The sequence below is a fragment of the Melozone crissalis genome, unplaced genomic scaffold (assembly GCF_028551555.1).
Source record: "Melozone crissalis strain CALT ecotype California unplaced genomic scaffold, PUWL_Pcris_2 ptg000063l_1, whole genome shotgun sequence".
Classification (NCBI taxonomy): domain Eukaryota; kingdom Metazoa; phylum Chordata; class Aves; order Passeriformes; family Passerellidae; genus Melozone; species Melozone crissalis.
Genome location: NW_026535841.1, coordinates 13,774,628 through 13,896,523, shown reverse-complemented (window position 1 = coordinate 13,896,523; position 121,896 = coordinate 13,774,628). Strand labels below are relative to the sequence as shown.

The following is a 121,896-nucleotide window of genomic DNA, read 5'->3' as shown; positions in this document are numbered from 1 at the left end:
AAATAGTGCAGGAGACACTGAATGCCAGAGGGTTGGTACAGCTACTGCAACTGTATTTGATGATAAACAAAACATTTAGTGCTTCCATTTCCCTGTTTCAGTAAGCTCAGTTTTTTAATGACAGTATTTTTCCCTTTGTAAACTGGAGGGTTACAGACCTAGAAAAGGGGTCTCTCACTTTCAACATGACATTTAGTAAAAAAAGTTACAAAACCCATCAGCTTTTAATAAAGAAACACCCTGGAATTCCTCAGCCAATAAAGGACTTCAAGCAAGGAAGCAAAACGTCTTCAAATGTAATTCTGTTAATCCCCAGTGATGTCAGCAATCCCATGGAAATGACCTGGAACACCCCAGGAATGAGGAGGAGGGAATGCTCCCTGCACCCTCTGAGCCCCACAGGTCTCTCAGGCAGCAGCTTCCAACAGTGAGAAGGCTACAGCACAAAATGGAGCAGCAATTACCCCCAAAGGGACCATCAGCTATCTCAAGAAATGATTCTGAGTCAAATGGGTTCAGTGCATTATGGTTTGGCTTTATAAAAACACCTTAATGCACACTACACTGAGAACACTGCATGGTTCAGGGACGCGGGGTTACCGTTTAAAATCACTGTGCACTCCCTTACAGGGGACAAACACAGGGATCGAAAAGTGTTGCTAAAAATCCAGTTAAAAAAAAAAGCAAATATTTTATGAAAGAAGTACTCTATCTGCAACTATTGGTGCTCCCATTTGATGGGCTGCTGATGTAAATCTAACCAGAAAAGATGCACTCATATATATAAAAATCAAAACAGGCAGGTTTCTCCTTCCAGGCTGGAAAAAAACTCCAAAATATATGGCATATTTAACCAATAAAAGGAAGCTAAGCTTACCCAAGCCCTTCATAATGCACTTCATGAAATATTTTTTTCCTTTTAAAAGAACCACTGGTATTAAATAGAGCTTTTTCTTTACATACAGTATTGGTATATACAAAACAAATACAGAACAAAGACAGACACAAAAATAAAACCAAACCCAAAACAGTGACTTTAATAGTCTTGAAGCTCAGGAATATTTTGGTAGAGGTCCAAAGCCTCTGGGTTTGAGAAAGCTCCCCGCTGCTCCACTTCTTTCCCTGCAATTATTTGCTTCACAGCTACTTCCACTTTCTTCCCATTTACTGTATACTGAAAAACAAAACCAGCAAAGATAAAATTACTTTTTTTTTCATGCAGTGGTTTTATGAAAATATTCATGAAACCCCCCCACCAACTCCAGAACTCTATCAAAATGCAGCAGAATGCTTTCTCTTTTGTTACACTTGAAGCACTTTCTTCTGAAAAATCACTTGAAGAGTAGGTAGAATTCAAAGAGTTTGTGGCAGTTTATTACTCCTACTGGCAATTCTGTGAGAACACGATCAAGCTCCAATATAAAACAACAAAACCACGGTATAAACACTAAAAATATTTGGTTTTTGTGTTCTGACACATCCAGTGTTCAAACAGTTTTCAATTTTTTAAGGGTGGACTCAAAAAACAAAGCCCAACTGCACTGGAAGAAGAAAACCAGAAAATAAGGATTTTCTTATCTGAACTGGACAGTTTTTCTAAAAGGGTGAAGTGAAACTGAGCTTAAATGGTCCTCTACAGTTAAACATTTCAAAACAAACCACAGCAAATAAAATAAACTGGAACCAACAGAGGCTTCACCTCCACTTGTGAATCACACAAATTCTATTACATTGTGTGGCTCAAAGTAATAACCCTGCAGAAAAATCCCAAATTCTTCTCTTGGGATCAGAGCTGTGATTTCTGACCAGGAGGAAGATGTGCTCCAGGGTGAGCAGGAGCAGCCCAGGCCTGGCTTGGGGGATCTCTGCTTTCAGAGGCACCAAGGCTTGCTGAGCTCAGGATCTCTGCTTTCAGAGGCACCAAGGCTTGCTGAGCCCAGGATCTCTGCTTTCAGAGGCACCAAGGCTTGCTGAGCCCAGGATCTCTGCTTTCAGAAGCACCAAGGCTTGCTGAGTCCAGGATCTCTGCTTTCAGAGGCACCAAGGCTTGCTGAGCTCAGGATCTCTGGTTCTAGAGGCACCAAGGCTTGCTGAGCCCAGGATCTCTGGTTTCAGAGGCACCAAGGCTTGCTGAGCCCAGGATCTCTGGTTTCAGAGGCACCAAGGCTTGCTGAGCCCAGGATCTCTGCTTTCAGAAGCACCAAGGCTTGCTGAGTCCAGGATCTCTGGTTCTAGAGGCACCAAGGCTTGCTGAGCTCAGGATTTCTGGTTTGAAGGCACCAAGGCCTGCTGAGCCCAGGATCTCTGCTCTAGAGGCACCAAGGCTTGCTGAGCCCAGGATCTCTGGTTTCAGAGGCACCAAGGCTTGCTGAGCCCCTTCCTGGTCTCACTGGGATTTTGGGGTGGCAGCTTTGAAAAGCCTACACAGAAATCCCTCCCCAGTGTTCCTGCCTGTTCTTGGACAGGATCCCACCTGCTCAAGGAGGAACCCAGGCTGGTCCTGGCTCCAAAGCCACTGAACCTCCTGAGTGAGCTCCAGGCACCCCATTTATCCTGGAGATCATTGAGAACAGGTGGAATAATCCTCAGCACACCCTTACAGTATTGTATCCATACCAAAAATCCAACTTTTCCTTATTAGATCTGCTGAAGTCATGTGTAATCCTACCCTTCCTGAGCAACCTTCATCTCAACAATCCCCAACTCAATTTTCACACATGCCCAGACACAACAGCTCAGTGGCCTGCAAGGGAAATGCCCTCTTTAAAAAAAGATAAGGCTGTTCCAAGTAAATTAATTTGCTTTAATCAGTAAATCCTGTGGATGATGACCAGAACATTTATTTGGTCTGGACAGAACTAGACAGAGTCACACTATGTTTTAAACACTAAATATCCTACTAAAAGCATGTTTTGTGCTGCTAAATCACCTCAGCAGAGCTATACTGTTTCTACCAGAACACAGTGTCGGGATCAGATTGTGTTTGCAGATGAGGAGTCAAGCACATTTCCAAAAGTAGCAGAAAATAGGCAGTTTCCCTTCCTTCCAAGCAAAACTTTTAAAGAAAGATGAGAGACAGCTTTGATCACTTCACCACTGGCAGATTTACCTGAAAGGTAATTAAAATTCACTCAATTCAATCCATGTGTGAGCTAATTAATGATCTAGGCAGGCTCTCCTGAGGGGCAGCCCATCTCAAGCACCTCCCTGCTGAACACTCAGGTGATCCACGCAGCTCACAAGTTCCGCACTCCACACAGAAGCTGAGCTACAGCCCAGAAAATGGGAACTTCAGGGAATTTTACACTCATGCAGAGACATTCTGAGCCAAGGACTCAAAATTTGCCAACAGCATCCTGAAACAAAATTAACTCAAGAGATCAGGACCAGATCCCTCTGTGGACCACACAGTGCTGCTGAGCCCTACAGCACTTCCACATGGAGAGCCACCCTGCAGGAAAGGGAACCAGGTTCAAATGTTGCCTCTGAAGCCTCAACTCTTTGGTTTGGACACACTCAAGTCTATGTGCAAATGGAGTGGGGAAAACCACACTCTGCACCCCTATTCTGCTGCTCAGAGACACTGTAACATCAGAGAGGGCTGTAAAACAGATATTCCAACTGAGGAGTTCACACAAAGAGCTCCAGCAAAACAGCTTCAACAGACTGAGCATGAAGAGCCTTCAGCTGCACAAATTTCTCCTCCTGAACAAGCACAACAATTTCATTTTAATTACTGTTACAGTTAAGACAGTGATAGAGCTCCATTTAAGTGGCTAAACAGATGTAAAAGTGAAATGGTTTACAAGATGATCTTCTGAGTTTGCCAAGTGCTCTCAGCTCTCCTAAGAAAGTCACTCGTAACAAGAAAACAAAAACAAAATATGCTTATGGATAGCCAGAAAAGCTAAAGTTAAATGACCTTTTTAATATTTTCTCTCAAGAGGTTTAAGAACACACTATTGAGAAAAAAGCAACCCATTTAAAAAACAAAAACCACGCTTAGCTGAAGAGGAGATGAAAAGCTGTTGCTAGGCAACACAGACAAACTATTTATAAAGCCCAAATACACTTTTGAGATGCTAAAATTTCCACGAACGTGGGCTTGAAGAGCAGTGACAACTGCTCCTTAATTACTATTCAAGGTGACAAAGAAAACAGCAGGCAGCCTCTCCCCTGGCATACCGGGATGCCTTTGGTTTCCAGGATGAGGCTGGGGACGTGGCGGGCGGACAGCGCAGCGCGGATGGCGTCCTGGATGCGCCGCACCAGGCTGCGGCTGAAGGCGTGGCTGGAGGCCATCTTCAGGAACAGGATCACCCTCTCCTCGCCGTCCTTGTTGTACTGGGGCACACACAGGCTGTCAGACACCTCCTCGAAGGCTTCCACTGCAAGAGGGAGCTGTGTTAGGGATGGGTGATGTGTTTGTGGGGTGGTGTTGTATTTGTGGGGTGCCCCGGCGGAGGGAGGAACGATGAATCTGACTCCATGTTCTCAGAAGGCTGATTTATAATTTTATGATTCTCTATTAAACTAAAGAATACTTAACTAAAGAATATAGAAAAGATACTTACAGAAGGCTAAAAAGATAACAATGAAAACTCAGGACTCTTTCCAAAGCCTTAACACAGCCTGACCTTGACTGGCCAAAGAGTCAAAACAACTCACGTGAAACCAATGAAACGATCTCCAAACTCATTCCACACATGAGCACAACACAGGAAAACATTCTTATCTCATTTGCTTCTCTTTTTTCTCTGAGGCTTCTCAGCTTCCCAGGAGAAGATCCTGGGCCAAGGGATTTTTCCAGAAAATGTGACTGCCACAGCTGGGCTTTGAGGAGTGTTCTGGATGCTCAGACAAAACATCACCTCCCCTGCATGGGCATAGGGAAACTGGCACCCTCTGCCTGTCTAGTTTCAGCTCTTATGTGAAAATCCAGGTTTAAGGCCCATTGAGGTCCACAACAAAGGTTACTGTTACCTTCAGATAAGGTTTTACACAAAGCTGTTTGCTGTGGCTTTGCAGCACACACAGGAGACAAAGTCCTGGTGGCACAAGAACAACCAGGCAGCAGCTCCCTGAGTCTCAGATCAGCACCTCTGCAGGGACAGTTCCCCCCTGTCACAACACACTCCTTGAAATACAAAGCACAAGCTCAAGAACTACTTCTAATTACTGGGAAAGGTACAATAAAAACAGTGTCAAGAGCTTGCCTTGAGGGGAAGAAGAAAAGCCTGACAGGTTAGGGGAAAAAGAAAAAACCTGCTCCATAAAATATTGCTTTTGTATATCCCAGTGAGTCACCCCCCACCCTACAGATACTTAAGGAAAACAACCAGTTTCAAGTTGACAAAATCAAATTTTACTGATACTAACGCACTCTGTACTGTCTCATTTGAAAAACAGCAAGCTTTTTCCCAATTAATCCTTCTAAACAGCTTTGTAATGCTTGTATTTCACATTTGAGGCAACAATGTCATAGCTGGAAGAGATGGAAAGTTGATTTCATACCTATGTTGTAGATTTCAGAACTTCCAAATCTTACTCCATTTGGATTTAACGTACCATCACTGAAAAATCAGAAAGAAAACAAAGAAACATTAAAGTGTGATTACAGCTTGATCAAGAGGAAAAATTGATGCAATTAAGCAAATCTCTCTAGTGAAAGCAAAACCACATTAGAAACAAAATTTTAAGAGAATTTGAGTCAAAAAGGCATTTTACTCATTAGAATGAATCTGTACAGAGCACAGCAACATTAATTCACTCAACTTTGTTTCAAACATGAAACATTTTGTTGAAATGCAAACAGTAAATTCAGCCTCAGGTGTGATCCTGAATGTCTGTGATCACTGCCACAGGCACAACTTCATGCCTGACCTTCTGCAGGAAGTTTTGCTGTAAAACAAGGTGGTGGCAAAGCCAAGACCACAAAAGTTCCCCAATTCCCCACCCTGGATGTGCTGCACTCTCAGTCCAAACTCCTGGGACCATTATGTACCATGGAACACAAAACCAGTACAGTCTTGTGTTCATAAATACAAAAGTGAACCTCAAAATGAGCTCCCTTCCCTCAAATCCAGCTGCTCTGATTAAGGGTTGAAACTCACAATATGAGATTCACTAAAATTAATATAAAGATAACAAGGGTGGCAGAACCACGTGTATTTTACTCCTAGGTGAAGATGGCAAATTGTAACACTTATTTCCTCCCAGCACTCCCACCAGAACCCTGTACCTGCGGCCCAGCATGACAATTCCTCCAGTCTTGGGGTTAATTTTGCAGTAATCACCATGGGCCCAGACACCTGGGGGGGAATGGCAAAGGTTAAGCAGGATTTCCTCATCCAGTCACTCAGCTGGCATTAACTGAGTGAAACACACAGAAATGCAGTTGGCATTAACTGAGTGAAACACACAGAAATGCAGCTGATATTCTGAGGGAAACACACAGAAATGCAGCTGATATTCTGAGGGAAACACACAGAAATACACCAACAATCCACCCCACAGTTACTGTAAGAACCAGCACACCCAGGAGCAGCTCAGAAATCAGGATCAAGCCCCAGGTTATCATCTGATGGCTAGTTTGAATCACTACACAGCATTCCTTACAAAACCAGCTGCTCTGAACACCTCATTTTGAATTACTGGAAGCCTCTTCCACAGAAGTAACAACATTCCCACCTCCTTTCATTGTCTTTCTTGATCCATTTTTTTATTATGCACAATTCTGTACAAGAAGCTTTCTGGGCTTGTGTAATAGGTATCAACAATTCCCTAGGGAGCTTCTGTGCTTACTGTTCTTTATTTGTCTTAATGCAAAATCAGGTTTGACTTTTCAGTATTACTTAAGATTGATACTGCCACAGCAGCTTGCCAAAACCAGAAGTAAAACCCAATTCTATTCAAGTTTTTCTGAGGAAAAACACCAATCTCAGTTATTTGCACCTAAGACCATTTTCCAACTTAATTGTTACCATCTCAAGCCCCTTTACAAGGAAAGACAGAAAAGGGGTCCAGACAGAACCTCAGTGATTTCAGTCTTAAAACTGTCACACTGATTATTTTCTTTTCTGTTTACTGCTGTCAGGCTTACATGCACACTGCAACTTTCCCATTCCTCAGGTTTCCTGTGTGACTGTCTCCTGCTGCACATCCTGACTTTTCTTGTGAATCCATTCTGTACTGTTGCTTTTTATTAAAAAAAAAAAGTTCCCACATGCAAAAAACAGCAGCTGGAGATCCTGCTCTTAAAAAATCCCTGCCCCAGAGGCACCAGGGATTTTGGCATTGCTGTGCCACAGCAGGATGAGCAGAGTCCTCCACAATTACTAAGAAACACCTCTGGTCCACTTTATCCTGTAGAAGGCCAAGGCTGCATGTCTGAGGCAGCATATATTTAATATCTATTTAATCCTCATGCTAATAAGGAAGCAGGTCAGCACTTTTCTCTTGGGATTGACCCCTCCAGGCAGGCAGCAGCAGCCTGGCAGAGGGGCAGCAGCACTCACTGATGGCTCCCTGCCATGTTCATTCCTTCCACCTCACACCTGTGCCAAGCACTGCAGCCTGGGACAGGCACAGCTGCAGCCAAACTGCACTGGAGCTTTGCAGAGACCCTTGCAGCTTTTATTTGGATCTCTGGTCACAACAAAGCATGAGAAAACAGTGAGGTGTTATGAAATAGCTCATCCTGGAAATTGGGACTCAAAGCTGCACCTGTGGCTGTCACTGGGCAGCAGCAAATGAACCTGTGCCTTCCCTTACAGCCTCCAAAGGCCTTCAGGACATACCTGGGAATTTGGAAAAATAAGCTTTTCTGTATTTGCTGCCATTCTCATCGTTCCAGAAGTGTGTGGGCTGGCAGGGAATGGGCTTGGTGCAAACCAGCTCTCCACTTTCACCCCAAACTGGTTTTCCTGTTGACAAAAGAGAGATTTTCCACATTTCCTTTCTGTAAATAACAGAGTAATAAAGCAAAGAGCATCTACACTTACTGCTTGTTGTCAAAGTTAAGATCACCTTGCTACTGTATTTTCAGAGTGTGCACAGTATTCTGGATCATAGTTACCTTCATCATTCCATGCCTCCACTGCCATGCCAAGATTTCTGGCCTGAATTTCTCCTTTGTAAACAGGAACTGTAACATTGTGACCCATGAAACATGAAATTATATCTGTTCCACCTGCAATAAAAGAAATCCATTTAGAATATACAATATTTTTTGGGAAAAGCCAACCTGAAAACTACATGGGAACAGTGGAACAGCCAACTGCCAACCTTTGCCAAAGGCTTCTGATCCACACTAAGCAGCACAGAACAAACAGCATTATCTAGCATGTTGTGACTTTTATTAAAAGGTTTTCTTCCTTACTTTATATATCTTCTTCTATGTGTATGCCTTTCATGCAGAGCTATCCCTTAAGGCAAAACTTTTCTCCTTCCAACAGTGTCTTTAATCTCATTTAAGGAAATTTCCATTTATAGGAGAGAGAAAACAAACAGGGCCTGCTTTACAGACTTCAGATATTTACAGAATTACTTAGAAATGTTTTCTTGTTTGTTTTCATTAGTTTAAAGTAACCAGTCAAGCTACATTTACTTAGCTTTTATACCTTATCAGCATGGGAGGAGGGGAGCCAGGCCTTCAGGAGGAACAGTTATCTTAAGAAAAGAGATACTGTCAAAGTGCTTACTTAACTGGAATATTTATAGTCTTTCTAGGACTTTATGGAAGAGAATTAAGACACAAATCAATCATGTTATCTTTTCTCAAAAATAGGCTTCTGCATTGGAGTCTATTAATGTCTGTAGTAGCAAGTTCTAGATTCAGCACTACTCTTACTGAGCCCAGAGTCTGAGATAACTTCAGTAGCAGAATAGTCACATTTTAAAAATCAAACTGAGTTAAAAAGCTCTTTGAAAAAGTCAGTCCTTGTTACAAAGCAAAATGAGGAGTGCTGTGGTGGACCTTATGTGAGCAGAAGTTGCCTCAGCCAGCACTGCTCACAACAAACTGCACAGCATGGGGGCTTGATATTTCTCTAATTATATAATCCACAAAAAAATCCATCTGCAGTGCCAATTACTTGGCACAAAAGAACTGAAATGGGAACTCTCCAAGAGGTATTTTCTGCTAAAGTCAGCTATATGCAGAACAGTGTGTTCTGTAGGTTAATAGACTCTGTGCTTGATCTCACCCTGCCACCCCTAAGGACAGCCAGTCAAAATAAATGATCATACTTAAAATCCAAAACATCCACCAAAACCACTTTGGAGTGCCTGAGTTTCATTATGGCACAGTGAATTATGCAGAAAACCTCAGCACTAAAGAGACAGCTCATTCCACTTTAACTCTAACCAATCCCAAATGATCCAAAGCTTCCCAAGCAAGCAGGAGGGAGCTGCACAGGCAATCAGAGCATTCCTGAGATGCTGCAGCATAAAAAGCCTCACCTGAAATGGATCCCAGGAGGACACTGCTTTTTATGTGTTTGTAGACATACTCATAGCTTTGAGATTTGAGAGGTGATCCTGTAGACAGGATAGTGTGGAGTGTTTGCAGGTTGTGTGTTTCACCTTAAAGAGGAGAAAAGCAGCACAGGTTAAGGCAGAATTTCTCCAAGTGTTTGGAACTGTTTGTCACTACAACCCAGAATAATTACATAAAGGGCTGTGACAAGACAGGGAGCCAGAACCAGGAGAGGAAAGGTAGGAGGGAGGACAGAAGGGATTCACCAGCTTTTTGAGGCTTACATGGTTTTAAATTTTTCTCTTCTAGCACAGCCAGCCACTTTGCACCCGTTCCAAGGATGGTGATCCTAGAGGGAAGAGAAGTTTACATGTTTTGCATATTTAAATATGCTAAGATTCTAAAGACCTGCAATTCCCACTGCAGTGAGCAGAGGCTGTTACACACTCCGTGCGTGGATTAGACAAACAATGCAGCCTCTCAGAGCTTTCCAAGTGCAAGGCACATCCTTCTGAACTATCAGAATCAGTCAGATCAAATGTCATCTCTGCAGCTTTGAAACTTTTAACTCTATCTTTAAATATTAAGCAAAGCCTTCCCATCTCCCAGAGACATTCACTTACATTTACAGGAATTTGTAACTGCAGAACACTCCAAAGATCACAAAATGTTACCATGTTTACTTCATTAATGGGCCATAATTTTCCAAGAGTGCCTTGGTACAGGGAAACTTTGACAAAAAATTACTCTGGGACAGCAACCAGTGATTTTCTGGTGAAACCTGTTCAGTTCTCAGTGGTGAAAGCCTGAGCTGCCCATGCCTAAATGAACAGGAAATTTGGCCCAAGTGAACAATTCCCTCCTGCCCTTTAAAAGGGTATTTTGAGCTCCTCAATACAATAGAATTAAAACCTGGTTTCTGCTGATTCCTTTTACATTACAGCCATAAATTCACTCAAGAAAATGCAGAGCTAGGTGAGGATAAGGGACACAGCACAGAGCAGGGGCAGGACCAACACCAGCAGAGCTGGAGTAAGATCCTGCTGGGCTGGGTTTTCCTCCAAAGGCAGGGTGGCAGGCAGGACACTGTTCCAGGCAAGGAGAAGGGGATATTTCAACGCTGCCCAAAGGGGATCTCTCTCTGTGCCATGCTGGTGGAAGACTCCCCTCAGGTCGGAACAGGCTCCTTGCACAAACACATCAGGGCACAGAGCAATTCGCCAGGCACATGGGAAGGGCACACAGAATGGCTTGGACTGGAAGGAACCCTAGAGATCATCTAGTCCCAGCCCCTGCCATGGGCAGGGAGCCTTCCAGCATGAGAGCCCCAGCCCAGTGCTCCTCAGCTCCCCTCTGTGCCAATCCTGTGAACTATTTTTACTCTTGTGTAACATCTCACTTTCCTTCCATGCCTCAAACCAGTGCTTATTTTACATTAGAATACAAAATGCTTCTCTATTTTAAGCTCTTTGACACTTCCTCTACAGCACATGTAGAGCCAAATCTCCCTTTATTTCCTTCCAAATGCTACATAAGTGCCTTTAGTCACCATCCCCCAATTCCAGTCACTAATGGCTGTCCACTTGAGTCATTCCTGCCACGCAGGATGAGATATCCCCATGATCCCCTCAGAAAATGCTCTCTGAAGGAAACTGTGCTGCATCTTCAGAGGAGAAGGTAATCTTCACATGTTGGAGCCTTTTTTTTTTTTAACATATTTAACATATGAGTGAGCTGGGAACAGACTGCATGATGAAGTAGCACCCAGATGGCCACCGCTTTTAGCGCCAGATTACAAAAGTGAGACATGCAGACACATTTATCTTCACTTGCTCTTGGCATGTGGAGACAATGCTTAAAAATAAGCTGGGTTCTTTCTCAATTCTCATTTTTTTGCCTGTTGTTCCACCAGGGTTTCTTTGGGGGGTGAAGCATGGCTGAAGTTTGTGGGTTTCTTTTGTGCTTTTTACTGGAAGCATTTGGACTTGGCATTAAGCTTCAGTTATAATAGCCAGAGACAAAATGTCAGTCTTTAAATATTACATGTCACAAAAGACAGTGAAGTTTAAATTATTAATGATGCAGAGTCAGAAAGTGACTCTTTTGTCATCCACTTTCCACCACAAACAATTTTAATTATCAATTAAGAATGACACTCGTTTTACTGGTCATAAAATTCACATTTACTCCTTACACGCAGCTGGCAAAATAAGAAAGTAACAAAATAAATTTTAAAAAAATCCAAGTGTAACAAAGTGTACAAAGCTAAATGCAATCACAGGGTTTTAGAGGTGTTTATCTGCTACCTGCCATTTCTCTAAGCTTCAAGAAAGGGTGCTGTGAGCATTTTCAGGCACAAAAAATGGCATAAAACAATTACTGAACAGCTTATCAATATGAATTAGGCATTATAGGTTAAAAAGGAAAATATGAAAATATAAGCAGCCCTGCTGAGCCTTTCCAGTCCATTTATGTCTTTAAGTCAAAGTTGTATATTAAAATCTTAGGTTGAGCTGCTTGAAAAAAGAGTAAAAGAGTTCTTATTTACTAAGTTCTGAGTGTGCTGAGAAATTACTCTTCAGATTGCTCCCAATTACTGCCTTTTGAAAAGGCTGCTCTTGAAAACTATTGAACCAAAAGTCTTTGTTTGCCTGGAATTCTAATACCTGACTCCAATTTGAAACAATCAGCTCTTTGTCTCTCCCCCTCTCTCAGAAAATGTTTTAGTACAAATTTTCAAAAGCAGTTCCACCCAGGGCTGAGCCAAAAGGCAAACTGTGCCATGCTGTGCACGAGGGAGCAGCACCTTCAGGGAGGCTGCCCGGGGCAGGGTGACAGGGTGACAGTGCCACCAGCCTGTATTTAACCCTGCATACATACCCCAGTCTGTCAATCAGGTCCCAGAGCACGTTTGGGGAAGGAACTAGAGGAGATCCATCATACAGCACCACTGAAGCTCCTGTAGCAAGGGCAGACACCAGCCAGTTCCACATCATCCAGCCAGTCTGCAGGAGAGAAGGAACCTCCATGAGCTGGTGCCTGTCAGCTGGCACAGGAGCTGCACCAGCTCCACAAGGATGCACATCTTGGCAGAAGCTGCACCCAAGCTCAATCCTGCCCTCGTGCAGAAGGTGCCACTTTCCCCTCCACTCCCCTGCCTGGATTTCTCTGTTAAAGCCACAGCAGGGATTTTGTCAGATCACATCAGCACTAGGCTGAAGCTCTGCTCATCCTCTCACCTGCCCCAGCTGCATGTTCTGATGGATGCTGATCCAAGTGATCCCTACAAACACCTAATGAGCTGGGGATCCCATGGCTCCCTGCACACACAGCTTCACAGCAGGGGCAGGACAAGGCAGAGACAAGGCAATTACCATGATCCCTCCATGGAGACTCTGCCAGCTGCCTAGTCATGTTAGAGTTCACAGGGGAACTCATGAGGAAACACAGCAGCCTTCTCAGACTGCTACAGTCACACCAGGCTTAGCAACCCTTCTGCTTGATCACAGCATTAGAAAGAACCCCCCCCCACCACACAGGTGAGGTTTATCCCCTTTCCTTTATCAAGTTTGGAGCTGAGCAGCTTCTCTCCTCACAAACAAAACAGACAAATTCTCGTCTTGAGTATGAACTAGCCCTGCAGGAAGGTGGAATCTGATTTGCAGGTGATATTGATGAGGCAGCTTGATCAATAAACCTAAGAGACTAAAAATCAATCCATTTTCCTCAGCAGTTAGGTCAGAAACATTTAACATGGGTTTGGACCTTTCATCAGAAAGGTTCCTGCTGCATTTTATCATTTCACCCAATTTTCTTTTCTAAACTCAGATGGGACAATCCCTTGCAGCAAAACAATTTAACACACAAAGTGTACTTGTGGATTTGTATGACAAGTTGTCCCATCTTTACAGGAAAAAGATGTTACAGTGTTTCTAAAAAATGCCCTAAGCCCCACTTGCCGTGGTGTAGTACATAATCACGTCACTGCTGCTCATGTTGCCATGAAGAATGTGCTCCTTCAGGTGCTGGATGAGGGTACCCTGCAAAAGAAAGGAAAATACAAGATCACATCAATGAAAAAGCAAAACTCTGGCAGCACATTAAGACTTAAAAAACACTAACAGTCAATAGCTTGCAGGATGTACTCCAGGATTAAAGCAAGCATTCCCCTCAACTGCAACTGAAGTAAATCCCAGGCCCATCTAACAGCAGCAGCAATTGCATTCTCCATTTTCTCACATAACTCTTCAGCCTCTCTCATTAGACCTCAGCAGTGCCCACTGCACATCAGTTTTAATCCATGGAATAAACAACTCCCTTCCCTCCCAGCTGCACACAGCCATCAGTGCAGAGTGCTCCATGCAGACCCTCACTTGAACAGCAGGCTTGCAGCAGCCAGCCTTTGCAAGAGGAGCCCTTGGACAATTTCATTTTCAGTGAATTTGGGCAATGGGAGGAGTGGAGGACTGAGAGCTGCCATAAACTGCAGCAGCTGCTGAACATTAGCACCATGTGTCCAAATTATCTTATCTATTAACATCTAGGAGACAAAAGACCAGACAGCACAGATCTCTTGTAAACACTGGAGTGACTAGAAATGTGAAATGTCTCACTGCTCAGAGCATCAATATTAATAATCTCCTGAAATGTATTATTTCCTTTTGCTGGAAATGCAGCTAAACCACTTCCCTGATCATCATTAAAGCACAACTTGCTAGGATAAATAAATTTACAGACTACTTCATTAAGTCACTTCACTGCAGTGACAAATTAATGTAGCCAATGTTAAAATAAAAAATGGTTTTTGCATTTATGCAAGGAGTCACAGTGAAACTATTAAGAGCCTCATAAGCATGAAACAAGATTTACACCGAAAGAAAACAGATTACAGATAAACATTGAAAATGAAAAAGGAGAGTCATAAAACTGGCACATGCTTCGGGAGAAAAAGCAGAAAACATTAAATAAAAATAAAGGAGTAAATCTTATTTTCACTTCACTGCTCAAAGGAAGCAGGTCTGAATTCACCTACTGCTGTTGGAACAGCCTCAGCTGTCACAACGCTGCCATCTAGCTACAGCTGCCATCTCCTACAGCTGAAAACCACCCAAAATCGGGATTTGGAAACACTGTGTCGACCTGTATTGGTAAAGTTGCCAAAAGAATTGCAGGTGTTTACATAATTACTGCATTTATAAAGGAAAGCTCATTGTTCCTGCAGGAGATTCTGAAAGAGCCACACAAAACATCAAAATTAAAAGTTATATTCAATTCAGATAAATACTGATTTTCTTTTTCCTTCATTTAGTTTTTGCTACTTCGCAGCTTGGAACCAAAAGGGGATTTTTGAGAATGGTTTTAGGTATAGGCTATGAAGAATTTCCCTGCAAAACCTGGTACCTCTCAGGCTGGAGACAAAAGGACTTGGGAGAAGGCAGAGCTGCTCTAAACCCAGCCCAAAACGCTCTCTGAGTTAATTTATAGGATTCATTTATTTACAGGACTTTTACAACCCCAAGCATTTATCACTTCACAGCTGATAAAACTCCCGGGTGTGCTGCTGCTCCTGGGGCCAGGCCAGGCTGGGGAGGGGCTGAACATCTGGAGAGTGAGCCCAGCTGTGCAGAGCCCCAGCAGGGCAGGGCTGGGCACTGCCACACTCCTGGGCTGGGCTCTGGGCACCGAACAGCCCCTGAGGGCTCTGCCTGCAGCTGCACAGGGATCTGCAGCACTGCACAGCTTGAAACACAACCCTTGCAAGCCCTTGAGATGCACAGATGTGAACTGAAGAGGATTTTAGCTCTAAATTCTCTCCTTAGATAGCTGGGAGCAGGGAGTTACTGCAAAGGGGCCTGGTAGGAATGAAGCAAGAAGAACCACCAATGTTTTTAGGACTAAAGAATAACAATTACTAATGTTGTTCTGCAGCACACCCAACTGGCCAAAACCACACAGCTTTGCTTCCAGGATCAAAAAGAAAGCCTCCTTCTCTGAGCCACCATTTTTTAAATCATCTCCCATGCCCTGGCTTCATTTTCTTTATTTATGGATGTCATTTCACTGTGTAGCAAGAAAACAGCGCAGAAACTTACTGCAGAATTAGAGAAACTGGGTTGTGAATTTAAACTAAGCTGCCTGTTGGCATCTAAAATCAGTACAGTAACAAACCAGCATTGGAGCATACTATAAATAAGCAATAATTGAAATGTCTTCACCAAAATGTCATCTCTTCTTGCTGTTTACACTACCAGAAACACATTTGATTTAAACTAAAGCTGGAAAATAAAACAAAGACAGTAGGCTAATTCTGCTTTTTTTAAAAAACAAATCAATGCAAATCATCCTATTAATTCCAGTGGAAACAAGATTAAGCCTAGAACAAACAGACAAAGCCAATCAAGTGTTTAAAAGACATCTAAGAATTTATTTGCATGGACTTTGTGTAGGCCCTATTCAAACACTGAGGTCCCTAGTTCAACAATTCGCTTTTCAGCCAGAGGTGCTAGCACCAGAAAAAAAGAAAAAATCATTCTGCACCACAACTGCAGAGCTGCTCAGTGGAAACAGAATCATCACAAACAATAGATCTTACTCATCCATCCACCCAGCAAGGATGAGTAGTCTGGACCTAAACTCTAAGGTAGCTCTGCACATGATTCAGCTGGAGAGCAGAGTCATGATTCAGGGCAAGCTAACAGGTAACATGGGAAAAGAAAGAACTTTGCAAGAGAAAACTCCCATTTTCTGATCTACAGTTATTTTTCCTCTCTACTGTTTATCAGCCATCACTGAACAAAACACCTGTCCTGTTTTTGCTAATCCACCTCTGCAAGTATTTACCCAGTGTAAAGCCAGCACAGCTTCAAAACAGCTGTCAAGCTTCAAAACCCACCTCCTTTCTTCTTCCCAAACACTGGGTTTGTGTCCCAAAGGGCCCACTTGGTACTGCCTGCTATGATCTCCTGCTGATTGATAACACAGAGCAGAGTGGTTACAGCAGCAGGGGATTTGTCTGGGGGCAAATCCTCCAGTCCCTGCCATCAAAGGGAGGCAAGAACAGCCACACTGGGGGCACAGCATCAAAGGATCCTGTCCTCAGGCCACCCAGCCCTGCAGGAGGCTCCCCCTGACCTGCAGAGCAAACAGCACAAATGGGGGACTGGCTAAAAGCTGTGCAGTTCCACTTACACACACTGCTACAGATGCTCTGCACAACACACCCTGCCTGCCCTAAATGGGGAAAACCTGCCTTCTATCAAGGATTAGAGCAGAATTAAAGTTTCAATTAAAGTGATTGCTGCAATCACTTCCTCTATTTTTAGAGCTTTGGAACATGAACAGCAAGTGGAAAGCACCTGAGCAAGGGTCATTCTGGCACCAATATCAGATATTATCTTTATAATATCAGATTATTATACACAAGCCACTGCCTCAAGCAGTTTCAATGCAATGCAAAAACCACACTCAAGGAGATTGCAACTTTTTGGCTTACCCTCCCCTTAAAGTACTTATGAGGATGACATACTCTAAACTGATAAACATGAACCAGTGTTCAAGGTAAAAAATGATCCAGGTAATAAAAATTACAAGCTCCCTATGGGCCTCAAGCTAACCATGTCCAAAAATCAGTTGCAAACACCCAACTGAAGTTCTTTGACTTTTCTTCTTCACACATCAGTCAGGCCACTTCCACTGGTGCTTTTGTGAATGACACTTGCTCCCAGGACACACCTGGAATCTGACAGGTCTCCACACTGATCTCTAAACCAAGGTATTTACTGTCCTTACCAACCCACCTGGAATCTGACAGGTCTCCACACTGATTTCTAAACCAAGGTATTTACTGTCCTTACCAACCCACCTGGAATCTGACAGGTCTCCACACTGATCTCTAAACCAAGGTATTTACTGTCCTTACCAACCCACCTGGAATCTGACAGGTCTCCACACTGATCTCTAAACCAAGGTATTTACTGTCCTTACCAACCCACCTGGAATCTGACAGGTCTCCACACTGATCTCTAAACCAAGGTATTTACTGTCCTTACCAATCCACACTTGCTTTCAAATAGCCACTAACAAATAAAAAGCTTCACAGTCAAGTTACTGAAAAACCATCAGCAATCAATTCTTCCTTAAAGTATATCAGAGTGATGCTGTTAAAGGCAAAATGTAAGGCAAGCAGCAAAGCTCCAGGAGGAGGACATACCCCTGCTGAGTGAACCATGCACTTTGGTGCCCCTGTGGTGCCTGAGGAATACATGATAAAGAGAGGATGGCTGAAAGGCAGCTGCTCAAACTCCAGCTGGGGAGCCTGGTCTCCTTTCCCAGTGGCAAGGAAGTCTTCTAAAAAGACACTGCATAAGAAGGAGGGAAAAAAAAACCATTTCAAATCTTTCTGAAAGCATGACCCCAGCACATGTGTAAGATCACCTCTGTACCCAGCAGTGCTCCCATTACCTGTTTGGAATCTTAGAAATATCTATGGTTTCTCTTGAGGATACATATGGAATCACCACCACTTTCTTTAGGTCTGGAAGCCCTGGAAGAAAGAAGAAAATTATTTCTTACATTCAGTTACATAAGCAAAGGTCTGTTCTGCCTGATTGAATCATAGTGTAATGCACCAAGTAACAGAAATAATTCTGATGCACTGAGTACTGAAACCCCAGAGGACTGGATTGTTACCCAAGATGTAATTTCCTCAATGCTGCCAGCCTTTTATGTGTAAAGCTGCAAGCCTTAGTGCTGTAATACCTCCCCATTTATCTTCAGCAGCACTTTGCTTGAGCTTAAAAACACCATCATCAGCCCCTGCTCCCACTGCTGGCTAATTCCCGATGATCTATTAAAGTTAAGCAAGCACAAGAATGCCAAAATTACAGAAAAGACCATTCAGCTTTTACCCAAATCTGTTCTGAAAGCCTCAGTGGCCACTGTGACACTGCAAAGAAGGAAGGACAGCAACAAGCAGTGGCAGGGCAGGCTCTGAGTGCTCACAGAGCCACAGAGCAGGTGGGATGCAGTGAAATACCTTTTACCACCCTCAGCAGCTTTTCCAAGTGGTTGTGCTCTTTGCCATTGTATATGACAGCTTCAACAGAGAAGATGAGCTTGGGCTGAATTTGGGAAAATCTGTCCAGTACACCCTAGGGATAAAGAGAAAAATGGGTTAAAAAATGATATTAACTGCTACAGTAGGAAAAGTGTTAAAAAATGAAATTAACTGCTACAGTACAGAACTTCAGTGGGAGCTGAATGCAAATTTCAAAACAAGCAAGGAATAAGGACAGGAATTAACAGCAGAGTTGTAAAATGACTGCCTGCTTGTCCTTTACTCACACAAGATCTCTGAAGCACAACAGGTTTGTAACAATCCATTTCATGACCCCCAACCAGATCACAGTGATAAAACCCCCATGGATCACTTAGGGAAGGGCCAAGCTCACAAAGACCTAAACAGCTAAAAAATCACCTTGCAGGTCAGATGAGACTCATGTGAAGGGGAGAAGGAGCTGTGATGTGGGCAGAATTGGGCACCTGGTGCCCATGAAGGTGCAGGAGGAGCCCCAGGTGCCCCAGCTGCTCTGACAGGGGGACAGGGCTGGGGGACAAACACCATCCTGGGGGAGAGGGCCCCCACATGAACTGACAGCTTGGCTCTGCCACCATTAACAAAAGAAACCTCACCACTGGTTTTTTAGCAAAATAAATTGATGTTGAACACACACAGACTACCAACAAAAGGTACCACAGCTCCTTTAGTATCTCTGCAGTACAACACATTCAAATGCTAAATTTTCAGGTGTCTCCTCCAGCTTCCACAGTGTTCAGTAATTTACCACAGTTATCATCCCATTTGAGATTAAAACCCTTCTGGCATTTACTGTTTCCCTTGTACACTGCATGCAGCAGCCTACCAGAAATGGATCTTTTTGTATTCAACAGCAAGCAGCAAATCCTTTCAATAAAAGCTCTCAGCACACTGATGTTCAAACCTCTCTAGCTCCATTACTTGAAGCATTAAGAAGTACAAGATTACACAATACTGTAAAATTGTCGGCAAGTCTTCAAGAACAATCTCCTAAATCATGTTGCAGAAATCAGACTTGAGTCATCTGCTTATTCTTCCCAGCATTCTTTATTCTTCTGTTTTCTATTTTGCCCTCTACATTGCAGCCAAAATGAGAAACAAATTATTACCAAATCTGAAGATGAAAGCAAAAACATCACGATGAACTCATCTCTGTTCAACTCCTTTCCAAGCTGGGCTGCTCAGCATTGTAAAGAAATCTGCTGCAAATGGGCAGTTCTGTCCTGACAATCCCTCCATGCTACAGGAAAGCACAGGTAAGGGATATGGCTAAATATAAATGTATTACCTGAGAATGTCACTTAACAGCTTTCCCTCCTATCAAACATGTATTTCCTTGTTCACATTATAAAAATCTACAGTGACAATGCACTGACATTCAAATTTCTCAATTACTTTAAAACAAAAAATCACCATAATCTGTTCTGGTGACAGAAGAAGTTTTCAAAAAGTCCCTGGTGTGTTACCTAACAAACTCAGAAATGGAGATTTATAATTAATACATTACAGTTACTCTCTAAGGGAGTAGGAAATCAGATTTCCTGCTTGTTTGGTAAATTCTCTGCCTCCTCCTTTGCTCCATTCCCAGGAACAGACCAAGCAGCCACACTTGTGTGCATTTGTACACGTGTGCAGGGCACACACATCCCATTTCCATCATGCCTGGTGTTTAAAAATTCAGGCCAATGAGCACTAAGGGGACTCTAAAGAGAAGAATCAAATCTGAAGAGAAGTGTGAATCAGGAGAGAGATGGCTCCAGCTCTCAGGGTCCTAGCAAAGCTGCTAACACACCCAGTCAGATTCATTAGCACTGGCAGCACCAAACCCCACAGGGCAGCCTGCTCTGCCACAAAGGCAACACAAACAGATGGAACACGTAATTGCTACGCTGCAACTCCAACCCAACCAGATGGCTCAGCAAGGAATTCCTTCCACAAAAAGCTCAGGTGTAGCAGACATGGCTCATCCTATTCCAGTTCAGTCCAAAAAATTGTGCAGGGCCCCCAAATGGAGCCACACTGAGCTCACCAAAGGCTGAACTTACAAATCCAACCATTTCTCATGCCCAGGCCAGCACTTTGCCATTAATTGATGGGAATGGGTAACAGGGAGCAGAGAGATGAAGCAGCAGCTGCCAAGAGTGCTGAGGTGCGTGGGAGGCAGCTCAGTGGTGCTCTGACAGCAACTTCCTCAAGGCTGGAAGCCTTTGGAGGGATGGCATTCAGAGCCTGCAGTGTGTAGGCAGCTCTGAGGAGTGACATTTCTGAGCTGCACAAAAAACATACACACAATTGGACTTCAGATGTTGGAAGTGCTACACTATTCCCCCAAGCACAAAAATCTTTGTGTATATTAACAGGAATGATGCAACTTCACAAAAAGAGGAATAGCTTTTGCTCAGGGTGGAAGGCAATGTCTCTGAGGGCCTCTGCTGATCTCCTTCATGATTTTAGGATTTGAATTCATGCCAACACACGCTGCCAAAGGAAAATAAATGATATTGATGGCACTGCAGCTCCAAGGCCAAGTTCCATTAAAAAGCTATCACAAAAAAACTAAAAGCTGGGCACTGAAAACAACAGCACACCAACATGGCCAGAAAACACACCAGCCCTTTGTAGTGCAAGCAAAGTGAGCAATCTTCCCCCACATAAGAGATCGAATCACATTGCACAAAACACTCCATACCATCATTTTCAGAGCAAGCAGAAAATATTTGTAGAACAGATTGATCATTACATGCTGTAATGATTTTTTTAATCATTTTTTTTCCCAATGATATACCCCCAAGTGTAAGAACATGGAATGCTGCTGCCCTCTAGTGCTAATCCAGGAATGATTATTCCATACATTTCCCAGACACTGGGGTTAAACACTGAAATTGAGGTGCATTGTTCTTTGCACTGTGCAATTCAAAACCACTACATTTTTCAGACGTAAACTTTTAGATAGAAGAAAGGTTTAATACCCCCCTTAGAAGTTTAGATGCATTGTTGATGTGTGCAAAAAACTTTCCAAAAGAAGCAGAATACATTCCCAAAGTTTCTAGGGCACATCTGTTTGGCTGTCACAATTTCACACAGAGCATTTATTTCTACACTAAAAAGAGCTAATCAGGTTAGTGATACTAGTATGAAACTCCTCACTGTTGGCAAATAAAGCCTTGTGGAACAGAGCCACCAGGGTGGTGCTGAGCTCACCCTGACAGGAGGCAAAGGATGGGACTAGGTGGGCAAAGAACCTGGAGTGTGGAAATTGGAGTGAGGCTGCCTGGGGCAGGGTTTGGGAGGAAGAGCCAAGCTCAGATAACTCCGCTGCTCATTTGCACATTTAGTATGATAAAAGCTCACCAAGACCACGGAGTGAATGTGAAAATATCCCAACAGGGAGCAGCTAAAGCCACTCAAATCACCCAGATCAGCGGCGACAGCAGCAGGAAAAGCTCTGAGTGCTGGGCTGCGCCAGGAGGTGGCAGCAGGGCTGAAGGGACAGAAGCCATCTGCCACCTGAATTCATCATGCCCACGTTGGTGTGGGGCTCAGCAAGGGCTGCTCTGCACAGGCTCTGGGCTACTCACGTTAATGCCAAAGTCTGGGGAGGTGGAGCTCCAGATGGCACCGATGCTCGCAGCTGCCAGCATGGCCTCCACTGCGTGGATGCTGTTGGGCAAGTAACCTAGGGCAGAGGGGAATGGTTAGAGAGGAACAGCACTAAAAATATATATATAATATATACAGTGAACAGGCTTTAAAAATCAAAAATCTAGACTGAAGCACCTTTGAAGCTTTCCACACAATCAATGTCGTACCTCGAAGCCAAATCATTTACACAAAGAATTAGTAATAAATTCATTTATAGAACTACTTGTATCTGGGTTTTTATCTCAGTATTACTCCCAATTTACAAGTGTTCCTGCTTAATTACTAAGCCTTTCAGAATAAGAGGGCAGCACAGGGAAAAGAGTAACTGGGAGGGAAAATCAGTGCATTGATTAGGGTACACAGAGACTGAGAACACAGCAGCATGCAGGGCACAGAACAAGTCTGCAGGAACAGCCATCAAAGAAAGAACCAGTATCTGTAAGGAAAGATTATAAATAGCTCAAGAGCAGAGATTCAGCTTCACAAAGTTAAATGCTGGCTGGTAGACACTGCCAGAATCTTAGACACAAACAAGCAAAACCAGTGTCTCAGCTGATAAGGAGTAACAGAGTGGGACAAGCCCTGGAACATTCCCACACAAATGTGGCTCTTCAGGTTTCTCTCATTAGCTTGCAGCAAGATTTCAAGATTTAAATTCAATTTATCACGGCATACGGAATAAATTAATGTCAGGAAAGTCAGATTTTAGTTTCAGTGAGCTCAACTGAGCAACTCTCCAGAAGGGGCTGGTGCCTGAGTCTGACTGCACTGCTCAGAATCCAGCCCACAAATGGAAAAGTGCAACTGGAATCCACAAACTACACTGAGATGGGTCAAAGACCTGGAGTTTCAGATCACCTTTCTTAAGCAACCAAAAAGATACCAAAGTACTTGAAAAAAAGCACAGGATGGGCCTAATTGCAGTACTCTGACACGTAATTAGAATTCCACATTTGAAAGCTAAAGTTAAATGGCAATAAAAATGCTTTCCAACCTGCTCAACAGCAGGGGTGGGCACTGAGATCTCGGGCTGCAGGTGCACCACAAGGATCTACAGCCAGCAAACACTCAGCAGTGCAAACTTCTGAGAGGGATATTTATGGATGCACATTTCAGGACAGGAACTCAGATCTTAACAGCAATTTCTGCTATGTTTAATATTACAGTTAGGAGGTACCAAGATGGATTTTTGTGAGGTTTTTCTACATTGATTGAAAAAAAATCCATCCTTTTTCAACTTCGTAAAAAGTGAACTTTCAAGTCTTAAACTGAGATTCTTCCTCATTGAAAAATCAGTTTCTTGACCAGCAGTGCCACTGCAGTTACTGAGAGCTGCTGTGCTTTTGGGAGCAGTAACTTTTAAAACAGCATTATGACTTAAGCCAAACAATTCCTGGAAAACACACAACTGTGAATAAAAGCTTCATGCCATGCTAAGGTATAAATTGATCCCTAGAACTGCCTACAGCTTATAGTGGTTTGTTCAGTGAAGTTCTTCAGCACATAAATGCAGCAAAAGCTCATGCCCATAAAAGCATTATTTATTTTGCTATTTTTCCCTTGGGGTCAAGGTTTATACAAGGCACACTATCCCAAAATCTCAGTGATTTCTCTTGTAAGACAAATATTCCTCCCTAAATAATTTGAAATCTATGAACCAGAACAGACCAAAATGTCATTTTGTGTGACGAAAGCAGCTCTTCAACTGATGCCAAATATTTCCACTGAGCAGTTCTTGGATGGGATCATCAGGGGGCCAGAGGGCAAGGAAAACAGAGATCCCTGCCTGTGCTTTGGAGCAGTTGTTCCTTTGCCACAAGCTTCACTTCTGTTCTAAGCAATTCTCCTTCTCACCTCCACACAAAAAAGCCCTCAAGGCAAGATCACAGCTCTCTGCTGCTGATTATTGTGAGGCAGACAATGAAATCACTGCTCTCATCTGTCAGCTGGCTTGGAGGGTGGTTGAGTTTTGGAGGATGCCAGCCAGAAGTGCCCAAAGGTACAAACCACGCTCAGCAACTGACTCTGCATTTCTGTGCCCTCACCTGATCCCAGAGCCCTGCTGCTCTCTGGGCTCTCACAGATTTATCCCAACTCCACCTCAGATAGAAATATGGGTCTGTTCTGGCTGGAGACGCTCCAAACACAGCAGAGGAAGAACTCCTGCTCCTTTTCTCTCAGCAGCTAAATGACACAAACTACTTGTAAATGACACAAACTACTTCTCCTGCCAGTCTTTCAGATTAATACTGGATTCTCATTTAGAAGTAAAGTTAATTTTTTCTTCCTGCCACATCTGAGATTCTCCAGCTGCTCACAAGTACTCCATGCATGGAAATCTACCTGCATTTGTCTGTGCCCCTGGAGATACCACACACGCCTCAGGGTCTAAAAATGAATAAACAGGAACATTGCAGACAAAGAGGATGAAAAAAGCAACTTCTTCATCTGGATTAGCGTCAGAGCAGTGACCACTGTACAAAAAGCTCTGTATTACAGAGGAATAATGGTGCTGCTGGTTTAAATATTTATCATGTTTGCTCACATATTTAACTAGGGCCTCCATGTTCCTTGTTAGAATATTTTAGCTTAGGATCAAAACGAGGATTTGTCAGCATAGGAAAGGCTACAGAAAGTATTTCTCTATATCTGAATCTTTCCTTACCCCTTTCTTGAAGGTGGTAACAAAGGCAGAAACTACCTTCTGTTACCAGAAAGAAAAGGCTCTTCCTCCTTTGAGTAAACTGGAAAGCAACTGAATAAAGGGCTCAAAACTCAGGAGCTGGGAACTCACCAAGCAGGAATATCAGAGTATCACACACAAGCGTCCCAGCAGCACTCCTGACTTAGAAAAATGAATAGTCTCCATAAAAACAGGGAAATGAAAGCTTTACCTGACATAAAACCTGTGAAATCTCTCAGCAGGACAAGCAGCATTTTAAAAACACTGTCTGGATTTTTTTAAGAGGCACTTACAGCCTGATCTGCTCAGGACTAAGTGCCTCAGCATTTTCTGTCAGTTGCTATTTGCTTAATCTAGCACACACCAAGATTACTCTTACATGTGTTCCTCTACACTACAGCACCTTACCAAGAGAATGGGTAAAAACTGTAGTCCAAAAATTGGATATAATTATGCTGCAAACTATGGCAAAAGTCTGATTTCTCAGAGTGCTGAGAACACATTCTGTGCAAGCACCTAATGCCTTGATGAAGTTTAATAAAGGTTTCCTCTTGGAAAAACAGGCACCCAAACATTCAGTTTTGTGCATGGAGAAAAAAAAAAAACAAACCAAAAAACAATTGAACTGGGACCCTGCATCAAAGGTTTTGTCTGAGCCTTGAAAGAATACATCAGAAGAAGGAAAATAGAGAGCAACAACTAAAATATCTTCTCAATGTCCTCTATTACTGAACTGCACCAGCTCTCAAACGGAACAGAACTGAGACCAGACTCCTATTTTCCCTTTTCAGCATTTCCTGCTCCTGCAGGACCTTCAAGTGGCCACCCTGCCCAACATGACAGTGGCCTGAAACCATCAGCACCCTGTAATCTCCTTACAAAGCTTTAAAACCCACGTAAGCAGCAGGGCTAATGCAGTTGCTATAGATAAAATAGCAGCTTTAGACAATGTAACTCATTGATATTTGTTGAGGATGTTTTTGTGTGGGGAAGATCAGATTGTTTCCAACTGCTGACTTGTAACAGAGCAAAACTGGCTACAAGGATGGAGTGGAAGCAACCCAGAGAGGAGAAATATCCTCCCAGTTGTGTTTTGTTTTTTATTTTAGTCATTATCATTTGCCAGATGGCACTGGGAGACCAGGAGCACCTCACATGTGGATCTGGGAGCTTGCAGTAGGTATTCCATGCCTCTTCCAACTATTCAAGCATCACTGACAGCACTGCAAGACATCTTCAGAGGAAGAAATATGTTTCACAACACATCTGCTTCAATTATGTTCACTGTTAAGTGCTCTCAGTGAAGGAGAGGGAAGACTGGAATGAAATGAAGCTGAAAAAAAGTGCTGACACCAGAGCCTGTCCACCCACACTCACCCACCTCCAGCTCCAACGTGCTATTACTGTCATGATGCAAGCAGAAATTGCACTGAACAAACCAGGGGGGATGTTAAGTGTAATGAGAAGTTAAAGCAGCCTTGTCTTAGAGGCAGCAAAGCGAGGAGATGAAGCTCACAGGAAAACAACAGTAAGAGTCATGTGTAATTCACACAGCTCAGATTTGAAGAGAAAGTGTCAACAGAGGGTATCAGAACCTGACAGGCTGACTGCATGTTAGGCAGCTGTAATGAAGTTCATAGAGAAGCTCCTTTCCATTTAAAACCTGATTTTTCAGAAGCAGCAGAAGCATGCTCTGTGTTACTACAATGAAGCAGCAAGAATTGCCTTTCCCTCTGCCATCTGCTCTAAGTTTTGGGACAAATTACATCCCTGTGGATTCTGGCAAGTTCTGGAGAGCCTGATTTTGGATACAAGTGGGTGTAGGCCTCCAGCTTCCCCACCCAACACTTAATGTCTCTTGCCCAACTCAGTTTGGGAAGCTTCAGCCTCTGACTGAAATGTTACACTTGAGCTCTCTTCCAGTGACTGCCAATATCCTCTGGGACAGCAAAGAAATTGAGACCCCCATAGAAGTACCTAAAGTGACTTTATTAATACTTTTAAAAAGTATTAACTATGCTTTTTAATTTAAATGAGAGGTAAGCCAGCCACCAAAACAAAAAATCAAAAATCAGCCAGCCTGCAGTGCTAAACAAGACAGCCATTAACTAAAAGGAACTGTTAGTAAAATTATAATAGCATTATTAGTAGCACAGGCTACAGCAATATTTCAAGATCACATTTTCTCCAGCTGCTGAGTGCATTTTCCCTGCTGCTGAAGAAATGAACAGAGATGACAGCATTAAAGTTGAAAATTGAGATAAAATTCAAGCAACTCCATCTTCATTCAGACAAACCTCCTCAACTTCACTGTATGGTTCATACCTAATTAAGGATTTAGCTCTAATTCCATGTTAAAAACCAAGCCACCAGCTGTGATAATTTCATGTTTCCAGTTCCAGAGCATACTCAAACCATATGCAAGAAATGAGCTCTACTGAGGAGATTTACATTTCCAGGTCACAGCTGTGGGTTTAAAATTTAGTTTTCAAGACACATGTTCAAGTTTGCAGCATGCAGAAAACAAATCAGAGTTTCATCACTGTGGGTTTGCATCATGTAAGAATTTATGCACACTTCTTTAGGATAAGGGCCAAGTGTTGCTGAAAGAACATGGGATTGACAATGACACAAACACCACAACTGCCAGGTAGGAGCCAAGGAGCTTCAAGGATATTGCAGCTCTGACCTGCACTACACTGACCAGTTAAAGAGTATCAGAGCACACAAAACAGAGGTGAAGCAGCTCAGCTGGGAGATCAAACCCAGCAATTCAGAAATTAATGGAACTCCATTCCAAGCCTGGACTGCACATTGGACAAGCTGATCACAGGACAAAAACCTCTTTATACAGAAAACCACACATGACAGCCTCATGACAGGAAACACTGCAGCAGAAGATGTGGAGAGCTGCTGAAAGCATCTCGGGGTTTAACATCTCTGCACTGGTGACTTGAGGAGCTCCTGCCCAGCAGCTGCTCACTGTCCCCGCTCTGGGGGCAGGACAGGCTCTCCAGGCCTGCAGCTCCCAGAGCACTGGGGCACCTGGGGCCGCAGGGCCAGGAACTGCCAGAGGCACCACGACAAACAGCCCTGGACCAGCATTTCCCTGACTGCCCCACATCAATCTGCCAGACCCTGTGACTCAGGGCTCAGCCACAGGCACAACTTCCATCTCCTCTGCTTCCACAGAGTGTTTCTGGAGCAGACCTTGGTGAATGAAGCATTTTCCTTCCCCCTTCAGTGCTAGAGAACCCACAGGCTAATCCAGGTTCCTTCCCTCTAGAAATGCATTTCTTACAAATGTAAATACAGCAGCACAAGAGCCTTTTCTTTACAATGTTTATTGAAATTTTCTGTGAAACACTGTTTCACAGGCATGTTTCTGTAACTGACTACTCACTTGCACATTTCAAAAAGAATTCCACCTCCTGTCCCTTAAAAAATTACTCACCCACAACTCTGTCTCCTACTTTTACTCCCATCTTCCTCATAGCTGCAGCATACAAAGCTACAGCCTGTCTCAGTTCTTCAAAAGTAACTTTGAGGATTTCTTCTTTGCCTTCCCCTGAGGAAAGAAAAGTAAAGCAATCACTCAGAAATCAAGCATTGCAATGTGAGTCTAACACAAACAACCAATCCTAGGAGAAAGCAATTCTAAGAGAACAGCTTCCACTAATATTTATATTTTTGCTTATGAAGTTGCTCTTATGCTGCACCAAAAACTCTTCTTTTTAATGGGAATCAAGCGTTAATCAGTGGTGTTTGTTCAGTAGGTGTGAGGGCATTTTTTAAAGATAAACACTTCTGCAGAAACACAAACTATTCATGGAGAAAGGCGTGCTCTCAAGGAGGATTCATGATAAATAGATTGCACTCACCAAGGCTAATTTTCAACATAAGAACCTCATTTTCCCTTTTTGCTCAGTTTTCTCATCAGGTCTAGGAAGTAGCACAAGCTCAAGTTGAGGTTTTATTACAGCAAGTCAGTGACTAGAAAATCATGCACATCCAGGCCTGACTTTTGCTGTGCTTTTGGAACATCTGCCTCTGCCAATGTAGCACAAAGCAAACAAACTAAACTGAACTCAACTCTCCTCTGAAACGATCTGCAGGGTGTTTTCCCCATTGTACTGAATGTCAGGTGTTACATAAGCCTTTAATAAATCACTCGTGAAACAAAACAAACCAACCTAAACGTTATGAAAGCAAAAATCTGTCACCTTGAAGTCCCTTCCTGCACCTCCTCAGTGGGACTGCTGTCCTATTTCCACCACCCAGCCCCTGCCATGAAGAACACACACACCCCAAGGATGGCACAGGAGAGGTGAGCTGCACACCCTGCTCCTTTCAGAACAGCTGCCCTCACTCATTGCCTTAAGCAGGGAATGGCATTTTTCACTCTTTTGCCCCCTCAGACCTTCACAGCAGTAAATCTGGACTTGCACAGAGCCAGGGAGCAGCTCATGATGCAGAACAGCCCAAGTCCCTGCTCCATGTGGTTCATACACCGAGCAGGGACTGCCAGCAGAGCCTGGGCTCCCACAGAGATACAGGAAATGAGACACTGATCCTGCTCCATGATTAGAGCCCCAGGAGAAAGGAATCACAAAAAAGACTCACCATGGGAGCCAGGGACAAGTGAAACTGTTTAGGAAAGTTATATTTACACTCCTATGCCCTGTGCCATCCCCAGAGCTCCCACAGAGCCATCCCCAGCAAACACAAACCTGAGCCAGGCCCCCCAGCCACCACTCTGACCTAGCAGCAGGGAGTTACCAAGAAATACTCTGACTTAAGAGGCCTTAAGAAGATTAAACACAGCAGAAGGTCACAAAAGAGATGCAGGTGGAATTCTGCTCACCAGAAGAGCCCACTGCTCATTCCACATTCATACAATGATCAACTAGGAAATAGTTCTGCTCCTTTTGCTGTCACCACCTGTGATTATGTGACAAAGCAGTTTCTGATACACCTCATGACTTCCTAACAAAAAGACCTCCAGGACAATAACCACATGTCAAACCAAGCAATTATGACAAATGTGAAATAATACTTCAAATACTGAGTGATGTTAAACACAGCATGACCTCCACTACCTTAATGCAGCTGAGCACATTCTAATAAAACTTGATTTAGCTTGGACAGGATTTCCCAGATCTAGATTCCCACAGCATGTTTTGCTGGCTTTTTCTGCAGAGCTGTATCACAGACTGTGCAGTGTCACTGACTTTATCACCCTTTTTTCTCTCCCCATCCAAACCAGTTTATTTCCACGTTTCATCAGAGCTGTTTCATCAGGCCTAGCCCTGTGAGCAGCAGAGAAACACAAGGCACTGATGTTCCTTACTTGCAGCATACAGTGCAATCTTGTCATTGTCCTTGTGCTTCAGCAGATTCTCTGCATAGTTCAGGCGGCTGCCCTTGAACCACTCGGGGATCTCTGCGATGCTTTTGGATGTATCCACCACCTGAAAGAGACACACCATCATTGCTGGCAGCTCAAACAAAACTGCATTTTCACAGCACTGTACACAAGTCAGCTCAGCAGCTCCCAGCTCTCTGCAGACCCTGTTAGGCAAGAATCACTTCTCCCAGCTCACAGATGGCAAACAGACACTGATCCTGTAATTAGAGGCCTGGAAAGTTTAATTATTTGTCAACTGTCACATGCAAACTCGTCAATACAACAAAACCAGGGAAAGTTCCCTGCTGACAGTCCTACCTTTGGACCAGCCTTTAACACACAAGTAAAACAAACCACTGTGACTACACCCAGAGCAGGAGCTGCACATAGAGCTCAGGGACACTGGGGGTTTGCCCCTGGGAACCCCAACTGAGCTACAGCACATCTGAACTCTGTGCCAGGCCATCCTGCCCCCTTGTTTGGGGACTGTGAGCACCCATCCTGCCCCACCGACAGCAGGAGCACACACAATGGGAATTCAAAATAATTAATTGTACAGTCAAATGTAACTGAAGAGGTCCAGCTTTTTATTCAAGGTCTCAATTTTTGAGAATTAACAGGATCCAACAACATAATAAACCTGTATTAACTCCCCACTTAGGACTAAGACATGCAAGGAACTGAAAAATGCAATGAAAAATAATAAAATATATAGTCAGCTGAAATAACTTCCCCCATCCTGAACTAATTAAGCCTCAAAGTATTAAACCCTTTCAGAAATCACAGGTAAAGCTAACTTTAATAACACTGACCCCTCAGCATTAGCCCAAGGTCTAAATTCTTCCCAAAATGTCCCTCTACTTCTGATTCAGCTGCTCAGCAGCACATTTCTTTGGAAATCTTTAAATAGAAACTTTATTTTACAGCTGTGTTTTTGAAAGCTTCAGTTTGTACCCTCAGGTTCTCTCTCATGGATTGCACATACATTACAGGAACAGCATTCCTCCAGCCCAAGTGAAAGGCTCTTCTGAAAGCCAAGCAAGCCCCAAAATACATCCCACTCCAGAAAACCCAAAGGCTTTTGCTTTGAGAGCAGTGTATGTATTACTGGAGGCAATCTTAAAATTAACTTTTAAGTTAAAACTCATGTTGAAGTGCACTACCGCATTATTTTATTTCAAATGTATTTTCTAAAAAAGGGAGCTCAGATTTCTCTGCTCCTAACAATTGGCAAGAACTGAGTTATAACATCTACATCAACTCAGGCTGCACAAATGATTTTTATACTAACACACATTGCTGCAGCAATTAGAAGCTGCTCTTAAAACTGACTCATTTCTGACTTCCTCAGCTTGAAGAAAAGTGAGCAGAACGTTTTCAACATTTTCCAGGACAAGATCCAAAATAACTGTGTTTTTCTGAAGTGGAAGCAATCCTTCACAGAGTTTCTAGGAGCTGCACTAGCACAGGGAGCTGGAATCACACCCAGTATCAGCACAGGTAACACCAGTGACTCCCAGTTCAGCTCAGTCTTTGGGGCTCTGTGAGATGAACAACCTGATCCCTCCCTGAGAGCCCCTGCACAGCACCAACAGGAGTCAGGGGCTGCTCATTCAGACACAGCCCTCACTCACAAGCAGCTGCCTGGAGTGACATTGCAGTGCCAGCACAGCTCTGCACACACAATTCCTCTGCTCATGTCACAGGGGACACAGGTGTCACTCAGAACCTTTACCAGGATTACATTAAATCCTGGCTGCTTTTACTCTGTGTACACAAGGTTTTATTGTTTTTCTTAGAATGACCTGTGGAAGTAGAGGCTGTTCCACTGCTTGGGAACAAAAAAGTCAACTCTGTTTCATTAAAAATTTTAGTCACCTCAAAACAATGTTTACTTCCAGCACACAGCCAGGATCAAGCTGTAAGACTCCAAATCAAACTTTTCATCCTTCTAGGTACCAGAGACCAGCTCAGCTACTCTGACAGTTCCCAGAGTTTGAGTTAGCATCTACAGAAAATGTAAAGTTTAAGTGTCAGTAGGGCTCAGACCACACACCCCAAAGCAGTGTGCAGCTCTTACACTCTTGCTGCATTCTCTCTTCTGAAGGGTGGCCCACAGTAAATGAGACACCTGAGCACACAGCCCCATGGCAGGAAGAACCACTTGATCTACCCTATCAGTACAGAAATCAGTAAAAGAGCAAAAGTCAAAAGAAACTTGCCAGTCCCCTCTGCAGGACTGCCAGTGCTGAGGGCTCTGGAACAGAGGGACTCCAGGCATTAAGACAAGTCCAGTCCTCCCTACTAAATCCCAGGAAGGTTCCACTGCATCAGGCTGTTCTAGTAATCACCCCAACATCTCCCTCAGATGGAGAAGCACAGGGGAATGTTGATATCCTACACCAGGGCAATGCAAAGGCCCCACTGGCAAGATCTGCAGAGTCCCCTTTGTTCCACAGGAACTCTGTGGCACTGCCTGGTGTCCCACTCGTGCCTGTGTCCAACCACCACCATTTCCCCAGAGATATTTCAAGCCTGCACCTGACTGCAGAGCCTCCACCACCAGTTCTACAAAGCCAGAGTGTAACACTTGTGCTTATCAGGTAAGCTGACTCAGGGAAGGCAAACACGGACTTGACAGAATGCCAGCATGTACAAAACCAGGATGACGTTCCCTAAGGCAGAAGGCAGAGCATTGGCAGACTCCCCACAAGCAGCCAGGAATGACAAGGTGTGCAAGAGCACAAGGACACAGCAGAACTGTTCAGGACAACAAAACTCGAGGGTTTCACTGCCCCAAAGTGTGCCAGCAACAGAACAGCACCATCCAGCACACCAGGAAAGCCAGGACTAGGCCAATTCCTTGTATCACTTCCCAGAGTTCTAAGAAGAGGTCAAAAGGCTGATTGTAACATCAGTTTATTTCCCCTTTGTGCTGCACTTGCTGTGAGATAAGCACTGAACTTACCTCATCGTAGAGGCGAGAGCAGATGATGTTACTGAACTTCCAGAATTCTGCCCAGAAGTCTGAGTAGGACTCCACTGACCACTGGTATAATTCATCATAGTTGGCTGGAAGCAACAGATATGTGTCAGCATTATGAGAGAATCACAGGGATCCACACAAAGTACAGTTAGGGAAACCCCAGATAAAGAAAATTTGTGGCTAAAACAATTAGGAAGATAAATGTGACCCCAGAGAGGATTACACTGCTCAAAGCAAGTGACTACAGAACCAACAGGGTCTGCCTGGACACCTGAACAGATGGCAGCACTTCAGCTGAGTGCCACGAGCCATTTGGCACCACAGAGCCAGTGACCTTTCCTAATAACTCCCTGCAATACCTGCACACTGCCCTCCCATCAGCGCAACTGCAGATTAAACAAGTCCTGCCTGTTGACACTTCCTATCTATCAACAGGACACTTTCACACAGCAGGAGATAAACGAGGCTTCCTGACAAGGGACATTTGCTGTAAGGTCCCAGTCGGGGCCAAAGGGCTCTGATAGCTCAGGGACACAGAGATTAGAGGCACTCTTTATCCAACTGTGGCATCAACATCACTGCCACAGGAAGCACGGCTGATTTTCAGCGAGTATGAGGTCTGACAGACTGCAGCTCTCCTTTTCATGCTGAAACAGCATGGATGAAGTCAAACAAGAGGTTTATTAACTAAACACTAACACCATGGCCTGGCATTAAAAACATGCAAATAAGCAGCTGAAGTCTTACCTGATTGTGAGACACCTGAAGTAAGCTGAAGCATGCATAGCAAACCCCACAATTCAAACTGAACGCTGAAAATCAGTGTAAAGCAGTTCTAGTACAAATAACTGAAGCCAATTCTCACTGCAAGCTTGGAAGTGACATTTCCCCATCATGTCCACAATATCTGAAGCTGTGCCAGCAACCAATTAAATCTTTCTGCCATCAGTGACAGTAAGTTCCCTGCTCTGCCAACTGTTCCCTATCTGATGCTTTCAGCTAAACCACTCAAAGGCATTTCACCAATTATCTCTGGTTTTTCAGCCTGTTAACCAGCCAATTGCTGCAAAAGTCATCTTGGCAATCCCTTTTCTAGAAGGAGGACATCTTCCAGCTTTTTAAAAGAAAAATATTCAAAAATCATCTCTGCACTGTTACTCACACTTAGCCACTGCTTAACTGCTTCCCTACACAGTCTGTCCTTCCCACATCTTATTCCCACATCAATCCTTTCCATCACAGTGAGATTATCCTCATGGCATTATTGATAGACAAGGCAAAGGCTCTTCTATGTGATGCAGATTTTATCCACACATTGCCCAAATCCCAGCCTCTACACACCCTTTTCCCACCCCAAAGTTACTCATCACTATCCCCTACTCCACACCTCAGCTGCACAGAGATTAGACCTGACACAAGAAGAATTCAAGTTTCCATCTCCTCCTTCAAAACCCAATTGTCCCACCTGGTCCAAATCATTTGATACATGCAAGAAGCTGCAGGTCACTACTGATTTGGTTTCTTACAGCACGAACAGTTTGTTCTGGTTTATCTATGCAGTTTGTTCCAAATAAGCTTCAGCATGCAAGTCCTTCAGGGCACAGGCCTGTTACTCAGCAATCAAACTGATTTTTGTGACTGCATTTTGTGCCTGCATTTCCAGGGCCCAGCAGAGGCATTGTCGAGGGTCTATAGTGCCCTCAGCTCTCCTCAGAGTCCACTTCTTAATGCTGGAGAGCATCCATTCTTTGTTGTGAATAGCACTCATGCCAACAAGCACCAGTGCAAGCCTAATGGAAGCTGACAAAGGTTTCTAAATATACACAGGAATCCACCTTCCAATGGAGAAAGCCACTTCCAAGTGGGATGACAAGAGTTCCAGCCATAAACACAGGCAGCTCATCTGAAACTACATTTACTCTTGATTGCCTGTGCACTACTTACATCATTCCACTCAGAGCTGCCTAAAACCCTGAATTAACTGGCTTCCCATCCAGCAGGAGGGTTAGGACACTACACACCTGGATTCCAATGGGAAAGCACCACAACCAAAATAATGACCTGGCTCACCCACACAGTACTGAAGGTAAGGAAGTGTTTCCCAGACATGACCTGCCAGAAGCATTATTGACACTGCTCCCACTCCAGAACGAGACTGCTCACACCACTGACACTATAACAGACTGACAAGCTTCCAAACCACCTGCCAAAACTACTCCTTTCACCCCACATCAGACAAATGACTACAGGAAAGCGACACAAGAAACTGATATAGGCCCCAAATACCTAGAGAGAATGATATAAAACTGACTAGTTGGAAATGAAGGGTTTGTTATCCACATGTACTGAAAATGACCCAGCCCATGATGCACCTGAGCCCCCAGAGCCAGCACCACTGACTCCTGAGAGCCCAGGGACATGGAAACCTACAGCCAGCAGTTATGGAAAAAACAACCCTGAGTTGGAAACACCTCTGGACATCAAACCCCTGCCCAAAGCAGGTCTCATTTCAGCACAACAGGTTGTTTCCAAGTCAAAGAACCACACAGGTATATCTGAACAAGCACAAAGCAGGGATGGCAGTTCAAGAGCCGTGGAAGATGCATAGCAACTTCCACCTCTGAACAAGCTTGTGTATCACCATTCACCTCCCTACTCACCATTCACCTCCCAGCATTCCTGACTATTTTAAGACACATACTCCTCATACTGAAATGACCGTAACTGCACTCTCACACGCCTCTGCTGCTGAAGGATCACGCTAAGGCTCACACTCACCTCAGCCATGGCGGCAGTGATCCCGCCTTCCCTTTAAAGCACAAAGTGACTCCGGTGCCGCTGCCGGCCCCAGCGCTGCCCGCACCCCGGGCGGCTCCGCAGGCAGCGCTGCCCGGGCCGCCGTCCAGCCGCACAGCGGGCACAGATAAGGCTGTTTGCCTTTCCCGTCCGCACATACCTGCGCTCCAGCGGATGCTGCCCCGGAGGCCTCTGCCTGAGGCTCAAGCGGAGCATCCCTCCCGCAGCTCCGTGCCCACCCGCCCGGGGGTGCCCACGGGGACAGAGAGCGGAGCGGCACACGGATGGGCCTCACGGTGAGGCCACCGCGGAGCGGCAGCGCCTGCCGGCCCCCACAGCCCGAGCACGGCCCCGGGAAGCGCCCGCCCGCCCCCGCCCAGCGCTCACCCAGGCGGAGCCCACAGCTGCTAGCCACGGCGGCGCGGAACCGGTCCATGTGGGTGTTGCGCTTCGTGTCGGGCTCCCACATCACCTGCGACTCCATGATCTCGGGCTCCCGGGACATGGCGGCGGCAGTGGAGCGAGGCGAGCACCGTCCGTCCCGCAGGCACTGTCACAGCCCGAACCGCACTGCTCCCACCGCGCCCCGGCGCTGACTGCGGCCCCTCCTCCGGGCGCACCCTTTAAAGGCGCCGCCGATCGCATCACTCCGTAACCTTCCGCCGCGGAGAAAAGTGCGGGGCCGTGCGCCCCGCCCCGCCCGCCGAGGGGCGGTGGGGACAGCGGGGACAGGGGGACGGACAGCGGGACAGCGGGATGGGCGGGCAGGGGCGGCGGGGACGGCCCGGGCAGCGCGGGGGCACCGGGAGGCGCGGGCGATGCGGGATGAATGGGGAGCGGCCGCCCGGACAGCCGAGAGCCGCCGCGCCGTCCCTGTCACCTCTAAAGGTCACCAGACGGCCCGGGAGGAACCATCGCTCCGCGCTCCTCGCCGCATCGCCGCAAAAACTCCGCCGCTCTAAATGTTTATGTTTTTCCCAAGGAGGCCTGAAGAAGTACCAACAAGTGCCTTTGAGCCAAAATTGAGGCAAGAAACGCGTTTCTCCGTGGCCTCGCCATCCCGGCTGCGCTTGTGTAACGCTCCCAGCTTACACAGCTTGTGCCTTGGATTAAAACTTAATATTGCTGCTCTGCTTTCTAAATGTGCACTTTGCTAGTGACCATCGAGATTTTGCAGCAACCGATTTCAGCGGGGAATTGGTGGTAATAAAGCACTTAATGTGCAATTCACTGCTAGTCCTTGATCTTTAAGGGTCTTTTAGAGTCTGAAGGACTCCACGATTCACGGTGTACCCATGCCGCTTATGTAACTTATTTTCAAGGTCATGGTTTGCTTCTAATTCATGGAAACCTCAAAAACAGGAATTTGATGGGAAATTATGCGGGCATACAGTATATGAAAGCAAAATACATGTACTACATTGTATACTTGCTCTACATGTCATTTACATTTTGGTGCTACCAGAATACAACTCCTTTATTAAATCTGAAGGCCGTGGAAATTTGATTTAAACAATCCACAATTTTTATTTGCTTCGAGACAGACCTTAAATCTGTTGTATTTTTAAATAACTCTCCCCAGAGGGACTGGGGGAGGCAGAATGGGAACACGTTATCTGCCCGACGTGTCTCCCTCGCCTTGGCAGCGCCCGGAGGTCAGTGGAAGTGTGAAATCCATGGCCGGACACCTGCCAAGCACAGAGATAAGGGAGAAGGCAGGGCGGGAGCTGCAGTGTCCAGGTCCCAGAGGGTTCAATGGCGTGGGGATCCACAGCCCATGGTGGGGAAACTGCCTGGAGAATCCATCTTCCTGCTATCTGAGGAAGGGATAACTTATATTGTTTGCCTGCATGTCATGTAGCAGCGGATGCACCCACACAGGTTAATGCTCTGTTAATGTCATAAACACTTCACAACCCAAAAGGGGCAGTGGGGTTTTGCCTCAGACCCCCGGGCAGCCCCTCTGCACCTTTCACCGCAGTGAATGTTATAACAATGAACAAACAGCCTGCCCGGCTCTGGGGTGAGCTCAGGGCCAGGGGTGGGACAGGTGGAGAGTGACACCTCAGCAAACACCTGCTGGATGCCCTCTATGGCTGCAGCGCTCCTTGTCGGGACTGGAAACAGAGCTGTAATTTGTGATTTTTACTGAGGGGGTCCCACCTCAGGAATGTGGGGCTGCCTACTAACCCCAGTGCTCTGGTGAGGCCACACACGAGTCCTGTGCCCAGGACTGGGCCCAGGCTGGGCCTCTCTGGTCAGGAGGACATTAAAAGTGTGTCCAGGGAAGGGAATGGAGCTGGGGAGGGCCTGGAGCCCCAGGAGAGACTGAGGGAGCTGTGAGGGTGCTCAGCTTGGAGAAAAGGAGCCTCAGGGGGGCCCTTGTGGCTCTACACAGCTCCTGACAGGAGAGGACAGCCAGGGGGGGTCAGGCTCTGCTCCCAGGGAACAAGTGATAGCACAGAGCCTTAAGCTGCACCAGGAGAGAGGTTTAGCTATGATTTTTTTTTTCCCCACAGACAGTACTTAAATACTGGACTGTACTTCCCAGGGAGGTGATGGAATCACGGTGCTTAAGGACACGTCTGACACGGCACTGAGGGCTCTGGTGTGGATGACAAGGCGGTGTTTGGGTGGCAGACGGGCCCCGATGCTCACAGCAGCGCTCCCCACCCAGCCATGCCGTGACTGCGCGCCCCGCCCGCCGCCGCCGCCGCCGCCGCCGCGCCCCTCAGGGCCGGGCGGGCCCGCGCTGCGGACGGATCCCGCGCGGCGCACCGCGGCCCGCACACCGCCGCTCCTGATTGGCTGCGGCGCGCCTGGCCCCACATCAGCCCAGAGCGCGCTCTCCTCGCGGCTGGCCCGACGGGGGAAGAGCCGACTCCAGCCGGGACCAATCAGCGCAGAGGTTTCTCAAGCTACTCTCCCCGCCGACCAATGAGCGGCCGGATCGGGGGGAGGTGTGCCCAATCAGAGGAGCGCTCTCGTGCACTCGGCGGGAGGGGCGGGGGTCCCTCGGGTCCCCTCAGCGCCGGGGCGGTGCCGAAATTTCCCGTTTTAGCATTAAAAAATCGATTCGACTGGCAAAGCCGCCTGAGGCCATCGATTCCAGCCTGTGACTCAACACCCCCCTGGCAACCCGACCACGGCAGTGAGCGCCTCATGCAACCTTTTCTGAAACGCCTCCAGGGCCGGTCATTCACCCACCTTCCTTCCCGAGCAGCCGCTCAAATGTCTAAAATATCCTTTTTGCTAAATATTTCCTCCTAAAAGCAGAGGCAAAACTGCCGCTTTCTCCCACCCAAAGCAACCTGAACTCCTAAAAAGAAAATGAGCAGCTAAATCACCTGAGAAGGGACCCAAAAATCCTCTCACTGAGCTGAAAAAGGTGTAATTCATAAAGGACTGACCCGGTTATAGCTCAGGGAGGAAGGCGAACGATGGATTTGCTGATAGAACTGGGTTTTTGGGAAAGCCTGCTAGCACTTTCTCCCTTATTAGCAGCGGTTTTACTCTTGTAAAGGAGTTTTACTCCTTATTTAAGAGGGGGTTATGCATCCATGTTCCCTGCCTCCGTTCCAGTTTTCCCTTATCCAAACCAGTTTTTCCCTCTTTCAAAAGTGACTGTGGAAAAGTCGGAAGTAAAAGAAGGAAAATTAAACAAAACTTTAATGAGAAAATAGGTATTAACAGGACTGCAGTACTATTGCAATTAAGTTTGGAGACTACATTAGGAGGAGGAAAATAGCCTGAATGTGATGGACTGGAATTGCCCATTCCCAAATCTTTTTAAGCCTTGCCTTATGCCTGCTAATAGTAATAATAGGGTAGAAATGAAATCATGTTTTCTGCCTCAGATTAGATTAGGGGCCATTCTAAAAAATCATGCTGCTGATGGTATTACCCCACTGAGGGCTCTGAGGTAACCTGGAGTCACCTGCAAGACTAAATTGATGAAATGCCAGAATCTATGAGATAAAAGTTTTGTAATAATACCTCAGGGCAATCTCTGCAATATGCCAAGGCCTGACCATGATCCCTTGAACCAACAGCTGGATTAAGACATCTAAAGATTTTGGAAATTTAAATAAAAATCCTATATTCAGAGCATCAGCCAGCTGGTTAATGAATCTGGGTAAGAATAAGAAATTCCTGGCTCATTTGATATCTGCAGCCTCTATATTGTGTCAGGAGTACAAGTAACCAGAATCAAAATCAAAGGTGTTTGGAGAAAAGGAAAAAGAAATAAAAGGAAAAGGAAATGGAAAAAAGGAAAAGAAGAAAAGAAATGTTGACACATTGCAAGAAAACCCTCATGGGGAGGACATTAGGGAAAAAAGGCCTAAATGACAAATGGCCATAAAGAGATCAGCTATGACAGCTTGAGGCTGTGAGATGAAGCAAAGACAGAAATATGAGGGTCAGGGAGGTTAGGAACTGTAACACCAGCTGGCTTTCTTTATGGCCATGCCACATTTTTGAGCATAATGATGTTTTAAAAGAGAACACATTGCAATCTGCTAAAAACTCAGACCCCTAGAAGCCCCCATTTTTTTTTAAACACTGTTCAAATTGTTGTTAAATTCCTATCTCTGAGTAAAATAACTTACAGAGTTTTTGGTGCAGATGAGGAAATAGAGAAGCACACCCATGCCTCCTCTGTACAGTGAGACCCTCACCAAAGGACCTTTCCAGAAATCTCCCAGCTCTCCTTGCTGAGAAGCCTTCATGCCATGATGCAATGTATTCTTTGGGCAGACACTGTTTCATTTATTTAAACGAGGAGGGTGAAATACCCCATAATTTCATAAGAACTGGGCATTTGGAGAGATAAACTCACCTGGAATGGGCTCGTTGAGGCAGGCCAGGGTATCAATGAAATACCAGGAATTTTCCCAAATTGTCCTGACCTCGTGCAGAGGACAGCCACTACCACAGGCCTCTGGAACTCCGTGGAGAACAGATGGGAAGACACAACAAAAGGGATTTTGAGGGGATTCCTCCACAGAAATTCACACAGAGAAATAGGAATGTTCCCAAATTTGCACAAACAAGACCCAATGAATCATAAACAACACAAGGGAAGGCCATGGCAACTGGAAACAAAGCAAAGAAATATACCAGGCACAGAAAGCAACACTAATTATCATCAAGGTTATTTTGTATGATGTAACTTGCAAGAAATGCCCCAGAAGCTGACATTTAGTGTGTGCTCAGAGGATAAGCACAATGTGGAAGTGACAGAAACCTCCTAAGAACCTCCAAAATATTATCAGTTACCAACCTGTTCTGGGAGAGCACGAGGCTTCAGACTGTACACAGGTATCAACAGATCAGCAAATCTTAAATGAAAGCAAAATTTATAAATGTACAAAGCATCTATATCCTGCTGAAATCGAATCCTAAGTACCTTCCTGGATGGGGGCCCAAGCCTTCCAGGGCCAAATAGAAAACAATGCTGAAATGTCCAGGCTGTTTTGCTAAATGTGAAAATAAGTGCTTTGGCCAGAATAAAACCGGGAAAAAGGCCATGGCAGAGATGTCTATATTCTAAATGTCTACTCAGCTAGCAGTCCTAGGCTGAGCCACACGGTTTAAACTCCAAGAACATGGAGTATAAAATCAGGTCCCACAGTCTCTCCTCATAAGAGATGCTCCAAACCCCAAATCATCTTTGTGGCCTCTGCTGGGCCCTGTCCAGCAGCTCCTTATCTCTCCTGCACCCAGCAGCCCCAAGCTGGGCACGGTGCCCTGTGCAGGCTGCCCTGGAACAGAGGCCAGGCAGAGTCACAGAATAAAGCAGGGATTTATTAGAGGGCCTCCACGGATACACCTTGGGCAGCACAAGAGCCCCCATTTTGGGCTACACCCAAAAATGATCACAAAAAAGATGACTGGTCAGGGGATCTCTCACTTTTGTAAATTCTGCTCCATTCACGTATTGGAGTTAATTCTGCAATTATAGTTTTAGATTATTAAGTCCCATGCTGCTTTTTTTTCTCTTTTCATTCCACTGTTGTTTGTGCTCTTGGGCCTGAGATTTGGATCATTCATCCTTGGTCCCCAGATAGAGATGGAATTGCTTTATTTTACTAATACAAAGCTCAGACCTGCACCCTAAAGCAGCACAAAATTTGAAAAATATAAAAGCTAAACCTGTGGCACCAGGCACAGCGCTCCAGCTGTGTGTGTGTGGTGAGCAGTGGTGTCGGACCCTGTGAGAAATGCCAACCACTTGTTTTTAAAATTTTAAAAGTTTAATAGTAATAGAATGGTTATAAAAATAGTAGTACAATTAAACTAATAATAATTTGGACAATTTGGATTAAGACAATATGAGACAATAGAAATAAAGAGTTATGGACATCCGGGTACCTTTTTCTGGGCAGCATAAGCCCGAAAAAGGACCCACATTAACAGAGGATTAACCCTTGAAAACAATAACCTGTTGCATATTCATACATGATGCGTAATTTCCATTCAAACACGGGATTCTGTCTGGGCAGTGTCAGCTTCTTCCTCTGAATCCTGACAGCATCGTCCTGACCGAGTGAGGCAGGAAGAAGTTCATTTCTCCTAATAATGGAGCAATAAATTCTCTTTCTCTGAAAGATTTAGGTATCCTTTGACTGCTATCTCAGTGCGAGTCCTTCCTTTAGAAAAAAAGTATCCTACATAGCACAGTTTCTATTTTAACATTTTGTTATAACCTAAAACTATATTTAACACCGTACTTCAGAGAATTGATAGAACACAACTTTCTAACACAACACATATAATATTTATTTGAATATTTGCGGAAAGCCATTTATAAACCACGCGTTTTTCACAGCCCCTCTCTCGGGTCTCTCCCCTCAGGGCCGCTCCCCTGAGGGCCGCTCCCCGCTCTCTCCCCTCAGGGCCGCTCCCCTCAGGGCCGCTCTCGGGTCTCTCCCCTCAGGGCCGCTCTCCGCTCTCTCCCCTCAGGGCCGCTCGTCCCCGTGATTTCCTCCCGCCGCGGGAGCCCCGCCCGTGCGGCCGCAGTTGCGGCGCGGGGCCGGCGGGCGGCGCTGTGGCGGGCGCGGCGGGGCGGCCATGGCGGCGGCGCGGCGGGTGCAGCTCCGGGGCCCGGCGTTGCTGCTGCTGCTGCTGCTGCTCGGCGCGGCGGGGCCCGGCGTGCGGGCCGCACGGAGCCGCGGGGCCGACCGCCAGAACAGCCTGCGCCGCGCCGCCAGCGGCCTCTACCAGGGCGTCAGCGGCCTCTTCGGCGAGGACAACGTGCGGGCCCTGCAGAAGGTGAGGTGCCGCTCGCCGCCCCCCTCTCCCCTCCGGCTCCCTCGCCTCGCTGCTCCGGCGCTGAGCGGGCGGCTCTGAGGCCGCAGCCCCGCGTCCCCATCGCCCCGCTCGGTGCGGGACCGGCCGTGGCCTCGTCAGCGACCTCAGGAGCGCTGCTGTGGGGAGAAAAGCGGGAGGCCGGGCTTGCAGGAAAGCGGGGGGAAATAGCAGCTAAAGGCTTAAATAAAGGTGGTGTGAGGTGGGGAGGCGGCCGGGCCGCTGGGTGAGGAGCTGAAACCGCTCTGGGTGCAGGGCAGAGCATCCTGTGCTCGTGGGGCCAGCGGGACTGGCAGGGAAGCAGGCGTGCATTCATTCCTCTGTGCCTGCTGTCCTCAGGCTGAGATAAATTCTGTCGGATTGACCTCTGAGTACACCTGAGACATTTGCGTGTGGTGCTGGGGACAACTCTCAGTTGCTCGATGAAAGGAATTCTTTGGTTTGCTCTGCCAGTTGTTGGTAATAGTGTTATCTCTAATCTTCAAAACGATAGTAAAGCCAATAAAGTGCATTTTAAAATCCTGCCAAGATGTGCATTTACATGCCAAAATACCTACAATAACGATAATTGCAACGCATAAATTCATGATTCACAGAGTTAAAAAAAACAGATTTACAGTTTTTCCCATGAAGACGACAAAATAATCTGCCAATCTTGCTTAATGAATTATAATTCTACTCATGACAAATAAGTCTCGAAGTGTTACTTTAGCAATTGAGGATTTTTTTAATTTTCAATTTTATTTCTCAGTTTTTCTCAAGGTTGACAGAGAGGTTTGTGAATGGGGTGGATGTATTAATGGACACATTCTGGAGAATATGGACTGATTTGTTAGATGTTCTTGGAATTGATGGTAAGTGTGATGCTTGCTCACCCTTGAACTGTCTCAGCCTGTATCAGTGTTTACAAGCAAATGGGAAAACAGTTACATTTTATCATGCTGCTTGAACATCCATCAGTGGTGTGTCTCTCTGCTTCACATGGCTTTGATTTTCCTATTAGTATCTTCAAACAAGGAGACTGAACCCCACTATTCCATTTCTGTCTGTGTATCTACAGGATGTGTATAGAATGAATTACCAGGCACGGCTGGTTCCTTGCTGGATCCATCATTAAATGGATTCACACAGCCAGGAACAGTGCAGGGAAATCAATGAGGACTAGAGAAAGGAAAGGTGCAGTTGAGAGCCTTTAGAATGTCACTTTTACAAAGCAGGATCTGTAGCCTGAGTATGAGTTTTGACCTCAGGCTCTAGAGTGGTTTGTCTTTAAAGAGCCTTTACCACCTTTCCTGGAATGAATTCAGTTGAATCCTTGGAGCTGAGCCAGTGATTTGAAGAAGGTTCATCCAGAAATAGGTGAACCAGCTTTACCCTTTACTTTAGAAAGCAGTGCTGTGACCCCACTGCTGTGGGGGTTTGGCACCTTGGAGCTGTGCTCTGTTTTTGCCCCATTGCTGGGGGGGGTTTGACCCTTGGGATTTGTGCTCATGGTTTTGCCCCACTGCTGTGGGGTTTGACCCTTGGGATTTGTGCTCATGGTTTTGCCCCACTGCTGTGGGGTTTGACCCTTGGGATTTGTGCTCGTGTTTTTGCCCCATTGCTGTGGGGATAGAGCTGTGCCTGTTTTTGCCCCACTGCTGTGGGGATGTGACCCTTTGGATTAGTGCTCATGTTTTTGCCCCATTGCTGTGGGGGTTTGACCCTTTGGAACTGTGCCTGTGTTTTTGCCCCACTGCTGCGGAGGTGGAGCTGTGCTCGTGTTTTTACCCCACTACTGTGTGGGTTTGGCTCTATAGAGCTGTTGTTGTGGTTTTGCCCCACTGATGTAGGAATGAGACCCTTTGGAGCTGTGCCTGTGTTTTTGCCCCACTGTTGTGGGGTTTGACCTTGTGGATTTGTGCTCATGTTTTTGCCCCATTGCTATGGGGATGGAGCTGTGCCTGTTTTTGCCCCAGTGCTGTGGGGATGTGACCCTTTAGAGCTGTGCCTGTGTGTTTTTGCCCCGTGCACCTCCAGCCCGCCCTCATTAACATCCTGTTCATTTCCCTTTGTTTTCCAGCCTCCAACCTGACTCATTATTTCAGCCCGGCAGCCATTGCCAACAACCCGACGCGCGCCCTCCTGCTGATCGGTGCCATTTTGCTGGCCTACTGGTTTTTATCTCTGTTCCTCGGATTCTTCTTCTATCTGCTGCACATGCTGTTTGGCCGCTTCTTCTGGATCGCCAGGGTGGCGCTGTTCACCCTGTCCTGTGTGTACATCCTGCAGAAGTACGAGGGGGACCCCGAGCACGCCGTGCTGCCCCTCTGCTTCGTCGTGGCCGTCTACTTCATGACGGGTCCCGTTGGCTTTTACTGGAGGAGGAACAGCAACAGCAGCCTGGAGGAGAAGATGGACCACCTGGACAGCCAGATCAGGCTGCTGAACATCCGCCTCTCCAGGGTGATTGAGAACCTGGACAGGGGCACCGAGCAATGAGCCGGCCCCCGCTGACCACCCAACACCAGCTCTGGAAAAACCCTAAGCACTGTCTCATCCGAAGTTACAAAGCAACAAAACATCACATGGTAAAAAGTGTGCAAAGTTATAACTTTTCATCGTGTCTAAGACTCATTTATCTAGGTTAAACACTCAGCCGTTAGACTTCTAGGAGAAAGAAAAAAACATTTACAAAATTCAGCTGTATATTCAGAGTTTTATCCAGTACTAGAATTTTCTCAGTAGATAAACGCTTACTTTTACAAGCATTTAAAAACATCTTTTGTAAGGTTTTTATAAAAGCAAATTGAGTAGTCTTTCAGATATTGAAATTGAGTTAAACATATGCAAATTTGACACTTTAACAGTTAAAAAGAAAAAAAAAATCTCAAGCTACCAAGCACTTCCATTGAGAAGTAACTGCTGTGGGTCCATATTTTTTCTTCAGAGTTGTGAATGTTTTTGTGTTTTTGTTGGCTTATTTCATTGCCTTGAAGTTGCCTTTCATAGAGTATCAGATGAGGAATTTTCTGGTATCCAGGCCAAAAAATTCACACCATAGCTTTTAACAGGAGGTGGGGAATGAGGGAGAAGGAAGATCTGAAGTCCTTAAATGCCAGTCCAATGTGAGGAAGCACACGTGTGGCATTTTATCATTGCATTTCATCCCAAAAACTTTAATTTGTTAGTGTCTGGATGGAAATCTGCTTTAATAAATTGGCACAGAAGGAAGATGTAGCGTGACAAAGTGTAATTCATATTTGATCTGCACAGTGAAGCATTTTCCAAGCTTAAGTGCATAGAGTAAAACATGGTTTTTAATCTCAGGACCCACGTACCTTCTCAGAAAAGGCAGCAGTTAAAACACGTGCAAATGTATTGTTGCTTAAAGCTTTCTCAGGACCAATCAGCGGCAATAAATTATCTTCAGGAAGACCTGGATTTTTTTCTAAAATTCCAATAGTTTTATAGGAGCTTTTTGCTTGAAGTCTCTGTCCTCGTGAGGTTTTGGGAAAAGCGAGCCACCTTTAGGAGGAGGGTGTAGGAAACGGTTCTCTTTCAAAGCAGTGGAGCTTTGGAGCAATTTTTATTTTGCAGGATTTCTGTGTTTCTTACTTGGTAGGGCATCACTGGCTGTGCTGGTTTACTGAAACAAAGGGAAGCTCAGGGAAGGAAGCCTGGAATGTGGTTTCACCTGGAAACAGCAGCATGCAGGGACACAGATGTGAGGAGGGAGGGAAGCACCTGCCCCTGGTGATGAGCACAGTTCTGATAGCACCAGGGGTAGGATGGAGCACAGCTGGAGCATTCCGTATCCCATAGGGTCCAGACAAACAGCTGCATCAAAAAACGCAACAAAAATTGGTCTGGGATGGGGCCTGGCTGCAAAGCAAGGGAACCAGGAGGAGGAGGAGGAGGTGGAGGAGGTGGAGGAGGTTCCCGGGTGTGCCTGCCAGTGCCAGCCCAGTGGGACAGGCTGGGCACAGCTTGTCCTCCACTGGGCAAAGCTTCTGGGTGTGATGCTTAACTGAATGTAACTGTGGGGCGAGTTTATTTTTCTCTTTATGCTGAAGTTTTAATGTTCTTCTTGGAATGTGTGTGTTACTTGCCTGAACCTCTTTGGGTCTGTCTGTGTGTGGCATTTCCACGGGGGTTGTTTTTAAATCCATGTTAATGGCCTTTACTCCTGGTGATCACTTCTGTTCAACACGGTTGAAGTTCATATGCACTTGGCACGGTTGGAATGCATTTTTTGATTTTAATTTTTTATGTCACCTGTAAATCCCCCTGCACCCCAGTTGTTAACAAGTTTAGAGTTGTTCAACAACTGGTTATCACAACTTAAAATCATTCCCGTGATCAGATAGGGACTATGGCAGCAAATAGTCCATTAGGTCAAGCTGAAAATGTAAATGATGGTAAATTCCTTTTTTCAGCTCATTTTCCATAGTATTACAGAGTCTTCCCTGTAGACTCAGTTCTCCCTACTGTTGTGCACAGAGGACTGGGCTAAAATGCCAACCTGGAAATTAGGAATTGACTAGAAAAGCTTGTCAGGTCTTGATGTGTTTTGCCAAATGTGAGACCTGAGGACCAAAGTTTGCAAACCTTGCTCGTGTCAGTGGCTCCATTGCCTTCTTAGGACAATGTGCATGGGTCAGTTTGCATAGATTGTATTTTGTGTAATCCATATTTAACGTTAAAGTTAAAGTACTGAACATTTATATATTAAGAGGTGTCTATGATAAAGATTTCTTTGAAAGTATTATATAAAAGTTAATTTGGATTATGGTTTCTCCCTGTCTAATCATTTATCTTACTTTTGTAAAATCAGCCCTCCTATATTAATACTCTTTATTTCGATCACCCTGCTGCTTGAAAAATGGTATTTTTATATTTACTTGCATCCCATGTATAGCAAAATGTTATGTGAAAAGCAGTATATATAAAATTGGGTATTTTTAATCAGTATTTTTCCCAGCACTCAGTTTTCACGTTAGTCAAATTCAGAAGTAATGATTTTTTTAAAGCACAATCTAATCTTCAATATATATATATACATATATAAATATATACTTTAAAAATGCTCTGTATTTTTAAACATGCACTGTAGTGAAAGCGCTTTTGGGGACATGAATGTGGTATTATTGTATTTAATCTCTTTCAACTTTTGTAAATACCTTTTACAAGTATTTTCCATACTGGGCCATCTACTTTATCCATGGAGGATTTTGCTGTTTTTTAGAAACCCTTGCCAGTGGCTGCAATGCTTTTGTGTCCCACAGAGCATCTCAGAGACAGGCAGGGCTCTGTGTCACCTGTGGGCACACCCTGGCAGGTGACACCTGCAGGGTGGCACTGGGGCATCCCTCAGCAGTGACACCTGAAGGGGTGGCACAGGACAACGCTCAGCAGGTGACACCTGCCCAGGGCAGGGGTGGCATGGGACAGCCCTGGTGGCTTTGGCTTTCTGCTGTGACTTCACGGAGCTCTGCCACAGCCGTGCCCGTGGTGCCCTGCTGGGAGCTGCTGCTGGGGCACAGGTGACACAGGGACAGCCCCACCTGGCTGCTCCTGCAGGACAGGACCTGGACGTGCTCCTGGACCTTCCTGTGGCCGCTGGAGAACCCATCCCTGTGTGAGCAGTGGGCACAAGCACCCAGGATGGGCTCTGGCTGCTGGGATCAGGAGCTCCACGGGGTTCCGGGGCTTTCAGCTGCCTGCTCTGGGCCTCAGCTTTTGGAATCCTGCGGGGTTCTTCCCATTCCTGGAGCTTTTCATCTCCCTGCTCTGGGACCCAGCCTGTGCCATCCTGCAGTGCTTTTCCCATTCCTGAAGGTTTTCAGCTGCCTGCTTCAAGACCCAGCCTTTGCAATCCTGCAGGGTTCTTCCTGCTCTCGAGGCTTTTCACCTGCCTGCTCTGGTACTCAGCCTTGGCAATCCTGCAGTTCTCTTCCCGTTCCTGAGGGTTTCAGCTGCCTGCTCTGGGACCTAGCTTTTGGAATCCTGCAGGTTTCTTCCCATTCCTGAAGGTTTCACCTGCCTGCTCTGGGAGCCAGCTTTGCAATCCTGTAGTGCTTTTCCCATTCCTGAAGATTTTTACCTGCCTGCTTTAGGACCCAGCCTTTGCAATCCTGCAGTTTTCCCCCTCAGGCAGGGCGGCTCCTCTGGACACACACAGCTGTAGATACCGATGTGTCCTGTGGGATGTGACGCTTTCCCAGTGGTTTTTGGGTGTCAGAGTGCAGTGTACAAACCTGGTGTGGCTCAGTGCTGTGCTTCTGGCGCGTCCTTCACGTCGTGCTTTGCTTCTCGAGGCTCGTTGCATCGTCGCTGTGGATAGACCAGTATCAACCTTAGCTCTTCGGTGGTGTAGAAGTGTTTAAGTGTGGTTTGCCTCACATACTGATCCGTATTTGGCAGCTAATGGCGTTAAGTGACCATGAGTTCTCTTTGTCTGGGTTGGAAAATAAAAGGTTTTATTGTATCCGCATGTATTTTAAACTTTTTGGATAATTCCATCGACCTGTGATGACAGCACATGTAAAAACCGATCTTTTCCTTTTATTCAGAAGTTCTATTTGCTGTGGTAGCACTTGTTGTTGGCACTGATGGTAGTGATTTCATATCCTGTTTTGTACATCAGGTTTCATGATTACAGTGTTTCAGTTTGTACAATTGTTTATGTAAAAACGATTTGGTCTGAAGAGATGCCGTGTGTTCACTTCTGATCTAGACACATACGAGATCCTACTGGTAATACTGTTAGTAGTTACAACTGTACCAGACTTATTTTTTACAGAGCTTTACATGCCTTTATTTATTCCTTTATCGGACCATCCAAACCATGTACTCCGTAGTTCAGTATTTGTAGACCAGTTTCACAAATCAACTTAAGGTATTGTGGCAAAGCTTCGAATAAATGTTTACTGAGACTTTGCACTGAGCTGCGAGTGCCTGCCGAGGCTCTGAGGGGTGGGGTGGGATGGGACCCATGGGATGGGATGGGATCCGTGGGATGGGATGGAGTGGGAGGGAAGTGGTGGGGTGGGATCCATGGGATGGGATCCATGGGATGGGGTGGGGTGGGATGGAATGGAATGGAATGGAATGGAAGGGAAGGGGTAGGGTGGGATGGGGTGGGGCGGGATCGGGTGTCCTAGCATGGGTTGAGGGGTCCCGATCCCGCGGGGCCGCCCCGCGCATGATCCCGCCCGCTCCCGCCCCTTCTCCGCCCATTTCCCGCCTTTTCCCCGCCCATTCCCTGCCTTTTCCCCGCCTATTTCCCGCCCTATCTCGCTCTTTTCCCGCCTATTCCCGCCCCTTTCCCGCCTTTCTCGCGAGACCCCTGTGTTCCGGAAGTGGCGGCGCCGCGGGCCGCACGTGGGGCCGTGCCGTGCCGTGCCGTACCGGGCCGGGCCGTGCCGGGCCCGCTTGGGCCGTGTCCCCGCCATCGCCATGGGCCGAGCGCGCCGGCGGCACAACTGGAAGGCGCGGCAGCCGCAGGGCCCCGCGGCACCGCCCGCCACTGAACCGGAGCTGCCGCTGGAGCTGCCGCTGGAGCTGGGAGGTGCGGCCGGGCCGGGCCGGGCCGGGCCGGGCCGGGCCGGGCTGGGCTCGCTGGGGTCACACCCGCGCTGGAAGGGAGCGGAGCTGCTGCCCTGCTCTGCTGTGTTTTTATTATATTTTAGCTAGAAGCGTTGTTGTTGCTTTAACCCCCGGCAGGCGGTGGGTTCCCGTCCCTGCCTGTGCCTCTCACCCCACCCTGGGGTCGGTCCCAGGCTGGGCTCGCTGAGCTCAGAGCTCTTTTCCAGCCGAATCCATTCCCTGGTTCCGTGATCCCTGATCAGCTGTGTTACAGCAGCGCTGCCTCCAGGGAGCTCAGGATTTGTGCTTGGGTCCCTTCCCAATCACTCAGTGGCTCCATCATTTATTAAAACAGCTACTAAACATATCTCTTATGTTAAACATTCGCCTTCTTAAACTTCAAAAAAAACCGGCATTACTTCAAAAAATTACGTTAATTTTTCTATTATTCTATTTTTATTATTCTATTAATGCAGTTTTTTAGTATTAAAATCTGCTGGTGCCCGGGTGAAGCAGGACGCTGGGGAGTCACCCCAGGGCATTCTATGTCCTGACCCTGGGGGATTGAGTAAAAAGGCAAAAATTGCATAATATTGTTATATAAATCTTGGAGAATCGCCGTCAGGGCTATAGAAAGCTCAGGGTTATTGAATGCCCAGTTTCGAGGTCTTTTGCCCCTGCTGATGTTGCAGGATTTTCTCTTGGCTGGGCATGAGGGTTGTGTTTGTTAGAGGCAGCTAAATCTGGCCTGGTGCTTGATAAGCCTGCTAAGCAGAGTGCTGAAAATAATCCACCTGGCACGGGAGAATAATGCAACCTTTCCTTCAGATGGAGCAACGCTGAAGGGAATTGACCAAAGCAATGCCCTGGTCCTGCCAGCAAAAAAAGCCAAGAAGAAAAAAGCCCCGTGTGTTGTGCAGCAGCAGAAGAAACCCCTGAGCAAGAAACAGAAGAAAAACCTGCAGAAGGTTTTGGAGCAGAAGGAGAAGAAAAAGCAGGTATGTTGCTGTTTCTGGCAGCAGCAGCTTCTCAAATCTTGAATTCTTAAATCTTTAATTCTCTTCTCATAAAATGAGGGTTTGGTATTGGTGCGTGGCGAGGGTGGGTGATGATGAGGACGGTGAGGGGTGTGAGCTGTCAGGGGTGTCTGAGGTGTGAAATCCCAGGGGTGTGCAGGTGCCGGGGTGATGCCGCAGCAGCTGCAGCTCCCCCTTTGCTGGGCATTGGGGCAGAGATGCAGCACCCAGGGGCTGCTGAGGGCAGCTCCAGGGGAGGAAGGCACTCCTGCCCTCTCAGGAACTGCAGGAACACATCCTCTGTGAGCCCAGCTTCTGTTCTGCACAAGTGTTGTGGAATACATTAGTGGCAGGCAGTGATATTTTTTCATTTTTAAAGCACTCTGTGGAATGGGTTCTGTGAGCTCCCGCAAACCTCCCTGCACCCCAAGACCTGTCAGTGCTTCTGAAATGCCTGTTGTGTATTTTCAGCATGCAAACACATTTTTTCTATCTTTGTAAAACCTTTCCAGGCAGAATCCCTGCTCCTGTCAGTGCCTGCACAGTGGCTCTCAGAGAGCAGCTCTGGATTTGGAGCGGGCTCACCCTGTGGCTCTCACCTCTGCCATGCCATGTCCCAGGGCGGGGATTTGGGGCTCCCTTTGCTCCAGGCCTCATTCCAGTGCTTCAGATCCAATCTCTTTTCCTTGCTGCTGTTTCTGGGGTGCAGCTGAGCTGCTCACTGCTCTGATGTCAAGTCCCCATTTCTATTTTTGCTCTGGTACAGGGCTGAAATCAGGGAGGACTGACCCAGGAGCTTTTCCAGCAGGGTTTGCCAGAGCACAGAGCACACCTTGGAATGCTCAGATCTTGCCACGAAATCCTTTCCTGGTCAAAGCAAGCACTGATTTTGGTTGTTTTCCCCAAACAGAGAGCTGAGCTGCTGAGCAAGCTGAATGAGGTGCAGGCTTCTGAGGCAGAAATGAAACTCCTGTACACAACTTCCAAACTGGGGACTGGGGGACGCATGTTTCAGGCTAAAAGGTAAAGGGATTTTGGGGTGGAACCCCTGCAATTGATCATTTTGTTTGAACAGCACCATCCTGAGCTTTCCCTTTATTTTTTTTTTCTTCTTCTTGGTGCAAACAGGTTCTTCAGAATGGATGGAATTAAATAATTTGGTATTTTATATGATAATGGGATAATTATTTTCTTGGTCTTTCCTATGGGATGAGAAGGGTGACACAATCTGCAGGCTTTTAGCAATTATGCTAAACTGCAAAATTGGTGGATAAACATTTTACTTATTTTCTTGTGCTGAAAGACATCTGCTGATGTTGACCATAGCTGCTGGATTTATCAAGAGCTGCATTTGTAGATTAAACAACAAAGCAGTTCTATCCTTCAGAAGAAATGGATAAAAAACCCAGGATAGAAAATGTTTGGATACAAATCCATAAGTCAAAGCCAAGGCTTTACCTGGCGGAGTTGTGAAAACCTCCAGGAGTGGAGATCTGTTTTTTTGGGGAAGTCATGCCTGGTTTGAGGTGCCAGAACACAGCTCACAGATCTGGTTTTTGGGGAAGTCATGCCTGGTGTGAGGTGCCAGAGCACAGCTCACAGATCTGGTTTTTGGGGAAGTCATGCCTGGTGTGAGGTGCCAGAGCACAGCTCACAGATCTGGTTTTTGGGGAAGTCATGCCTGGTGTGAGGTGCCAGAGCACAGCTCACAGATCTGGTTTTTGGGGAAGTCATGCCTGGTGTGAGGTGCCAGAGCACAGCTCACAGATCTGGTTTTTGGGGAAGTCATGCCTGGTGTGAGGTGCCAGAGCACAGCTCACAGATCTGGTTTTTGGGGAAGTCATGCCTGGTGTGAGGTGCCAGAGCACAGCTCACAGATCTGGTTTTTGGGGAAGTCATGTCTGGTGTGAGGTGCCAGAGCACAGCTCACAGGTGGATGTTTTGTTTCCAGGGTGACTCAGGAGCCAAGGACTGATGTCCCTGAAAGGATCAGGAGCATCAGCGGTGCCAACAAGAGAAGGCACAGCTCAGAGTCAGAGCCAGAGCCTGAGGAAGAGCCCAGCAGCTCTGAGGAGGAGGAGGAAGAGCAGAAGGAGGACACTGAGAAGTCCTCAGGCAGGGCTGTGGGTGCTGCTGAGGAGGCAGAGGGAGGAGTGGGCAGGGCAGGGGCCGAGCAGCCTCCGGCTGGTGCCAGAGCCCCAGAGCCCCAGGCAGCCCCCAGCAGGGCTCCCTGCAAGCCTGCAGTGTTCATCCCTGTGCACAGGACTCCTGAGATCCAGGTGAGCCTCTGGGAACAGCACAGTTGGTCACAGGGGCTGGGGAGGACGGTGGGCTCCAGCAGCTGGGTGCACTCAGCTCTGCCCCAGCAGCAGGAAACTCAGCTTGTTTCAGGGTATTAGCATTTACCTTTAGTTTCACATACAGAATCTGTTAACAGTCCTTTATTGTCCTTTGCTAGAAAATCTTCTGAAGTCCCTTTCAGCTCTCTGCTGTTCTGTACCTTATGCAGGGTGGTTTTGTCCCATTTGTTGTGGGCAGGGCATTGTGCAGGAACAGGAAAAGCTCTGCTGAACCTCAGCAGATGAGGCAGTTGTGAAAAGAGTTCTCCCTTGAAGTGCTGTCTTAAGAAACTCAAGGGACTCTGAAATTTCACAAATTACAGCGCAGGGCTTGCCCTGTGCTTGCTGGGAAGCTGCTCTGATGTCTCTGGTTCTCAGCCATGTTTGTGTGGTTTGGACTGGTTCAGAGATTTCTGAGTCACGGGATTGCAGAATTCCTTTGTGGGTTTTATGGTCTGAGGAAGGGAACACGTTTCAATCCCGAGGAAAACAAAAAAGGAGTGAGAAACAATGCAAGTAAAATGTGTATTTTGCACTGTTTAGGAGGCAAGACTAAAGCTCCCCATCCTTGCTGAAGAGCAAGTGGTCATGGAAGCCATCAATGACAATCCCATTGTGATCATATGTGGAGAGACAGGGAGTGGCAAAACCACCCAGGTGCCTCAGTTCCTCTATGAGGCTGGGTATGCCAGGTAGGACTTGGATTTTATATGCAGGGACAGCATTTTGGGAAAAACTTGGCTGTAACTCACACATCTTCAGATCAGTACAGACACAACAGAAGGCAATCCCAAAGCTCCCTGACTGTGTTTTCATTCCAACTCTAGCTAAGACTGAGGCTGTGTGACTGATGCCATTAATCTAGAGCCATCAGTGAGAAATCCTGTTGCCATTTTTTGGGTCTGCTGCTCTGTTTAATGAAAACAATTCCTCCTTTTCCTCCCCTCACCCCTTTAGTTCTGGGGGCATCATCGGGATCACGGAGCCTCGGCGCGTGGCCGCCGTGTCCATGTCCCAGAGGGTGGCCAAGGAGATGAACCTGTCACACAGGTGAGCCTCAGGAGGCCTTGGGACCTCGCTGGGGGGTGGCACTGAGGTGCCCTGTGGGTGACAAGGACTCTGTGCTTGTTCCTGGTGTTTCCCCACAGGGTGGTTTCCTATCAGATCCGCTACGAGGGGAACGTCACGGATGAGACACAGATCAAGTTCATGACTGATGGTGTGCTGCTCAAGGAGATCCAGAAGGTAACTCGCTGTCCTCAGGGTTAAAAAAGGGAATTTTTTGTATAGCTGGGAAGAGAGGCCAATGTGGACTTGTTGCCAGTTTTTCAAATGAGAATCCCTCTCAGCACCAGGGATTTATTTTATCTCCGCCCTTGATATTCCTGCCCAAGCCCCTAAACATTAGGGGAAAATGAGAGCAAAAAGAGATTGGGAACCAGGCTGCCTTGTGTAGGGTGAGTGCATTAAACTGAGTGAGAATAGAGCTGGGGATGGGCTGAGTGCTTGTGGGGTGTCCTGACTCACATATCCTTGCTGGGCCCTCCTGTGCTGAAACCCATCTCTCCCCTCAGGACTTTCTGCTTTCCAAGTACAAAGTGATCATCATTGATGAGGCCCACGAGAGGAGCATGTACACAGACATCCTGATAGGCCTCCTGTCCCGCATCGTGCCCCTCCGGCGCAAGGTGATGCCATCCCTCAGGGCTCATTCTGGTTTTTTTTAATTCTGTTTTTTAATTCTGTTTTTCACATTCTATGCTGCTTTAGGGTGTGGGTCTGGGTTCACATCAGGGCATGGTGAGCTCTGTGCACAGAGCAGGGAGACAACACAATTCCTGCTCCAGCTGGGCACAAATGATCCAAATCTCAGCCCAGGAGCACAAACACCGTGGGCCGGAGAGAGAAAAACAAGCAGGGTGGGACTGCCCGGGCTAAAGCTTATGAATTAATTATTAATGAAATGTGAATAATTGGACAATTAACTCCAAGATGCAAATGGAGCAGAACTGATCACAGTGACAGACCCTGTGACCAGTGGAGCATTTTGGGACCATTTTGGTTCATCCTGGGTTCATTTTGGGACCATTTTTGTTCATCTTGAGTTCATTTTGGGACCATTTTGGTTCATCGTGGGTACAGCCCTGGCTGGGCTCTTGTGCTGCCCAAGGTACATCCATTCAGGCCTTCTAATAAATCCCTGCTTTATTCTTTAACTCCATCCAGTCTCTGCTCCAGGGCAGCCTGCACAGGGCATCAGGAGGGGCAGGGCTCCTGCTCTGGGCATGGATGTGCCAGGGAGGGGATGTTCCACATGAAGAGGCTCTGTGGTGTGCAATTCCAAGGAAATCTGACAGAAATCACACTCAGAGATGTGTTAACACATCTCTCTTTCTGTATGGTTGAAGAGGCACAGAGCCTGCACCAAGGGGGAAGTAGTACAGGTCAGTACCAAGAGGTGACTTTTCAGGCAGAATCCAGTTCATTTGAGACTTACAGTGCAGATAATTGAACTCCAGCAGCCTGGGGGAAAGCGGGGTGTTTATTGGTGCCCTGGGGAGGAGCTGTGGGGCACAGGGTGACAGATGTGTGTCCCTGCAGAAGGGGCTGCCCCTGAAGCTGATCATCATGTCTGCAACTCTGCGTGTGGAGGATTTCACTGCCAACACCAGGCTGTTCTCTGTGCAGCCTCCTGTCATCCAGGTACTGTCCCCTCCCTGGGAGCCCCTATAAAACCAGTGACAAAGCAAGGGCACTCCAGTCTTTCCAGTTGGTGCTGAAATCCCTCAGATAACCCATTTTAAAACAGTCATTTTGTTGAGGCTATTGTTTCTTTTGGGACTTGCTGTTTTTCTTTCCACCTTTATCAGAAAACCGCCCTGGCAGAATCTGATTATCTTGAGAAACTCTTCAAGTCATGGTTCAAGAGAACTAGAAAGCCTCTGTCTGAGTTGATGAGGTGAAAGGGGGGAAAGATTGGGTTTCTAGCCTGGTTTTATGGTGTAGCAAACAGCAGTGATTTCTGTGGGTTTGGTGTTTTGTAGGGTACCTAACCCTGGATGTGAACAGAAATACAGAGTGAGCTTTTCTGGCTCTAATGATTGTGTGGAGTTATGGCAGCACACAAACCCTTTATTTATTTATTTAAATACCTTAATTTGGTGTTTGCTCTGCAGGTAGATGCAAGGCAGTTCCCTGTGACTGTTCATTTCAACAAGAAAACCCCCCTGGATGATTACAGTGGGGAGTGCTTCAGGAAGGTGTGCAAAATCCATCGCATGCTGCCTGCAGGTAAGGGAGCTTCACTGCTGAGACCTCTCATTTCGCTCATACTGAACATGCCCAAAGTTTTGGGGTTTGTTGCTGATTTTTTTTCCCTTTTTTTCCTTTTTTTCTTTTTTTTTCCTTTTTTCCTTTTTTTCCTTTTTTTCCTTTTTTCTTCCTTTTTTCTTCCTTTTTTCTTCCTTTTTTCTTCCTTTTTTCTTCCTTTTTTCTTCCTTTTTTCTTCCTTTTTTCTTCCTTTTTTCTTCCTTTTTTCTTCCTTTTTTCTTCCTTTTTTCTTCCTTTTTTCTTCCTTTTTTCTTCCTTTTTTCTTCCTTTTTTCTTCCTTTTTTCTTCCTTTTTTCTTCCTTTTTTCTTCCTTTTTTCTTCCTTTTTTCTTCCTTTTTTCTTCCTTTTTTCTTCCTTTTTTCTTCCTTTTTTCTTCCTTTTTTCCTTTTCCTCTTGCAGGTGGGATTTTGGTGTTTTTAACAGGCCAGGCAGAAGTTCACTCTCTGTGTAGAAGATTAAGGAAAGCATTCCCATACCAAAAGAACAGCACTGCAGGTAATGCCGTAGAAACTTAAACTTCAAATTACCCTGCTTGAGAAGTGAGCTTGCTTTGCATCTAAAAATAAGAACTTTTGTTTTAAAACCACAAAATACAAGGTTTGGGGGAAGTTGTGGGTGATTGCCATGACTGATGTTAAGCTTTGTGCTGGTTTGAGTTTGGGAAAAAATCCTTTGCAGTTTCTCTCTGCCTTCAGTTTGCTTTTTGCACACTGTGCCTCCCAGAAGGGTGGGAGTGGGACCAGACCCCCTCCACCTTTCCCAGGAGGAAAGCATGCCCAGCTCACAGTGTTCCACTGCTGTTTTAGGAGGAGAGGATGACAGGGAAGACTCAGTGGAAGAAATGAGGAAATTCAAGAGCTCGAGGAAGCGCAGGAGAGTCCAGGTAATGTGTGAGGGGCAGAGTTCCCCCAAGAGGCAGCAGGAGCCTCCCTGCGGCAGCTCTGCTCTGTGGCTGTGCCTCCCTCAGCTCCTCCAGCTCTGCCTGGTGTCCCCTCAGTGCTGCTCCCACTGCTGCTGAAACTCTGCATGTCATGGGCAGGAGATTGATTTAGGTTTAGAGTTCTCACCACTCAAACTCGAATGGAAGGAGTTCCAGACTTGCTGGCTGCTCCTCATCTTAGCATTTGTTACCCAAACTTTGGACTGGATCTGACAGAGAGATTAAATTCTCGGACTAACCCATCTTGACAGAAACTGTTGAACATTTGTTTGACATAACTGGATTAGGAGGCCAGTTCTCTTCTTTCTAAGAGCGTTACAATAAATGACAATACATAGAGGTGGAATGGGATTTGGCATTGTATGCTTTTGCAGTGCCTCCAAATTAAAAAATGTCCAATTTGGAAATACTTTATTTTGCACCTAAGAAATGTGAGTCCTTGTCTCAGCTTTGCTTCCACAGCAATGCAAAGTGCTGCTTGTGTCCCCCTGTTAATGTGCTGTTCTCATCTTCCCTCCCTCTCTCAGACACTCCCCAAAATTGATCTGAACAATTACTCTGTGGTGCCACCAGATGAAGGAGATGAGGACAGAGACTTTGACAGTGATGATGATGCTGCAGGCTCCGATCTTGACCTGGACTTAGGAGATGGAGACTCAGGAGAAGGTTTGGCACGTGGGAAAGAGGGAATCCCTGTCCCCTGTCACCTCTGAGATGAGTGACTTGGGTTGTGGCACCAGAGCAGCAGTGTCATGGCAAAGCTGTTCAGGTTTGCCAGTCCCAGTTACTGGTACCAGTTTGTACCAATTCTTTCCTGGTTTTGGTGAGGGGTGTTTGTGCAGATGTTGCTGGGGCTGAGCAGTGCTGGTTTGTTTCTCCACAGATGAGAAATCTGACTCGTCCCTGCCCCTGTATGTGCTCCCACTCTACTCCTTGCTGGCACCAGAGAAACAGGCAAAGGTAAAGGATTTATTGTCACAGTGAGCAGGAGATCTGACAGATAACAGTGCTCATTGTCTGAAAGCACAAGAGAGAGAAAATTCCCATCTTGGACTATTCTGCCAGCTGGAATGGCCCAGTGGGCAGGTTGGGCTGGGGTGTCCCTTCAGCAGGGTGGGAGAGGTGATCAGCCACAGCCCTGCAGGGTCTCTGAATCCATCCTGGCTCCACCTGCAGCCCCTGGGGTCATTTCTGAGGCTTAACCCAGCTGGACAAAGAGCTTCAGAGCTGGAGACACGGGGTTGGGGCTGTGCTCTGACTCCTGTGTTCCCCTTGCAGTGCCATATACACTGCCATGCCTTTGCAGCCCATCCAGGACCGCTGCCTGTCCCTTTTCCTTGCCCCCTTTTCCTTGTCCCCTTTCCTGCCCCTTTCCTATGGTGGTGCTTGCGTGTCCCCCAGGACGAGGGAAGAGATGAGAATCTTGACTCCATGTTTCAGAAGCCTGATTTATTATTTTATGATATATATTATATTAAAAGAAAATTATATACTAAAACTATACTAAAGAAAAGAGAAAGGAGACATCAGAAGGCTGGAAAAGGAAATGAATAATAAAATCTTGTGACTGCTCAGGGTCCTGACACAGCTGGACTGTGATTGGCCATTAATTAGAAACAACCCCATGAGACCAATCCCAGATGCAACTGTTGCATTCCACAGCAGCAGATAACCATTGCTTACATTTTGTTTCTGAGGCCTTCAGGAGAAAAAAATCCTGGTAAAAGAATTTTTCATAAAATATATCTGTGACACTTTCCTTGCCCCCTTTTCCTTGCCCCCTTTTCCCTGTCCCTTTTCCCTGTCCCTTCTCTGGTGTCTTTGTCCCTTTGCTTGTCCCTTTCCTGCCCTTTTCTTGTCCTTCTCTTGCCCTTTTCCTTGCCACTTGCCTTGTCCTTTTCTTGTCCTTCTCTGTCCTTTACTGCCCCTTTTCCTCCTTGTCCCCTTTTCCTTGTCTCTTTCCTTGTTCCTTGCCCCTTTCCTTGCCCTTTCCTTGTCCCTTCCTGCCGTCCCATGCCCGCCCCTGTCCCGCAGGTGTTCCGCCCCGCTCCCGCGGGCACCAGGCTGTGCGTGGTGGCCACCAACGTGGCCGAGACGTCGCTGACCATCCCCGGCATCAAGTACGTGGTGGACAGCGGCCGGGAGAAGCGGCGCTGCTACGACAGGGTGACGGGGGTCTCGTCCTTCAGGGTGTGCTGGGTGAGCCAGGCCTCGGCCCAGCAGCGCGCCGGCCGCGCAGGCCGCACCGAGCCCGGCCACTGCTACAGGTGAGCACAGGGCCCTGTACTCACAGCCAGGAGCCTCCCCTGGAGTGGGAAATGTAAACCCCTAAACCCTCCCTCTTCCAATTTGTTACACATTTTAAATTCAGGGGCTCTGATGCGGTGGTGTTCGCAGGGGTCCCAGGATGAGGGAAGAGATGAGAATCTTAACTCTGTGTTTCAGGAGGCTGATATATTTTATGATACATATTATATTAAAAGAAAATGATATATTAAAAAGAATATACTATTAAAAATATATAAATAATATTTAAAAGAATATACTAAAAGAAGAGAAGGTTTCACCAGAGGGCTTGCAAGGAAAAGAAAGGAATGATAACAAAATCTTGTGACTGACCAGAGAGTCTGAGATAGCTGCACTGTCATTGGCCATTAATTAAAAAGAACCACATGAGACCAATCAAAGATGCACCTGTTACATCCCACAGCAGCAGATAACCATTGTTTACATTTCATTTCTGAGGCCTCTCAGCTTCTCAGGAGAAAAGATCCTAACAAAAGGATTTTTCATAAAATATGTCTGTGACACTCTGAGGCAAAAAATCTGGGAGCAGGAAATAACAGTTCTTTAATAGGGAAGAAAATAAAAAAATATACAATGCAGTAAACTAAAACACTGGCAGAGTCAGAACACAACCTGACACCCTGTGGGTCGGGGTGTTGGTAGCAGTGCTGTTGGAGATGTGGCTGCATCCCTCCTGCATTTCTCCTGCTGAAAACTCTTATTTTCATGGTCAGGTTGGATTTCACTATGGCCAGATGGATTTAACTCTGAGCAATGTTAACTTGTGAATAAGGCAAATGCCCCAACCTGTAAATAATGATATGATGATGTAAATACTATCCATGACTGCCTTTTTGGTTTTTTATTCCCTTGCTAATTTTTCTTGCATATCCTTTGAGTTAAAATTTCTTTTAAATATCTAATAACACTTCTGGTCCACCAGGTTATACTCTTCAGCAGTTTTCATGGACTTTGAGAAATTTTCTGCTCCAGAAATAACGAAGCGACCAGTGGAAGACCTGATTCTGCAAATGAAGGCATTAAATATAGAAAAGGTGAGTTGGGAAGGGCTTTGTACCACAGCACCCATTCAAGTGATTGCCCTTAGGAGCCAGAAACAAACAGAAGTGTATTTTATTGCCATTGCTTGAAGCTGTGCCTTGTGGCAGAAATTCAGATCCTCAGAGTCCATTTTGAGTCTGCACATTGCAGAACCTGCTCTGAATTCCTCTAGGCCTTAACAGACATGTTTGTTCAAGCTGTAAATGCTTTCTTATGTTCTTAGAGGTTAAAAAAACCCCTGTCTAAGCAGGGTCTGTGTTTTGGAGATACTAGAGCACTTTCAGAGAGCACAGCACTCAAATCCAGCCCTTCAGCAGCCTGCCCTGGGCGGTGCCTGCAGTCGGTGGGTGCTGGGGGTGATTCTGCTGTTCCTGTTTCCTCCTGTTCTTGTTCCAAGCATTTCCTGCCATTCTGTGTCCCTTCCTTTCGCTCCTGGCAAACATCCTGAGTGTTTTTCTTTGTCCCACGTAAGCAGAGGGGAGGATTCCACTGCCTTGCAGGGCTCCTGGCTGTGCTCACACCGGGATGCTGTGTCACTGTGGGCTGAGGGGCTTTGCTCTTGTTTCCCTAGGTCATCAACTTCCCCTTCCCAACCCCTCCTCCCACGGAAGCTCTGGCAGCAGCAGAGGAGCTGCTGATAGCCCTGGGTGCCCTGAAGGAGCCCCCCATGACAGGAAGGTAATGCCAGTGCTCCCCACTGATGCCCTGCGCTGTGGGCTCTGCTGTGCTCCTGCTGCCCTCCCACCCACACCCAGGGGTTCCTGTGGCTCACAAACTGCCACAGCTCATCTCTGGTGCCCTCTGTTTGATCCACTGGCCCTGGTGTGTGTGGGCAGGGAAACACTGAGCTGGGAGCGAGAGGAATCTTTCCCCTGGCCTTTGGCACCAGCACACAACAAAACCTGAGCAAACACCTCAAATTAACTGGGCTGCCAGAGCGGGGAGCACAAACCTGTTCTAATTTAGAGTTACTTCATGACATGAGCTCTCTTTTTCCCTGGCCCAGGCTGAAGCAGCAGCTGGCAGCAAAGCTGAGCTGCCCCATCAGTCCCCTGGGCAGGGTGATGGCCACTTTCCCCGTGGCCCCTCGCTATGCCAAGATGCTGGCCCTGAGCAGGCAGCAGCAGTGCCTGCCCTACACCATCACCATCGTGTCTGCCATGACTGTCAGGGAGCTCTTCGAGGAGCTGGACAGGTCAGTGGCTGAGCCTGCCTGTGTCCCTGTGTCGCCCTGTGTCCCTGTGTCGCCCTGTGTCCCTGTCACCCTGTGTCCCAGTGTCACCCTGTGTCCCTGGCACAGCTGTCACAGGTGCTGCCCTGTGTCCCAGTGTCCCCCTGTGTCCCTGGCACAGCTGTCACAGGTGCTGCCCTGTGTCCCAGTGTCCCCCTGTGTCCCTGGCACAGCTCTCACAGGTGCTGCCCTGTGTCCCAGTGTCCCCCTGTGTCCCTGGCACAGCTGTCACAGGTGCTGCCCTGTGTCCCAGTGTCACCCTGTATCCCTGGCACAGCTCTCACAGGTGCTGCCCTGTGTCCCAGTGTCCCCCTGTGTCCCTGGCACAGCTGTCACAGGTGCTGCCCTGTGTCCCAGTGTCACCCTGTATCCCTGGCACAGCTCTCACAGGTGCTGCCCTGTGTCCCAGTGTCCCCCTGTGTCCCTGGCACAGCTGTCACAGGTGCTGCCCTGTGTCCCAGTGTCCCCCTGTGTCCCTGGCACAGCTGTCACAGGTGCTGCCCTGTGTCCCAGTGTCCCCCTGTGTCCCTGGCACAGCTCTCACAGGTGCTGCCCTGTGTCCCAGTGTCACCCTGTATCCCTGGCACAGCTCTCACAGGTGCTGCCCTGTGTCCCAGTGTCCCTCTGTGTCCCTGGCACAGCTGTCACAGGTGCTGCCCTGTGTCCCAGTGTCCCCCTGTGTTCCTGGCACAGCTGTCACAGGTGCTGCCCTGTGTCCCAGTGTCCCCCTGTGTTCCTGGCACAGCTGTCACAGGTGCTGCCCTGTGTCCCAGTGTCCCCCTGTGTCCCTGGCACAGCTGTCACAGGTGCTGCCCTGTGTCCCAGTGTCCCCCTGTGTCCCTGGCACAGCTCTCACAGGTGCTGCCCTGTGTTCCTTGCAGGCCTGCAGGCAGTGAGGAGGAGGCAGCCCAGCTGAAGGCAAGGAGAGCCAGGTTCTTGCAGATGCAGAAGGTCTGGGCTGGGCAGGGGCCCATGCAGAAGCTGGGGGACCTCATGGTGATGTTAGGTAAGTGTCTGTGAGTATCCTCTGTGTATTCTTTAGTATAGTTTACAAGAATAGAAATAGAATAGAAGAGAATAGAAGAGAATAGAATAGATGTATAGTATATATGGTATAGTATATATAGTATGATATAATATAGTATATATAGTATAATATAATATAGTATAATATAACATAGTATATATAGTATATATAGTGTAGTATATATAGTATAGTATATATAGTATATATAGTATAATATAATATAGTATATATTATCTTAAAATAATAAATCAGCCTTCTAAGAACATGGAGTCAGGTTCATCATTCCTGCCTTCATCGGGACACCCCACAAATACAATAGCAGCCCTAAATGACTCCTTGCCCGGGACAGTGCTGTCCCCATGGTTCCCTGAGGAGCCCTGACCCCCTGTGTCACCCCAGGAGCAGTGGGGGCCTGTGAGTACTCTGGGTGCACCCGGGAGTTCTGCGAGCAGAACGGGCTGAGGCACAAAGCCATGCTGGAGATCCGGCGCCTGCGAGGGCAGCTCACCACGGCAGGTGAGGGGCTGGGGGGATCTGAGCTGGGGGAAATGCTGTGCTGGGGGCTGCACAGCCCCATGAGCTGGGGAAATGCTGTGCTGGCTCTGTGCTAGGGGGAAATGCTGTGCTGGGGGCTGCACAGCCCCACTGAGCTGGGGAAATGCTGTGCTGGCTCTGTGCTGGGGACTGGCACAGCCCCACTGAGCTGGGGAAATGCTGTGCTGGCTCTGTGCTGGGGGCTGGCACAGCCCCACTGAGCTGGGGAAATGCTGTGCTGGCTCTGTGCTGGGGGCTGGCACAGCCACACTGGGCTGGTCCCTGTCCTGCTGCCCCCCCTCTCACCTGGTGTGCCCGCAGTGAACTCGGTGTGCAGGGATGCCGGGCTCTACGTGGACCCCAAGATGGAGCCCCCCACGGAAGCTCAGGTCACCTACCTGAGGCAGATCGTGCTGGCAGGGCTGGGGGATCACCTGGCCAGAAGGGTTCAGGCAGAGGAGCAGCTGGATGACAAGTGGAAGAATGCCTACAAGGTGAGCAGCTTGCCTGGCCTCAGTTCCTCCTCCCCTATGGCAGAAACCTGTGCCAGCCCAGGTGTGTGGCTGGGTGCAGCTCTGAGATGTCTGTGCTGCCTTCCTGCAGCTCCTCTCTGTGGAAGTGCAGTTTGCAGTGGTGCCATTTCCTGGTGTTCATGCAGGAAATGTTATAAAAGAGCTGAGAAATACCCTGAGTTCACCTTGCGTACCATTGGACACCTTGCTTGGTGTCTGCAGAGAGGCTGGATTGGAAAATGATGGGGTTATTAAAAACCTCCATCACTTCAGGAAAGCTTACAGATGCACGGCTGAAATGAGGTGCAGTGAGGACATGGGATTGCCAGTCACTGCTCTTGCCCTCCTTCAATCTTTGTGCCTCTTCCAGACTGCCCTCCTGGAGGACCCCGTGTTCATCCACCCCAGCTCAGTCCTCTTCAAGGAGCTGCCAGAGTTTGTGGTGTACCAGGAGATCGTGGAGACCACCAAGCTCTACATGAAAGGTGAGTGCTGTGGGTGTTGCTGCAGCCCTGCTGAGCAGCTCACAGTGCCTTGGCAGAGTGTTCCCCCTGTGCTGTGCTTGCTGAGTGACTCCTGGGATTTGGATCCTTAAGCCTTCCTAGGTCTGGATCAGGAGATAAATCGGCATTTTTTATTATTTATTATTTACATGGCAGAATTGGCTGGAGCAAAGCTCAGCTTCTGAAATATCTGCTTTGCCCCAGCCCTGCCAACCACAGCTGCCTGCTGCTGATCTCTGAACAGATATTTTACAACATAAAAAGTTTGAAAAGCATTAAGGACAAATAAATCTGTGGAGATCAGACCCTGACCGTGCCCTGTACCCCTGGGGCTGCCAGTGAGCCGTGGCCCTGGGCAGCAGACCTGCATGCAGGTGTGTTTTCCCTCCCCAGGTGTGTCTGCAGCGGAGCCTGAGTGGATCCCTGCCCTGCTGCCACCCTACTGCCACTTTGGGAAGCCTCTGGAGGATCCCCCTCCCTCCTACTGCCCTGGCACGGGCCGGGTGCGCTGCCACAGAGCCAGTGTCTTCTGTAAGTGTCCCTGGAGCTCCTGCCTCTGCCAGGGGGTCCTGAGAGGGGCTGTGAGCACCTCCACGGGGTTTGCAGCATTCAAACATTGGATTGTCCACTGAGATGGGCACCTCTACGGGGTTTGCAGCATTTAAACATTGGATTTTTCACTAATATGGACACCTCCACGGGGTTTGCAGCATTCAAATATTGGCATTTCTCTCTGAAATGGGCACTCCATGGGGTTTGTAGCATTTAAATATTGGATTTCCCACTGAGATGGGCGCCTCCACAGGGTTTGCAGCATTTAAACATTGGATTTCCCACTGAAATGGCGACTTCCATGGGGTTTGTAGCATTCAAACATTGCATTTCCCACTGAGATGGGCATCTCCAAGGGGTTTGTAGCATTCAAATGTTGGCATTTCTCACTGAGATGGGCACCTCCATGGGGTTTGCAGCATTCAAATATTGGATATTCCACTGAAATGGGCACTGCACGGGGTTTGCAGCATTCAAACCTTGAATTTCCCACTGAGATGGGCACTCCGTGGGGTTTGTAGCATTCAAATATTGCACTTCCCACTGAGATGGGCATCTCCAAGGGGTTTGTAGCATTCAAATGTTGGCGTTTCTCACTGAAATGGGGCACTCCACGGGGTTTGCAGCATTTAAACATTGCATTTCCCACTGACATGGGCACTCCACGGGGTTTGTAGCATTCAAACATTGGATTTCCCACTGAGATGGGCACTCCGTGGGGTTTGTAGCATTCAAATGTTGGCATTTCTCTCCGAAATGGGCACTCCACGGGGTTTGTAGCATTCAAACATTGGATTTCCCACAGAGATGGGCACTCCACGGGGTTTGTAACATTCAAACATTGGCATTTCCCACAGAGATGGGCACTCCACGGGGTTTGTAACATTCAAACATTGCATTTCCCACAGAGATGGGCACTCCACGGGGTTTGTAGCATTCAAACATTGGCATTTCCCACAGAGATGGGCACTGTGCAGGCTGGCAGTGCCCTCCCCTCTGTCCTGGCCCCTGTGCTGCCCCCCTGCCTGGCCCTGTGCCCCCCTGGGGGAGCAGGGAGGAGATTTGGGCTGTTGTGTGTTGTTTGCAGACCGGGTGGGCTGGCAGCTCCCTGCTGTGGAAGTTGATTTTCCCCCAGGGATCGAGCGCTACAAACACTTTGCCAGGTTCCTGCTGGAAGGAAAGGTGAGTGTGCTCCACCTGCACCATTTCCCTCGTGTTACCATTCATTTTTTAGCCCAGTTTTTGGAGGAGATGAACCTTATGGCTTCATTTTTTGCTCATCACTTGCTGGTGGATGGAAGAGTTTGTTGTGGTTGATGAGGTGGGGAAGGGATCTTCAAAACACAAAAAAACCAGGAAAAATCAGTATTTCAGTGAAAGATATCCACAAATTTAAGTGCTGTTTTTGCAAAGTAAAAAAAAGCCAATAGCCCATTGGTTTGTCCAGTATGGGACAGGAGAATTGTCCAAAAAATCAGGACAAGATTATGGACACAGGGATAGGAGGAGATGGCGATGGAGATTATGACATGGAATATGCAGTAGCACAAGTTCATTGATGGTTGTTGTCATATCACAATTAATTCACTTTATTCATTATATAATTGTTGTAACCAATCTTCCAGGTCATTAAAAAGCTGAGTCCTTACAGCCAGTGCCTGCTGTCCAGCCCCCTCATAATGCTGAAGACATGGTCCAAGTAAGTGGCTAAAAAAAAACCTCAGGTTCTTTTTCTCCACCAAACACTTTTCACTTCCTTTCTAAATTAAAAAAAATTCAATGCTGAGAAGTGTTAAAAGCAAACTTCAGGTTCTTTTCTCCACCAAACACTTTTCACTTCCTTTCTAAATTTAAAAAATTCAATGCTGAGAAGGGTGGTGGAGATTGTGATCTTGGGAAAATGAGTTTCCTCACCAGGAAAAGCTGTGTCCCAGGAGAGTTGGGGGTGGTGAGGGCAGGGCAGGACACGCAGCCTGCTGGGCTCTGCTGGGCTCATGAACATTGTTTTACTGCTCCATTTCTGTGATTCAGACTTCAGCCCAGGACAGAAGCACTCTTGCAGGCTCTGGTTAAAGAAAACTGTGATAACCGTGATGCTTTGGTGGCTGCATGGAAGAAAAATCCCAAATGTGAGTGTCCTGCTTGCCTAATTATCAGTCATGTCAGTGGGGTACCTCGAGCACTACTGAATTATAATTTGAAAAAATGGACTATTTCATTTGTTAAGCTTAAAATATTTCTATTTTCTTACCAGAAGCAGGAGTGCCCTGTGCTTGATTCTTGTGAAAAATGACACAAAGCACTTCAGAAAGCAACATTTATTTGTATTCTAAGATTTTTTTTTTTTTCTGTAGTTGTAACTAACTGTAGTTAAAATGTACAGACTCTGGTGGTACCGGCCGTGGATATATTGAAGGGTTTTTTTCCTGGTAAAATGGATTTTCTTCAATATTGGGATGCCAGATGATGAGAATTATTCACAGAAGCAGCAGCAAGGTGCTTCAGGGATGGCACAGAGATTCCTGTGGGTGCTGCCAGCTGTGCCTGGCAGCATCCAAGCTCCAGCAGCATCCCTGCAGTGGGCGCTGGCCCTGTCTCCCGTGGACCTGGTGATCCCTCAGGGGGTTTTTCCAGCCCATCTCAGTGTCTGCTCCTCTCCCCTGCAGATCTGCTCGCAGCCTATTGCCAGTGGGTGCCCGAGGCCCTGCACCAGGAGCTCGCCCTGAAGTGGCCACCAGTGGCCCTGTGACCCTCGATGCTGATGGACTCCTTGGCTCCAGGGAGTTTGGAGAGCTTTCCAGGGCTTTCCTTGGAAATCTGAAACTGATGGACTCACCAGCTGTAGGAATACCTTTTGTTATTCTGCTTTCCCAGAAGCCCTGCCAGCTGTTTGGCTGGTTTTTCATAGTATTAATGTTTGGATAATTTTATCCATTGTATTTTATGGAGATTTTTCTTTTTTTTTTAACCTGAAGTTTCTCTTTGGACTATATTAGTCATATGAACTGTAATAAATATGTAAAATTCTTGGTCTGGATGAGAGAAATGTTTGGGATGCTGCAGTGAGCAGAATATCAGAGCTGTGGGTGTCAGACAGAACCTGGGCAGCAGCTCAGGGCAGGAACACAAAAATGAGGAAAGTCTTGGGTTGGCATGGGAATGGTTTAATTAGTGAGGGGCAGAAGCTTGAGTTTTGGGTCTTGGTAAGCCCAGTGCTCACACTGTGCTGATGGGCTGGGGTTTGTGACGCTGCTGCAGGAGAAAGGCTGGACAGGGACCCTCCTGTTCCTGTGTTCTGCAGGAAACTGGTGCAGCCCAGCTGCCTGGATGGGTGTCCATAATTCCCACACGGTGTGTCCATAATTCCCACATGCTTCAGGGGCAATGCCAGAGCACAAGCAAGCATTAAAAACATCCAAAGCTGAAGAAACAGCAACTTTAGATCTGCAGCCAGAAGGAAGGCAGTCCCTCGGTGTGTTTTCAGTTAAACATTGGGGTTTTGGGTTTTTTCCAGCATCACTGGGTTTGGGATGTCCCCAGGCAGGAGCGTGCTGGGGGCTCCTTTCTTTAGCAGGAATTGCAGCACAAGTCTGCACCCACTGGTGCGGGGAGGGAAGAAAATAAACAGGCACTTAGCGAGTGTATTGGGAAATTTCGGCTCCTCTCAAAATTAAAGCAGAAAAACGCAAAAAGCACCAGCCGGTAGGACAGGGGCAAAAAGTGGAGATGCCGGGGATTGAACCCGGGGCCTCATACATGCAAAGCATGCGCTCTACCACTGAGCTACATCCCCTCGATGGAACGTAGGCCGCTCGCAGTGTATACACCGACAGCGGGGGCCGCAGGCACGGCCCGGCGCTGACACCGCGGTGCCAGCGCTGTCACCCCGCGTTCCCCGAGCCCCGCGCTGCGCCACGGCCGAGGGAGGGGAGCGGGACCGCGACAGCTCCGCCGGAGTTGGGACAGTGCCTTTATAAAGCAAGGCAAAAGAAACGCAAGTGTACCCGTCCTCGTTAGTATAGTGGTGAGTATCCCCGCCTGTCACGCGGGAGACCGGGGTTCGATTCCCCGACGGGGAGGTACAGTTAATTTTGGCCCCGGATGCCATTTTTTGTGAGTCGTCCCACGACGGTGTTTGTCTGCGACGCTGCTGTGGAACCCGCTCCGGAGAGGCCGGACAAAGCCGGCAGAGCCGTGTTTTGCGCCAGGAGACGGGAGCGGAGTGCCCCGGGGTGCGCGAGAAACACCCCGCCGCTGCGGAAATGGGATGCTCGGGGTGAAAATGCCCTCGGGAAGGTGCGAAACTCCGCACAGCCCCGGTACCGGGCGGCGGGACCCGTGCGGGAGGGCGGGCAGCAGCGCCCGTGGGGGGGCGCAGGGCGGGGTCGTAGCCACGGCCAGCGAGGGCGCTCTCGCCCGCCGAAATAGCTCAGTTGGGAGAGCGTTAGACTGAAGATCTAAAGGTCCCTGGTTCGATCCCGGGTTTCGGCAGAAACATTTAGTTTTTACGCGTGGTTTTTTTGGGGGGGGTCGTTTTTTTGTTTTTCTTTTTTTTTGTTTTTCTTCTTTTTTTTTTTTTCTTTCTCCTTACCATCAAAACGGTTCCTTTTGCTGCCGAGCGGAGGGAGCGAGGGATACTGTCCCTGCGTCGGGCGGCTCAGGCGGTGCCATCGCAGGCGCTCCCGCGTGCGGGAGTTTTGTGTCAGGAGCGGCTTGCCGAAGGGCGGGGGCGATCCAGCAGGTCCTGCGGCCGCCGCTCAGACATGCCCTGGCCTGCGGGGAACAACGTGTACAGCCGTCCTCGTTAGTATAGTGGTGAGTATCCCCGCCTGTCACGCGGGAGACCGGGGTTCGATTCCCCGACGGGGAGGTTGTTGGCCCTTTTAGTTCTTTAATTTAATTTTTTCCTCACGGATTTCTCTGATTTCCGACGGAGCAAAACCATTCGGTTTTCTGTGTGCGGACTAGCACGTTCCTGTCTTTTTGAGGGCTGCCTGCTGATCGCACCAGGCTCTGTACACCGCAGCGCCGCCCAGGCTCGGTAGCCGCCGCTTCCCGCACCGGGGCGGGCTCAGCACGGACGTGGCCGCCGGGCAGGGCACATCGGCCGGGCAGGGGGACGTAGCTCAGCGGTAGAGCGCATGCTTTGCATGTATGAGGTCCCGGGTTCAATCCCCGGCGTCTCCACGTGGTTACTGCTCTTTTTCCCGTTTTTTCGTGATGTTTTATCTAGTCAAAGTCACCGAGTCTCGCTTAGCAGCAGCAAACGGACCGTGCGGTCGAAATGGGCCCACAGTGGCACTTCCCAGCAGCATAAAGTGCGTTTTTTTTGTTTTTGTTTTTTTTTTCCATTTGGTTCTCCTCAGGCCTGTGCAAACACACACGGCTTTTGATCCCATCTGTGGATTATGAGACACAAGAGGCCCAAAAAGAAGCACAAATCATCAAACCCTGCAATGCAGGGGAACAGAGGCCACCCATGCCAGGCTGACACTGTCACACCACACAGCCTGGCAGACATGCAGCCCTGCAGCCACACGGAGCACAGGGCTCTGCTCCACGTTCCCAGAAACAGAGGGGAAGGACAGAAGCCAGGACACCTCAGCTGGCTGCACTGCTGAACACTCAGGAGCTTCTCCTGGCTCTGCAGTGCCCACTCACCCTGCTGCCCTGTCAGCCCTGAGCTCTCAGGGAAACAACCACCCTGCTTCGAGCTCCTTGGGCTTGCGGGGAAACTGCGGGGCTGGGAAGGCTGGGAACCACGGCACAGCTGAGAGGTTTGGTCCAGAGAGACCAAAGCCCTCGCAGAACCTTCTTGAGACAGCTTTGATGGACACAGCTCAGGGGCAGCTGCTCCCTCTCACTGCCTGGTTACCAGCAGCAGCAGGGGCTGCCCGCTGACAAATGCAAAGTGACATTTCCTGCCATGGTGGCTGGAAAGCTCCTTGTGCTGTTTATTTACTCGTCTTACTTCCATTTGTTATTTTGAGCCAGTTTTTGGTCACAGAGCTGCTAAGTGTGAAGATCCCTGTTGTAAATTACTCCCTGGCAGCTACACTTCTGGAATGTGCCCTGCATGTGAATGTAAGAGACATTTTGCAGTAACTGGCATGCAGTAACAGACTTTTTCTCACAAAACACTTTCCCATGTGCCTTTTTGATGACTTTCTGAACAGTCCTAAGCACTAACCTTGTAACTAAAAGAACAAGCGTAACATTATTAAGCTTAATGTTATTATTCATTTTCTGCTGAGGAAAGACCTAAACCTGCAAGGATTCTCCAATTTCTGATATTTGTACACTCCCAATGCATAGCATCAGCCACTGAGCACTGAGAAGTAACCAAAAGACTTCTGTGGGGTTTTTTTGAGATTGTTATCACTACAGCTGTGGTGTTAGCAGAGGCCAAAGAGCTCTCCAGAGCATTCCCATCAATGTGCAGGCAGACACAGGCACTTTTCTTCACATCACAAAGCTTTTGCCGGACCCCTGCTCTTTTCATGCTGGTGAGCAGCCCTGGGCGTTACCAGTGTCCCTTCCACTTTCCTTGGGAGCTGCCAAATGAATGATTTTGTGGGAGAATCAAAGCGAACGACACTGCCTGGATCTTGCAGACAAAGCTCCATTCTGTTCCCAGCTGCTGCGTGGAGTTGCTGTGCAGTTTGGGTTCTCTCACACAGAAATAACACTCGAGGCATCCCTCGAGATAAAGCCACGAATTCCTTCCCTCAGGAACCCCCTCACGGTGTGGCCGCAGGCAGAGCTGGCCCTCACTTTGCCCTAGGGGCAGAAGCCAAGGAGGTGTTTATCAACCAGGGGCGCAATTGCAGTGTTTAAGTCCCTGAACATAATGAAACTTTTATCTTTTCTAGTTTAACGTGCGGCAATGTCTCCTAATTGGGGTCACTGAGATGGCGCAGCCGCGGCCCCGCTCCACTGGCTCCAGGCCGGGTTTTCCCGCCGCTCGCCGTCCCGCGCGCGGAAGTCTCAGCACAGCCGCGCGAGGCGTCGATCCTTCCGCGCCGCCCAGCTGCGCTTCCCCCTCACCCAACGTCGGAGAGCGGAGGCGCGCGGCGCGAGGAAAATAGTGCGCAGCGGAGTGATCCCAAGGCGGGGGCGGGGCGCCGGGGGCCATATAAGCACCTAGCGGAGGGATGCGTGGCGCAGTTGGCGCTGGGTGAGGTTTGTGGTTTCGGCTTGGCCGAGCGGCGCGCCGCGGTGAGAACAGGCTGGGGAGGGCCTAGATACGGGCTGGACGTCCGGGTGGAACGGAGGGGAGTGTGCGCTGAGGAGCCGCGGCTGGGGGCGATGGCAGACAGTGATGGCGGGGGCAGGGCTGGGACGTTGCCTTCCCTTCAACGGCCGCACCGCGAGGCGGTGGCGGGCAAGGGCTGGGCCCAGCGGCCGCTGGCAAAATGGCGGCCGCGCAGGAGCAGTGCTGCTGCAAGATGGTGGCGGGCGCGCGCCTCGGGCGGGAAGAGGAAGCGGTGGAGACCCCGCCCCTCTATGGTTGTGGGCGGGACTTGTGCTGTGACGTCACGACGGGGCGCTGCCCCGGATGCGGGAAGCGGTTCCTAAACCACGGCGGGTTTTCCCTTCTCCAGGGAAAAATGCAGATCTTCGTCAAGACCCTGACTGGCAAGACCATCACCCTTGAGGTCGAGCCCAGTGACACCATTGAAAATGTCAAGGCCAAGATCCAGGACAAGGAGGGCATTCCCCCAGACCAGCAGAGGCTGATCTTTGCTGGCAAGCAGCTGGAAGATGGCCGTACCCTGTCCGACTACAACATCCAGAAAGAATCCACCCTGCACCTGGTGCTGCGCCTCAGGGGTGGCATGCAGATCTTTGTGAAGACCCTGACTGGCAAGACCATCACTCTGGAAGTTGAGCCCAGTGACACCATTGAGAATGTCAAGGCCAAGATCCAGGACAAGGAAGGCATCCCTCCTGACCAGCAGAGGCTGATCTTCGCAGGGAAGCAGCTGGAAGATGGCCGTACCCTGTCTGACTACAACATCCAGAAGGAATCCACCCTGCATCTTGTGCTGCGCCTCAGGGGTGGCATGCAGATCTTTGTGAAGACCCTGACTGGCAAGACCATCACCCTTGAGGTCGAGCCCAGTGACACCATTGAGAATGTCAAAGCCAAGATCCAGGACAAGGAGGGCATTCCCCCAGACCAGCAGAGGCTGATCTTTGCTGGCAAGCAGCTCGAGGATGGCCGTACCCTGTCCGACTACAACATCCAGAAAGAATCCACTCTGCACTTGGTGCTGCGCCTCAGGGGTGGCATGCAGATCTTTGTCAAGACCCTGACTGGCAAGACCATCACTCTGGAAGTTGAGCCCAGTGACACCATTGAAAATGTCAAGGCCAAGATCCAGGACAAGGAAGGCATCCCTCCTGACCAGCAGAGGCTGATCTTTGCTGGCAAGCAGCTGGAAGATGGCCGTACCCTGTCCGACTACAACATCCAGAAGGAGTCAACTCTGCACCTTGTCCTGCGCCTGCGGGGTGGTAACTGAACCAGCAGTTGTTCCAATTAAAGGTTCCCTGCACTTGTTCATTCCAATAAAGCTGTTGCATCTGTAAAAGTCTGTGTCCCATGTTACACGAGCAGTCGTTCGTGACATTGCCCAACCCCAGGTTTCTAATAAACAATAATTACGTAGCTTTCCACAGACAAAGGGGTTGCAAAACTGCCTTATGCAAGCAAGGCTTCCACATTCCTGGTGATTGTAGCTAATCCCTCGGCCATGCTTTTCCTGGGGTTGTGTAAGTGCTCTGATACCTGGCTGCAGCTCAGTGCCCGCCTGCAGATGTTGTGCAGCTGTGGTGTTGTGTAAGCAGGGATGTGCACTGGGGAGCTGTGGATGCTCCCCGGTCAGGGCTTTGAGATAGCTCTTGGTTGCCCAGCAACTGCCCTTGTTTTGGGATTAGTGGAGGAACATCCAAGGGTGATCCCGCAGCTCGGTGGCAGGATGGTCCTGCAGCCCTTGGGCTGGGAAGGTGGGGTGGGGAGTGCTGATCTCATCAGGTACAGGGTGGACTTGTTTTTTTGTCAAGCTTAATGGCATTAAGCAAGCAGTAGTTTCAGATGTACTTACTGGAAATGTGAATGTGCTTCATTCCAGCTGTGCCCCAAATGGAAATGCTGCTGAGCTGAGCTGGCACAGAGCAGTTCCTGTGTGCTGCAGAAGCCCTGGCAAAAGGGAAGTTGCCTCTGAAGTATTTGTGGGGGTTGCAGCATGGCTGATGAGTTAACCATGGCTGTGCTGGGTGTGTGGAGAGGGAAAGGGAGAGTGACACAGAAATGCTCTTTCCAGGAGGGGTGACACGGGCTCACCTGTGGAAGGCGATGTGGTGGGAGCTGAAGGGTCTCGGCTGGTGGCTGGTTCAGGGGACCCAAAGGGATCCCAAAGGGACCTTGCACTGCCTGGGTGGGGTGGCAGGGTGTGGCTGCAGTCACACCAGTTCCTTTCGCTGGTCAGGCCTGTACAGAGCAAGTTCAGAGCACCGAGGTCTGTGCTGTGCTGGAGGAAACATTTGAATGCTGAAGAGCTGAATCCCGTGTGGGTGGGAGCTGGTGCTGTGCCATCCTGGACATCCTGTTCTCCCCCGCAGCAGTGCCCCGGGCTCTGCCCACGCTGCCCTGGCTCCTGGGCTGAGCCCCAACAACCGCAGGGAGCAGCTGGCCATTGTGGGGGCTGTCTGTGCTCTGGGACAGCAGAATCCCCAAACTGAGCATCTGAAACACGAGTGCAGGGGAGCCTGTCTGGAATGCAGGGAGCACAACTGCACGTGGTTCTGATTTGAAGGCGCCTGACTGCCACTGGGGAGAGCTGCAGGAGGACACGGGGTGTTTGATAATGTCAAAGCCTCCACAAATGACTACATAGCCGTGCTTTAAGAAATCCTTTTATTTCAATGTCTCAGTAACAAACCTTTACAATGTCCTATTTAAAAACCCAGTGCTGTAATGGCCTGGAGCAGGCTGCAGCAGGCAGAGCAGCAAGCCTGGAGGAGAAGCCTGTGCTGTGGCCTCGTGAGCAGGGTCAGCCTCTGCTGACCACTCAGGAATGGTGGGAAGTTGTGCCAGGAGGGTTGGAATGGGTGTTAGGGAAAAGTTCTCCCACAAAGGGAGGGCTGAACATCCTGGGGCTGGCCACAGCACCAGCCTGCCACACTCCAAGATGAGTTTGGACAACACTCTCAGGCCCATGGTGGGATTTTGGAGCTGGTCTGTGCAGGTTTTTGACTCCATCCTCGTGGGTCCCTTCCAGCCCAGCAGATTCTAGTTCTGTGACCTCTGCAGGGCTTGAGGAACCTCAGGGCTCAGTGTGGCAGTGCCAGCGCTCCAGAGGCAGCACCCGTGAGCAGAGACCACAGCTGGGGTGGGATCAGCCATGCAGCAGCAAAATCTGATGAGAGCAGCAAAGCCTGTTGTCAGCTTTAAGGGTGTTTTGTTCAAACCATGGCAGAACACGCCGTTCTGAGATCTTCTCACAGTCGTGTTTCTCTGCGGCGCCTCAGGGAATCTCCTGGATTTTATTGGGAAATTTGGGTATTAAAAAGAAATCCCTTTCACTGTGTTTCTTTGTAAAAAAATGTCTTAAAAAAGTAAAAGTAAATCCAGTGCCTACTTAGTGCTGTTTTGAAGGCATTGCTGCTGGGAGAGGGGGCCCATCCCACACCAGAGACCAGCCAGGATTGAACAGAGACATTGGTTAATTGATCTGGTAATTAAACAGGCAACTATCAGGGTAAAAGGTTTGGAAGGGAAAAAAAAAAGACCCAATTCAGTGTAAAGATACAAATGGAAATGTTGCACCGAGGTGGGGGCCGTGGCAGGAGGCAGGTCCTGTGCTGTGCTGCGCCCTGCCTGGTGGCAGCCGTGAGATTGTCCCCTCTCTGTGCAGGACAGAGCGTGGCAGGTGGAACCACTCCAGCTGCCAGATGTGTTAGCTCAGCTGGGACAATGGGATGTTGGACGGGGATTGATTTAAAACAGGCTGTCACAAACTGAACTCTTTATTTTCTGCTGCCTTCTGTATGCACCTGGAGATGAGTCTCAGCGAGGCTTTTATTCAGGGCCATGTTCAGATGCAGGAGATGGAAAAAAGACTCAGTTTTTTTGGAAAAGCAGAGTTGGGTTACACGAAAAAACAGAGGCACGTTAATGGGTGATGGATGCTTACTCCTCAGGCAAGACATACATATATATACATATACAAATTTATAGAAACACGGTTTATGTCTTTTTTTTTGTCGAGTGACAGAACAAGAAGGAATGACTTCAAACTGAAATATATATACATATACACACGAACACAAGCACGTTTATGTATTTTTGTCTAGCGTGTAATGACAGAACAAGAAGGAATGGCTTATAAAGTGGAAAAAATAGGTTTAGATCAGATATTGGGATAAAAATCTTTACTGTGGTGATGGTGAGGCACAGGGACATATTTCCCAGAGAAGCTGTGGCTGCCCCTGGATCCCTGGCAGTGCCCAAGCCCAGGTTGGAAGGGGTTGGAGCAGCCTGGGACAGTGGAAGGTGTCCCTGCCCACGGCAGCAGGTGGAACGAGATGATCTTTAAAGTCCCCTCCAACGCAAACCATTCTATTCTACAATGGCATGACTGAGGGATATTTTATCTGTCAATATATTTATTTATACATTTCCTCTCAGTATTTTACCCTTGTGCCCGTTTTTCCGTGCTCACACACGTGTTTACATTGACGCTCGCCTTCCCTTTCCCGTCGCGCCTCCCGCGGGGGGGGCGTGGCCATGGGCGTGGCCTTCATCGCCAGCCCCGCCCCGTCCGGCGAGGCCCCGCCCCCTCGGCCGGGCCGGGCCGGGCCGGGCCGCGGGGCCATCCATAAAGCGGCGGGGCCCGCTGCGCTCCCGGCCCCGCTCCGCTCCCGGTACCGGCTCCGCCCCGCCATGGCCGTGGCCCACCGCAGGCTGTCCGTGGGGCTGGGGCTGGCCGGGCTGGCCTGCGCGCTCGTGGGGGCCTGCCTGCTGCTCGTGGGGCCGCTCATCGTCCGGCAGCAGGTCATCAAGGTCAGCGGGGCGCGGGGGGCGCGGCGGGGGCTCCGCTCGGTGCGGGGTGCGGAGCGGGCGGTGCGGGGTCGCTGGAAGTGGGGCTGGAGGGTGCGCTGGAGGCCGTGTGCGCTGCGGGGCTCGGCTCGGTGCGGGCTGCGGTGCGGAGCGGGGTCGGTGCAGGGGCCCAGGGGGGTGCGGCGCGGGGCTCGGTGCGGCGCGGGGCTCGGTGCCGGGCTCGCTGCGGTGCTGTCGGTGGCCGGGGCCGGTGCGCTGCGGGCTGGGGCTGCTGAGCCTTTCCCTTGTGCTCCGGAGAGCCGAGCGCTGGAAGAGGCAGCGTCGCTGCTGCAGCTCCGAGCAGCCTCAGGCTCTTCCTCTGGGCAAATGTGGTTCGGGGTGTTCCACCCTTGGTGACAGCAAATATGCCCGCAGTGAGCAGGTGAAGCAGCCCTGGGTAACTAACGAGGGCTCTTTGCGTCGCTGGGATTAGCTGGGGATGCTTGGCAGAGCATCACCCTGAGCACCGACGCTTCCTCCTGCCCTCCTGCCTCTACCTGCAGCACCAGTCATTCCTTTCATAAGTAGATGAGCACGCTGCCGGGCTACACGTGAGATGCTTTCCCGGCTGGAAACAAGAGCTCTCCAGAGGATCCCTGTGCATGGAGCAGGCTCCCAGTTATCCTCTCTCCTTCAGACTGAAATCCTGAAGAGTTGCTTCTCTGAACACCTGTTTTATCCACAGGAGAGGTCCTGAGGCTGAAGAGGGTTTGTCCCCAGAACGTGGGGCTGTGGATGGTGTTGCTCTGCTCAGTAGCTCTGCACAGTTTTATGAAGCAGCGCTCCTGTCCCACCTGCTGTAATGTAGAGCTCATCCCCACATTTAGCCAAACCTTTTTCTCCCTGTCCAAGGCAGATGTGCTCCGTGCCTTGGCCTTTCTCCAAGCTTCCACCTACCCAGGTCAGCCCCTGAAAATTTGCTTCTGATGAAAGAGGTGAACAAACAGCTCGTAGCCAATGGCTGGCGCCGCGTGTGGCGCAAAGGCTGTGCCGAAAATGACCTACTTAAACTCACCCCTCGCAAGGGCAGAGCCCACAGCCCTGTGCATTAAACAGCACAAAGCCTTTGTTCAGCTTCAGCACATCAGGAACTGGTACCTGCAAGTAAAAGGTTGAATGGCCCCTGCAGGACAGAAGTGACATTTTTTGTGCAAAAGCCTCTCTGCCCTCTTTTTAGCTAATCCTGTTTTTTTCAACCTAATTAGCTAAGTTCTAATAATTTGTAATGAGAACAGAAGATGAAGAAAAGATCAACCCTTGTTTCTCCTCCCTTCACCTCAAGCCCTTGGTCTCCCCATCTTCAACATGACACAAAATTACCCTCCGCTCATTATTTTCCATTTCACATCAAGCCTAATAACTGAGTGATGACAGGTGATGAGAAACATTCAGGTCCTTGCTGAAACTCCTGGGTTGGTCTTCAGTGAGGGTAAGAGGAGCTAGAAGGGCTGGGGTTGGGCAGGTAAAGGCTGGTTTGCCCATCCTGGCCTCCTGAGCTCTGTCAGGATGGTGAATCCTGATGGAAAAGCACTTACCTATGGACAGGTGGTTGTTACCAGGATATCTGTGGGTGAAGCCTGCAGGGAAAGCAGGGAGCTTGGAGCCTGCCCCATCTGCACTGGGCTCTCTGTGGAGCTGGCCCTGCAAAACCTGGGGAATTTTGCTTTTCTGGAATGGCGCAGACCTGCACACAGTGAGTGAGGCTGCATCAGCTCTGCTCCCCTTGGGAGCTCAGGTGCTGTCCTGGGAGCAGGAGCAGCATGGTCCTGGCCCCAGCTGGAGCTGATGGGCAGTAACCAGTTCCTTTCAGTTCCCCAGGAACAAAGATCAGCCTGGTCAGGAGGGGTCAAACAACTCAGTGACCCTTTGCAAGCCATTTGGTTGACAAATACTCTGTTTTTATCTCAGACATATGACTGTTTTGACCTAAAAATAGCTTAATTTTAAGCTCTTTTACCCCATTTTGGGGATCTTAGGAGCACCTCAAGAGTACCTTGAGCTGGTGTGCAGTGAGCCCAGGTGGGGAGGGAGCCGAGAAAGGCAGCAGGGAGCTGGGATGTAGCTCCATCTGACTGGGTGCTTCTTATAAAAGTAAATACATCTGCAACAAGTGGTCAAGGGAGTGTGAGACAGAACAAGCAACTAAAGGAACGCGGTGTTCTTGGTCATAAATCCATTTTATGCTTAGGAATCGGGGTCGTAAAGCAGACTAAATAAAAATCTGCCCTATTACTGCTCCTTTCTACCATGAAATCCTTGAGGCTGGCAAAATGAGAGCAGCATGTGGTGGTGGGGAGGGTTTGCCAGGTCAGATGGGTTCCACAGCGTTGTGGAGATGTGTTCCCAGGGATTGGGGTGGATGAGGGGCTTGCAGGGGCCTGCTGCTCACAGGTAGCTCAGCTTTCCCATAAAATTCCTCAAGAGGGAAGAGGTGGTGTGGGGAAACCTCTGGCACCTCAACCCCCTGTGTCAGCAAATTTGTGCCCGGTGAGATGGAGGTGCTGCTGAGCTGCACCAGCACCAAGCCCACATCCCTCCTCCTGCTCATGGATCAGCCCCACTTCCATAATCTGCCTGGGTTACCTAAGCAGGGACATGGATCTCTGCTCCCAGGAGAAAAGATTAGGGTGGAACCCATCCAAAGTGGGTGTTCAAGAAGGAACAGGCTCCTGCCCTCCTGCAGCACCCTGGAGGCAGGGAGGGAGTGCAGGACATGTGCCCTTGTAGCAGCTCTGGGTGTCTCTGAGCTCCTGCAGGCGTTTCCCAGCACTCAGGACAGTGATATGGGAGCAGGATTGTGCCTTGCCTTTGACCTGCCTCATCATCAGCTGTGAGTCAATGCAGGCTGGCAGCTGAGAGCAGCCACGGGTGTCGTGGGCTGTGCTGCTTTGCCATCCCACTTCTCCATCTTCTTTCTGGCAATCTGGTGGGCTCTCCCTGCTGGTACCCAGGCAGCTGTGAGGATAGCTGTGCCACTTCTCCCTGCTTGCTCTTAGCTGTGTGGAGCTGCCAAAGCCACGAGCAAAGGCCTTTGGGACAGACAAGTAAAACGTGCAGAGCGGTGAATAATTCAGAGCCCAGTCTCCAGCACATCAAACACTCGGAAGCCCTGTGGGCAGGATTAGGAAAGTTAAGCCTGAATAAATAAGCCAGCAGACATCCTGGCTTCTAAGCATAAACCTGATGCTTCTGCACCCACAGGATTTCTCACTGTGTATATCTAGCTGGGTTTGTCTGCCAAAAACACCTGGATCCTCTGGAGAGCATCTGTGCCTGCCACCTTCAGCTGTGCCTCACACTGAGCCGAGGGTGGATGTGTTCACCTGCAGCCACAGAGCCCAAATGTTGTGTCCCTTTATTTCTTTTTTGCCTTACAGAACGTCAGGATCGACCCCAGCAGCATCTCCTTCCAGATGTGGAAAGACATCCCTGTCCCTTTCTACTTGTCAGTGCATTTCTTCGAGGTGCTGAACCCCAAGCAGGTCCTGCGGGGAGAGAAGCCAGTGCTGAGCCAGCGTGGGCCCTACGTGTACAGGTCAGGTGCCCCCCGTGCCCCAGCCTGGCACGGGCCTGACTTCTGTCTGTCTGTCTGTCTGACCTATGTGTACAGGTCAGGTGCCCCTGTGCCCCAGCCTGGCACGGGCCTGACCTGTGCTGCCTGCCAGGCTGCTGCCTGGCTCCTCTGGCAGGAGGACATGGCATCAGCAGGCTCGCTGGGACCCCAGGGGCAATGGACTTTGGAGGGACCCAGATGTGCTCTGGACTTTGGAGGGACCCAGATGTGCTCTGGACTTTGGAGGGACCCAGATGTGCTCTAGTTTCTCTGATCTTGCTGCAGACACAGGCAGGAGCTCTGGCCACTGAGACAGGGAGGTTGGTGGGCGCTCCACTGAGTTGTGGAGCTGAGCCTTTTTCTGGGGCCTGTTGGGCAGGCAGACCTGGGCTGATACGTCCCAAACATGGGTATGAGGGGTGTTGGTGTGGTGCTGGGTGACCCTGTCTTCAGAGTGCTCTTCTTTTATCTTCACTGTGCATTGAAGAGCCCAGCTCTTGAGCTGGAGTCGCCTCAATATCAAATTTATGGGCTGGCCTAAGTCCTTATCTAACGTGATACCTGAACATGCCCAAAATGAGTGCTCTGCTCACGGGAGCCAGCATGGAGCACCAGCACTGGGTCAGGCCCACACACAGCAGGGCTGGGCCTGTTTGAGGATGCTGCCTGAAGCCCCAGGTGGTTCTCAGCACCTCGCAGTGATTGATGTTGAGTTGAGTGTGTGAACTTTGCCATGAGCAGTGATTTCCAGTATATTAGTACCTGCAGTAGTGGGGTGAGGTTGAACAGCAGCCTAAGCAAGCTCATGTGGGAAGCTTACTGGTTAATCCAAAGCCGTTTGAGCAGTGTGAGGGGACACCTGCAGTATGTATGTGCCCTTGTTTGCCCTGGCCTTGCCAGGTCCCCCTCTGTGGGTTCTGTATGTTTCCACTGCATCTCTTTGTTGGCTTGGGGAAAAGCTTCACTTGCTGTAAATAAGAATAAACAAAGGGGCAAAGCTTATTAGTGTCCTTGTGTTCCTGCTGAGCAAGATTAGTGCCCTTCCCTAATGTGCGCTGTAAAACAGAGGCTCCACAGTGGAGGACTTTGTTTTTGCTGGTGAGCTGAGCTTCAGCTCCTCCAGGAGCAGTGACGGGGTTGTGATGCTGGGGACAGAGCCCTGCAGCCCCCATGAGGCTGGGGCTGCCCCTGTGCTGTGAGCTCTAAAGTCCAGAGCACTGGGCTGGTGCCTTGAGAAGCTCCCTGGAACAGAGGCTGGACAGAGTTAAATTAATAAAGTAGAGATTTATTAAAAGGCCTTCAAAGGATGCACCTTGGGCAGTGCAAGAGTCCAGCCAAGGCTACACCCAAGCTGGATGACATGTAATGAGTTTTCACGCTTCTATAAGTTTTGGTCCATTTCCATATTGAGGTTCACTGTCCAATCCCAGCTCCAGGTTGTGCAGTCCCACCCTCCCAGGTTGCTCCCCTCAATGCTCCGTTGCTTTACAATTTTGGGGGCTGAAGCTGCAGCTGTCCTTGGTTCTGGGGCTGGAAAAGGATTGTGCTGTGGGACTGGGGAGAGGAAAAGGATTGTTCTGTGGGACTGAGCTGTGAGGAGAGCTGCTGACACTTCATATGGAGTTCAGAAATACACACTAACACAGTACAGAATCTGGAAATCGTGCAAGCTAGAAGGCATCAGGCGGTGTGCAGGACATGGATGGCCTGAAGCCCTGAGGAGCGGCAGGGCCGTGATGCTGTGTGGAGGCTGCCCTGAGCCCAGGAGCCGTCCCATCTGCTTGGGAGCAAACCCCTGGTGGCACATGGGGCATCTTGGCTGCTCCTCTCCTGCGTGCAGCTTGTTTGGTGTGTGGGTGCTGTGGCTCTGCGTGCCTGGGCACCTCTCTGCTGTGCCTGGGCTTTACAGGGACTGTGGGTGAAGCAACAGAGGGGATTTGCTGTTTTGCCTTCAATTTCTTGGGTAATGAGTTGGGAAAGAACACTTTGTGCCTGCAAGAATCCAACCTGTCGGGGATGCCTGGCTCTTGGGCTGCTCTCTCCTGACAGACTCTAACCCTGCTTGGGATGAGGGGTTTATATCTGGTTTATATCTGTTCCCACATTGCAGACCCTAACCCTGGCTGGGATGAGGGGTTTATATCTGGTTTATATCTGTCCCTCACTACCTCCCCAGCTGCCCCATGGCTCCTCACTGGGCTTTGGTCTCCCCCAGCACCAGCCCAGGCCTGTGCAGCCCATTCTGCTCGAGGGGCTCTGCCTGGGGGTGGTTGCCATGATCTGCCATCTCTTTGCAGGGAGTACAGGGTTAAAACAAATATCACATTCCATGACAACGCCACCGTTTCCTACCTGGAGTACCGACAGCTTTTCTTCCAGCCACACCTGTCCAATGGCACGGAGGACGAGTACATTGTGGTGCCAAACATCATGCTGATGGTAAGTGCTTCTTGCCTGGATGGGTTCCACGTTCTGAGCTTGCAGGGAGGGTGGCGATAGCCAGCGTTCAATTACTGAAACGCTTTCTTGTAGGGCTTGGGGCTGATCAAGCAATGAGGTGGTTAAGCTTATAGAATGCAATTTTCTGCTTTGTGGGTGTTAATTGTTCTGTTAGGCTGCTCTGTTCCAAAACCAGAGTGTGCAGAGCAGCTGGTCTGGAGTCTGCAGCCTCATCTGAGCATCCTGTGGGGAAATCAAGCCTGTGAGCCCTCACCTGCTTTCTTCCCCAACTGGGAACAAATGAAGAACCTCAGTCTGTCCAGAGCATTCCTCTGGGGCTATAGATGGGAGCAGCAGAACGATTTGGGTTAACACCAAAAATGCTTCATCTTTGCTAAAGATGGGCCTCTCATCCCAGACATTTGTTTCCCTTCTCAGGGAGCAGCTGTGATGGTGGAAAAACTGCCAGACCTGTTGAAGCTTTTGCTGAGTGGAGCCCTGGCCAGCCTGAAGCAGGAGGCGTTCATGAACCGCACCGTGGGCGAGATCATGTGGGGCTACGAAGACCCCCTGATAGATGCAATAAATATGATTGTTCCTGGCCTGCTCCCTTTCAAGGGGAAGTTTGGATTATTCATGGATGTAAGTGTCGGTTGGGAATGCCAAAATCCCAGCAATATTGATCTTGGGGTAGCTCAGACACTGAGCTGAGCAGAAGCTGATGGGGCACCCGGAGTCAGGCACGTGTTGTGGAGATAAAACAATCATTCCTTCTTTCTCTCTGCAGTTCAACAACTCCAACTCGGGGCTGTTCACAGTCGACACGGGCATGAACACCATCAGCCAAGATTAAACAATCCTTCCTTCTTTCTCTCTGCAGTTCAACAACTCCAACTCGGGGCTGTTCACAGTCGACACGGGCATGAACACCATCAGCCAAGATTAAACAATCCTTCCTTCTTTCTCTCTGCAGTTCAACAACTCCAACTCGGGGCTGTTCACAGTCAACACGGGCATGAACAACATCAGCCAGGTTCACATGGTGGATTCATGGAATGGGCTCAAGAAGGTGAGAGTCTGGCAGCCAACCTTGAATTACGGGCAGTGCCTGATTAAAGCAGGGACACCTGAAAGCTCTGGGGTGAAGAAAAGTTTCTACAGGACTTCAAGTGCTGCAATTTCCATTTCAGCAAGTTGCCAGGAGGCAGCCATGTGGCAAGGGGCTATTCAGGAAGCAGTAAATTCATCTCCTCATGGGTTTTTCACTTGCACTCCCTTGCAGTGCTGTTGGGGCTGGTTGCCTCTATTGGTTGAAATCTCAGGCTCCTGTGGGCTGTGTTGAAGGTGTTAAAGGATGCTTCACTCTTCCCTTGTGGAATTGTGCTCCTAAATGAAATCAGCTGTAGAACTCAGGCTCTGGGGGCAGGGGGATCTTGTCCATTAATTGTTTGGTTCACAGAATCATGGAGGATGGAAAATATGCCTAAGATGGGAAAGAACTTTGGTGCTGCTGTGGAAGCAGTGTGGGGTGGTGGACATTCCGTGCAGGGAATCCTTCTGAGTTCTTCTCTCTCCCCCTGTCCCACAGGTGGATTACTGGAGGAGCAGCCAGTGCAACATGATCAACGGGACAGCAGGGGAGATGTGGCCACCCTTCATGTCCCCAACCTCCCTGCAGTTCTACAGCCCTGATGCCTGCAGGTGAGGCCACACTGCCAGCCTGTCCCCGTGCAGGTGGCAGGGCAGGCTGCTCCCATCCTGCACACACAGAGGCCTCAGGAATTGTTTTTGGTAGCTAAAGTTCAGTTTGGGTCTGCATTATCTCTGAGCTTTGCAAACAGGGTAGTTGTCTCATTGTCAGCCTCTTGTGGTGTCCATAAATACCTTCCAGATCACTGGAGATGTCCAGCTTGCCCACTTTAACCAGCAGAAAAGAACCAGATGTGGTTATCTGATCTAGATAAGATGTGGGCAGTTAGAAGGAGAAGTAAGGGTTGTCAGAGGGAAATGCAACTGGAACTGCAGAACTCTTTCAGCTGACTAAAGCCTTGGAGAAATTATGTCTGGGAGGAAATTCGTGCCGCCATTTCCAGGCCCTGTCTTCTTTTTTTTTTTCTTCTTTTTTTTTCTTCTTTTTTTTTTTCTTTTTTTTTTTTTGTCTTCTTTTTTTTGTCTTCTTTTTTTTTCTTTTTTTTTCTTTTTTTTTTTCTTTTTTTTTTCTTTTTTTTTTTCTGTTTTGCTTGTGTAAGACACCCTGACCTTAGCTGATCACCCAGAGGTTAAAGCACCCCTCAGAGCTGGCCTGTGTGCCTGTCCCTGAGGCTGGAAGGAGGGAAGCAGGCACAAAACCCCTGTCCCTAGCCTGGGGAAGATAATGCTAATTCCAGCTTTGTAGATAGAGCTGCAAAACAAGCAAGTGCTCATGGTGAACAGAGAACAATGAGCAGTGAATAAACAGAGAGCTGAGCAACAGCGATTCCTCTGCACAAGGGACATCAGCAAACACCAGAGTGACCTGGAGCCAGGAGTTTACAGGGAAGTTTACCTGTAGCTGAAGTTTAAACACATTCCTGTTCCTGTCAGACTCCAGGGACCTCTGGAACAGAGCGTGCTCCCAGTGAAGTGAAGGAAACCCAGCTTGGTTTCTTGCTGGCACAGGAGTTTCCTGTCACACAGAACTGTGGGGAAGTGGCTCAGCCTCTCAGACAGAGCTGTGTCTCCTCCCCAGGCCTCTGCCTCAGCCTCTGTGGACAGTCACACACATCAGTTGGGCTCAGAGCATTGCTGCCTCTCTGTGCAGCTGATGCTGAGGCAGCCAGCAGGGTTTTGTCCTGCTGCTGGGCTGCAGAAAGCTCTGCCTCCTCACTGGGAGGTGAGCAGAGCCAAGAGGCCCACCTGTAACTGCTGAACATGCCCTGAACCCCCATCCTTGCTCCCAGCATCAGGAGGGACCATCCCTCTGTAGGATGAGCATCCCCTTGGCCTGCCCAGGCTGTCCTGGCAGCCCACTGTGACCCTTTCTGTGATTCTCTGATCCCTGCACGCCTCACTCAAGTGTGAAGTGAGCCAATTTTTGTCCTGGAGGCTTGCACCAAGCCTGGCCAGCAATATTGCAGCACAGTATCAACAGCTTCTAGTAGGAAGAAAAAAAATCTTGCTGTGTCATGTAGGGAAATTTTCCACTGCCCTGGAAATCTGCTGCTGGAGTTGGCTTGCAAAAGAGATTTCTCCAGTGTCCCTGCCCTGTAACGGAGCACCTCAGAGCCAGGGCTTGCATAAAGTGGGTATTATCTCTTGGAGAGCAGCCCTGGGGATTACTGCATGCCTTTAAACAAATCTCACCTGGCTAGAGCAAACAGACTTCTTATAAGCCTGTGGTTTCTCTGCCTGACTAGTCCTGACCAACCCTTTTAGATGTGCTTAAAACATGGAAAGCAAAAGGTTTCAATCCTCATTCCCCGAAGCGCTGCTGAGGGTTTATCTTCATCTCAAAGTCTAAGTTACATTGCAACTGCATCTTATCCAGGCAAGATAAGCAGCCAGTGCTGTGCTGGGAGCCTGTTGGCCAATGCTGATCCCTCTCCCCTGAACCATTGCAGGTCCATGACGCTGGTGTACGAGGAGTCGGGGCAGTTCCAGGGTGTGCCCACCTTTCGCTTCGTGGCACCCAAAACCCTCTTTGCCAACGGCACAGACTACCCACCCAACGAGGGCTTCTGCCCCTGCATGCAGTCTGGCATCCAGAACGTCAGCACCTGCAGGCTCAGTAAGTCCTTTCCCCCACCCTGGCTCTCCTCAGTGGACCTGTATTAAATTTGAGATGCAGCAGAAGCTTCATTGTCTGGAAAAACAGCTCTAGTGCCTGCTGGGGTGCTGAGAAGTACTGGTGGGCTCTCTGCACTCCAGCAGTGAGGGAAAACCTTTTGTGCCTGATCTTTAGTGCCCAGCCCTGTGAGAGCCTGGCATTTGTGGGAATGCCCGGGGTACAGTGGGAGCATTGCATCCCCTGGGCTGCTTGGGGAGCAAGGAGGAGGCAGCCCACACAGATCCCAAATTAAATGTCAGCTTTGGACACTGAGTGTGTGAGGGACACTCTGACCTGTCACAAACTTGTGTCTGGGCACAGGAGTTATCATGGCATGGTGGTGGGACAGACTGGGTGGTCCTGAGCCCTCCCAGATCAGTGGAACAACCTGCAGGGAAGGAGGGGGAGGAGATTACTGGCTGGGAGGAGAAATTATAAAAGCCTGTTCAGAACAAGTACTGCAAGGCCGTAAAGACCTCAAATAAAGCTTTTAGTTGGGTGTGGAGCGGCTGAAGATGCCTTTAATCTCCCCCAGATGCGCCGATGTTCATCTCCCACCCTCACTTCTACAACGCCGACCCGTCCCTGGTGGATGCAGTGGAAGGCCTGCACCCCAGCAAGGAGCAGCACGGGCTTTTCCTGGATGTGCACCCCGTGAGTGAGCCCCCCAGGGTCCCCCCTGAGCCCAGGGACCAGCCCAGCCCAGAGGGACCCTGCCATCAGCCGAGTGCTGGCACCGCTCTGCTCTCGTGGCGCTGATCCCAGCAGGTTCCAGAGTGCAAAGACTGGCGAGGGCATGTGCAGATAAAAATGTCAAAGCCATAAACTAATTGAATAATTAGCCTGGCTTCTGGAGAATTGCAGAACTAATTATAAACATAATTGTTTCGATAAGCACAGTGAAACTCTTTCCACTGACTCAGGCCTATAACACCAGGAGGTGTATCTGGCAGCAGCCCAGCTCTGCCCCAGATCTGCCAGTGCACATTGCCATGAGAGCTGGCTGGCAGAGCCTGAGGAGCACGCTGTGCCTCAAGCTGGCACCTCCATTTCTGGGCTGGCTTCTTCCCTTCTCTCAGCCTGCCCATCTGGAACTGCTCTTGCACTGGGCTGCTGTGTTACACCCCTCCTGTAGCCCCAGTGTGAGGGTGAAGTCACCACTCCAGAGGGGAGATTTGGGCTGTCCTGAGGTATCCCTGTCCCAGCTGCTGATGGCAAAGGGACTTTGAGATTTTCCACCCACAGCCTGTGTTGTGTGAGGTCAGTTTTTCTAAATGTTCAGTGATATTTGCTCAAGCAAAAAAAACCTGTTTCCCTCTTGAGGTGAGGTAAACTGCGTGTGTTATCTCGACATTCGGGTTCTGACTGCTGTTCTTATCGCAGTTATGAAAATCTAATTAAGTTTATTACAGTATCAAACATCTCCTGATAACAGTACAGTTAACTGCATTTTTATCTAGCTGTAGGCTGCTGACTACAAACAGGGACAGTCCAACAAAAATTCTCTGCTTGTAAAAATGTGTTGCAAAACTGCACAGTCATGAGAAGCCAATGTCTTAATGGGTGTCAACATGACCAGCTCTGAAGTGTGATGGTTTTCATGGGCTTAGAATGCTGGACAGGGTCTGTTGGTCCCAGGAAGTCACTGATGAACTGGTTGTTCTCTTCCCCTGCAGATGACGGGCATCCCCATGAACTGCTCCATCAAGCTGCAGCTGAACCTGTACATAAAGCACGTGTCTGGCATCATGTAAGTGCTCACCTCCCAGAAATGTCCATCTGCCCTCCCTGAGCAGGGAGCTCTGCTGGTGCTGAGCTTGCTGCAGAGTTTACTCTCTGCAAAGCTTTGCCATGGGCAGTTGTCCCATTGCTGGAGCCAGCTGGCTCCTGTTGAAACATCAGCCATTGCAGTGGCCACAAGTTCATCCCTTAGCAGTGCAGAGAGTGGCTGCCTGTTTGCTCAGCTGGGGCAGTGTCCCTGTCCCTCACAGACAGCTGAGGGAGGGACTGTTCCTCCTGGTGGGGCAGGAGGTTCACCTTGTTCTCCTCCACTGTGCTGCCTCTCAGGAGAGGCAAAACCCACTCTGCCTGTGGGGCAGAGAGTGAAACCTGTGTCCACAAGGCACTTCCAGCTCTGTGAAAGCAAACAAGAGGTCTCTGTAACCAAACTGTGGTGCCAGATGTTAAATACCAGCAAGGGTGGGAGTGTGCTCTTGCTGCTTGGGCTGAGGGGCAAACCCCCAGGCAGCCCCATGGTGCCCCCCAGGTGACTGAGACAGAAACTTTGGCATTCTGCTGCACTCAGTTTCATCTCCCAGCGTTGGGATGGCACTTCTGCTGTCCTTGGTCAGTTAAACCCCCATGGAAGCACAAGCTCTGCTCCTGCATGGGGAGCACCTGGTCCCCAAGGTGGGAGCAGCTCACCTTGGGATTGCCACCCCCCCATGGTTCCCTGGCCACTGCCAGTGTGTCAGACGTGTCCCCTCAGGAAGAATTGTGCTGCTCATTGTGACCTGATCAACCATAAACCTAAGCTTGTGTTTCTTTTTTGATTTTCTTCCCTCTCAGTCAAACAGGGCAGATCAAGCCCGTGGTCCTGCCGCTGCTGTGGTTTGCAGAGGTGAGCTGCCTTCCTCAGCCTGGTTCTCTCCCCATCACCCAGTGCTAGGGAAACTCCACTTTGCATAAAGCTTTAAGCCAGCCAGACTAATTAAGCACCAACAGAAGGCTTTTCAATACTTGGCTATGCCATTAATCCCTCTGAGCTGAACAAACCCTGCTCTATACTTGGTAAATCTCTGGCTCTGCCCTAGATGTGGGGTTAAGTGGGGCCCTGGACAGAGCTGCCAGCATCCCTGTCCTCCTGTGGGCCTGGGAGTGCAGCCTCCAGCTGACTCCTGCTATTCAGTAAAAGCTTTTAGCGTGGCTGAATCTTGCATAAATTCCCTAATTTATGCTGGGAGGTGGTGGGAAGGGAATCATTCAGCTGGTCTCAGTCTGGATGGAGGGAGATGCCACTGACAGGTTGCTTTTTTGGGCAGAGTGGATCCATTGAAGGCTCAGTGCTGAAGCAGTTTTACACCAACCTGGTGCTGCTGCCCTCGGTGCTGGAGTACCTGCAGTACATCCTCCTTGGCCTCAGTGTCCCTCTCCTTGTCTCAGCAGCTCTCCTCATGGCAAGGAGGAAGGTAAGGCCCTGCAGGTGCCTGTGGGAAGTGCTGTCAGTCAAATCACACTCAATCAGAGGATGCAGTTTGGGCTGCCAATCTAACCTGTGTGAGGAAACACTGGCTGATGCCACCAACCATCTCCTGCTGGTGCCAGGCGCCAGCAGACAGCAACAGGGCTTCCTGAGCCATCTAGAAACTGGGCTGCAGATAGGTAACATGAAGCATTCCTGGTGGTTTTGGTGCAGTGCTGGACGTGACTGCCTGGAGGAGCAGCTATTTCTCAGCTCACCCAGCTAATGGAGGAACAATCCTGGTTTATCAAGCCAGCCTCCCTAGAAGGCAGCAGCAGGTCTGTGCTGTTGCATCTCTGTAGGCTCGCAGCGTTTTTCCAGTCAGAACAGAGCCTTCTCCAGAGGATGGAGCTGTCTGAACACACCCTGCTAATGAAATGCAGTTGCTGTGTTCCTGCAGAGGGGACAGAGCCATTGTGGCTGCTCCTCAGCCCAGCACAGATTCCGTGTTTCCTTGGAACTCCCTTGCTGTGCAAACTGCTCCAAAGAGTCTGTGACCGTGTTCACAGGGGTCTGAGGATGAGGGAAGAGACGAGGATCTGACTCCATGTTTCAGAGGGCTTGATTTATTATTTTATCATATATATTATATTAAAACTATACTAGAAGAAAGGATTTCATCAGAAGGCTAGCTAAGAATGGAAAAAGAAAGAATGATAACAAAGGCTTGTGGCTCGGACAGAGAGTCCAAGCCAGCTGACTGTGATTGGCCATTAATTAGAAACAACCCCATGAGCCCAATCCCAGATGCACCTGTTGCATTCCACAGCAGCAGATAACCATTGTTTGCATTTTGTTCCTGAGGCCTCTCAGCTTCTCAGGAGGAAAAATCCTAAGGAAAGGATTTTTCATAAAAGATGTCTGTGACAGAGCTCTGGAAGGGAAACCCTCAGATGGGAAACCCTTTGTGGGTCTGGGCTTGCTGAGAAGTGAAGACCTTTGAGGCCTGCTGGGAGCTGGGCTGTGGGGCAGGCAGTGGGGTGAGGCTGAGCTGTCGGGATTGAATATGGAACAGCCAAAACAGTCAGTGCAGATCTGTGCCTCCATGGTGATCTGGTGACACTGAGCTCTGCCAGCTTTAGTTCTGGAAGCAGGGATCTAACTTCTACCCTAACCCTATAGCAAAGGAAGCTGATTTAGCTTTGCACTGCAGTCAGGTGGCTTAGGCTGGCTCCAAAGCTGCAGAGGTGAAGAGGCTGTTATGGGGATAAAAGGCAGCTCTGGGATGAGAGCAGGATAAGGGGCAGCCTGTGTGAGGGGATGAGGGCAGCGTGTGTGAAGGGATGAGATCAGGATGAGGGGTGGCCTGTGTGAGGGGATGAGAGCAGGATGAGGGGCGGCCTGTGTGAGGGGATGAGAGCAGGATGAGGGGCGGCCTGTGTGAGGGGATGAGAGCAGGATGAGGGGCGGCCTGTGTGGGGGGATGAGAGCAGGATGAGGGGAGCCTGTGTGAGGGGATGAGAGCAGGATGAGGGGAGCCTGTGTGGGGGGATGAGAGCAGGATAAGGGGCAGCCTGTGTGAGGGGATGAGGGCAGCGTGTGTGAGGGGATGAGAGCAGGATGAGGGGCGGCCTGTGTGAGGGGATGAGGGCAGCCTGTGTGAGGGGATGAGAGCAGGATGAGGGCAGCCTGTGTGAGGGGATGAGAGCAGGATAAGGGGCAGCCTGTGTGAGGGGATGAGAGCAGGATGAGGGGAGCCTGTGTGAGGGGATGAGAGCAGGATGAGGGCAGCCTGTGTGAGGGGATGAGAGCAGGATAAGGGGCAGCCTGTGTGAGGGGATGAGAGCAGGATGAGGGGAGCCTGTGTGGGGGGATGAGAGCAGGATAAGGGGCAGCCTGTGTGAGGGGATGAGGGCAGCGTGTGTGAAGGGATGAGATCAGGATGAGGGGTGGCCTGTGTGAGGGGATGTGGGCAGCCTGTGTGAGGGGATGAGAGCAGGATGAGGGGCGGCCTGTGTGAGGGGCTGCCTCTGCCCAGCTGCTTCCTGCCCTCCCTGGAACACCCATGCAAACCCACCTCACACAGTGCCAGGTTCTCGGAGTTCCACCTAATTGGATTTTAATCAAGTCTACAATTACTTAAGTGACTTAAACAAATGATCCCAAATCCCCTTGTTCCTCCGCACACTTCCCTGCAGGTGGGCGTGATGCTAGGGCCCAGGAGGAGCCCAGAGCTCAGCACCAAGCCCTCACTGTGCTGCCAGGATGGTTCTGGGGTGAACTGGTCCCCTTCAGCACATGTCAGTGTTGTTGGCTGGCAGACAGGCTGCACTCTGCTGGTGAGCCCAGGGGCTCTGAAAAGGGACTGGGCAGCTCTTTCTAACACCTTGTGCAGCCCTGAGCTGGCATTTCCTCACCCTGCTTTGTGCAAGTCTTAATTCCTGCTATCAAAGAGGTTTAGCCATGCTAGAAAGGGTCAGGGAGAAAAGCTGGATTTGTACTCGTTGAAGCCAACTGAATATCTGCTTGTGAAATATCCCAAACCCAGGCATAAGCCAGCTATATTTCTGTGCTCAACCAAAAGAGTCATGAAGTGTTAGAACTAAAAATCCACAGCAGGAAGTGCCTGGCTACCTGGAAAGTGACTAAAAAAGCCTCAATGACTTCCCAAATCTCTAAGAAAGCTGCACAACGACACATGAACCGTCTCTACCTAATGAACAGATAAGGGGTTGTAAACTGGAAGCCAGCGATTTGCAGCCCAGGTGTGTTCCTCATTTGATTGAAGTGTTGCTGATCTAGCTCTGATTGCCTAATCGTGCACAGTTCTGCCTCCCGGAGCCACAGGTGATGTCAGAGGGGACACTGAGCAGGGACATTGTCCCCACCTTCACGTGTCTGCCAGCGTGAAGGGCTCCCTGACCCAGCTCCTGCCTGGCTGTCCTGTCTCCCTCTGGCTTCTGAGGCCAGTGCAGATGAGGTGCTGTGAAACACTCAAATCTTAGTCTAGTTTATGGTGGAGCCAGTTTGAAATGCATCTGTTGGACTCACAGCTCTAAAAATGCATAATCTGGGTGTAAAATGCCCCCAGGTGCTGTAGCTCCCTGCCATTGTGGCATAATGTGTGCTGACACTTTCAAAAGGCAAACAGAACCATTTTAAAACTGGCTTGACACTGAATAAAATCCTAAATAGGACTTAGCTTAATCTAAATTTCAAAATCTTCATTAATAACTAGATTCTAGTTGAACAGTGATTTCTCAAATCTCCTCCGAAAATTGGAACCCTGATGAAACTCATGTCTGAGTGCATCATAAACCAGACTGATTGTCTTCTAGGAAAAATGCTCTTTATTTTGGAGTAGCAATAAAAAGAGCTCAGACAGTAATAAGGCAAACCAGGCCACCTCTGCCACAAAGCTGCCTCCAGTTAAGGGGACGGTGTTGCAGGAAGCCAGACTGTAGGTGGGTACCCAGTCAAGGTAACACGCTTTTCTCTCCTGATTTGATTAAACTTCACTCCAAACCAATCAAATGGAACCTTTTGCTGTCCACATCTCCCAGCCATGCCCTCCTGGCGAGCTTTGATGGAGCAATGTTGTCTCATGGCTTTATTTGGGGCAATTTAGATGCTTTAATACTGGCGTTTAACCAGGTTGCAAGCACATGCTCTTATTGTTTCTCCTGGTGTACCTGATCTGCAGCCCTAGTAATGTCAGCAGGGATCAGGGGAAAGTAGGACTGGTGTGAGGAAATACTTTTCCTGCCTGTTTTCCCCCATCTCTGAATATTTGAGCTCCAGAGGTAAGTTTATTTGAATGGGGTAACAGAGATCAGTCCACTGGTGGTGTCACCCCTCCCCTGACCAGAGGAGGGAATTTCTGATGTATAAAATATCTGGGTTTGTATTACAGGAACACAAAGTCACTGAGTCGTTGAGGTTGAAGGGGCCTCTGGAGGTCATCCCCAATCCCTGTGCTCAGGCAGAGTCACCTAGCTCAGCACCAACTCCAGATGTCTCTTAAGGTCTTCAGGAGTGGAGATTCCCCAGGGCAGCTGTTCTCGTTTTTACAGTTTTCACAGGAAAAACAAAAAGGAAAAAAAAGTATTTCTTAATGTGCAGATGGAATCCCCTTTAGGTGTCCCTTTGCTCTTGTCCTGGACACCACCAAGAAGAGCCTGGCTCTGTAATCACACCCTCCCTTCAGAACCTTGTTTCCAGTGCTGAGATCTCCTGAGCCTTCTCTTCTGGAGGCTGGACAGGCCCAGTTCTCTCAGCCTCTGCTCACATCAGTCTCCAGTCCCAAAATCACTCCAGTGCTCCTTTGCTGGGCTCTTCCCAGCAGCTCCATCTCTCTCTTGTGCTGGGAAGCCCAGAGCTGCACACAGTGCTCCGTGTGTGGCCCCTCCCGTGATGAGCAGAGGGCGAGGACCACTCCAGGAGCTGCTGGCAACACTCCCAGAGCAGCCCAGGACTCAGCTGGCTGCCTTTGCCACCCAGCTCACCCCCAGCTCGCTGTCCCCAAGGCCCTCAGGTCCTTTTCTGCCAGGCTGCTGCAGAGCTGGTGACCTTTAGGGTGTGCTGAACAGTGTGGGGCTGTTCATCCCAAGTGAAATCCTTGTACATCCTCTTGTTGGACTTCGTGAGGCTCCTTCCAGGCCCTTTCTCAGCCTGCTGTACCAGCCACTCCCCCAGGTTTTGCAGATCGTTAATAAAGATGTTCAACAGGCCTGGACCCAGATTGACCCCTGGTGTACACTGATGGTTGCTGGCCTCCAACTCAGCTCTGGGCCTGGATGTTTGGCCAGTTCTCAGTCCCCCTCACTGCCTGCTCAAACAATCCCAACCTCATCAGCTTCCCTGGAAGGTTTTGATGGCAGATGGTGCCCAAAGCCTGGAGTGCAGGTAGACAACACCCCTGTTCTCCCCTGGTCTGCCAAGCCACTCATTCCATCACAGGTGATCAAGCACAGCTGCCCCTTGTGCACTTGACGGTTTAATTGTCCTTCATGTGCTGGGAGTGGTTCCTGGAATTACCTGCTGCATCACTTTCTGGAGGATGAGGGGAGGCTGGCTGCTCTGTAGCTCCTGAGATCCTTCTTGATCCTTTTCAAGATCTGCTTTCATTCAGTCTTTGAGCCAGGACTGGTCAAAGACAGCGGGGAATGGCCTTGCTGTGACATGAGCCCACTCATCCCATCTTGGTCTGTGGATTTGTGCATGTCTTGGTTCCTTCATGTTCTCTGACCTCATCCTCTTCCACCAAGGGTGCAAATTCCTTGCTCTGGAACTTTCCCCCTGTTTCTGGGGTCCCCTGCCTCATTCAGGCCCTCGTGGTTCCTCCTCTTTCCTTGGTCACCTGGGTATTCAGAGAGGCCTTTCTTGTCTGACATCCTTGGCCGGACTCAGTTCCAGTTGGGTTTTGGCTTTCCTCTCTTCATCCCTGCATGCTGGGAGAGTTTCCCTGTGTTCCTGCCAGGTTTTGTGTCCCTGCTCCCACCTTCCACGTGCCTCCTTTCTGCATTTGTGTTTGGAGCGCCTGGTTCATCCATGCTGCCCTGCTGGCATTTTTCCCTGGCTCAGGATCCTCGTTAGGGTGGAGTGTTCTTCAGCTTGGAGGAGGTGACTCTTGAATATTAACCATCCATTCTGCCCTGACTGCATCCCCTCAGCAGAGGTCTGTAGACACTTTTAGACTCAATAAGGTTGAAAATTCCTCCAAGATCCTCAAATCCAAGCTTCAGCCCAAAGAGTCTCCAGGTGTGCCTGGTGGTGTCACTGGTGGAGCAGCAATGGTCAGAGGGTTAGAGAAGCCTCACAGTCCCTCCACAACACCCCAATCCATGTCCCCAGCCAGCAGAAGGCTCTGGGTGAGGGCCAGGTTGGTGTCCCTGTCCCCAGCAGCAGGAAGTGACCCAGTCCTATCACCTGCTGCTTCCTCCTGAGGTTCTTGCATTAATTAGGGTCAGGGCCCATGGGATTTAGGGTCAGGGCTCACGTGGTCTGTTGGAGGGTGTATCTGGCTCCTGCTCAGCCCTGAGGGTGGTGAACCTGTTCTGTAGCTGTGTTTGGGTGAGGAGGAGCCATCCTGGTGCCGGAAGGCACCACCTTCCCCCTTCCCCAGAGGCTGCACCTGCATTATCCTGGGGAGGAGGCTGCCTGTGTGTGCTGCAGCTCCTGCCCGGGGCTCTCCAGGCTCTTGTGTCCCTCAGCAGTGTGTCCCTGTCCCTTCCATCTGGATGACTGTCCCACGGCTCTTCAGGCCGGGTGCTTGGGTGGTGTTGCAGGTGGACGGGGATGGAAATAATCTGGTTTGGGTAAGGTGAGAGGTACAGAAAGGGGGTACAGAAATGTTCCATTGAAGAAATGGGGGTCCTTGGCCACTGCGGGAGGTTTGGGGTGCGCACGGCCTGGGTGGGGACGTGTGGCACCGCTGTGTGTGGCCAGGCTGTGACCTCTGTCCCTCCCCTGCAGAGAGGAGCTGCCCAGAAGAGCCCCCGAGCCCCCGCCAGAGCCACCCCCTCCTCTGAGACCACCCCGCTGCTGCAGGACAGCGACAGCCCCGGGCAGCACGGAGCCCAGGCATGAGCCGGGACAGCCCCGGGCAGCACGGAGCCCAGGCATGAGCCGGGACAGCCCCGGGCAGCACGGAGCTGAACCAGCCCGGGACACCTTCCTGCTGCTGGGACAGCTCCTGCAGGACAGCGACAGCCCCAGGCAGCACGGAGCTGAACCAGCCCGGGACGGCTTCCTGCTGCTGGGACAGCTCCTGCACGACAGCGACAGCCCCGGGCAGCACGGAGCCCCGGCATGAACCAGCCCGGGACACGGATCCCACTGGGACACCTTCCTGCTGGGACAGCGACAGCCTCGGAGCATGGAGCTGAGGCATGAGCCACCCCTGGGACAGCTCCTGGAGGGACAGCTCCCCAATGGGACCTGGATCCCACTGGGACAGCTCTCCACTGGGACAACTCCTGCTGGGACAGCGACAGCCTCGGAGCATGGAGCTGAGGCAGGGGTGGCTCATGCCTGGGACCTGGGATCCCACTGGGACATGGATTCCACTGGGACAGCTCCTGGTGGGACATGGATCCTACTGGGACACACTTCTCACTGGGACACCTTCCCATTGGGACACTGATCCCACTGGGACAGCTCCCACTGGGACACCTTCCCACTGACACAGCTCCTGGTGGGACAGCTCTCCACTGGGACATGACCACACTGCAGGTGACACCGCTTCAGATCCCCAGAGCCCTCTGGAAGGTGAAATCCTGGGCAGCTCGGCAGAGATCCTGCACAGCACAGCAAAAGCATGGGATGGTCCTGCTGCTCAGCATTCCTGCTCATCCAGAAACCTCAACACAGTGTTCAAGAACCCTTTTGTCCCCAAGGGCCAGCCTGAGCCACTGCCCTTCTCTCCGGTGGAATGAAGGAATGAAGATTGTTGCTGACTGATCTGAGAAGTTATTTGCAATTTAAAACTGCCTACTGCTAGGGATAACAGGCACTTTAATGGCAGCCTTTAAAATAAATGAGGTTTGTATAGGTAGCACTGATGGGATTTAGTGATCTTTTTAAAAGCCACTGTTCATCTCCCCAAATGGGGCACGCTGTCCTGGAGCCACTCACAGTTTTATTGCCGCTTGATGTCACTGGGCTGTGCTGCACATCATTTCTGGGGGCTGTCACTGCAGCGATGTCTCTTCCCACAGTACCTGGAGCCTGCCTGGGGTTGCTGCAGCCTCTGCCTGTGTTGGGGAGCAGTGGTGCCTTTGGGAGCCCCAGTTCTGTGCCATGGCCTTGTGCTCCACAGCCACCCCAGCTCTCAGCCCTGCTGCTTCATCTCTCCTGGCTCCGGTGCCTGTGTGAGATGAGCCTTGGCAGGAGCTCAGGGTGCATCTGAGCTGTCACTCAGCTCCTGGCACTCTCCCTGCTGCCTGCTCAGCCATCTGTGATCAGCTCCTCTGGCCGGGGGCACTGGGAGGCACTGGGGGCACTGGTCACCCTGGCTGGCCACAGGGAGGGGGAGGCTTGGCCCTGTCCTGTTGTGTTAATGAAGATATTTGTGCTTTTGAGAAGCAGGAATATGTGCAATCATGGAAGTAACAATGGCCTTAAGTAGGGTTTGATTAAAGTATTGCAGATTTCTGAACTGGTGTGTTTGGGTGACCTGGGGCTGGATCTCACCTGGGGGAGGGTGGTCTTGGGCCACACTTTGGTGGGGAGGAACCCCAAAGCCCAGGAATATTTTTGGAAAATGCCTAGCCTGTAGTGGTCTACCACACCTGCCTTGCCCGCTTCCAGCCAGGAGCTTGGGAAAACCAAAGGGGGCAGTGCTGGAGCATCTGGCAAGGATGAGACAGAGGTGGGGAATCTCTGCTCTGGCTTGGAGCAGAGGATTTGTAGGTCTGTGTGTGACATGGGTGCTCATGGGGTCTGGAAACCTTTGTCCCTGTGATTTTCTAGTGGGGTAAGCAGCACTTTTCTCTTACACATCCATTCCTCTCAGTGAGCAGGAAGAGCACAGGACACAAACCCAGTTCTGGGCCAGTGCATTCCTTGCTGGCCACGTCCCAGCCCTGCAGTGGGCCTGGGCTGCCTGCCCATGGAAACGGAGTGATGGAGCCCAGCTCACAGCAGGGAAAGGTGGCACTTTGTCCATGCCTGAAGCGTCCCTTGCAGGTATGACAGCACTGACCAAGCCCTTTTTGTGGCCACTGCTGCGGGTTATCCCCGTGGCTCAAATCCCCACTGAGAGTGATCCTTAAACTGCAGCTGTGAGCTCGCTCTGGCCTCGAATCCGGATGTATCCATGGGCAAAGGGCAGCTCACACTGGAGCGGGGAGTGGGACAGCAGAGGGTGCAGCATGGATGGGCTCCTGTGAGAGGCTGTGACGGCATTGCGGTGCCAACTGCAGCCGGGCACGAATAAAGCACGGGAACAGCGCTCTGAGCAGCAGCCCTGGCGGTGTTTTGGGGGGTTTACAGAAGATAACGGGACAGGAGCGGTACCGGAGCTCCGCGCTCTGAGCGCGCCGGGGCCGCGGCTCGGGGAGCGCTGCAGCCCCGCCGGGAGCCACCGGAGGGCGCTGTGGGGCCGCGGACACTGCGGGGAGAGGGGGACGGGGGATGGGGGACAGGAGGGGACAGGGGGTCTGATCCTGGGGGACAGAGGGACACAGGGACACAGGGACTGATCCTGGGGGACAGAGGGGACAGGGGGTCTGATCCTGGGGGACAGAGGGACACAGGGACACAGGGACTGATCCTGAGGGACAGAGGGACACAGGGACTGATCCTGGGGGACAGAGGGGACAGGGGGTCTGATCCTGGGGGACAGAGGGACACAGGGACACAGGGACTGATCCTGGGGGACAGAGGGGACAGGGGGTCTGATCCTGGGGGACAGAGGGACACAGGGACACAGGGACTGATCCTGGGGGACAGAGGGGACAGGGGGTCTGATCCTGGGGGACAGAGGGACACAGGGACACAGGGACTGATCCTGGGGGACAGAGGGACACAGGGACTGATCCTGGGGGACAGAGGGGACAGGGGGTCTGCTCCTGGGGGACAGAGGGACTCGGTAACGGGTGGAACAGGAGGTCTCATCCTGGGAGACAAGGGTTCTGATCCTGGGGGACAGGGGTTCTGATCCTGGGGGCCAGGGGGCCCTGGGCACGGTCAGGGATCCTCAGCACTGATCCCCTGTCCCAAACCCTGCCGTGTGTCTGTCCATGAGCACACAGCACTCAGGTTGTTTTCTTGCTGTACTTCAGTCACCTTGTTGGCTGGTTGTGAATTTTCCAGCTCGTTTTAAAATGCTTCTCACACGCTGAGTCGGTCCCTGGCCCTGAGTCACTGTCCCTTGCCAATTCCCTCGGTATAGGGCGTGCAGGGCTGCCCCTGGTGCAGCACACTCCCTCCCTGTGCCAGGCCAGGCTGGAGTCATTCACCTTCTCCCGAGGATGTTAATTGGCCCCCACAGGCTCAGTTATCATCACAACAATCTCGATTTACTGTGGGAGCCGCCTTTCACCCGGCCTGGCACAGCCATGGGAAATGAGCGAGTCATCTCCATCCTCCAGGCACTTCATCACCCACGGGGAGCTGTCAGGGCTTGGTGTCACTTCCCCCACCGTGTGACAGAGGCTCCACTGTCCCCTCTGCAAGGGAGAAAAGAGATAACACAACCCCCTCCATCCACACTGGGGCTGGCGTGCTTTTATAAATGCAGCCCAGAGGATTTCCCATTCCCTGCATCCATCTCTATCTCACTTTCCTGCAGCCCCAGAGGAGGGCCAGGCTGAGGAGGCTGCAGGGGAGAGGGGACAGGGCAGAGCTTCAGTAATCTGTGTGTTATCCCCTTCACCTGTGCCCCATCTACACCAGGAATAATCTGTGTTATCCCCTTCACCTGTGCCCATCCCTGCCAGGTGTTCCTTGTTACCTGGGCTGGGTAAACCATCACTGCCAGGTGTTCCTTGTTACCTGGGCTGGGTTCAACCATCACTGCCAGGTGTTCCTTGTTACCTGGGCTGGGTAAACCATCACTGCCAGGTGTTCCTTGTTACCTGGGCTGGGTTCAACCATTGCTGCCAGGTGTTCCTTGTTACCTGGGCTGGGTTCAACCATCACTGCCAGGTGTTCCTTGTTACCTGGGCTGGGTTCAACCATCACTGCCAGGTGTTCCTTGTTACCTGGGCTGGGTTCAACCATCACTGCCAGGTGTTCCTTGTTACCTGGGCTGGGTTCAACCATCACTGCCAGGTGTTCCTTGTTACCTGGGCTGGGTTCAACCATCACTGCCAGGTGTTCCTTGTTACCTGGGCTGGGTTAAACCCTGCTGGGCAGTTAGGGCTCAGTTTTGGGCTCTGTGAGTCCCTGCTCTGCTGCTCCCCATAGCAGCCAGGGCTGTTCCTGAGCTGTGGCCCTGCTCTCCTGCACAGGCTTCTCCAGCAGTGACCGAGTCCTCCAGAGCTGCAGGATGGTGAGTGGGGCTGGTGCTGGGGGGGGGGGTTGTGGGCAGATGTGTCTCTTGGGGCAGGGTTTGGGCTCTTCTTGTTTGAAAAAACCCCAACAAACAACCAAACAGCAATGTGGGGCTGTTGCAGATATTGGTGGTGTTTGATGGGAAGTGTTTTCCTTCCTGGATGCTGTAGGGTATCCAGGTTTGTGGGACTGCAGGACCAAAATCCAGGCAGGAGATGTCTGGAGGAGTTGCAGTGACTTGTGGCACCTGGTTTCTCTCGTGTTTGGCCACGATGAACCTCTGTGTCTGGGAGAGAGTTGCTGGAGGGAGGACAAGCAGCTCGTGTGGTTTTGGAGCAGAGCCTGGGCTGTGTTGGGCACTGCAGGGTTTGTGCTCCTGTGCTGGGTGGGTTTAACCCTTGGCCAGGGCTCTGTGGTGCAGGATCCAGCCCAAACCCATCCCCTGCTCTGTGCAGCAGCCCGGGCCCTGCTCCCAGGCAGTCTGAGGGTCTCTGTGGGTCAGGATCCAGCACTGCCCCTAGTGTGAGCCCTGCCCTGGGCATCCCCCCATGTGTTGAGTCCTGGTGTGTTTTTGTGGCAGAGAGCAAACAGAGGCTCTCACGGCTGTGCTGAATGTTAAACTTCACAGTGCCTAATGCCTCATTGAAGGAGTGTGACCCAATGTCCTTCCTCCTCCTGCTCTTGAGGATGCAGGAGCTTCATTTTATTGCCTTGCCAGTCACCAGAGTCAGGGCTGGGCCATTTCTGGGAATCAGCCTGGCTGCGTGCAAGTTCCTCCACCCAGGGCTGCCAGAAACTCTCCTGCCCTTCAAAAAGGGAAACAAACCCCCTGGACTTGTTGCTTTGTGCTGTTGTTTTTACTGAGGTGCCCTGGCAGCGAGAGCTGGGGGCTCAGCCCATCCCTTTGGGTGCCCCTTCCTTGCTGAGGGCACAGGGCTTCCCAAGCCACCCCAGTGCAACCTCACCATGAATGTTTGTGTCCCAAATCCTGGTTCTGTTGGGGCAAACCAGAGTGCAGCCCCATGCGGAGCCCCTGTTTCCCTTCCCCACCCAGGGATGAATTGCTCCCGCTGACCCCAGGCCCTGGGTTTCAGGCTGTGCTCAGATCCCTGCTCCCTTGGGAGCACCACAGGCCATTCCTAAAAAGGAGCAGCCAGATGGAAAATGGATACCAAATGGTGCTCTCAGCCCCTTGGGGAGCAAGGTCTGATCCCTCAGCCTGTGCTTCCTGGGGGCTGGGACAGAGGCACACAACGCTATTTCAGAGGCATTTCTTTTTATAAAGTTTATTATTTCCCTCCTTTTGTAAGTTCCTGATTTTCCCAGATATAAACCGGGTTCAGGTTTGGTGCTGATGGTCCGAGCTGCTGCTGAGGGTTTGTGTGGTGTCTGAGGAGAGGAGGGTCTGGAGAGCTGTGCCCATGTCTGAGAGCTGTGCCCAGCCCTTCCCCAGCTGCATTTTGGGTTCTGCAGGGCCAGGGACCATGCCCAGCAGCTGATACCAGCTCAGAGGCTTTGCCCCACAGGTTCTTCTCAGGTGGAGACAATCCTCATCAGGCACCCCCCAAGGGCTGCCTGCCTGGTTCCCAGCCTGGTGGTCCCTCCCATCCCCCTGAGTGTTCCTGCGGGTGTCCAGCTGCATTTCTGGCCTCCCTGACCCTGTTTGCAGCGCTGTCAAATCCCCATCCCCATCTCCCGAGGTGACCCAGCTGCTCTCTGTCTCCTCCATCTGCTCTGGCTCCCAGAGCAGTTCCTGCAGGAAATTCCCTCCTGAGCAAGCAGTGCCACACACAGAGGGTTCCCCTGGTGCCCAGGAGCTGGGCATGGTGTGTCACAAAGTGCCACCACTGCCAGCCCCGGGCCATCAGGGGGAGAGAGCTGAGCTGAGCTTCCAGGGCAGGAACTTCCAGCAGCTGCAGATCCCTCCCCAAAAACAGCGTTTCAAGGAATTACCCTCTCCCCTCACTGCAGACTTCCTCTGCTTTTCCAAGTAATTCTCTGGCGGGGGGCCAGGGCTGCAGTAACCCGAGCAGGGCAGAGCCCTGGGAACATCCGGGGCTGGAATTTGGTGTTTCCCAGGTTCCCAGCCCTCTCTTATCTGCATTCATGTCCCCAGCTCCAGCACTGAGCCCCCCTCTCTCTCAGCTGTCTCCCTTGGGAGTGCTGTGCTTCCAGAGCTCTGCATGCCACGAGGAGCAGGAAAAGCACCTTCAGTGATGACTAAAATAATGAATGGTTAGGGTTTTTGAGCTCTGCTTTGGCAAACAGCCAATGCTGGTGTTGGTAACTCAGTCCCCCCTCATAGCAGGGCTGCTCCGGGTCCTGATGTGCTGGAGAGATGCAGGGGGATCCCCTGAGGGTGACCAAACAGAGGGGAAGAGGGATTCTTATTAATGGAAAAGTCTCAATTTCTTTGGAGGAAAGGCTGGGAGGGACAGCTATAAACTGCAAAACTTGAGCAGTGATTCTACAGCCGTGAAAAACCATGTGGATGGTAAAATTCTAATCTTGCAAAAGGGGGGAAGCAGAGCTTGTGAAAACAAATTTGTGGATCTCTGAGGCATTGTGTTTTCTCCTGGAGATGGAAGTCCTGAGATACACGTGGGTGACCAAACAGAGACCAGGGGACAGTCCCTGCCTGCAGAGAGCTGCCACACAGCTCCTGGCGGTGCTTCCCCCTCTCTGGTGATGCTGTGCTCACAAGGTTAATTCCCATGTTCCCAGGGTTAATTCCCATGCCCTGATGGGAACAGGGAATGCTCTGGGGGCTCTGCAGGAGTGACCCCTGTCCCTGGGCAGGGATCACATTCCCCCTCCCCACCTGAGCGGCACTCCTGCACACATACCTTATGGATTTTATCCAGCTCATAAATACTGCCCTGCCCTCCTCAGTGCCCCTAGCAAATAAATTATCTGAAGCTACATTTCCCCATTTCAAAGCTCTGTGAAAGAAAGCAGAGGGTTTAGCAGCCCTGGCTGGCTGGAGAGGTTCACATTCCATGCAGCCATTTGCATTTGATCTCCTTCATCCTGTGTGAAGCAATCCTTGAGAGCCCAGTGGGCTGCAGGCCCTCGGTGCCTGTAAATCACTGGGGCTTGTCACAGGCTGTAAATGAGGGAGGTCAGAGCATGTCCCACCCCTCCCTGTGATCCAAAACCTCCCTTTGCTCCCAAAAATACATCCTGGTTAAATCAGAGCTGCAGCTTGGGGTGGGAGTGTGTTCATGTGGGGCTGGATGCTCTCCTCAAGCCTTTAAAAAAAATCTGAATCTTTACTGCTGTCATCTCTCATGCAGGAGTTGCAGGGTCAGGAGGGGAAGAGGGATTTTATTCATGGAAAAGTCTCAATTTCTTTGGAGGAAAGATTGGGGGTTCAGCTATAAACACAACTGCAAAACTTGAGCAGTGATTCTGCAGCCGTGAAAAACCATGTGGATGGTAAAATTCTAATCTTGCAAAAGGAAGGAAGCAGAGCTTGTGGAAACAGCTTGTGGATCTCTGAGGCATTGTGTTTTCTCCTGGAGAGGAGTGTCCTGTGCCCATGTGCCTTGTCCTAGAGAATAGTGTGCAGTAATTTCACTGAAGCTATGATGCTGAGTAGGTCCACGATGAGAGAGATGATTTGGTGCAGTTTGGGGATGGGTTTGGCGTTTTCCAGGCCCCTGTGCATGCCTTGGTCTGAGAGCTCCCAGTTCAGCCCTCCTTGTGTCCCCTCCCTCATTAACTGGGGCTGCCCTGCGGCACCTCCTGCCCTGCTCAGTTTGCTTTTCCACCCCTGGGATTTCCTGGGACAGAGGAGGAGCTCTGCCTCTCCCCAGCCCTGCTGGGATTACCTGTGTGATGCCACCAGTCCCTCCTGCAGCCAGGCTGGGCTCTCTCCCTTGCAATAAACCAAACATTATTCCCTTTTCCCATCACCTCCCTCAAACGTTGCTATTGCTCAGCTGTGGCCTGGCTTTAATTACAAATTAAGAGCAGCTGGGAGGGCACTGGGTGCTGTTAATTGGCTTTCCAGGAGAGGTTTCAGGGGAAAGCTGAGCACCAGAGTTGGTTCCTTGTGTGCAGCAGCTCAGCCCTGTGCCAGCTCCCAAATTCATCCCTCTGGCTGTCATTTACCCAAAAACTCATCCAACCTCCGGGCTCCAAGGTCTTTTCCCCTGCTAATTGAAGCCTCAGAGCCCCCTGGCTGCCCTGGGATGGATTTTGAGCTGCTGAGGGCACATTCTGGGGCAGGATGAGGAATGGAGCACTGGGCTGGCTGGGGAGGTCAGGGAGGAGGGGATGCACACCAGGCACGGTGTGATGGAAGCACGCTCACTGCTGCAGCTGCCAGAGCCCCACAGACCAGGCCCAAGGAGTGTGCGGGGATCTCATTTACCTGCTAATTAATGGAAATGGTGAGACAAATCAACACACGCTCCCTGTGGAGAGCTCCGAGCTCCATTTCCAGCTGCTGAGGGCACAGCTGGATTGTGAGAGCGGCTGAGGGCTGGGACAGGGCTCTGTCCCTCCCTGAGCCCCTGACAGAGCCACGGTGACCTGGGATGGCCCCAGTGCCAGCCCGGGGTGTCCCCTCCCTGCCCCGGCATTGGGGCACCGCTAATTTGCGCCGCTAATTGCTCTGCTGGGGGGTGGGAGTGAAGATGTTGGGGGGAGCCCCATATTGTGGATTTGTTGTTTTGTTTTTTTGTTTTTTTTTTTTTTTTTGTGGATTTTTTTTTTTGTGTATATTATTTTTAGTGGATTTTTTTCTGGTGTTTGTTTTTTTTTGTGTGGGTTTTTTTTTTTTTGTGTGGACTTTTTTTGTGGATTTTTTAATAGATTTTTAAAATGGATTTTTTGTGTATGTTATTTCTGATGGATTTTTTTTTTGTGCGGATTTTTTGGTGGATTTATTATTTTTTGGTGGATTTTTTTGGTGGAATTTTTGTTTGTGGATTTTTTTTTTGGTGGGTTTTTGGCAGCCCAGCTCTCCTGGCACTCCCAGCCCTGCAGGAGCGGTGGCAGCCGGAGCTGGCACCTTCACCTTTCCTGCTGGGGAGAAACCTCACCCCAAAAAAGGCCGGGCCATTTTCTCGTGCAAGTTAATTAATTTGGGTGGCTTTAAATATAAAAAATGCTCTTTGCTGGATCGGGGTTTTTGGGATTTTGTTGTTTTGTTTCCGGTTTGGGATTTTTTTTGTTGCTTGGTGTTTTGGTTTTTGTTTGTCTTGGTTTTTTGTTTGGTTTTTTGGGATGTTTTGTTTTTTGCCTGTTTTTTTGTTTTGGTTTTTTTTTTTAGGCTTGGTTTTTTTTATTTTGGTTTATTTGGTTTATCTATTTGGGGGTTTTTTTGTTTGGTTTTTTTTGTTGGTTTTTTGTGGGTTTTTTTGTTTGTTTGTTTGGGGTTTTTTGGGGTTTTTTTTGGTCGTTTTTGGGTCTTTTTTTGGTTTGGTTTGGTTTTTTTGGGTTTTTTTTTGTGGTTTTTTGTTTGTTTTGTTTCTTTTTGTTTGTTTTATTTTTTTGACGTTTTGTTTTGGTTTTTGGGATTTGTTTTGGTTTTTTTTGTTTTTTGGTTTTGTTTTGGTTTTTTGTTTTGGTTTTTTTTGTTTTTTAAATTTTATTTTATTTTATTTCCCTGCGCTCTGGGGGGCTCTGGGACAGGAGCAGGGATGCTCGCTGTGCTTCAGGGATTCAGGGCAGCGCTTTGGTTCCCCTCCTTCTTGTTTATTCACTGCGTGGGGAAAGGGTTTTTTTGGTTTGTTTTTTGCAAAACAAAGCCTTTCAAACAATTAATGCCAATCAGACTCGCTGACAGCCCAGCCCCGAGCATGGACTGAGCTCTGGGGGGAAAAATCCCCCCAAAATAGCCCAGGTGAGCACAGAACTCACCTCCTGCCAGCAGTTAGCAACTGGCGGAACGCCTGAAGCATAAGGTTTGTGATACCTTCCAAAAATCGCATCTGAATGTTAAGTGATGTACAGTAAATGCCAAATCCCCTTTGAATCTTGCTTAAAATCTCAGTTTAAAATATGCAAGCGACCTTTCTGCCTTTCTGAAAAGCTTTTTGCTTCTGGAAATGTGAAAAAAAGGAAAGGGAAAAGGAAGAAAGCAGAGCTGCAATCTCCTGCTGCTGGATAAAAACAGATTTTTCTTAACAGAGGTGGGACAGGGTCCCCTTTGCAGGCTGGGCTGGGGCAGATCATTGAATAAACCTCCCCCAGATAACCCTGACAGGAGAAACTCCAGGAACTCAGCCTGAGGGATTGGTGAGCTCCTGCTCTCCCTGATATCCCTCACATTATAATTAAGAGATAATGTCAATGGAATAAAACATTGTCTCAGGGTAATGGTCTCCTGCTGCTGCAGGCGCGTCAAGGTGAAGTCGAATCATTTATCAAAAATGAACGGTGAGGCGAGTCTGGGACGTTTGTTTTCACAGCAAGAGGCATCAATCCTGCAACAACAATATTCCAGAGCTGTTATTGCTCCTGTGCCTGGTGATTGATGCCAGGGCATCATCATCACTGGGAGCCAGGGGGGCTGAGCTGTGGGCTCTGCTCCAGCCGGGCTGGCCAGCGGGGTTTGCCTTGTTGGAGCAGATAACAGCAAATCCAGCAGCGCTGGGTGTGCATCAGAAATGGGATTTTCCCCTCCAGAGGCGAGCAGGGCTCTGTGAGGGCTGGCCCTGCCTGGCCGGGGGCTGTTTTGGGCGTGTGGGAGAGCTGCTTGTTCATTTTCTGTGCAGGGCTCCTGCTCCCAGCCCTGGTTCACACTGCTTTAAGGGTTTTGGGGTCCCCTCTCAGCAGTGGGGCTGAGCAGCTTGCAGGCTTTATGCATTTATTGAAATGCTGCCGAGTATAAATACTCACACCCTCCTTATAGATGTGGGGAGTGGATCCAGGTCCTGCAGCAGGGACAGCCTCAGCCCCATCCCTGGCACCCAAAAAGGGCTGAGAGAACCATTCCTGATCGACACAGCAGCAAAAAGGGCTGGGAGAACCATTCCTGGGTGATACAGGAGAAAAAAGAGCTGGAGAACCATTCCTGTGTGACTCAGCACCAAAAAGGGCTGGGAGAACCATTCCTGGGTGACCCAGCACCAAAAAGGGCTGGAAGAACCATTCCAGGAGCAAAAAGCATTGGGAAAACCATTCCTGTGTGACCCAGGAGTTGCTGCTGTCTGGGCTGGGCAGAGGAGCAGCCTCTGCCACCCGTGCTCAGTTTGCACTGGGAGAAATTGTGAGGTCAACCCTTGGAATTGAATGCGTGTGAGTGGCAATTAGACTTGAAACCAAGCCCCAGGAGGGTGCACATAAACTCTTTCAGGATTTATTTATTTTTTCCCCCTCCTGGGTTTGTTAGCGGAGAGAATTGCACACGCAGCAAACATTTGGGCTGCAGAGGAACACAAGTGCTTTGTGCTGCCTCCAAATGCCAGATCTGTTTTTCTGAGGCTGCCCTGGCACCTTCTGCTGCATCTGGCAGGAGCTTGGCCAGGTCTGTGACACCTGAGAGGGGACAGTCCCCTCTGCCAGCGTGCTCTCCACAATTCTGTGCCTTTCGCAGCAGAGGCAGAGTCATCAGGCTGGAGCAAAACTCTCCCACACACAGGGTGGTCCCAGAAGAACTAATTGGAGGTGATTTTGACTCATTATATGCTCTTAAACTTACTGTAAACTTGAAAATTTATGTACTCTGAACCCATGGGCTCCTTGCAGTACCGCAGGGCTCCAAGCCCCGTGGCGGCAGGCTGTGTCCAGATGAGCAATTTGCAATTTATTGGTGCTGTGAGTGCTCCTGTGCAGCATTTTGTGCAGCAGTCTGCACTGAGAGGCCATCAGCAGCTGGGTCAGGACAAGGGCTGGGATGCACGGAGCTTTTGGGCGCAGATCCTGCCTTTTGAAGCTCTGGGTGGTCCTGGACCCCTGCAATGACTCCCAGATGTGTCTGAGCAGCCAGAGGGGCTGGGCAGGGCCAGAGCATCCTGCTGGGGCAGCTCAGCCAGGACTGGGGCACTTCTTGGGCAGGTTTTTACTGTTTTCTCTCGTTTTCTGCCTGTAGGAAGGGGCAGGGGCCATGGAAAACTCTGTTTTAAGGGGTGGAATGGTTTGGAGTGTAACTGGGTTGTGCTGCCCAGCTTGTACAGGACAGAGCCAGGCTTAGAAAAAAACATTTGTAATTCGATTTTTCAACTGAGTGCCCCAAATCCATGCATTTTCAAGAGGGTAGTGGAGGCAGAACTGGTTCTCTGTCTGGAACTGAGGACAATGAATCAGGAGGTTATAACTATAATTACATTAAGTTTTTTATATATATTAAAAACATATATATACATTATAATATATATGCATTATACATATCATATAGTATATAAAATATATTCATTATATATACATTATAATATGTATATATAATGTATGTATATGTGTAACTATAATTACATTTGCGTAGCATTGGGCAGGTTAACTAAAGGAGGGGAGGGAAGAACTCTGCATTTTCTGGGCTGGTATTAAATGCTGAGGCCAGGGAGTTGGTTTGAAAAGGAACAATTTCTGTCTCCTTCCACTCAGGCTAAGCTCAAATGTGGGCACTGGAGAGCAAAACCAGGGGAAAGCCTTGCCCTGCACCCAGCCTGGGGCCCAGGGAGCTCCTGCAGCATGGCCAGGAGTGATTCAGGAGATGATTCCTGCCCAGGGAGGGATGCTCAGGGCGCTGCAGGAGCACAATTCCCTGCCAGGTCTGTGTGTGCAGAGCTGTGCCTGCTGCAGGCGCCGATGAAGATGTCAGGCTGCTGTGTGTGGGGAGATAAATCACAGCATTATTGTCCTGCCCACAGCACCGAGGTGTCTGCTGGAGCAGCGTCAGGGGGAGCCAGGGAGGGGCAGGCAGGGATTTTGGGTTTGTGCTGTGCTGATTTTGGATTTGTGCTGGGGTGAGGGCTGCTGGTGCCACCCACACCTCCACTGCTGCTTGCAGCCCCTTCATCTGGTGGGATTTTGGGGATTGTGGCCCCTCAGGGGATTTGGGGATTGTGGCCCCCAGGGGATTTGGGGCTGTGGTCCCTCAGGGGATTTGGGGATTGTGGCCCCCAGGGAGTTTGGGATGTGGCTATCAGGAATTTGGGATGTGTTGCCCATCACTCAGGGTGGGCACCGGCAGCAGCTGCTCTCACCTGAGGCTCTGTCTCTCTCACCTGGGGCTCTGTGTCCCCTCATCTTCACTCTGCAGTGGGAGGGCACAACCAGAAGGTGCTGCCAGGGTCTGAGAGTGGTCAGAGAGCAACAGAATAGGTGGAAACCCTGAAATGCTGGAGTGCAGGTGGAAAATCTGAAATGCTGGAGTGCTCTGGGCAGAGCTTTGCTGTCAGAGCAGAGCAGCCCCTCAGTGCCTGACCTCCACAGAACAAATCCATTTACAGTGTCTTGTTTCTCCTCCCTGTTTCACTGCCAGGCTTCAGAGACGATTCCTTAAATGTTAATGGTGCAGGAATTTGGAAACTCTCCCGGAGTTGCTGGGGGAGCTGTGCAGGAGCATTTCTGCTGTGCTGGTGCAGCTCCATTTCCTGCTGGACATCAGGCAGGCTGTTCTCACCCCCTGCTCTGGAATTAAAGTGCTGAAAGCCCATCACTGTCCAGGCTTTGCTCAGGTTCACCCGGGTAGGGCCAGCTCTGTGCCCACCTGCCAGCAGGACAGCTTGCAAAATATTTATAGATCAGTGCCAGCCTGGTGCCATCCTGCTCCTCCTGTGCTAGGGCTGGAGTGGGGCTGGCTGGAAAACACCCCAGGGCCTCTCTGCACTGGGGAATTTTTCATCACTCAGGTTCACCAATGGTGGTGGTGCTCACAGGGGTCCCAGGATGAGGGAAGAGATGAGAATCTTGACTCCATGTTTCAGAAGGCTGATTTATTAGGTTATGATATATATTATATTAAAAGAAAATTATATATTAAAACTATACTAAAAGTATAGTTTAAATATATCATGTGGTTTAAAGTCAAGTCCTGGGATTCTTTCCCCTTGAAAGCTACATCTGACTGAATTGGCAGTGGAGGAGTTGTATTGCCATGTTTCATGGTAGCTTCAGGTTTATTCTGTAGTGATAAATACAGTTAAGAGAATACCTCAGAAGTGATGGAGATTCTGGGAATATCGGGAATATCATTCTTCTAAAACAATAGAAGAAAGGATTTCATCAGAGGGCTGGAAAGGAATAGAAAGGAATGATAATAAAATCTTGTGACTGACCAGAGTCCAAGGAGCAGCTGGTTTGGTGCTGGGCTCCATCAGAGCAGAGCTCAGGGCAGTGGCCCAGCCAGGACAGGTCCTTGTCCCTCTGTGGGATGGGCTCACAGTAAATGCATTAAATCCCTGCAGGGCAGGGTGGAGAGCCCCACACTGGGCATGCAGAGTTCCTTCCTCAATCCCTGCTCCCTGTGTGTGCCTGGAGCACCCTCTGCGCTGTCAGGGATGTCCTGGAGGGCAGCAGAGCGTCCCCCCTGTGCTGGGAGGGGACACATCCTGCTCTGACAGCACCAGGGTTTCTGGAGAAAAAAGGGCTTTAAAAGGAGCCAGGAGTGCTGAGCTGGCCTGGCCTCCCCCAGCTCTTTTGTCTCTGAACTTGGAGCTGACTCTTTCCACCATCTCGCTGGGAACAAGTGCTTGGCCCGAGCCTCATGGCAAATTTTGACATTTTAAAAATGGATGCCTTTTTCTGCTCATAACTTAAGCTGTCTAGTTTATCAGAGACATATGGAAAGTTTATTACATTCTTATTGCAGAGCCAGCCAAGTGAGCTGACTAATGAATGTGGTTTTATTATTTTGTTTTTATTATTTATTTTTTTAGTTAGGACTTGGCATGTAAGGTCTCCTCCAAAAGGGATAGCTTTGGGTCAAGAAATAAATCCCCTGATGTTTTTTCCCTTCTGTCCTGACTGTCCAGCTTGGCATGTGTGATTGCGGGGTGGGAAGTGAGGCACAGACAGAAATCAGGGGTTTGCAGATGCATTGTGCTGCCCCATGACCATCCCAGCAGCTCTGGCACTGTGGGACCCTTGGTGCTCCTGCTCTGGGCAGGATGGGCTGCCAGGATGAATTGTGCAAATTCACAGGAAAACAAGGTTTTTCTGCTTAGAACAACTTGGGGTTGGTTAAAAAGGGTGCTGCTGTCCTTGGAGGGCTGGAGCAGCTGGGCTGGGAGGGCGCAGCCTGGTGTGTGGGTTTAGGCAGCTGAGGGAAGTGTGAAGCTCCTTGGGGGTTGCTTTGGGTGAGCTCAGCTGGTGCCAGGTGTGAGGGAAAGGAAACAGTCCCAGACCCCAGTGCTGGGGACCCTCCTGTGCCCCCCACCCTGGCCAGCACCTTCCCCTGGCCTGGCCATCTGCCTGTGTGCAGCTCTGAGGGTGGTTTGGGGTTGAAAACAGCGTGTTTGTGTCCTGTAGAGGCTGCTTCTCTCTCCTGCTCCTCTCCCCTCCCTTCCAGTTCCAGGTGTCCCCACAGGGTTCACCCTGCTCAGCTTCAGAGCTGATGCTGCAGTTTCACATTTTCCAACCCAAACTTGCCCTCAGAAGATGTTCCATCCCTCCCAGCCGTGCCCTGCTAACCTGAGGGCAGATCTCCCTGGGTTTTAACAGCTGTGAGCACAAATTTCAGTTTTTCCCTTGTAGGAACCGCTGGCTTTGGCTTTGGGCTCGCTTGATTCATGAATTCAGTTGGTTGTGAGTTATTGCTGGTTCTGCAGTGCTCACAGCACCCTGCTGTGCCCCTGTGCTGCTCTGTGGTTTCTGGATGGTGACAGCAGCTCTGCAGAATGCAGCTTTGGCTGGGCTCTGGGGTTTTAGTGCCTTGCACAATGCAGAGCTCTCCAGGCTGTCCTGCATTTACAGCTCAGCTTTCCTGGCTCCTTCCATCACCTCCTCTGCTGCTGCTGGTGGCCTTTTCCACTCCCCTCTGCCCCCTTCACAGCTTTCTGCTGTGCTTCTACCATCTATAGGCAAAATCCTTCCTCTGACTCACTGCTCAGTGCTTTCCTCCCTTTGGGCTGCTGGCTTTGGCACAATTCCCCCTTCTGCCCCCGTGGCAGGGGGTAGCACACTTCTCTGGGACAGAGTTTTCTTCACAGCACACCACGAATCAGCCTTGGCTGTCTTTTCTCCTGTTTACTCCTCCTCCATCTCATTTCTGTGGGAGGTGAGAGGTGTGTTTCCCTGTGCAGCCTGGTGACCCAGCTCTCCTCCAGGCTCTGCTCCCTCCCTGGGATTGCACTGAGATAAGGATGAAGAAGCTGCTCAAGGAGTCAGCAGCACAACTCCCAAGTGCTTTGGAGCATGGCTGGGCCCCAGGGAGGGCAGGGAGTGGCAAAGGCTGCTCCAGAGGCACCTGCCCTTGCCAGCAGAGCAGGAGGAGCCTTGGCAGAGCCCACAGAGAGCTCCAGAGGCAGAGCCACCTCGGCAGAGCACGGATCCCCCAGCAAACAATGGCTCTTTGTAGGGCTAAAACACACCAGATGGCCCAGGCTGGGAGCATCCAAGGCTGAGGATGCACTGAGAGCTGCAGAGGAGGAGCAGGATGAGGAACAGAGCAGCCACAGGCTCAGGGAGAGCTCAGGGTGTGGAGCCACAAGTACTGAGTGATAACGGGGTGACATCCCCCTGCCTCATCCTGCAGGGAACTCTGCTCTGCCAACACCTACCAACACATCCACAACCCCTAAAGTGCCCTCCAAAGAGAGGGAAGGAGATTTATTCCTTGGGCTCCCTGCAATCCTGGCCTCGAGCAGCACAGCCTGGCTTCCCCTTTCTTGCTTTCCCTTCTCTAATCTCAATCCTGAGGTTTCCCACAGTGAGATGTGCCCCTGATTTTGCCAGGGATGGGACCTGGGGCTGATCCCTGGCTGCCTTTCAGTGGGAGCTGTGCTCTGAGCTTTGGCCTTGAAATGTCTTTTTTAGCACTAAATCTATTAATGTCCTTTAGCGTCCAAAATCCTCGCTGTCAGGGTGTCAGCCAGAAAGCATTGCCCGAAGCATCCCCTGTGGGAAGAGGAAAGCAGAGGGTTAAAAGCAGAGCCCTGCTGCCAGCTGGGGACACTGGTGCATGACAAATGCGGCTTTTGCATTTCCCTCTGCAAATGAGCCCGGAGCCAGCCTAATTTCGGAGAGAGCCGGCTGTGAGCCCTCGGAGTGACTCAGAGGGATGTGCTGCTGCCCCCCTGGCAGGTCGGGAAGTGCAGGTTTCATTTGTAAACGCTGACACTCGGCCTTTCCCCAGCGCCTCCCCGCGAAGGGCGCTCCGTCTGCCCGCACTCCCATTTGTCACTGTCAGGGCTGGCCCCGTCTCCTGCTCGTCTCTGAAATGCCTTCTGATCGCTGCTGAGACACTTATTGGCACCTAATTTATCATTTCATATTACCAGAAGGGTTTCTTCTGCAAACATCCCAGAAATGATTGCCCAGATCGTGTTTGGGAGCTTCACCTGCAAAAACCTCCTGGTGTCTGTTTGCTGCCTTGCCCTGGTGCTGGGGAGGAAAACTGCCCTTCATGTGATGTGTGCTTCCCCGAAAAGCCTTGATTAACCCCTGGCTGAGGCTGCCTGGGTGCTGAGCACATAATTTATCATTTAATATTAATAATTGGCACATAATTTATCATTTAATATTACCAGAAGGGTTTCTTCTGCAAACATCCCAGAAGTGATTACCCAGGTAATGTTTGGGAGCTCTTCCTTTGCACCTGCAAAACCTCCTGGTGTCTGTTTGCTGCTCTGGGGAGAAAACTGCCCTTGATGTGATGTCTCCTTCTCCAAAAAGCCTTGATTAACACCTGGCAGCAGCAGCTCCCTGTAAGATCAGTTTTTGCATTAGGGACTCTTTCAGGACTGCACTGTTGGCGTCTCTTATCAGGCAGCTTGGGAAAATATTTCCCCAGACTTTATTCCTCCCTATGGAAAAAGGATTTGGGGGTGAATGAAGGACGTGCAGTGTCCTGGGTGGTGTGAGGGGGCTGGTTCTGGGAAGCTGTGCCCCAGGAACAGAGAATTTTCTGCATTGCTGTCACAGTGGTGGCAGCCTGCTCCTGCAGAGGGGTGCTGAGGTGGTGCTCGGCACTCAGGGAAAGCAAATCTGTCCCCAAAGGCTGGCACAGAGAGGGCAGGAGGGCTGCTGGGCTGGCTCAGACCCCTCTGGTGCAGCAGGAAGGGCCGATCCTGGTGCTCCCAGATGCACCACACGGGCTGTGGGAGGAGGCAGCTGACCTGCACGCACCCAAAGGTGGGATGTGGGAGCCTCTTTTGGGGCTAAAGCACAGTATTTCTCAAGAGGGGCATTGCAGAAATTTCTGATGCCACATTCCTGGGGCGGGGTTGGTGCTGGCCCAGCTCAGCCCTCCCCTCAGGTGAGTTTGGCTGCCGCTCCCTCCGTGTCCTGCCTGTCCTGGGCTCAATCCCGATCCCCATCCCTGCTGCTCCTGGCTCGCCCAGGTCAGCTTTCCCTGTGAGCTGCCTCGTGCTTTTACAGTTCTGCTTTACTGGAGACATGAAAGTGATTTTTGTTGTTGCTGCTTTATGAGCCAGACTTCAAAGAATGCAATTACACAGAGAGGGCAGGAGCTGCTGGAATCTCCTGGAAATCTGTGGAAAACCATTTCCCTGCAGAGCTCAGTGCACAGCCAGGCTGCCCTGCTGCTGCTCCCAGTGCAGGTTTCTGAGGGACATGGCGTGTCACCATTATATTTTCTGAAAAATCCCTTTGCCAGGATTTTTTCTCCTGAGAAGCCTCAGAAAAGAAATGTAAACAATAATTATCTGATCACTTCTCCCTGTGTTTTGCTGCTTTGGGATGTGGCAAGTGCATATTTGATTGGTTCCATGTGAATTGTTTTTACTTAATGTCCAATCATGGTCCAGCTGTGTCAGACTCTCTGGTCAGTCACAAGTTTATTACCGTTCTTGTTTTAGCCTTCTGATGTCTCCTTTCTCTTTCTTTAGTACAGTTTTAGTATATAATATAATAAAAATAATATGTAATATAAAATATTATATTATAAATTAAATATAATATATTACATATATTACATATTTTATATTACACATATTACATATAATATATTATATACAATATAAAATATAATGTAGAATATAGAATATATTATATGCAATATATAAAATTAATATGTATTATATAATATGTGTATTATAGAATATATATATATCAGCCTTCTGAGAACTTGGAGTCAAATTCTCATCTCTCACCTCGTCCTGTGGACCCTCACACCACCACGACACTGGCAGGCAGACAGGGTCTTTGGAGGCTGTGGTGAATGGTTCCTTGGCTGGACATCCCCACCCCTGTGACATTTCAGGTAGATGCCAGTGCTGGGTGATGAACTTGTGGGAGACCAGAGAGCCATTGCTGGGGAATCACCTCAGGAAAGAGCAAAAGGGCTGGGAAAGGGATGTTTGTCCCTGCAGTGCTCCTGCTGCAGGCAGACAGTGCTGCAGGCGCAGCTCTCTCCCTCTCTGCATTGCCAGGGCAAGGTGCCAGCTCCCCGTCCTGCCCTGTGCAGCTGGGCATGCCAGGGGACCCTGCCTGAAACACAGACAGTGCCTGTGGTAGGTGTGGGGCTGGTTCCCATCAGGAAGTGTCCAGGATCAGTGAAATAACGATAATTTAATTGCAGAGGGATTGTGCTCTCAGGTGTCACAGGAAAGCCAGATTTCCTTGTGGTGCTTAGCTTCCTAATGAAGATATTCCCCTAAAAAATCCCCATCCCCTATTCCCAAAAGCAGAATCTGGGCATAGGGCAGCTTCCTAAAAGCAGAGAGGTCTCTCCCTCCTGGCTGCGTCCTGCTCCCTCCCAAGGCTGGAGGTGTGGGGATCTGAGCCCTCTATCAGCTCCTGTACACCAGGAAATTTTGCAAGTGTCTGAGAAGACCCTGAGGCTATATAAAAGTTCAGCTCGTGATTCATTTCCTTCCTATTCGGGGATAGGCTAATTTGAGAGTATGTGCTAAACATTAATTACTTTCCTTGCCATGGTTTCCTAGTCAGGCATCCTTTCCCAGATGACTTTCTGCTCGCTCAGGTCCAAGGCCATAAAAGCTTCCCTATTAGGAAAGGAAATATTTTACATCAGGTTTATACTGTATGCCTGAGGTCATCAGAAGCACAGATCGAGTGGCAGAAATACACACTGAGCTCCCCTTCCTGCATGAAAAATGAATCAATAACTCATTGATTTAAATTAAAATGTCTGCCTTGCAAAATGCCTCCCAGGGCTGATATTTGTAGCCCCCGTGTTTTGCAGCAGGGATTGGAAATCCGCTGCCCCCGTGGCACGTGCAGGGATCCATCTCTGCCAGCAGCATCCGAGTGCTGACACCCAGGAAAAAACCTGCCCTGCCTTCCCTGCAAGGATCCAGCAAGGTGAACTTTGGGAAATTGCTTCTCCTGGCACATGAATTATGGATTGAACAGGTGGCAGTCAATATATCTGACTTCTTCATGAGGTAATTAAGGATAAATGTGGGAATTCAGGCAGAACTGGTGCCCTGTGCAGGAGGGGAGCTTAACAATGTGGAGCCAGCTCTGGAGGTGATGAGGAAAGGGAGGGATACAGGGAAATTACAGCTCAGGGGAGCTCTGTTGGTCCCACTGCTGTCTCCGTGTCCTTCTGCTGCCTGCCCAGCTGCTGTTTGCACTCCCAGCTGCCTGCCCAGAGTGGGGGTATCCTGCTTTTTCCTGGATTCATGTGGTTATTTGCTGCTCTGGTGTACCTATGTGTGCTGAAATGAGCCTGAATCCATCTCTATCCAAGCCTATATGGGGTCATGGTCCCCAAACTGCTGGGTTTGGGGTGGCAAGGAGGATGGGTCCTTGAGTGCTGTCTCAGTTATCCTGGGATAGCATTAACTCACATTTTAAAAATCCAAGCATTCCTCTCTGCTCAAATTTCTTCTTGAGAGCTAATTGAAAAGTAGCTGTATTAGTGAACACATCCGTGGTCATTAGCAAACAGTTAAGTAACTAATTTTAAAGATTTATGGTGTTGGTAGCAGGTAAATTATAGTCTTCAGAGGGTTTTCTTGCAAATGAGCTGAAAATAAGGTTTGTTCTAGCCTCGGGGAAACATAAAGGAAATGCATTTAATGACCACAAATTGTATGTGCTGATAGTCTCAATAAGATATTTAATGCCTACTCGAAATTTCAGCAGCTGGAAAAGCACAAGAGCTTTAACAGCGTGTGTGGGTTGGGTGTCCTCTGCACCCCCTGGCTGGTGGCTCCCGGACCTGCCACCTCCAGGTGGTCCCCAGGGCAGGATTTCCCCTCTCACCTGGTTGGGGTGGAGCTGTGATGCATTAAAAGGAGCTGTTGGCCTTTTGTTTTCCAGCTCTGGCTACAGAACCCTGCTGGTCTCTGACTGCGGCAGGGATTACAGGCTGGGGTTTGCAGTTAAAGCCTTGTTTGGGTTGGCAGGGGAAGCCCTGGGTGTGCTGGCAGGGCACAGACCCTGCTGGAAACTGCTCTGCTCTTTATTCCTGCTCTGGGCACCCTCCTGCCCGGGCTGGGGGCTGTGCCAGGGTGGCAGCAGGTGGCACTGGGGTTGTTTGGTTTGGTTTGGGGTCTCCTGGCTCTCCTCCATCCCAGAGTTGTCTCGGGGGTCTCTTTGCTGACCCCAAGATGTGTCAGAGTCTCATTTTCCCAGCCCAGCAACCAAAGAAAGAGTCAGGATTCTTCTGGTTTTGCTCTGGTTTTCCAGGTTGTTTAATTATTTTTATTTATTTTTCATGGTTGTTATCCATATAATTATTTCCCTGGCCTGCTGAGGTCTGTCCAGCAGGTCAGTCAGTGGCACACTGACCTCCCTCAGGGCAGTGTTGTCTTTTTTTGTACGTGGTTTACTTTTGTACTTTACTTACAATTCTTTTCCAATACCAATCACCTATGTTAGACTGTCCATCTCTACCCTAAACCATTCCAAAAGTGCCACCATCAATCAGAAAATGGAGGCTAGTAAGAAGGAGAAAAAAGGCCAAGGCACACCCAAATTCCTCCTCAAATTGTGGAACCCATTCTAAGGACCCCAAAATTCTACTTTTCACCCTGTGACAAACTATTATTCTACTTAAACTTTCGTGGCTTGTAAATCATCATATAAGATTGGTAATTTTTTCCATGGGTCAAAATCAAAGGCACAGGGGGTATGAGCCCTCCAGGGCAGCCAGAGGGATGCCCTGGGTTCTGACAGGCACAGGGGATGCTGAGAGCTGCCCAGAGCTGTGGGGCTCTTAAACCCCCAATCCTGATTTTTTTACCCCAAAAATCCATGTGAGAATAAGCAGAGCACTGAGGCAAAGAATGAGCTGCTCTGGGTCCAGAGAGGCCATGGATGGTCCTGAATGATTGAAGAAGGCAATTTCCCAAATGGAGCTGCAGGCCCCTGGAAGTGATTACTGCCTGGGCAGAAATGCATCACTTAGCTCCTATTATTTAAACATAAGATACTCGAGCAAGCACACAGAATGTTGTTTGCTGTAAATTCCTCCCCTCATTTGAAGGAGCCCTTATTTACACATGCAGTGTGGGTGGGAGCTGCCTGCCTGCTCCTGGACCCACATGGAATATAAATGACCACGTTTCTCCTTGCTGGCAAGGGCTCCATCTGAGGGCCAACTTCCCTGCGTGTTAGCTGTTAATTATAGGTTACATTTCTGTCATTAAGGTTTATCTGCAGCCCTTTCCTTCCCCCTGTTAAATCACCGATGCATCTTGCATGGTGTAATTCCCCTCCTTGGCTGTGCAGCTGTGAGGGAGCGGATGGGAGCAGGACTGGGATGGTGGGATCCAGACAGTCTGGACTGGAATGGACCCTAAAAATCGAGTTCCAACCCCCTGGCATGGGCAGGGATGGCACCTGCTAGACCAGGGTGCTCAAAGCCCTGTCCAGCCCAGCCCTGAGCATTTCCAGGGCTTTTGGGGGGTGACCCAAAGCACCAAACTCCTGGTGGGACACAGCACTGATTCTCTTGGCTCATTGCCTGCCAAAAACACCACGGGGAAGTGTGACCGTGTTCACAGGGGTCTGAGGATGAGGGAAGAGACGAGGAGCTGACTCCATGTTTCAGAAGGCTTGATTTATTATTTTACGATATATAGTACATTTAAACTATACTAAAAGAATAGAAGAAAGGATTTCATCAGAAGGCTGGCTAAGAATAGAATAGCAAAGAGTGATAACAAAGGCTTCTGTCTCAGACTGTCTGAGCCAGCTGACTGTGATTGGCCATTAATTAGAAACAACCCCACGAGACCAATCCCAGATGCACCTGTTGCATCCCACAGCAGCAGATAACCATTGGTTACCCTTTGTTCCTGAGGCCTCTCAGCTTCTCAGGAGGAAAAATCCTAAGGAAAGGATTTTCCATAAAAGCTGTCTGTGCCAGGGAAGGGCTGCAAAGCAGAGATGCTCAGGGTGGGAAGCCCTTTCTGCATGGCCCAGGGGCTTTGAGGAGCCCTGCTGGAGCTGGGACAGCTCCTGCTCT

The 121,896-nt window shown here is 49.4% G+C and overlaps 5 protein-coding genes and 5 non-coding genes across 14 annotated transcripts; 8 read left to right on the top strand and 2 right to left on the bottom strand.

Annotated features, from left to right (window-relative positions):
• Positions 1–258: 258 nt before the first annotated feature.
• On the bottom strand, positions 259–36,708 carry AACS (acetoacetyl-CoA synthetase). Its single transcript, XM_054289064.1, has 18 exons — positions 36,474–36,708; positions 33,273–33,376; positions 30,248–30,368; positions 28,352–28,465; positions 22,151–22,248; positions 18,513–18,627; positions 17,939–18,020; positions 17,688–17,835; positions 13,438–13,518; positions 12,359–12,483; positions 9,763–9,827; positions 9,463–9,585; positions 8,078–8,191; positions 7,800–7,925; positions 6,242–6,311; positions 5,515–5,573; positions 4,186–4,388; positions 259–1,174 (listed from the first exon to the last, which is right to left on the bottom strand). Exons 1-18 carry the CDS (start codon positions 36,589–36,591, stop codon positions 1,037–1,039), a joined length of 2,004 nt encoding a protein of 667 aa, XP_054145039.1. The 5' UTR covers positions 36,592–36,708; the 3' UTR covers positions 259–1,036.
• Positions 36,709–43,160: 6,452 nt separating this feature from the next.
• On the top strand, positions 43,161–48,735 carry BRI3BP (BRI3 binding protein). The gene is made up of 3 exons (XM_054289063.1): positions 43,161–43,361; positions 44,149–44,251; positions 45,460–48,735. The coding sequence occupies exons 1-3, from the start codon at positions 43,161–43,163 to the stop codon at positions 45,876–45,878; spliced, it is 723 nt and encodes a 240-aa protein (XP_054145038.1). The 3' UTR covers positions 45,879–48,735.
• A 2,102-nt stretch (positions 48,736–50,837) lies between these two features.
• On the top strand, positions 50,838–69,335 carry DHX37 (DEAH-box helicase 37). The gene is made up of 27 exons (XM_054288706.1): positions 50,838–50,949; positions 51,795–51,964; positions 52,893–53,005; positions 53,934–54,261; positions 54,865–55,013; positions 55,279–55,371; positions 55,470–55,566; positions 55,896–56,009; positions 56,923–57,024; positions 57,498–57,612; positions 58,051–58,146; positions 58,458–58,534; positions 59,119–59,257; positions 59,475–59,551; positions 60,626–60,858; positions 61,821–61,932; positions 62,511–62,617; positions 62,946–63,134; positions 64,052–64,176; positions 64,597–64,713; positions 65,053–65,225; positions 65,614–65,728; positions 66,140–66,277; positions 67,386–67,480; positions 67,924–67,997; positions 68,330–68,427; positions 68,965–69,335. The coding sequence occupies exons 1-27, from the start codon at positions 50,838–50,840 to the stop codon at positions 69,045–69,047; spliced, it is 3,441 nt and encodes a 1,146-aa protein (XP_054144681.1). The 3' UTR covers positions 69,048–69,335.
• A 684-nt stretch (positions 69,336–70,019) lies between these two features.
• TRNAA-UGC (transfer RNA alanine (anticodon UGC)) lies at positions 70,020–70,091 on the bottom strand. The gene has a single exon. It is a non-coding gene; the product is annotated as a tRNA-Ala (tRNA).
• Positions 70,092–70,305: 214 nt separating this feature from the next.
• TRNAD-GUC (transfer RNA aspartic acid (anticodon GUC)) lies at positions 70,306–70,377 on the top strand. Its single transcript has one exon. It is a non-coding gene; the product is annotated as a tRNA-Asp (tRNA).
• Positions 70,378–70,716: 339 nt separating this feature from the next.
• Positions 70,717–70,789, top strand: TRNAF-GAA (transfer RNA phenylalanine (anticodon GAA)). The gene has a single exon. It is a non-coding gene; the product is annotated as a tRNA-Phe (tRNA).
• Positions 70,790–71,096: 307 nt separating this feature from the next.
• Positions 71,097–71,168, top strand: TRNAD-GUC (transfer RNA aspartic acid (anticodon GUC)). Its single transcript has one exon. It is a non-coding gene; the product is annotated as a tRNA-Asp (tRNA).
• A 245-nt stretch (positions 71,169–71,413) lies between these two features.
• On the top strand, positions 71,414–71,485 carry TRNAA-UGC (transfer RNA alanine (anticodon UGC)). Its single transcript has one exon. It is a non-coding gene; the product is annotated as a tRNA-Ala (tRNA).
• A 1,901-nt stretch (positions 71,486–73,386) lies between these two features.
• Positions 73,387–74,895, top strand: UBB (ubiquitin B). 3 transcript variants are annotated; one of them, XM_054288799.1, is made up of 2 exons: positions 73,387–73,475; positions 73,903–74,895. In XM_054288799.1, the coding sequence occupies exon 2, from the start codon at positions 73,909–73,911 to the stop codon at positions 74,824–74,826; it is 918 nt and encodes a 305-aa protein (XP_054144774.1). In that variant the 5' UTR covers positions 73,387–73,475; positions 73,903–73,908; the 3' UTR covers positions 74,827–74,895. The 3 variants fall into 3 exon arrangements, with proteins under 3 accessions (XP_054144774.1, XP_054144773.1, XP_054144775.1); XM_054288798.1 differs by having other exon boundaries at positions 73,409–73,516; XM_054288800.1 differs by having other exon boundaries at positions 73,457–73,480.
• Positions 74,896–78,232: 3,337 nt separating this feature from the next.
• SCARB1 (scavenger receptor class B member 1) lies at positions 78,233–98,201 on the top strand. 3 transcript variants are annotated; one of them, XM_054288996.1, is made up of 13 exons: positions 78,233–78,368; positions 81,782–81,939; positions 84,255–84,396; positions 84,835–85,038; positions 85,370–85,465; positions 85,985–86,097; positions 87,996–88,162; positions 88,737–88,855; positions 89,878–89,951; positions 90,770–90,821; positions 91,243–91,389; positions 97,857–97,986; positions 98,100–98,201. In XM_054288996.1, exons 1-12 carry the CDS (start codon positions 78,249–78,251, stop codon positions 97,968–97,970), a joined length of 1,506 nt encoding a protein of 501 aa, XP_054144971.1. In that variant the 5' UTR covers positions 78,233–78,248; the 3' UTR covers positions 97,971–97,986; positions 98,100–98,201. The 3 variants fall into 3 exon arrangements, with proteins under 3 accessions (XP_054144971.1, XP_054144970.1, XP_054144972.1); XM_054288995.1 differs by having other exon boundaries at positions 97,857–98,105; XM_054288997.1 differs by lacking the exons at positions 97,857–97,986; positions 98,100–98,201 and adding an exon at positions 94,721–95,299.
• The last annotated feature ends 23,695 nt before the right edge of the window (positions 98,202–121,896 follow it).

What these genes read in the sequence shown, in the direction of transcription:
- AACS (XM_054289064.1), bottom strand. Translation starts at nt 36,591, where the DNA reads ATGTCCCGGGAGCCCGAGATCATGGAGTCGCAGGTGATGTGGGAGCCC. An exon ending in GCATGGTTCACTCAGCAGGG is followed by an intron (nt 13,519 to 17,687) that starts GTATGTCCTCCT and finishes TTTCTTTTGCAG; the next exon opens with GGTACCCTCATCCAGCACCT. An exon ending in TTATTTTTCCAAATTCCCAG is followed by an intron (nt 6,312 to 7,799) that starts GTATGTCCTGAA and finishes ATTCCCCCCCAG; the next exon opens with GTGTCTGGGCCCATGGTGAT.
- BRI3BP (XM_054289063.1), top strand. Translation starts at nt 43,161, where the DNA reads ATGGCGGCGGCGCGGCGGGTGCAGCTCCGGGGCCCGGCGTTGCTGCTG. An exon ending in ACGTGCGGGCCCTGCAGAAG is followed by an intron (nt 43,362 to 44,148) that starts GTGAGGTGCCGC and finishes TTTATTTCTCAG; the next exon opens with TTTTTCTCAAGGTTGACAGA. An exon ending in AGATGTTCTTGGAATTGATG is followed by an intron (nt 44,252 to 45,459) that starts GTAAGTGTGATG and finishes TTTGTTTTCCAG; the next exon opens with CCTCCAACCTGACTCATTAT.
- DHX37 (XM_054288706.1), top strand. Translation starts at nt 50,838, where the DNA reads ATGGGCCGAGCGCGCCGGCGGCACAACTGGAAGGCGCGGCAGCCGCAG. An exon ending in TGCTCAAGGAGATCCAGAAG is followed by an intron (nt 55,567 to 55,895) that starts GTAACTCGCTGT and finishes CTCTCCCCTCAG; the next exon opens with GACTTTCTGCTTTCCAAGTA. An exon ending in CACCAGAGAAACAGGCAAAG is followed by an intron (nt 59,552 to 60,625) that starts GTAAAGGATTTA and finishes CCTGTCCCGCAG; the next exon opens with GTGTTCCGCCCCGCTCCCGC.
- UBB (XM_054288799.1), top strand. Translation starts at nt 73,909, where the DNA reads ATGCAGATCTTCGTCAAGACCCTGACTGGCAAGACCATCACCCTTGAG.
- SCARB1 (XM_054288997.1), top strand. Translation starts at nt 78,249, where the DNA reads ATGGCCGTGGCCCACCGCAGGCTGTCCGTGGGGCTGGGGCTGGCCGGG. An exon ending in TTTTCCTGGATGTGCACCCC is followed by an intron (nt 88,856 to 89,877) that starts GTGAGTGAGCCC and finishes CTTCCCCTGCAG; the next exon opens with ATGACGGGCATCCCCATGAA. An exon ending in CGCTGCTGTGGTTTGCAGAG is followed by an intron (nt 90,822 to 91,242) that starts GTGAGCTGCCTT and finishes TTTTTTGGGCAG; the next exon opens with AGTGGATCCATTGAAGGCTC.